The 129,556-nt window shown below is 43.6% G+C and overlaps 2 protein-coding genes, 3 long non-coding RNA genes and 2 pseudogenes across 11 annotated transcripts in view; 5 read left to right on the forward strand and 2 right to left on the reverse strand.

The window, feature by feature from the left end:
• The window catches only part of wfs1b (Wolfram syndrome 1b (wolframin)), a 12,799-nt gene extending 5,333 nt beyond the window's left edge, over positions 1–7,466 (reverse strand). For both annotated transcript variants that reach the window (XM_021560950.3, XM_090198224.1), the window contains exons 1-7: positions 6,890–7,466; positions 5,688–6,074; positions 3,101–3,177; positions 2,759–2,903; positions 1,526–1,699; positions 1,272–1,352; positions 1,021–1,178 (exon numbers count right to left, since the gene is read on the reverse strand). In XM_021560950.3, the coding sequence (XP_021416625.3) occupies positions 1,021–1,178; positions 1,272–1,352; positions 1,526–1,699; positions 2,759–2,903; positions 3,101–3,177; positions 5,688–6,072 (1,020 nt within the window). In that variant the 5' untranslated portion in view covers positions 6,073–6,074; positions 6,890–7,466. The remainder of the gene's footprint in view (positions 1–1,020; positions 1,179–1,271; positions 1,353–1,525; positions 1,700–2,758; positions 2,904–3,100; positions 3,178–5,687; positions 6,075–6,889) is intronic.
• On the forward strand, positions 7,164–10,672 carry LOC149978265 (uncharacterized). 3 transcript variants are annotated; one of them, XR_016486249.1, is made up of 6 exons: positions 7,176–7,232; positions 7,491–7,708; positions 7,933–7,997; positions 8,211–8,378; positions 9,502–9,581; positions 10,083–10,672. It is a non-coding gene; the product is annotated as an uncharacterized LOC149978265 (long non-coding RNA). The 3 variants fall into 3 exon arrangements; XR_016486250.1 differs by lacking the exon at positions 8,211–8,378 and having other exon boundaries at positions 7,164–7,232; positions 10,061–10,672; XR_016486248.1 differs by lacking the exon at positions 8,211–8,378.
• Positions 10,673–19,453: 8,781 nt separating this feature from the next.
• Positions 19,454–57,271, forward strand: LOC110488646 (janus kinase and microtubule-interacting protein 1). 3 transcript variants are annotated; one of them, XM_090198225.1, is made up of 26 exons: positions 19,454–20,015; positions 36,361–36,664; positions 37,106–37,438; positions 37,707–37,868; positions 38,662–38,871; positions 39,073–39,189; positions 39,378–39,524; positions 40,367–40,519; positions 41,199–41,261; positions 43,678–43,806; positions 44,441–44,569; positions 44,794–44,877; positions 45,949–46,011; positions 46,147–46,245; positions 47,482–47,583; positions 47,668–47,721; positions 47,871–47,936; positions 48,038–48,106; positions 48,255–48,332; positions 51,480–51,686; positions 53,180–53,245; positions 53,415–53,490; positions 53,579–54,231; positions 55,901–56,032; positions 56,457–56,576; positions 56,836–57,271. In XM_090198225.1, the coding sequence occupies exons 2-22, from the start codon at positions 36,509–36,511 to the stop codon at positions 53,463–53,465; spliced, it is 2,538 nt and encodes an 845-aa protein (XP_090054351.1). In that variant the 5' UTR covers positions 19,454–20,015; positions 36,361–36,508; the 3' UTR covers positions 53,466–53,490; positions 53,579–54,231; positions 55,901–56,032; positions 56,457–56,576; positions 56,836–57,271. The 3 variants fall into 3 exon arrangements, with proteins under 3 accessions (XP_090054351.1, XP_090054352.1, XP_090054353.1); XM_090198226.1 differs by having other exon boundaries at positions 19,499–19,899; XM_090198227.1 differs by lacking the exon at positions 51,480–51,686 and having other exon boundaries at positions 19,499–19,899.
• LOC149978266 (uncharacterized) lies at positions 44,872–118,021 on the reverse strand. Of its 2 annotated transcripts, none has more exons than XR_016486253.1 (3): positions 52,264–52,343; positions 45,979–46,061; positions 44,872–45,071 (listed from the first exon to the last, which is right to left on the reverse strand). It is a non-coding gene; the product is annotated as an uncharacterized LOC149978266 (long non-coding RNA). The 2 variants fall into 2 exon arrangements; XR_016486252.1 differs by lacking the exon at positions 52,264–52,343 and adding an exon at positions 117,882–118,021 and having other exon boundaries at positions 44,986–45,071.
• Positions 56,128–57,716, forward strand: LOC149978267 (uncharacterized; annotated as a pseudogene).
• LOC149978268 (uncharacterized) lies at positions 57,840–59,678 on the forward strand (annotated as a pseudogene).
• LOC149978269 (uncharacterized) lies at positions 59,779–65,409 on the forward strand. Its single transcript, XR_016486251.1, has 6 exons — positions 59,779–59,885; positions 60,862–61,229; positions 61,317–61,455; positions 62,250–62,312; positions 62,525–62,640; positions 64,001–65,409. It is a non-coding gene; the product is annotated as an uncharacterized LOC149978269 (long non-coding RNA).
• Positions 118,022–129,556: the final 11,535 nt, after the last annotated feature.

Consider the following 129,556-nt stretch of genomic DNA (forward strand, 5'->3'; position numbering starts at 1 on the left):
CACATTATTCCGATGTACACTCAGTGGACCGTTTATTAGGTACACCACCCGGTTCGCTCCTACAGATAGTGAGTCACATGGCCGTGGCTTGCTATATAAAAAGGCAGGCATCGAGGAACTCAGTTACTGTTCGATTGAACGTTAGAATGGGCAAAACAACTAACCAACTAGGTGACTTTGAGCACGGTATGAGCGTCGGTGCCAGGCGCGCCAGTTCCAGTATCTCAGAAACGGCCGGCCTCTTGGGCTTTTCACTCACAACCGTGTCTAGGGTTTACAGAGAATGGTGCAACAAACAAGAAACATCCAGTCAGCGGGGAAAACAGCTCGTTGATGAGAGGGATCGAAGGAGAATGGTAAGAATCGCGCAAGCTAACAGGCGGTCCACAAACAGGCAGATAACGTGATCCTTATCACGGATGGGCTATTGCAACAGACGACCACACTGGGCTCCACTCCAATCAGCTAAAAACAAGAACAATCGGCTCAAGTGGGCACGCGATCACCAACACTGGACAATTGCGGAGTGGAGAAACATTGCGTGGTCCAATGAATCCTGATTCCTGTTGCGTCGTGCTGATGGCAGAGTCAGGATTTGGCGTGAGCAGCGTGAGTCCATGGCCCCATCCTGCCTGGTGTCAACGGTACAGGCTGGTGGCGGTGGTGTAATGGTGTGGGGAATGTGTTCCTGGCACACGTTAGGTCCCTTGAAACCGACACCTTGTATAATCCATGCCCTGAAGAATTCAGGCTGTTCTGGAGGCAAAGGGGGGTGCGAACCGGTACTAGATGGGTGTACCTAATAAAATGGCCATTGTATATGTGTGTATGACTAAATGCAGTTGTAACATTGATGGTTTGCAAATATTTACTCAATGTTTGTCATGCCAATAAAGCAATTTGAATTTGAGAGAGCGAGAGAAAATCCATGAGCAAGATAACAAATATAAAATTGTGAATATGTGTGAAGATGTCATGAACACACACATTCCCAGAGAGAGAAAAAATAAAAGTTGAGACCTTCTGATGAAGGGGCAAGTCATCTGGGTTCTTCACAACTTCGTCATCATCATCATCGTCACCTCCGGCCCCAGCCATAGTGGGACTAGGTGGGATGCCCTGAGCGTACTTCTTAGTGATATCGACAAAGTCATCCAGACCCACGTCGTAGCAACTGACTGCAGAGACACAGAGAAAGAGGGAGGTAGTCTTAACTCACCGTTACAATGCCTTTTTCCAATTGAGTCTATTTGACATAAACATACACTGACCTTTGCTGGTGACGAGACTCTCCAGAACTCTCCTCTGTTTCTGCGTGGAGCTGGATATGGGGCTCTGGGAGGCAGCGTCACCTTGGGGTGGAGGAATTACGGAGGAACAAACCGTTTAGAAACTAGCTAAATAACAACTAGGCCTCTCAGGTCTCGTCGGTGTTCATGAACACATAATACTACATTATTGTGTGACTGTTTTGTGGCCATATATGTAATGCATGAGAATGTGTGTGTGTGACTGTTCCCTGTACCTGGTTCTGTGTTGACATGTTCCACGTTCTCCAGCAGCTCAGACACCGCCACCCTTCTCTTCTTCTCTGGGTTGAGCTTCCAATACATGACCAGGGCAGCCCTCCTCACTCCTCTCTCAAACCTCGTCTCCGTACATAGCTTCTTCACCTCCTCAAAGTTCTCCGACGTGATGCCTGATGACAAAACACAACCTTGACGCATCATACTGAACACCATGCACTGAGACAGCCAATCAGTTCCACAATCCCAACGACAGTTGACTCCTGATAAGTGCATATCATTTAACGGCATACTCCATTTAACTGCACGCTGTACTTTTTCAGTCCCAATTCAAAGAAGATTCTATTGAATTGCTCTGGATCTCTCCATATATACACACAGTTGAAGTCAGATGTTTATATACACCTTAGCAAAATACATTTAAACTCAGTTTTTCACAATTCATGACATTTAATCGCAGTAAAAACTCCCTGTTTTAGGTCAGTTAGGATCACCACTCTATTTTAAGAATGTGAAATGTCAGAGAATGATTTATATCAGCTTTTGTTTCTTTCATCACATTCCCAGTGGGTCAGAAGTTTACATACACTCAATTAGTATTTGCTAGCATTGCCTTTAAAATTGTTCAACTTGGGTCAAACGTTTATGGTAACCTTCCACAAGCTTCCCACAATAAGTTGGGTGAATTTTGGCCCATTCCTCCTGACAGAGCTGGTGTAACGGAGTCCTCCAAACATAACGATTGTCATTATGGCCAAACAGTTCTATTTTTGTTTCATCAGACCAGAGGACATTTCTCCAAAGAGAATGATATTTTTCCCCATGTGCAGTTGCAAACCGTAGTCTGGCTTTTTATGGTGGTTTTGGAGCAGTGGCTTCTTCCTTGCTGAGCGGCCTTTCAGGTTATGTCGATATAGGACTCGTTTGACTGTTTTTTCCAAACTGTTTAAAGGCACAGTCAACTTAGTGCATGTAAAAATTCTGACCCACTGGAATTGTGAAACAGTGAATTATAAGTGAAATAATCTGTCTGTAAACAGTTTTTGGAAAAATGACTTGTGTCATGCACAAAGTAGATGTCCTAAACGACTTGCCAAAACTATAGTTTGTTAACAAGAAATGTGTGGAGTGGATGAAAAACTAGTTTTAATGACTCCAACCTAAGTGGATGTAAACTTCCGACTTCAACTGTATATACTTCCTGTTTAGTGGATAAGGCCGCGCCCCCTCACCTTTCCTGGTTGATAGGCAGTGCTGTAGCATCTTGACGGCGTCCTTACGACCCTGTTTGGTGGCCTCTACCAGCCAGCTCACCGCTGTACAGTTGTTCAGCTCCTCATCTCTCTCCTCGGCCAGGGCCAAGTAGTAACGGGCCACCTACACACAGACACAGCATATCATGTCAAATATGTGCTCATTCTTGTCAGACGCATGAAGACCCATTGTAGCTCATATATAGGACTCAGAGATCTTATTCAATTCTGAGTTCTAATATTTGATTCTATGGTAGGACTTTAAGTTTGCTATGGTGGTCAAACCAGGGTGGACCATGGCTAAGAGGGGTTAGTACTCACCCTAGACTGGGCTTTGGCGTCTCCAGACTTGGCGCTCTCCTCCAGCTCCTCCACACTCAGCTCCTCCTCTGGCTCCTCTACGTAGAGACAACAGTCATCTGATTGATGTATTCATTTCTTAGGAAGGTTACTGCCAAAGGGGATATTACATGGTGACTGGCAGCATTGATACACACAGAAACATGTGCCGCATAGCATTTGGGAACAAGCATACACCTAATGAACTGTAGTGTTATTCATTATGAACAGGATGTTCCATCCTGTAGACAGGTGGTAACCTCTCACAACAACTGTCCATGTTCACCCCCACCCCCTCCCCCAAACAGAGGGACCACTTCAGCACACAGACCAACAGTCATTCTTTCTGACCCCCACCCACCGGTCCCTCTACCCATGAGGACCACTATCTGTAAATAAAGCTATAAGTGGTATACTGTATCTGTACATCTGTAATACCTATGTAATAACCCTCTCTGTCATTTGTAATTGGTCGAGCCCTTAGTATTACTGCGTAAGTGAGGTAGTGCGCTTCATGTCGTGGCTGGCAGAGGTGGTAAATCTGTGTCACTAAAGGAGCAGGGGGAACCGTCCGTATGTGCTATGCTGATGCTTTACGTATCCCGTTTCTTTCCTCGCATGCCAGTGATTCCTGCCAGCATGGTGGACATATCCCAGCCCTGTGCCTCAGCCCTAAAAAAAACAACAGTTTATTTAGCTCAGTCAACAGCGACTCCTTACCCCCATAAATCTACACACTCACGCTCCGACAAACACATTGCATGCACACACATTTATACTGAATCTACATACACATACAATCTTAGTTTATGCTGCTGCTACTCTGTTTATCATATATCTTGATGCCTAGTCACCTAAACCCTGTACATATCTACCGCTATCACTCCAGTATCCCTGCATATTGTAAATACGGTATACCTAACTGAGGAACTCAAATGAACCTTGCGCAATACCCTAGATGCAGTCGCACCCCTAAAAACAAAAAAAACATTTGTCCCTCTAGTGGTGTGGGGGCTGTGCTTTGGCAAGGTAGGCGAGGTTATATCCTGCCCGTTTGGCCCTGTCTGGGGGTATCGTCGGACAGGGCCATAGTGTCTCCCGACCCCTCCCTTCTCAGCCTCCAGTATTTATGCTGCAGTAGTTTATATGTCGGGGGTTAGGGTCAGTCTGTTATATCTGGAGTATTTCTCCTGTCTTATCCGGTGTCCTGCGTGAATGTAAGTATGTTCTCTCCAATTCTCTCTCGGAGGAGGAGGACCTGAGCCCTAGGACCATGTCTTAGGACTACCTGGCCTGATGACTCCTTGCTGTCCCCAGTTCACCTGGCCGCGCTGCTGCTCCAGTTTCAACTGTTCTGCCTGCGGCTATGGAACCCTGACCTGTTCATCGGACTTGCTACCTGTCCCAGACCTGCGGTTTTCAACCTTCTACAGACAGCAGGAGCGGTAGAGATACTCTGAATGATCGGCTATGAAAAGCCAACTGACATTTATTTACTCCTGAGGTGCTGACCTGTTGCACCCTCGACAACCACTGTGATTATTATTATTTGACCCTGCTGGTCATCTATGAACATTTGAACATCTTGGCCATGTTCTGTTATAATCTCCACCTGGCACTTCCAGAAGAGGACTGGCCACCCCTCATAGCCTGGTTCCTCTCTAGGTTTCTTCCTAGGTTCTGGCCTTTCTAGGGATTCTTTCCTAGCCACCGTGCTTCTACACCTGCATTGCTTGCTGTTTGGGGATTCATGCTGAGTTTTTGTACAGCACTTTGTGACATCAGCTGATGTAAGAAGGGCTTCATAAATACATTTGATTGATTTGATTATTGGAACGGACCCTGTAAATCGCTTCTTACTTTCTCGTATTCTTCTTACCTTTTATTTCTTGTGTTTTTGTTCTACCTCATGTTATTTGTAATATTACATTGATATCTGCACTGTTGGGTTTAGAGCTTGCAAGAAAGTAATTTCACTGTACTTGTGCGCGTGACATAGAAATGTGAAACTTGGTCTACTCTGCTTGGTAAATTCTGTACCTTATGTGTTGTATCAGAGATACAGTACACCTGAATCAGCCATACCAAGCATTGAGAAAGGAATTAGCTTTCCATTCAGGCCTTTCCCAGTAGTACCAGAATAGCTTGGAGAGAAGTAGATGGATAGGAGGATAGGGGTAGGAGAGATGTTTTTCTGCCTTACACAGCAATCCCGGACTGACTACTTTACATGATCTGGTCAACGTCTGCTATTGTCATGGAGATTGTGGCACGTTCCACAGAGGGAGGCGCTCTGATTGGTGGGTATGGGTGGGAGGGAGAGGATGAGGCAGGAAGTGAAATACAGAGTCACCATTAGAGCTGTGTGCCCTACCCCAAAAGCCTTAACATAATAGGCAAACAGACAAAGCAAAGGGGTTAGATTAGGGATGTGGTATGTTTCTTTATTGTTGTGTGAACTTTTGTGCGCGAAAGGAGGATGTCCTTGATTGCACTTAGTTTTAGGGTTGGAGTGATTGTGTTGGGTTGGTCAATGTGTGTGTGTGTGTGTGTCTTTGACTGTACTCACGTGGCTCAGCTATTGAAGTCTGTCGTACAGGGGTAGTAGGGTGCATGCCCGGGGTATCTCCAGCAGCACCAGCCCCCCTCCTCTCATCCGGAGGCCTGCTGGCTGCATTGAGCTGGGATCGTCCCGCCTGGGAGACAGGTCTGACTGGCTGCCGAAGGGGGGAGGCAGGAGGGATGGAGAGGGAGGACGCAGGGGGAGAGAGAGGGGGGCCAGGACTAAAAGGTCTGGAAGGTGAGTCCGGAGAGGTCGGGGGCGATTTAGGTAGGGGCACAGTGGGTCTAGTGTCCGGGGTAGATTTAGGGGTAGGTGGGGAAAGAGAGGAGGGTACCGGGGAGGAAGGGGCAGGTTTCGGGGAGGTTGGGGTGTTGGCGGGTGATGGTTCCATGCCTGAAAAACAGAGGAAGATAAAACAATTTGCTGCTGTCTGGCTAAATTAGTTTTAACCTTTATAGACAGAGCTTTTCAGAATCATAAAAAAAAATCATGCCAGTACTCAATCATGGAAGCAATAGCCCGTGCATGAGGGTCGCACCAGCTGCGTGGAAGCACTTGTCTGTTCACACAGCTACAGCAGAGTACGGCCAGGGGGCAGAGAGAGTGAGGAGGACGCAACAGCTGCATGGCACAATCCTCTTCTGCTCCAATCACTCAACTGTCACTGCCAAAGGGAGCCCATGGCTTCCCTTCTGGACAAAGTGTTAAAAAGTGTCTCACGACCAAACAACATGCCGCTGTGTCACTTTCAGTGCTTTTCTTGACCCCCCCCCCCAATATGGTCCAAGTTCTTTTATCCCGAACTAACAAATGAAGAGCCTAAACCAATTCGACTTTAGGCACCAAAATAAGAAGCTACTACCACTATTATGAACAGGGTGACAGGTTGGCATGCAAGAGATGGAGGCACCATCACGTGTTCTGCTGCAATGCAGGGGATTTCCCAAAGCCAATGACTTTGATTTGACCGGTGGAAAGTATAATGAGCAAATGGACTCAGTCAGGTGACTCATTGTTTTAGACTACATTTAAAAAATGTAAAAGTTGGTGACCAGTTTAAAATATAATGCGAAACTCGCGCCTGTCGCTTTAAAAATGACTAGCTATTCTTTAATCAATGCTAAATTGTGATATGACAGTCAACTGGCAGTTCTTCCTACGGACAATACAGCATGTCCAAAACAAACATGTCAGCGTCATTCTCTCACCTTCGCAGTCAAAGACTCGATCTGTGTTTCATCTAGTCGACAAGAAGCTACTAGAAATGTCCCCGATGAAGTTGTTCAGGGTCTCCTCTCATTCATCCCTTTCACTTTTTACAGTTCGGTGCCACAAGCGCATCTGTGATCAAACTCCACTTATAGCGAGGAGAGAACTCTTCCAGCTGTCATAATAAACGCCCACTTGATGTGTTATGATTGGACGTTTTTTTGTGACGCCTTCATCTTCTCTTAATATGATTGGCTACTGATACAGGAAGTCGACATTTCCCTAGCTTTCTCTTTCAGGCATCACCAGTATACCGTCGAAATGTTGTCGCGCAGAGAATAGGTTGATAGGATGACGTCTTTATATATTTTCATGACATGATTTATGTGCCATAGCCTACATGCATCGATAAGAACTACACACATACGTTCATGCACGCATAAAATGTAAATGCGTTAGTCACACCATGCCATAAGAATTACGCTGTAAAAACATGTCCAGAGATTCTCCCTGTGTAAACATTCCACTGAAGTTTACATAGCTTCATGCTCGATTGCTCTTCCTGGCTACTTCATCATGTGGCTGTCTCCTTGTTGGCAGGGAATTGCCAATGTCCGAGCCTTGAGCTGATGCTGAGCCCGGCGACAATCACCGAGGTCTCTCGTATCGTCTACCCCGGGTTCGCTTTCGTCCCGGTGCCCACCTCGGCCGCCGCGACATTGCACCTGGCGCTGGGCGAGCAGGTGATTCCGGGAACACCTCCACGTGTCGCCTTCGCCTGTCACCTTGTCCTTCCAGAATGTGGACAGTCATTAGAGGTGGGTCGGGGAGTGAGTGCCAACTTTAAAAAATGTATATATCAGTTACTGCAATGCACGTTTTAAAACAGCGTAAGGCATTCGAGTGTTGTTATTTCATTTTGCAGATTATTTATTAATGTGTTAACAGTCAGCATACGGAGCTTAGTTGTGTCAGTTCTCAGAACCGTTTAGTTGTGTCAGTTCTCAGAACCGTTTAGTTGTTATTTTATTTTGCTTCTCAGAATTGTATGCGTGTCCTACCTGGGTCAGTTCACCTCAGAGGCAGGGATTGAACTGCAGTCAGATGGTAAGAGCAACCTGTGTCACATCATATTGATGACAATGAGATGAGAATAATATTGTGTGTATTTTGTATTTTATTAGGATCCCCATTAACTGTTGCAAAAGCAGCAGCTACACTTCCTGGGGTCCACATGAAACATGACATAATACAGAACATCAATAGACAACAGCTCAAGTACAGAACTACATAAACTGTTAATCTGCATATTCACAACAGCACATCCACAACCCCTTCTGCTGGAGAATGACATGTCATCCCTACATGCCAGTGTGGAGCTCCCTTGTCTCCCCTCCCTCCCCAGGGCCTGAGGGTGCCCCTGCCCTCTGTCTGCTACTGGAGGAGGACCAGGAACCACTGGAGTCTCATACACAGATTGAGCCAAAGGTGGAGAGAAAGCAATAACACTCTTCTCCATTCACACAGGCAAATCATACTCACAAAAGCTGTTGCAATTCAAATCAAGTCAAATTTTATTTGTCACATACACATGTTTAGCAGATGTTATTGCAGATGTAGCGAAATGCTTGTGTTTCTAGCTCCAACAGTGCAGTAATATCTAACACTTCACAACAATACAAACAACAATTCAAGTCTATGTATATGGGGCAGCAGCCTCAAAGGTGCAGGGATACATAACCGGGTGGAAGCCGCTTAGTGATGGCTATTTAACAGTCTGATGGCCTTGAGATAGAAGCTGTTTTTCAGTCTCTCGGGCCCAGCTTTGATGCACCTATACTGACCTCGCCTTCTGGATGATAGTGGGGTGAACAGGCAGTGGCTTGGGTGGTTGTTGTCCTTGATGATCTTCCTGTGATATCGAGTGCTGTAGGTGTCCTGGAGGGCAGGTAGTTTGCCCCCAATAATGCATTGGGTAGACCGCACCACCCTCTGGAGAGCCCTACGGTTGCTGGCGGTGCAGTTGCCCTACCAGGCAGTGATACAGCCCGACAGAATGCTCTCAGTTGTGCATCTGTAAAAGTGTGTGAGGGTTTTAGGTGCCAAGCCAAATTTCCTCAGGATCCTGAGGTTGAAGAGGTGCTGTTGCGCCTTCTTCATCATACTGTCTGTGTAGGTGGACCATTTCAGATCGTCAGTGATGTGTACGGCGAGGAACTTGAAGCTTTCCAACTGCTCCACCGCGGTCCCATAGGGGCGTGCTCCCTCCACGATGTGATCCTTTGTTTTGTCTACATTGAGTGAGAGGTTATTTTCCTGGCACCACACTCCCAGGGCTCTCATTTCCTGTCTGTAGGCTGTCTCGTCATTGTTGGTAATCAGGCCTACTACTGTTGTGTCGTGATTGATCTGGAGGCGTGCGTGGCAATGCAGTCATGGGTGAACAGGGAGTACAGGAGGGGGCTGAGCACGCACCCTTGTGGGGCCCCTGTGTTGAGGATCAGCGAAGTGGAGGTGTTGTTTCCTACCTTCACCACCTGGGGGTGGCCTGTCAGGAAGTTCAGGACTACTGCAACAACGTTTTTTTTATGGATGTTGTTTTTTGCCATAGAAACGTAAAGGTGGATGGCCAAAGGGAAAGAAGAGGCAACCTCAGAGAGAGTTAACTGCCCCCAGAGTTCCAACAACAGGGTGAGATATGCACACACACACATCCACACATAAACACACTTGTTTATTGGGAGAGGAGATGTTACTCTCATTGTGAAGAGCTCTATTATGTGTGTGTGTGTGTGTGTGCAATGCCCGTGTAGTGTGTTACATAGTGTCTAGACTCTAGGGTGTAGTAGTTATGTAATTAGTTGTGGTCTAAGATGATTGCTGTTGGTGGTTGTTGTCAGGAGGACTCTTGGGAGGCTCTTGGGAGGCCCTCACAGGTCTGTATTTGTGTACGTGTCTGCGTGTGTGTGTACGTATGTTCCTGTGTGTGTGCACATGTGCATGCGAAGGGGTGGTACATATGCATAATCGTTCTCTGCAAGTGTTTTTTTTTTGTAAGCTGATGCAATAGCAGTGTTTCACCAGTAAGTGGCTGTATAGGGTTCAAGTCAGTTGTGTTCTCTTTTCATAGTGCTGTTGAGAATGCTTATTGTGTTCTATATTTTTTTAAGCTTTGTGTGTGTTTCTGCCCAGAGGAGTTTGAGAAGGACAGAGGCAGCCGGCAGCAGGCTCCAGGGATGGAGAGAAGCCCTGTGGGTGAGGAAGAGGAGGCAGAGTTGGCTCGTACGTTTGGTCTGTCCTCGCTGGACATCAGTGTGCTGCAGGAGCTGCTGCTCAGACACATACTGACCAGCACTTTGGATCTATAGCTAACCTCCCCGTCCTGTCTGCCTGGATCTGTTTTCCCCAGAGCTGAAGAGCCGAATCACGTTCTGCGCATGTTTCCTTACCTAAATGTAGATCTTCTTGAGTTATACAGTGTTGTTTTGAATTATGGACAGTGAGCGAACTTTAGAGCAGTTGGTGGAAACAATCTGTCGCATAGTCTACCTGTGTTTAGTTTCTATCACAGCACATATTTTGCCTAGTGGCGCAGGCTATTGAGTTTTTGCCAAAAATGTGACCATTTGCACAAACATCTTAAAGTTCTTAAGAAATTTGATTGTTTTCTGTCTTACAGTAACCTTATACTATTATGTTTGGTTATGTTACATGGAATCAATAAGTGATCTTGCAGACATTGATTCAGCTTTGATATAACTTTATTAAACAAATACCATTTATGTCAGACTAGCCTGATCTCTACAAGACTGTGCGACAAGTAGAGGATCCCGCACATGCACAGAAGTCGTGAAGAGGGCTCGACAAAACCTATTCCCCCTCAGGAGACTAAAAAGATTTGGCATGGGTCCTCAGATCCTCAAAAGGTTCTACAGCTGCACCATCGAGAGCATCCTGACTGGTTGCATCACTGCCTGGTATGGCAACTGTTCGGCCTCTGACCGCAAGGCACTACAGAGGGTAGTGCGTACGGCCCATTACATCACTGGGGCCGCACTCCTGAAAATCGAATCAAATGGCTACCCAGACTATTTGCATCGAGGAGAGGCGGAGCCAAGATCAGCTGAGGGCGGAGCTAAACAACCTGCAGCTGGGGTTATGCTCAGGTCAAGGATCTCAAGGACCCATGACTCCTCACCACTCAAACAACAGTGAATTAAAGTGTTACTGTCTCCCATTGTAGAATCCTTATGCTCAGCAGGCAGTGTTCATATTCATTTTTTTTTAGGTTGGCCTCTCTTTTTTTTCTCTCACTTGCCATCTGTAGGAGCGTAAGGAGTGTTTTGAGTTTGAGCTCCAGGTTCTCAGGGCCTCCAGGGAGAGCCTGGACTCTCAGCTCCCCACCCTCACCATGGAACTATTACTTTTTCACACAGTTAAGAACAAATTCTTATTTTCAATGATGGCCTAGGAACAGTGCCTTGTTCAGGGGCAGAACTACAGATTTGTACCTTGTCAGCTCAGGGATTTGATCTTGCAACCTTTCGGTTACTAGTCCAACGCTCTAACCACTAGGCTACACTGCCGCACCAAATGTGGACGAATGAATGTGGGCAAATGAGAGAGATGGAAAAAGAGAGTCAGAAAGAAGGGAAGATAGGGGGATTCATTTCTTAACAGTTCTATTGAGGTAGTTATAAATTAAACCTTATTACTAGATTAGTGCAATCTAGTTGGAGGGGATGAGGGTATTTCCTGCTGTGGCACTTTCCATTCAAACTGTTAAACACACCCACATACACATTTTTCCATGTATTGGGTAATAATCTCAAACCCGAGGTTTAGAATAATTTGCTTCTTATGAGGCCAATCCCTTTCATTGTGCTAATCTCCATCAGGGTGTTATTTGCGGGACAGCAGTGCTGGAGTTGGCATCAAGTTAATGGCTCATGGTAGAGATCACAGTCGTGTTTAAGGCCAGACAAAAGAGCTCATAGAAGGGTAAGAGAGTCTCATCCTTTCCTTATCCCTGTCGGGTGGTGACTGATTTAAGATGATAGGACAGGATCAAGCCTCATGTTAGGCAATCACCGTATTGATGTCATCTATTATAGAGTTCATTAAGTTCAGTGGTCAGGGAGGACTGGAGGCGAAGAAAAAGATCAGACTATGATAACAGAAATATTACCTTTTTGTTTATATATACAGTACCAGTCAAAAGTTTGGGGACACTTACTCATACAAGGGTTTTTCTTTATTTGTACTATTTTCTACATTGTAGAATAATAGTGAATAGATCAAAACTATGAAATAACACATATGAAATAATGTAGTAACCAAAAAGGTGTTAAACAAATCCAAATATATTTTACATTTGAAAGTCTTCAAAGTAGCCTTGATGATAGTTTTGCACACTCTTGGCATTCTCTCAACCAGCTTCATGAGGAATACTTTTCCAATATTCTTGAAGGCGTTCCCACATATGCTGAGTACTTGTTGGCTGCTTTTCCTTCACACATACCATCTCAATTGGGTTGAGGTCAGGTGATTGTGGAGGCCAGGTCATCAGATACAGCACCACCACTCTGCTTATTGATCAAACTACCCAGCCTGAAGGTGTGTTTTACCTTTATTTAACTAGGCAAGTCAGTTCAGAACAAATTCTTACTTTACAATGATTACCTACCCCTGCCAAACCCTCCGCTAACCCGGACAACACAGGGCCAATTGTGCACCGCTCTATGGGACTATGATGCAGCCCGGAATAAAACCAGGGTCTGTAGGGTCTAGCACTGAGATGCAGTGCCTTAGACCACTGCGCCACTCGGGAGGTCATTGTCCTGTTCGGGGAAAAAATGATAGTCCCACTAAGCGCAAACCAGATGGGATGGCATATCCCTGAAGAATGCTGTGGTAGCCATGCTGGTGCCTTGAATTCCAAATAAATAACTGACAGTATCACCAGCAAAGCACCATCACACCTCTTCCTCCATGCTTCACGGTGGGAACCACACATGCGGAGTTCATCCGTTCACCTACTCTGCTTCTCACAGAAACACAGCGGTTGGAACCACAAATCTCACATTTAGACATATTTCCAACAGTCTAATGTCTATTTCCAATGTTTCTTGGCCCAAGCAAGTCTCTTCTTCTTATTGGTGTCCTTTAGTAGTGGGTTCTTTGCAGCAATTTGACCATGAAGGCCTGATTCACGCAGTCTCCTCTGAACAGTTGATGTTGAGATGTGTCTGTTACTTGAACTCTGAAGCATTTATTTGGGCTGCAATTTCTGAGGTGCAGTTAACCCTAATGAACTTATCCTCAGCAGCAGAGATAACTCTGGGTCTTCCTTTCCTGTGGCAGTCCTCATGCGACCCAGTTTCATCATAGCGCTTGATGGTTTTGCGACTGCACTTGAGGAAACTTCATGTCTTAAAGTAATGATGGACTGTCATTTCTCTTTGCTTATTTGAGCTGTTCTTCCCATAATATGGACTTGATCTTTTACCAAATAGGGCTATCTTCTGTATACCACATCTACCTTGTCACAATACAACTGATTGGCTCAAACACATTAAGAAGGAAAGAAATTCCACAAATGAACTATGAACAAGGCAGAACTGTTAATTGAAATGCATTCCAGGTGACTACCTCGTGAAGCTGGCTGAGAGAATGCCAAGAGTGTGCAAACCTTTCATCAGGGCAAAGGGTGGATACTTTGAAGAATCTCAAATATAAAATACATTTTGATTTGTTTAACATGTTTTTGGTTACTACATGAATCCATATGTGCTATGTCATAGTTTTGATGTCTTCAATATTATTCTGACTGGTACTGTAAATATATAAAGTGAGTTACAGTATTTACTGTACTGATCTACCAGTACTGACCTCCTCTAGGTAACGCGCCTCTACAGAAACAAGCTCCATCCATTGTTGCCTTGACAAAGTGATGATAAGGAGAGACGCACAGGAAGAAGGGAACCGCAGGTAACCATAGCAACCAACCAGGGTTTGTGTTAGAGCGGACAGTGACGGGGTAGTTAAATATATGTATCCATTACCAACATTCTAGGGAATGCGCCCCTAGTGTCCACTACCCACTCTTTGAAGTTCCCTTTGTAAGGAAGGGAGCTGTTTTTCAGAATGGAACAAAGCCTGGGTACCACAGCAGCAGTGGTAACTTGTGACTGAGATGCTGCCTTGATAATGATGGATAGGATTTACATAGTGCTATTCCAAGTGCTCAGAGAGCTGTATATTGTAACCGGACACCCAGCTGAGGCTGTGCGCCAACGTGAGATGTTGCTTGCTGTTAGATCGCCGATGCGGCGAGCAGCCTCACTTCTCCATATTGATCTGCTTCTATTTTTAGGATCTGGGAGATGTGAGGATGATGATGAAGATGAGAATAAAGGATGAAGCCAGGGAAACAGAAGGGCCACACTAAACAAGGACCCCAAGGGGCTGTCGGTTGGCAGCTTTTCATGTCTGTTTTTTGTTCTGTTTGTAGATTTGAGTGTTTCTTTGTTTCTGGGGCGATTTTGTTTGTTTTGTGCGATGAGTCAGTTCTTTCAGCCAGGGGTCTTTTGTAAACTGTTGCTACGCACAAGCTATGTTTGTTGCTAGTGAGTGTGTGCTTTAGAGTGTAGCTTCGCTAGCAGCTTTTCTGAAAAAAAAACATTATTTCCATGACAGACTGACCAGGTGAATCCGGGTGAAAGCTATGATCCCTTATTGATGTCACTTGTTAAATCCACTTCAATCGGTGTAGATGAAGTGGAGGATATAGGTTAAAGAAGGATTTTCAAGCCTTGGCACAAATTGAGACATGGATTGTGTATGTGTGCCATTGAGAGGGTAAATGGACAAGACAAAATATTGAAGTGCCTTTGAACGGGACATGGTAGTAGGTGCCGGTGGTGTAAAGTACTTAAGTAAAAATACTTGAAAGTACTACTTATGTAGTTTTTTTTAGGTATCTACTTTACTATTTACATGTTTGACTACTTTTACTTCACTACATTCCTAAAGGAAATGATGTACGTTTTACTCCATACATTTTCCCTTTTGAATGCTTAGCAGGACAGGAAAATTCTAATTCACACACTTATCAAGAGAACAACCCCAGTTATCCCTACTGCCTCTGATCTGGCAGACTCACTTTGTTTCTAAATTATATCTTAGTGTTTGAGCGTGCCCCTGGCTATCCATACAATTTAAAAACAAGAAAATTAAGCGGTGTGGTTTACTTAATATAAGACATTTTAAATTATTTATAGTTTTGATACTTAAGTATATTTAGCAATTACACTTACTTTTGATACTTAAGTATATTTAAAAGCAAATACTTTTACTCAAGTAGTATTTTACTGGGTGACTCACTTTTACTTTAGTCATTTTCTATTAAGGTATCTTTACTTTTACTCAAGTATGACAATTGGGTACTTTTTACATCACTGGTAGGTGCCAGGAACTGAAACTCTGCTGGGTTTTTCACACTCAACAGTTTCCCATGTGTATCAAGAATGGTCCACCACCCAAAGGACATCCAGCCAACTTGACACAACTTTGGGAGGCATTGGAGTCAGTGGTAATTTTAGCATATAAATCTTGGTGGGGCAAACTCCCAAAATGTTTTTTAGATGCATGCCAGCAAATCCACAACACAACACTAAACAGTGCATTAATTGCACTATAACAGTGACAAACGGTTCCCACAAACTGTTAGGGCTTACATAAAGCTGTCCCAACAGCAGGGCTTTCTTTTCAGCACCATGGAGGGAATCCTTACAACTGCTACACCTGGCTGTCAGCAGTCTGGCAGTGAAACAGTTAATTCAGCCTCATTTACTGCCTTTTCAAAAAACATAGCTGATATGGCTGACTTGCTTAAAAAATTGTAGTTTCTATTGACAATTGAGATCTACTGTACAAACTATGAGGGCATAAGGGAATGATGAGCGGATGAGGAAATCCGTAATTTCAATTAAGACATTTATGAGCGAGCTTGGACGGGCGTAGTCAAAATAACTATTTGTTCAGCACTTTTGAAATGTACATAATTCAGAACCTGGCCCGGCCTTACAGTATTCTCCTTGTACACCAAGTCAGAACCGTAGAATAAATAAAGGGGGCATATAAACAGACAATGAAAGCTCTTACAATATTTGATGATTACATTTCTCTAAAACAGGCTACAGCCTACATGTGCACCACCAAGTCAGAACAGTATACTAAGTTATGAGGGTGAAAAGGACCAAATTATTAGGGTGAGGCACATGGGCTACTAACAGCTTAGTACACAACATATACTTAGTATAACTTTGTTAGCTACAGTATACATTTCTCCCTGGTATATTACATAATTTATGCAGCAGCATACAATACATTTTTTGGACTCACCTTGTGCTGTGCTCACTTGAACGAGAAGGTGGCACGGCGGTCCTTGTGGGCAGATTTTGTCATCAAACTTTGTCGTCAAAGTCAGACATTCTCTGGATTTATGCTGCTTTCAAGACAACTGTTAACTCGGGGAAAAAAACAAGGTTGAATCATGACGTCAGGGATCTTCAGGTCGGAGCTCTAGAAAGAGGCCAGAGTTCCTGATTTGGAATTCCAAGTTGGATGACCGCTCACAGCGTATTTTCCCAGTCGGAGCTAGTTTTTTTCCAGAGTACCCAGTTGTCTTCAACTCACTGAAGTCTGAGATTTCCCATTTCCGAGTTTTCAGTTGTTTTGAACGCGTCAGAAGTCATGCTGGATTGACAGCATGGCCAATGTATTCAACCTTTTCTGGACCATGGTGTGTGCGAGTGACTGTTTATTGTTTTAAGCTTGGAAAAGAGACCCTTAAACCCAGACTTGGACCACACACACTCTCCACTGAATAGCAGGCTAGTGATTGCTTTACAAAGCTTGCAGTTAGCCACTGATTCCTTCCAAACCACTCATTGTTGAATTTGCGATTTCCAACTTGTTGTATAATGTTTATGTCCAATGGCCGATGAGCACCGATAAGTTTAATCTATAATTTCTCTTCATATGATTAGGATTGTAATGATTTGCCAGTATATTATCGACTCGATTCATGATGATAACTGCTTGTCTAGCTTGCTAGCTAAGATGAAAGTATGATGCTGACATGATTAGTCCAATCAAAGCTACAGTAGATATAACGTGATTTGACGTAATTTTATCTCTGGCCAATGACCTTGAGCCTTCTCTTGGATGGGCACTTCTAACGTAAATCTATGGCAGCACCCAAGGGGCCTGAATTTTCGAGCTCTCCCCATAGATTTTGCAGCGACGTAGTGTCCCCATGAGTGACAGAACACTGAGCCAATCACGGCGCAATTAGAGAACATTACCAACCCCTACGCTCAGTATTTTCCGCTGGCTGCCCCACCACCACAGAAAGCACTGAGCTAGGCTGAAACATCTGCATTTTTGGAGCTGCCTTATTCATGAAAGCAACTCTATATTCGGACGGTGTTCTCAATGTTTTGTACACACAGTGTATAGTCTACATAACACAATGTACAGGCTGTGTTAAATGTTTGCCTAGTATGCTAATAAACGCACTGCAGCGATTGTTTACTTTCCTACAGCTGAAGCAAATATACCCTTTCCATCCTGAGCCCACATTTAGTTCCTTCCTTGCACTGGCCACACAGCAGCTTTTCATTTTTATATTCTGAGTCTGTGTTATGATGCTGGCTGAGGAAGGTATAAAAGTGTATTTGTAAAGTAAAGAACAGTACTGGAATGTGTAATGGAACAGTTCTGTTACCATGGTTCTGTTCTCATACACCGTTCCTCACAGACAGATATGTTTACATTCCGTCCGGTCTTTCAATGGACAGGAACAAATAAATAAATGGCACCCCAACCACTTTCTATACCAATATGTAGTCTGTGCAGTGTGTTTGAGTTATGTTCTGTGTGTGTTTTGGCTGCTGCTTTGGGTAAGGATGTGGAACATCAGACTCATGTAGTCTGTGTAATAGAGGGTGAGTCATGCCTACGAAGGCTCATTTACTACACATGAAGCATTACATCACTACTGGCAGGCTGTGACAGTGTGGGACTAGGATCAACATTGGGAAAAGGCGACATTTCGGAGCCTGTACTGTACTGCCTGAGAACATGGACATGGGGGAAAGAGGGGGATCCAAGGGATGTTTGATGTGTGTGTAGGAAAGGGAGGGAGAGAGAGAGAGAGAGAGAGAGAGAGTGGTGGCAAGGGAGGATCACTATCAGTAGCTTCATTTGATGATCTAAATCTCCATACAACTCAATCTCTCGCAGGTCCCATCTGAGCCCTTCAGACTGTCACTAAAGAAGCTGTTTCATAATTAGTTTAAATTGTTAATCCTCATGAATATATTTAAGCTCATACTGTCACACACATGAATTCTTAAGCTGGTTATGTAAAGTTTATGTTTCTACACTCCACTCCTTTCAGTACAGCCATAGGAAAATAGAATAGCTATAGCATCCATCACCACTATTTCTACACTGACTACGGCCTCAAATGCCCATCCCATCCCACAGCACACAAATAAAGTTTGAAAAAATTGGGAGACCGATTCATAAAATGATGAAAAGCAACACTCGCTATTAGTCAGTCTCTCTCTGCCTGCCCTGCATTCAAACCATCCCTCCAAAGCCCCTTCCCTTCCTTATCAGTCTGTTATGCAGCTTTCACCCAGACAGCCCAATTATGATATTTTTCACTAAATGGTCTTATATACCAATCAGATCAGCTCTGAAAAAGATCTGATGTGAAAAGATCTGATGTAACTATTCAAAAGAACAATTAGTGGGAAAAAAAAGATCAGAATTGGTCTGTCTGTGTAAACGCAGCCTCATTGTGCTGTTCTCAGCATCAGGCCTAGCCTACCAACCACACTCACCCTCCCAACATCCTATGGCCCTGCAGCGATGGACTACATATGCTGCCACTAACGTGTGCAGTGGAGTCTGTTAGTGTGTGTCTGTGCTTGTGTATGTCTGTGTGTTGAATGCCACTCAGACAGACCACAGCAGTAGGCAGAGAGAGAGAGAGAGACAGGCAGCTCGGCGTGAGTAATGCATCCATCCATCCAGGCCCAGGGAATCTGGGTCACAGTCACACTACTGTGGGACTTAAGGCAGACACTCTTATTTACTCTCACTAGATACTTACACTGCTGGGTGATGTTCACTAATGCAAACACTCCTATACAAATATACCGATAGTCAGCCCGGTTACTCTGTGGGATGGGTAGTCTATAGCTGCATTGACTGCCCACTCCTGATTGACATTGGAATGAGCATTCACCAGATGGAGGAGCAAAGAATGGACTAGGGAAGGAAGTGGAACAGTGCCTAAGCAAAAACGTTTTTTTCCTCTCACATTTCTCACATTCAGTCCACTTCAAAGGGTCAGAGGTTAATTGGGTATCATCATTATTCAATAGCCTATTATTAGGATAGAGGACTGGTTGTGTGCATTATTAGGCTCATCTTAAAGACAAGGGGGATAGCATCATATATGTGTAATTGCATAGCTTATTGCCAGACCACCAGGCGTCCTGCTATGACGGTGCACGCTTCTCCCGCACGCTCTTCCCGTGCGGTGTCATTCCTGAACACGCAGTCAGGTGTCGCGTGTCTTTTGCGTTACCGGCGACGTCCATGATTTTCCCACGTCCACGTAGCGTTGGTTTTTTATCTCCCATTTTATCACCGGGAGAGCTGAGCTGCTGGATGAAATGTTTTGAGAGAAAACTGACGTCGTGTAGGCGTGGTGGGTGCCAGCGTGCAGAGAGAAGCCCACCGCAGAACCGTTAATCCAGTCCGGACACCACGTTTTAGTGGAATTTAGCCTACATTTGGCCAAACTTTACCATCTGCTGCTATTTATAAAGGGATTCATTCATAGCAGACTATTTGAGAGGATAAGTTTGTAACTCGCCTGCTCGATGGAAAAAAGAGAACGCCCAGCACAGCATCTCAAATCGAGGTGAGAGTGCGCTTTATAAACCGACGCCGAGGCACCGCTGCCATAGTGAATGAGAACCAGCAACGTTTAACCAGACCGACAAGAATACCTCTCACTTGATGACTGACACCATTTAAGTAAGTTTATGTTGGCCAGCCCGATAGCTCTGTAGGCAAATTTGTGAATGTGTGTGACGTGCGCAAACTGACAGGCAGGCTGTGGCTTCTGCAACGGGCGACATCCTCTGATATCCGGGTAGCGCTGCCAGTCATCACCTAACTCTATACTTCCGTCTTTAAATTGTATCTTCTTTACACGGAGTCCGTGTAACATTGTAATATTGTGTCTAGCCGGCTGATGTTACAACATGGCCATGACAGATTGCTGATCTTCAGCTTTTTAGAGCCATCTTGGCCATGCATATGGATGTTGTGGTCTGCGGCAGGGCTGGCCCTAGACGAAATTTGGTGGTGGTTAAATAGCTGATGTGCTAGGGACATGTCCATCTCCAATATTACATGTCCATCTGACATGGCCATCTACTCTAGCCTACGGTACTGTAATATTGCCTGAATACTGTAAAGTTGCTTGAAACAACTGGACGCATGTACATCATTTCTCCAAGTGGACACAACATATGTGTCCCGCTTACATCACTAATGATGGTGATCTGCAGGTGCTTTGGGCACCTAAACCCAGATTTGTCATCAAATGTGACTCTTTGCTAATTGGGTCTTTAGAGCAACAGCTGCCTGGCCCATTTGCTCTCTTCACTGCCTCTCCTCCAACCCTCAAACTCCTGACCCCCAACCTCTGCCCTTTTATCCCTACCCTTCTAATACATGTGGTATGGAGTCTAATGTGTGTCCCACTCTGCCTTGCCTTGCTCACTTTATCTCTCCTTGCTTTCAATGCTGGATCTGTATCCCTCTCCCTTTCTCACCCCTCACCTCTTACCCATCTCACCCCATACCCGAGCCTTGAGTAGGGTAAGAGTGTTGGAGAAAACAAGAGGGAGGCAGGTTTAATGAGGTTACTGGATGCATTGTCATGTGTGTGAGGGGATGAGAGGCTGCTACTGCTATCGCTTCTGCTGCTACACACACACACACACACACACACACACACACACACACACTCGGGCCAGGGCGATACCGGTATCGCAATTCTCGTTAGTAGCTCAGCAAGGAAACTAAACATGAAGTGGGTTTAACTTTAGGAAAACAGCCTGAATGTTGGAAACAAACAATCCCTATGTTGTCATCCATAGTCACATTTGATTTGTTTTTCCAAGCTAAAGCACACAACCTTTTACATACAACACGTTTTTAAAGAACCAAAGAGTTTGGTCTGCTTCGTGTTTTCACTTTGGGAAAAAGCATTGGCACAGTGTTATCATCCTGGCCCTGAACACACACACACACACACACACACACACACTGCTGTTTAAATCCCACACATTGCTCTATTAAAATTCAGCATAGTACCATCATCACAGACAGTAGGTAGCAAGCAGTCCTTTTAATAGACTGCAATAGTATACTGTTGAGCCTTCTGTTCCCTCTCTTTACACAACACTGCAGCTCCCATCATGACTTGGACTGTTGTGAATATAGAGTTGTTTGTACTCACTAAAAACAAATGGTTCATTATAGCATATACCTCACGTTGGGTTATTTTAACCCAATGCATTGAGTAGATACTTCAAAACCCAGCGCATTGGGTTATCTAATCAACCCACAGTTGGGTTAACTATAACCCAATGTCACTGTGATTATTATGTTAAATCGTTGTATTTAATAACTTTATTTTAAACACATTCACATTGATACCCCAAGGCAGTCAACCCTTAACAACAACTGATCCCTGTGCGCCAACGATGTGGACGCCGATTTAAGGCAGCACCCCCCGCACCTCTGATTCAGAGGCAGTTGGGTTAAATGCGGAAGACACATTTCGGTTGAATGCATTGTTGTGCAACTGACTAGGGTTCCCCTTTCCCTTCCCTTTCCACTCACCACCCTCCCTATCAGTGGTGTAAAGTAACTAAGTAAAAAATACTTTGAAATCAAACTACTTCAGTAGTTTTTTTTTCTTCTGTACTTTACTATATATATTTTTGACAACTTTTACTCCAGAACATTCCTGAAGAAAATATGTACTTTTTACTCAAAAATGTTTTCCCTGACACTCAAAATTACTCATTACGTTTCAAATGCTCAGGCAGGACGGCAATATTGGTACAGTTCATGCACCTATTAATATAACGTGTTGTCATCCCTACTGCCTCTGCTCTGGTGGACTCACTAAACACAAATAATGTGTTGGTAAATTGTGTTGGAGTGTGACCCTGACTGTTTGTATATAGAAAAACAAGGGAATTGTGCCATCTGGTTTGATGTGTAGCGTTTACTTTGACTTTTTACTTTTGCTCAAGTATGACAATTGAGTACTTTTTCCACCATTATAAACTAGTGCATTTAAAAACACATACTTTTAGACTTTTACTCAAGTAGTAATTTACTGGGTGACTTTTACTTGAGTAATTTTCTGTTAAGGTATCTTTACTTTTACTCAAGTATGACAATTGAGTACCTTTTCCAACACTGCTCCCTATCCCTAATACATACGATGAAAAATAAGTGTTCAAACAAGACCAATACACAGAGTTTCAAATGTCCAGCAAGTGTCCACTATATGCAATTACATTGAACCTTACACAGGTCTGTGAGCAGTGTAGCGTTCCCCCTGAGCTGGCGGACAAATGGTTCTTGGCTCTGCCTTCCGGAGGTAGGCTATTGCTTGTTGACTCCAACCTTAAAAGTAACAACAAAGAAAGTTTAGCAGGTCTGTTAGAAATGCCTTTGTCACACCATCTGGATAAGGGAAGCATTTCTATGCTCTACTCACAGTACAGGTGGACTGCATTGTAGAAATGATCATATTACAGTATGTGTACAGGTTGTGTTAAGGGTGTATCATTTCCCCATCCATTTTGTATGACCATGGAGGCATCATGCCAGGAACCACCTTCAGGTCCACTTTGTTAAATGGGTCTATAGGGGAAAACGACATCAAACACATCTCAAATGAGTAAATATGCCTAGTTTTGGGTTGGCACATGCGCTCCAGCCAACATGCTGCAGATAGTGTTGAGTAGGTTCGTTTACATGATGAGATTATTATGGATTAGAGCGAGAATATTTTGGTCAAGCATCGATCATCATGTCATCAGAATAAGACCCTTGACATCTATTGGGAACGAGCATCAAGTGCATACCCTGCACTTTCACCACCCTGTGAAGTTGATCATAACTTATTTCATCTGTAGCATAATAAACTGCATGGTTTCCTGAGTCGTAGTGGGAGGAGCACATACCATGTCATCGCGTGACTCCAAGTTTACTTCAATTTGATGGTTATTATATCAATATTTGCGACATAAAGGTGTTTTTACTGCCATTTCTTCCATAATTAATTTTAGTGACACGTCAAACAAACACATTTTGTCAGAATTTATAAAATTGTACCGAAACATCCTGTTTCCGTCACAGTTGTTGTGATATTTGTTTCTACGGCATAACTTTTCTTGTATAAAAACTGTGGATGGAAACGTGGTTAATGTCCAAGAGTGAAGAGATGTGTCAAAAACATTATTATTTTTATAGTTCTAGTATATTTGTCACATTGTCTTACCATTAGAAGGGTTTCAGCATCCTCTGCCAGGTCACTTTTCCTCTTCTCCCCTTATGGAAGACATTGACACATGTCCAATGACCCTCCGTCACACAAGTCAGTCAGTCAGACCAAGCCAGGTCCAATCCTGGGCCTGGAGGCTGGCCAGACCTGTTCTGTAAGTCCACAATCTGCTCTCTCTCCTTCCCTCTCTGCTGCAGCTTTTATCACAGCACAGTGTGTGTGTGTGTGTGTGTGTGTGTGTGTGTCTCCCATCCTTTCAGTGATGGCAAAAGTATCCAATTGTCATACTTGAGTAAAAGTAAGATCTTTTCAAATAGAAAATGACTCAAGTAAAAGTGAAAGTCACCCAGTAAAATACTACTTGAGTAAAAGTCTCAAAAGTATTTGGTTTTGAATATACTTAAGTTTAAAAAGTACATGTAATTGCTCAAATATACTTAAGTATCAAAAGTGAAAGTATAAATAATTTAAAATTCCTTATATTAAACAAACCAGAAGGCACCATTTTTCTTGTTTAATTTTTTTTTACAGATAGCCAGGGGCACACTCCAACACTCAGACATCATTTACAAACGAAACATGTGTTTAGTGAGTGCCAGATCAGAGGCTTTTCCTGTCCTGCTAAGCATTCAAAATGTTCCGAGTACTTTTGTGATGGAGTAAAAAGTACATAATTGTCTTTAGGAATGTAGTGAAGTAAAAGTACTCAAATATAAATAGTAAAGTACAGATACCCCAAAAAACGACTTAAGTCGTACTGTTGAGTATTTTTTACTTAATTACTTTACACCACTGAACCTTTTTATAGGTACATTTTAAACCCAGTCAGTGCGTAGTTAGTGGGTGTTCTGTCTCACTTCAGTCACTTTGGCTATATTGATATTTAACCCGGCCATGTATGTTCATGCGTGTGTGTGGGCTCTGTTGTGCAGACTGGCCTAGAGGTGGTCCATCTGTGTTTGGCTAATGAGCTCTGGACCAGTCTAAAGGCATCTGCCTTTATTGCCACGCTACTTTTGCACTGTTAAGCTGGTACTGCTGCCATATCTGTTCTCTGGCAACGACACCTTTACTACAAAGCAGTGCAGTACACTGTCAATCATGATGGTACATCGTATGGTACCACAACTAAAGCGCCCGCAGTACAATGTAGTGTGTAAAACACAGTAAAGTCCTCAGGGACAGGAAACTCCGGAAGGAAAATGTGTTTGTAATAATTTGACATTTTTTGGCTTAGGTTCAGGTTGGTAATTTGGCTGTTCGGAAGGGATTTTTTTGATAACATATCACCTTAGGCTGCTAATGTATCGTACTGTATGGTGGTGAGTGTTGGTGAGAGATTGTTTGGATAGCGATTCTGCTGTTTGGTAGTATTGGATATTTGGTTCTGTCTGTTCCTAGTGTTTGCGATATTGCTACTGAGTGAATCTTCAGGGGAGTTTTAAAGTGGAAGTCTGCCTCTCTTAGTTGGTTGGTTATGAATCTCCTCAGAAGTATTTCCTCACCATGTCCCATTCTCCTGCTCTGTTGTGTTAATAAACTCTTTGTTGTTTTTGTTAAGCAGATTGTCTCAGTGCCACATTTGACTAGCTAGGCCTCTGAGGAGCGGGTTCGTCCTTCACTCTGTTTCCCTTTCATACGACTTGACTGTTCAAACATGGAACTATTTCCCAATAGAGAGTGTATACATTTAATTGGGTGTCTGAATTGGTTGTGCAGACTAGCGTGATAGTCATGTTAAATATACATTACCAGTCAAATGTTTGGACACACCTACTCATTCAAGGGATTCTTCTTTTATTTTTACTATTTTCTACATTGTAGAATAATAGTGAAGACATCAAAACTATGGAATCACTTAGTAACCAAAAAAAACAGAATATATTTGAGATTCTTCAAAGTAGTCACCCTTTTCCTTGATGACAGCTTTGCATACTCTTGGCATTCTCTCAACCAGCTTCATGAGGTAGTCACCTGGAATGCATTTCAATTAACAGGTGTGCCTTGTTAAAAGTACATTTGTGGAATTTCTTTTTTGAGCCAGTCAGTTGTGTTGTGACAAGGTAGGGGTGGTATACAGAAGATGACCATATTTGGTAAAAGACCAGGTACATATTATGGCAAGAACAGCTCAAATAAGCAAAGAGAAATGACAGTCCATTACTTTATCTGCAGTCGCAAAAACTATCGAGCGCTATGATGAATCTGGCTCTTATGAGGACCGCCACAGGAAAGGAAGACCCAGAGTTACCTCTGCTGCAGAGGATAACTTTATTAGAGTTAACTGCACCTCAAATTGCAGCCCAAATGAATGCTTCACAGAGTTGAAGTAACAGACACATCTCAGCAGTTTGGGCCTTCTGGCTCGTTGCAAACTGTGTGAAGACAAACTTCGCCAAACGGGGGATGACTTAACAAAAGCGCATTTACGAAAAAACCTCAATCTTAACCATAAACATCAATGCCTTTCTTAAAATCAATACAGAGGTATATTTTTTTAAACCTGCATATTTAGTTAAAAGAGATCCAGGTTAGCAGGCTTTAGTAAACTAGGGAAATTGTGTCACTTCTCTTGCGTTAATTGCACGCAGAGTCAGGGTATATGCAACAGTTTGGGCCGCCTGGCTCGTTGCGAACTAATTTGGCAGAATTTTACGTAATTATGACATAACATTGAAGGTTGTGCAAAGTAACAGCAATATTTAGACTAATGGATGCCACCCGTTAGATAAAATACGTAACGGTTCCGTATTTCACTGAAAGAATAAACGTTTTGTTTTCAAAATGATCGTTTCCGGATTTGACCATATTAATGACCTAAGGCTCGTATTTCTGTGTGTTATAATTAAGTCTATGATTTGATAGAGCAGTCTGACTGAACGGTGGTAGGCAGCAGCAGGCCTGTAAGCATTCATTCAAACAGCACTTTCGTGTGTTTTCCAGCAGCTCTTCCCTGTGCTTCATGCATTGAGCTGTTTATGACTTCAAGCCTATCAACTCCCGAGATTAGGCTGGTGTAACCGATGTGAAATGGCTAGCTAGTTAGCGGGGTGCGTGCTAATAGCGTTTCAATCAGTGACGTAACTCACTCTGAGACCTTGAAGTAGTTGTTTCCCTTGCCCTGCAAGGGCCGAGGCTTTTGTGGAGCGATGGTAGCGATGCTTCGAGGGTGGCTGTTGTCGATGTTTTCCTGGTTTGAGCCCAGGTAGGGGTGAGGAGAGGGACGGAAGCTATACTGTTACACTGGCAATACTAAAGTGCCGATAAGAACATCCAATAGTCAAAGGTTAATGAAATACAAATGGTATAGATAGAAATAGTCCTATAATAACTACAACCTAAAACTTCTTACCTGGGAATATTGAAGACCCATATTAAAAGAAACCACCAGCTTTCATATGTTCTCATGTTCTGAGCAAGGAACTTAAACGTCTTACATGGCACATATTGCACTTTTACTTTCTTCTCCAACACTTTGTTTTTGCATTATTTCAACCAAATTGACCATGTTTCATTATTTATTTGAGACTAAATTGATTTTATTTATGTATTATATTGAGTTAAAATAAGTGTTTCATTCAGTATTGTTGTAATTGTCATTATTACAAATTAAAATAAAATTGGCCGATTTTTAATCGGTATCGGCTTTTTTGGTCCCCCAATAATCTGTATCGGCGTTGAAAAATCATAATCGCTCGACCTCTAATCTGGTTTCCGCTTAGTCCCACTATCATTTAGTTTTATATGACCCGAAACACACCTCCAGGCTGTGTAAGGGCTATTTAACCAAGAAGGAGAGTAATGGAGTGCTGCATCAGATGACCTGGCCTCCACAATCACCTGACCTCAACCTAATTGAGAGGGTTTGGGATGAGTTGGACTGCAGAGTGAAGTAAAAGCAGCCAACAAGTGCTCAACATATGTTAGTTTCTTCCCTTGTAAAACAACATAGCTTCCCGTTAATACATTCCTGCTTTTCCCTGGACCAATAACTTCCCCAGACACACGGTGGTAGACGTGGACATCTGTTCCAGGGATGGCAGATGTGAAGTGGTTGTGTTTGATGCGCTACTGGGCTGGAAGACTAGGGGGGTCATGCCGTTCACATTCCAAAACACAGATTGCAAAATGCATGGAGTTCATATCGACAAATTCACTCTGCAATTGAGCGCTAATTCAAAACTACACCCACAAACACGTATTTGAGCTACAAGCTGAGCCATGCTTCTCATCCTGTTGGTATTGATTGCACAATTTAATTATTCTCCAAACATGGTATAACCCTTCGTTGATCGCTCGACACACAACATTTTGAGCATAGATTGTTGGCAGACTCTGGTTAGGAATGAATGGGTCGGTGTGTGTTTGTAAATAGATGTTAGTAAGAATACAGATGTGGTTTTCTTTGTGTGTGTGTGGCTGTGTGCAATGTCCTCTCCTTTCTCTCACTCACTCTGTGTCTCTCCCTCTCTCTGTGTGTGTGTGTGTGTGTGGGAGAATGAGAACAGCTTTCCTCTCCACTCTGCTGCGTGACATCATAGCAACGGAAAGGATGGAGGTGGGAAAGTAGGGCAGAGTGGGGGGAGGAGGCAGAGGGGGGGTTCAGTGTGATTGCCCCTCCACCTCTCTCTCTCCATCTCTTCCTGTCTTCCTGTTTTCACCCAGTGCCTGCCTGTTCATTCTGTCTGTCGGTGCGGTAGAGCGCTCCCCTGCCCCTCAGCAATGCATTTTTGACTCAGTCATCCTCGTCTGAGAGAGATGGTCTCTAGATAAAGAAATCATGTAGTCTGTGTGAGTGCAACACAGGTGTGTGTGTGTGTGACGAGATGTCTGAAATCCTCCGGGAGACACTTCCCTCTTTCACAGGGTCCTTTAATGTGGGAGGAGTGAAGTTTAAGAGCACGAGTTGCCTTGGTAACAATTGCTGCCATCTGTGTGAGTGGTGTGCGGGCGGGAAAGGATGGCGTAGCCTCCGGTCTTAATGCTTCATCTCCATTTTGAATGATTTATTTATTACTCAGCAGAACGGGAAGGTTACTGGGTTACGCTGGAACACTTCCTTAGCCTTATGAATCTAGAATGAGACCAAGTCCATTCTCAATGAGGGTACTGTTTATATATTCTGTCATGCTGTCTCTTAAACTAACTTCTCACATCTGCAGCACAACATGGCTACCAACCGCATTATAACTGCAAAGCGGAGGGCAGAAGGTATCTAAGGAGTGGGGATGGATCTGGGGAGGACCGACACCAATGTGGGAGGTTTGAGATGAGGAGAGGAAAGAGGCCAGCAGGGGTCTGAGGATTAGATGTGGACTCCCTCGGATGGCTGAAGAGGGCTTTATTTCTTTATTTTTATTGAACCTTTATTTAACTAGGCTTGGGGGGAGGAGAGACTGAATCATTTGTAGTAGTCCCAGACCATTCAATAGTAGTCCCAGACCATTCAATAGTAGTCCCAGACCATCCAATAGTAGTCCCAGGCCATCCAATAGTAGTCCCAGACCATCCAATAGTAGTCCCAGACCATCCAATAGTAGTCCCAGGCCATCCAATAGTAGTCCCAGACCATCCAATAGTAGTCCCAGGCCATCCAATAGTAGTCCCAGACCATCCAATAGTAGTCCCAGGCCATCCAATAGTAGTCCCAGACCATTTAATAGTAGTCCCAGGCCATCCAATAGTAGTCCCAGACCGTCCAATAGTAGTCCCAGGCCATCCAATAGTAGTCCCAGACCATTTAATAGTAGTCCCAGGCCATCCAATAGTAGTCCCAGACCGTCCAATAGTAGTCCCAGACCATCCAATAGTAGTCCCAGACCATTCAATAGTAGTTCCCAGACCATCCAATAGTAGTCCCAGACCATTTAATAGTAGTCCCAGACCATTCAATAGTAGTTCCCAGACCATCCAATAGTAGTCCCAGACCATTTAATAGTAGTCCCAGACCATCCAATAGTAGTCCCAGACCATCCAATAGTAGTCCCAGACCATCCAATAGTAGTCCCAGGCCATCCAATAGTAGTCCCAGGCCATCCAATAGTAGTCCCAGGCCATCCAATAGTAGTCCCAGGCCATCCAATAGTAGTCCCAGGCCATCCAATAGTAGTTCCAGGCCATCCATAGTAGTCCCAGGCCATCCAATAGTAGTCCCAGACCATTTAATAGTAGTCCCAGGCCATCCAATAGTAGTCCCAGACCATTCAATAGTAGTCCCAGGCCATCCAATAGTAGTCCCAGACCATTCAATAGTAGTCCCAGACCATTCAATAGTAGTCCCAGACCATCCAATAGTAGTCCCAGACCATTCAATAGTAGTCCCAGACCATCCAATAGTAGTTCCCAGACCATCCAATAGTAGTCCCAGACCATCCAATAGTAGTCCCAGACCATCCAATAGTAGTCCCAGACCATCCAATAGTAGTCCCAGACCATCCAATAGTAGTTCCCAGACCATCCAATAGTAGTTCCCAGACATCCAATAGTAGTCCCAGACCATCCAATAGTAGTCCCAGACCATCCAATAGTAGTCCCAGACCATCCAATAGTAGTCCCAGACCATCCAATAGTAGTCCCAGACCATCCAATAGTAGTCCCAGACCATCCAATAGTAGTCCCAGACCATCCAATAGTAGTCCCAGACCATCCAATAGTAGTCCCAGACCATCCAATAGTAGTCCCAGACCATCCAATAGTAGTCCCAGACCATCCAATAGTAGTCCCAGACCATCCAATAGTAGTCCCAGACCATCCAATAGTAGTCCCAGACCATCCAATAGTAGTCCCAGACCATCCAATAGTAGTCCCAGACCATTTAATAGTAGTCCCAGGCCATTTAACAGTAGTCCCAGACCATCCAATAGTAGTCCCAGACCATTTAATAGTAGTCCCAGACCATTTAATAGTTGTCCCAGACCATCCAATAGTAGTCCCAGACCATTCAATAGTAGTCCCAGACCATCCAATAGTAGTCCCAGACCATCCAATAGTAGTCCCAGACCATCCAATAGTAGTCCCAGACCATCCAATAGTAGTCCCAGACCATCCAATAGTAGTCCCAGACCATTTAATAGTAGTCCCAGACCATCCAATAGTAGTCCCAGACCATTCAATAGTAGTCCCAGACCATCCAATAGTAGTCCCAGACCATCCAATAGTAGTCCCAGACCATTCAATAGTAGTCCCAGACCATCCAATAGTAGTCCCAGACCATTCAATAGTAGTCCCAGACCATCCAATAGTAGTCCCAGACCATCCAATAGTAGTCCCAGACCATCCAATAGTAGTCCCAGACCATTTAATAGTAGTCCCAGACCATCCAATAGTAGTCCCAGACCATCCAATAGTAGTCCCAGACCATCCAATAGTAGTCCCAGACCATCCAATAGTAGTCCCAGACCATCCAATAGTAGTCCCAGACCATCCAATAGTAGTCCCAGACCATCCAATAGTAGTCCCAGACCATCCAATAGTAGTCCCAGACCATCCAATAGTAGTCCCAGACCATCCAATAGTAGTCCCAGGCCATTTAATAGTAGTCCCAGACCATCCAATAGTAGTCCCAGACCATCCAATAGTAGTCCCAGACCATCCAATAGTAGTCCCAGACCATCCAATAGTAGTCCCAGACCATCCAATAGTAGTCCCAGACCATCCAATAGTAGTCCCAGACCATCCAATAGTAGTCCCAGACCATCCAATAGTAGTCCCAGACCATCCAATAGTAGTCCCAGACCATCCAATAGTAGTCCCAGGCCATCCAATAGTAGTCCCAGACCATCCAATAGTAGTCCCAGACCATCCAATAGTAGTCCCAGGCCATTTAATAGTAGTCCCAGGCCATTTAATAGTAGTCCCAGACCATCCAATAGTAGTCCCAGACCATCCAATAGTAGTCCCAGACCATCCAATAGTAGTCCCAGACCATCCAATAGTAGTCCCAGACCATCCAATAGTAGTCCCAGACCATTTAATAGTAGTCCCAGACCATTTAATAGTAGTCCCAGACCATTTAATAATAGTCCCAGACCATTTAATAGTAGTCCCAGACCATTTACTAGTAGTCCCAGGCCATCCAATAGTAGTCCCAGACCATCCAATAGTAGTCCCAGGCCATTTAATAGTAGTCCTAGACCATTTAATAGTAGTCCCAGACCATTTAATAGTAGTCCGAGGCCATTCAATAGAGGGTTCTCTCGGCTGCAGTAGTAGATGGTTCTCGGCTGCAGTAGTAGATGGTTCTCTTGGCTGCAGTAGTAGATGGTTCTCTCGGCTGCAGTAGTAGATGGTTCTCTCGGCTGCAGTAGTAGATGGTTCTCTTGGCTGCAGTAGTAGATGGTTCTCTTGGCTGCAGTAGTTGATGGTTCTCTCGGCTGCAGTAGTAGATGGTTCTCTTGGCTGCAGTAGTAGATGGTTCTCTCGGCTGCAGTAGTAGATGGTTCTCTCGGCTGCAGTAGTAGATGGTTCTCTCGGCTGCAGTAGTAGATGGTTCTCTCGGCTGCAGTAGTAGATGGTTCTCTCGGCTGCAGTAGTAGATGGTTCTCTCGGCTGCAGTAGTAGATGGTTCTCTCGGCTGCGGTGGTAGTAGTGGTAGAGGGTTCTCTTGGCTGCGGTGGTAGTAGTGGTAGAGGGTTCTCTCGGCTGCGGTAGTAGTAGTAGTAGTGGTAGAGGGTTCTCTCGGCTGCGGTAGTAGTAGTAGTAGTAGTAGTAGTAGAGGGTTCTCTCGGCTGCAGTAGTAGTAGTAGTAGAGGGTTCTCTCGGCTAGAGGTTGACCGATTATGATTTTTCAACGCTGATGCCGATTTATTGGAGGACCAAAAAAGCCGATACCGATTAATCGGTCAATATAAAAAAATGTATTTGTAATAATGACTATTACAACAATACTGAATTAACACTTATTTTAACTTAATATAATACATCAATAAAATCAATTTAGCCTCAAATAGATAATGAAACATGTTCAATTTGGTTTAAATAATGCAAAAACAAAGTGTTGGAGAAGAACGTAAAAGTGCAATATGTGCTATGTAATAAAGCTAACGTTTCAGTTCCTTGCTCAGAACATGAGAACATATGAAAGCTGGTGGTTCCTTTTAATATGAGTCTTCAACATTCCCAGGTAAGAAGTTCTAGGTTGTAGTTATTATAGGACTATTTCCCTCTATACCATTTGCATTTCATTAACCTTTGACTATTGGATGTTCTTATCGGCACTTTAGTATTGCCAGTGTAACAGTATAGCTTCCGTCCCTCTCCTCGCTCCAAACCTGGGCTCGAACCAGCAGCACAACGACAACAGCCACCACATCGAAGCAGCGTTACCCATGCAGAGCAAGGGAAACATCCACCCCAAGGCTCAGAGCGAGTGATGTTTATTAGTGCGCGCTAACTAGCTAGCCACTTCACTTCGGTTACACCAGCTTCATCTCGGGAGTTGATAGGTTTGAAGTCATAAACAGCGCAATGCTTGACGCACAACGAAGAACTGCTGGCAAAACACACGAAAGTGCTGTTTGAATGAATGTTTACGTGCCTGCTTCTGCCTACCACCGCTCAGTCAGATACTTAGATACTTGTATGCTCAGTCAGATTATATGCAACGCAGGACACGCTAGTTAATATCTAGTAAAATTATCAACCATGTGTAGTTAACTAGTGATTATGATTGTTTTTTTATAAGATAAGTTTAATGCTAGCTAGCAACTTACCTTGGCTTACTGCATTTGCGTAACAGGCAGTCTCCTTGTAGAGGGCTCTCTCGGCTGCGGCAGTGGTAGTAGAGGGCTCTCTTGGCTGTGGTAGTGGTAGTAGAGGGCTCTCTCGGCTGCGGCAGTGGTAGTAGAGGGCTCTCGGCTGCGGCAGTAGAGGGTTCTCTCGGCTGCGGCAGTGGTAGTAGAGGCTTCTCTCGGCTGCGGCAGTGGTAGTAGAGGCTTCTCTCGGCTGCGGCAGTGGTAGTAGAGGCTTCTCTCGGCTGCTGCAGTGGTAGTAGAGGGTTCTCTCGGCTGCGGCAGTGGTAGTAGAGGCTTCTCTCGGCTGCTGCAGTGGTAGTAGAGGCTTCTCTCGGCTGCTGCAGTGGTAGTAGAGGGTTCTCTCGGCTGCGGCAGTGGTAGTAGAGGGTTCTCTCGGCTGCGGCAGTGGTAGTAGAGGGTTCTCTCGGCTGCTGCAGTGGTAGTAGAGGGTTCTCTCGGCTGCGGCAGTGGTAGTAGAGGGTTCTCTCGGCTGCTGCAGTGGTAGTAGAGGCTTCTCTCGGCTGCGGCAGTGGTAGTAGAGGGTTCTCTCGGCTGCTGCAGTGGTAGTAGAGGCTTCTCTCGGCTGCGGCAGTGGTAGTAGAGGCTTCTCTCGGCTGCTGCAGTGGTAGTAGAGGCTTCTCTCGGCTGCGGCAGTGGTAGTAGAGGCTTCTCTCGGCTGCTGCAGTGGTAGTAGAGGCTTCTCTCGGCTGCGGCAGTGGTAGTAGAGGCTTCTCTCGGCTGCGGCAGTGGTAGTAGAGGCTTCTCTCGGCTGCTGCAGTGGTAGTAGAGGGTTTTCTCGGCTGCTGCAGTGGTAGTAGAGGCTTCTCTCGGCTGCGGCAGTGGTAGTAGAGGGTCCTCTCGGCTGCGGCAGTAGTAGTAGTAGAGGGTCCTCTCGGCTGCGGCAGTAGTAGTAGTAGAGTTGTAGAAGTAGTAGAGGGTTATCTTGGCTGCGGCAGTAGTAGTAGAGGCTCCTCTCGGCTGCAGTAGTAGTAGAGGCTCCTCGGGTGCGGTAGTTGTAGTAGTAGTAGTAGTAGAGTTCTGTTGGCTGTAGTAGTAGTAGTAGTAGTAGTAGTAGTAGAGGGTTCTCTTGGCTGTAGTAGTAGTTGTAGAGGGTTCTCTTGGCTGTAGTAGTAGTTGTAGAGGGTTGTCTTGGCTGTAGTAGTAGTAGTAGTAGAGGGTTCTCTTGGCTGTAGTAGTAGAGGGTTCACTTGGCTGTAGTAGTAGTAGTAGAGGGTTCTCTTGGCTGTAGTAGTAGTAGTAGAGGCTTCTCTCGGCTGCTGCAGTGGTAGTAGAGGCTTCTCTCGGCTGCTGCAGTGGTAGTAGAGGCTTCTCTCGGCTGCGGCAGTGGTAGTAGAGGCTTCTCTCGGCTGCTGCAGTGGTAGTAGAGGCTTCTCTCGGCTGCTGCAGTGGTAGTAGAGGCTTCTCTCGGCTGCTGCAGTGGTAGTAGAGGGTTCTCTCGGCTGCTGCAGTGGTAGTAGAGGCTTCTCTCGGCTGCGGCAGTGGTAGTAGAGGGTCCTCTCGGCTGCGGCAGTAGTAGTAGTAGAGGGTCCTCTCGGCTGCGGCAGTAGTAGTAGTAGAGGGTCCTCTCGGCTGCGGCAGTGGTAGTAGAGGCTTCTCTCGGCTGCGGCAGTGGTAGTAGAGGCTTCTCTCGGCTGCTGCAGTGGTAGTAGAGGCTTCTCTCGGCTGCTGCAGTGGTAGTAGAGGCTTCTCTCGGCTGCGGCAGTGGTAGTAGAGGCTTCTCTCGGCTGCTGCAGTGGTAGTAGAGGCTTCTCTCGGCTGCTGCAGTGGTAGTAGAGGCTTCTCTCGGCTGCTGCAGTGGTAGTAGAGGCTTCTCTCGGCTGCTGCAGTGGTAGTAGAGGCTTCTCTCGGCTGCGGCAGTGGTAGTAGAGGGTCCTCTCGGCTGCGGCAGTAGTAGTAGTAGAGGGTTATCTTGGCTGCGGCAGTAGTAGTAGTAGAGGGTTATCTTGGCTGCGGCAGTAGTAGTAGTAGAGGGTTATCTTGGCTGCGGCAGTAGTAGTAGAGGCTCCTCTCGGCTGCAGTAGTAGTAGAGGCTCCTCGGGTGCGGTAGTTGTAGTAGTAGTAGAGTTCTGTTGGCTGTAGTAGTAGTAGTAGTAGTAGTAGTAGTAGTAGTAGTAGTAGTAGTAGTAGAGGGTTCTCTTGGCTGTAGTAGTAGTTGTAGAGGGTTCTCTTGGCTGTAGTAGTAGTAGTAGTAGAGGGTTCTCTTGGCTGTAGTAGTAGTAGTAGTAGAGGGTTCTCTTGGCTGTAGTAGTAGTAGTAGAGGGTTCTCTTGGCTGTAGTAGTAGAGGGTTCACTTGGCTGTAGTAGTAGTAGTAGTAGTAGTAGTAGTAGTAGAGGGTTCTGTTGGCTGTAGTAGTAGAGGGTTCTGTTGGCTGTAGTAGTAGAGGGTTCTCTTGGCTGTAGTAGTAGTAGTAGTAGAGGGTTCTCTTGGCTGTAGTAGTAGTAGTAGTAGAGGGTTCTCTTGGCTGTAGTAGTAGAGGGTTCTCTTGGCTGTAGTAGTAGAGGGTTCACTTGGCTGTAGTAGTAGTAGTAGTAGTAGTAGTAGTAGAGGGTTCTGTTGGCTGTAGTAGTAGAGGGTTCTGTTGGCTGTAGTAGTAGAGGGTTCTGTTGGCTGTAGTAGTAGTAGTAGAGGGTTCTCTTGGCTGTAGTAGTAGAGGGTTCTCTTGGCTGTAGTAGTAGAGGGTTCTCTTGGCTGTAGTAGCCCCACTCCCACCCTGCCCTGGCCAGACAGAATTTCATGCACGATAGAGCCTCTAAGCGGATCCCATGGAGAGGAATTGGATTATGATAAATGGCCGGGGAGCTGCCAGTGTGTTCTCTGTGGGTGTTGAAATAGTGTGTGTATCTGTGTGAGCTCTGTGGATGTTGAAATGGTGTGTGTCTGTGTGAGCTCTGTGGATGTTGAAAGTGTCTGTGTGAGCATGTGTGGGTGTTTCCAGGTCTCATAATATAATGTTTTCCTCGAGCTCCACTCTGCTGGCCTATGATTTTTGTTTTCACATTACTTACCTGTTGTTCTTATCGCTCTCTGCAGGACAGACGGGGATCTTCAGCCAGTGATGTAGACAAGGATGATGAAGTTACATAGGGAAGGCTGTGTGGGGAGGAAGAGCATCGCCTGATTCTCCTCCACTTCCTCATCCCCTCTGAGTCGTGTCCTCTGATTGGGTGGGCGGAGCACAATGTCATCGACCACACCCACCTCAGCCCCGCCTTCCAAGAAGACGCGTGGGAAGGAGAGGACGGAGGTCATGGGCGACTTGCCGCAGACAGCCAATGAGGAGCTGAGGAGCAAGCTGATGGATTTCCAGATAGAACTGCAGCAGGAGAAGGGCAAGGTAGGCCCGCCCCCTCTATACAATGATCCACTGTTAATTATAAACTGGGTGGTTCGAGCCCAGAATGTTGATTGGCTGACAGCCATGGTATATTAGATCATATACCACTGGTATGACAAAACATGTATTTTTACTGCTCTAATTACATTGGTATCCAGTTTATAATAACAATAAGGCACCTCGGGGGTTTGTGCTATATGGCCAATATACCTCGGCTAAGGTCTGTATCCAGGCACGCTGCGTTGCATTGTGCTTAAGAACAGCCCTTATCCGTGGTATGTTGGCCATATACCACACCTCCTTGGGCCTTATTGCTTAATGATACTATTAGGAAATCATTAACACTCTCTCTTTTTCCTATTTCCCCTGCAAACCTCTCCTCCCCTTTGCCTCTCTCCTCCCCTGTCCTCTATCCCACCGTCCTCTCCTTCCGCTGGGTAGGTCTCTAAGCTGAGAGAGCGTCTCCAGGAGCAGAGGCAAGCCAGGGAGCTGGAACAACACAAACACACAGTGGTCCTCACCGACCTCCGCGCCAAACTGCACGAGGAGAAGCTCCGCGAGCTGGCTTCCGCTCGTGAGTCATTGGCACGGCAACACGAGTTGGAGCTATCACGTACCATTAAGATCCGCGACGGGGAGGTGCAGCGGCTCCAGGGGCTGGTCCATGCGCTAAGGGACGGGGCGGCTGACAAGCTGAAGAGCGCCCTGCTAGGAGAGGCCCGGGAGGAGGCCAGGAGGGCCTTCGATGGGGAGAGACTCAAACTGCAGCAGGAGGTAGGTTGACCTTGGGAATCAACTTGCATTGTTGTATTAGATTTAGTCATTTTTTCCCCCATGGTCAATCAGAATCAGTAAAAGAAGTTTGACTGTTTTGTCTGGTTTTGAAAGTTCTTATTTAAAGAAACAGAGCGTCTTCTTTGTTTCTGGACTAGCAGAGTCATATGACATTACTATCTCCTGAATCATCTTAATTGCTTCAGGGTCCCAGTACTTGGAAGTGTATATACACTCTAATTGTGTCTGTTTGTGTGTGGTCCCTCAGGTCATGAAGCAGGAGACGGCACGGAAGCAGGTTGAGGAGGCTCTGGCTAACGCACTGCAGGCAGACAAGGCCAAAGCAGCCGACCTCCGAACAGCCTACCAGCAGCACCAGGATGAGATCAACCGCATCAAGAGAGACTGCGAGAGAGACATCCGAAGGGTGGTGAGTCGACCGTAACATGGCCACCACGCCTTAGCCCGATCACATAACCCCTGATTGATCCTAACCCACATCAAACAAGACCATGTGAGAGACGACATGGTTGTCTGGTGCTGAGTGACCTGAAAGTTAACCAAATTCCAAACCAACATAAACCATAGTTAAGTGAAACTGGAATTACCCTCAAGCAATAGACTGATTCCTCAGATCCTGTACTGCTGAGTTCCCTGCATGCACTTCCCTGTATGCACTCGATCTGATCAGTAGCTTGAATTGCACTGTGTCCTATGTTGATCTCCAGTTCTATTTCACACTGTGTAGTTTTGCTTTTCAGAGACCCAGGGTAGCACAGGTAACACACACCGACTGTTGACGACAAGACAGAAGAACACAGCATGCTAGCACAGGGCCATAAAAGAGGTATCTCTAACCGGTTTTACAGCCAGGCCATTTGACTAATATCATTTTACTGGGATAAGGAGAGGGAAAGGAGGCGAGAGTGAGCTGGGCAGTGAGATGAAGACCGGAAGAGAGAAGGGGGAGTGTGAACTAGGATTCATAAATGAATTACACTCAACGGCGTTGGTGTCGCATACTTGTTCGTTCACTCGTCTGTGGTTGGGAAAGGATGAGCCGTTGGTGGAGGAAGGGAACAATGGGGTAGAAAGAGAGTGCAGGTCGGGTTAAGGCGGGCGAGTTCCAGAGTAAACTATCACTCTCTCTCTCACCTTTCTTTCGCTCTCATATCGCTCTTTGTCTCCCTCTCTCCTCCTCTCCATCCTCCCATCTTTCTTAGATGGATGAGCTGAAGGGGAAGGACCGTGTGGTGTCTGCGTTGGAGAGGGAGCTGGGGTTGCAGGCAGGTTATGCTCAGAAGCTCCAGCTGCAGAAGGAGGCTCTGGACGAGCAGCTGGGCCAAGTCAGGGAGGCAGAGAGGCACCACGGCAGTCCCAAGAGAGAGGTAGTCCCTACCCTGGGGGAAACCCAGGACTATATCAACAACCAGGTGAGGACAGCCCCATTTTTAAAATACACACACACACAGGCAAGCACACACTTGTGCACAAACACATTTTACTGACATGGTATTTTTCAAAAACCTGGTGGTCAACTCATTCACACATGGTCTTTGTCTCTAATCATCTCCCCAATTTCTGTCTCTCTCTTTCTGTGTCTCTCTCTCTCTCTCTGTGTCTGTCTCTCTCAGGAGGTGGAAGATCTTCGGGATGCGAGGAGGTTCCAGCTGAAGATAGCTGAGCTCCACTCTGTTACCAGGAAGCTGGAGGACAGAAACGCACTGCTGGCAGATGAGAGGAATGAACTGGTGAGGAACACACACGTACACAAACACACACAGACAATAACTTGGTGGATAGCTGAACATTGTAGGGACATTATGGGGACTTATGGGAACATTGAAGGGGTGTTATGGAAATGTGCAGGTATATAAAAATAGGTCTACACATCTCATCTGTCACTATTTCTCTTGTTTTCTCCCTCCATCTCTGTCAGTTGAAGAGGGTGCGTGAGGCAGAGAGTCAGATGAAGCCCCTGTTAGATAAGTATAAGAGGATGTCGAAGAAGAATGATGACCTTCTGCAGACTCTGCAGCGCATGGAGGAGAAACTCAAGAACCTCAGCAGAGAGAACGCAGAGATGGTGAGAGAACCAGAAATATCCTCTTTTGTCTACTTTCCTTGTCATGTCTCCTTCATGATGGGAAGAGGACACCATTTGGAAGTATTTGGATACCATTTGGAAGCCTGATATTGAGGGTCCTGGGCTGGCGTGGTTACAAGTGATCTGGGGTTGTGAGGCCGGTTGGACGTACTGCCAAATTCTCTAAAATGACGCTGGTGGTGGATTATGGTAGAGAAATTAACATTAAATTCTCTGGCAACAGCTCTGGTGGACATTCTAGCAGTCAGCATGTCAACTGCAGACATCTGTGGCATTGTGCTTTGTGACAAGACTGCACATTTTAGAGTGGCCTTTTATTATCCCCAGCATGAGGTGCTCCTATGTAATGATTATTTTTAATCTGCTTCTTGATATGTCACACCTGTCAGGTGGATGGATTATATTGGCAAATTAGAAATGCTCCCTAACAGCAATGTAAACTAATTTGTGCACAAATGTTGAGAAATAAGCTTTTTGTGCATATGGAACATTTCTGGGATCTTTTATTTCAGCTCATGAAACATGAGCGTTTTTATATTTTTGAACAGTATACATTGTACAGTAGGTACCATGTGAGATTTGTAATTGCTCTGTGAAATGGAGGGAAAGGGAGACCTCCAGTGGACATTGAGAAAAAGCATCAAGATGATTAGGTAGCAGCATCTGTGTGACTGCAGTATTTGCAATTCTCCTTGATTACAAAGTCACCTTGCACAACTTAAAGTTACGTTATGTTTCAGGAAATCCTGTCTCTCTTGACCTCACTGCTCGAGTTGTCTAACCCTGAGAATGTCTCTCCTCCCTCCCTCCCTCCCTCTCAGAAGGAGAAGGCGCACTCTCGTTCCCAGCAGCCCCAGCAGCTGAAGAGGCCTACCTCCCTGACAGACCTAAGCCACGCCCACGAGGAACAGGAAGTGGAGTTCCTCAAGCTGCAGGTTGCCGAGCAACGAGGCATCATCGACGAACTCACGCAGGTTAGGGAGACGGACACACAGACATTCACACTGCAGTTTATCTGATCTTTAAATCACCCGAGCTTCCAAATAATAGGGCATTGACAGATCCTTATTGTAGTGAGATTAGTGAATCAGGCAGCCGACTAGCTCATAAACAAAGATGTTTGTTGAATTTTACCAGAGTACATTGAAACAGTAGGATAAAATGGGTGCCGTTAGGGTCAGTGAACTGTTGGGTAACATGTTGGTCCTCTGTACACCTGGGCTGCCCTCCAGACCCTCACCAACCACCCACCCACCCACCACCCTCTCTCTCCTTTCTAATCACCTTAAATCAGAGCCTTGCTGAAAATTCACTCATTTGCATGATGTTCCGCTGGCTCCTTGCCTCTGATTTAAGGTGTTGTATACAACTCTTTGTCATAATTTCTTGACCCTGCTTCTGTTGAGAATCATACTCGTCTCACTTTTTAACATGGGTGCATTTTGACAAGCCTAAATCACACCGTATTCCGATTCTGTCTCCAGTAATTCACACGCAGGGGATGATAGATGGCCTAGATTAGTACAATTAGTTTGTCAGGTTAAGGATCAGTCCCACATCAAACAAAGCATTCTCATACATACTCATACGTACACAATGCATGTGGTGTGGAGTCGAAATCCTAAACTGTCCTCTGCTCCTTTTTGGCCACAGGAACGTGACAGACTGATGCTCTGCAAAAATAACCGAAGAAAAACCCTCAAACTACCACCTAAAGTAGGACTACTGCTCCCTTTGTCCTTCTGTCTGTGTGTTTGTGTTTGTATACGTGGGTTTTTTGTTTTCTAGCACTAGGCATTTCTTTGTTGTGTTCTCTATCTCTGGTCACACACTGTTGATCCTGTGGTGTTGTCACTTAGCAACTGTCTCTTCCCATGATGCCGATGCACTGGTTCTGTGTAATTGGGCTCAATGGAGAACTATGTGTGTTTTTGATTTGTCTTTGTGTAGTTTGTGTGAGCGCAACTGTGCGACTCTGTGTTTTATAATTGGGCTCATAGGGGAACGATGACACCTGTTGTTCAGCTCAGAATGATAGGTAGATAAGGTGTTGATGAGGAGGCACGATTAGCGCAATTGGGCTGGGTTCTCAATAGAGTTTGCAGAGTCAGTGATGTATGTTAAGGGAGGAGGTGACGGAAGATTCAACACACTCCCTGCATCTATAACTGGAGCTAGCTGTTGGGACTGGAACGCTCCACTCTCAAACTGGGAGGGTTATCGAGACTATTAACCTCAAACCGAAAACGTCAATTAGGACTCTCAAACTGGGAATGGAACAGAACACACTTATGGAAAGAGTTTGACTGGAATGGAGAAGTATTCCACTGCTACCTCGCAGGCCTGGAGACGATCTTAAAGATCATCCAGTTTTTTTTCTTCTCCCTTTGGGAGGAGTGAATGCTAGTTAACACTCCTCTCTCGCTCCGTCTTTGTCTGCGGAGTGCGCGACTGAGACACGGTTGTGCGTCAGAGCTCAGTGCTCGAGGACTGGCACGTACAGTGTAGATTGCCTTGGAAGATACTAGATTTGTCGGGGGGGGGGTTCTAGTATAACAACAGTATGTATGAGTACTTCCAGCTCATCCTCTACTTCTCCTTCTTTATCGGCCTGTGTGCTATGGTCTGTCTCTACTTCTCTGGTTGTCAGGAGATGACCTACAAACACGATGGTAAGGACTTTATTGTAGTATAGCAACCATTTTGAGTTGACTGAGTGGATTGGACCTGAACATAATGGGAAAGATACGGTGGTTTTAGAGAATGTTGTTGAGTCTATAAAACCAATGGGAAGGACGAGATTAGCCTTTCTTTTTAGAGAATATTGTGAGGAGAGTTTTGGTTTCTTAATCCGATGGTAAGGAATATGGAAGTGATTGTTCCGAGGTTGATGGACCGTCTACAGTCGCTAGTGAAAGTCTACACACCCCTTGCACAGCCTTGCATGTTTTTTTTGCTACCGATCTTCACAACCTACTCCACACTTTCAAAGTGAAAGAAAAATATTAGAATGTTTGCCAAATCTAATAGAAAAAAATCTGAGAGTTAATCATTGGTGGAAGCACCTTTGCCAGCTGTGAATAATTTTAAATACGATTCTACCAACTCTGCACAACTCTTAGGGAAACATACTGTATATCCATTGTTTTTGACAAAATTGCTCAAGTTCAATACATTTGGTTGGGAATCATTGATGGACAGCAATATTTAAACCTCGTCTCTGATTTTTCCAGCAGATCTAAGTCCAGACTGAGATTGGACCATTCTGGAACACTCAACACCTCTTGAAAAGCCATTCTGGTGTGTCTTTGGCATTAAAACTTGTGTGATTTTATAGCTGAAACATGTAATTATCTCAGGGTTAGGTTTTCAAAGTTCTACAATGGGTTTTCCTCATTCTTTTTACCTGGGCTTTGCTCCTTTCATATTTATTTTTATCCTGATAAATTCCTCAGTCCCTGCCGGCGACAAGCATACATGATGCTGCCACCACAATACTAGACAATACAGAGGGTTGCACTCTGTGTTGTGCTATATTGGATTTGAATACCTAATCCTGGGATATAGTTTTATTTTTAAGGTGAACAATTACACAAAAGTGAATGCCAATGACATAGCTTTCCAAGAGGTGTTGAGTATTCCTGAGTGGTCCTGACTTAAATTTGCTTGAAAGTCAGAGACAAGCTTTGAATATTGCTGTCTGTCAATGATTCCCAACCAAAATTTCCTGAGCTTGAGCATTTTTGACAAAAACAATTGATATACTGTATGTTGTCCTCAGAGTTGTGCAAGGCTGGTAGGATCTTATTAAAAAATGATTCACAGCTGTAACGGTTCTTCCACCAAGTATTCACTCTTGCATTGATTGCATTTCTTCACACTCATCTCCATTTTGTATCAATAAAACAAAATGTCTAACTTTAAAGTATGGAGTATGTTGTGTAGATCTGTAGGAAAATGTCATCCTTTTTAGATTTAATTTTAAGGCAACCGCATCTGATTAAGGGATGGGTAGACTTTCAGTAGGCACTACTTCTATATAAGAATGGGTGTGTTTTTTTTTGTGAGTGTGCAAGTCAATATGTTACAGATCCTCTTGCCCCCCCCATCTTCTCTCTCTCTCTCTCTCCAGAGGCATGTTGTGGAGACGTATTTTGGATTTGACGAGGAGTCTGTGGACTCTGAAACGTCCTCTCTGACCTCTTACATCACTGACCTCACGGACCGTACCCCCGCTACACCCGAGGAGGACCTGGAAGACGTAAGTGTGTGTCTGTGGCCTTTACTCAATTGGATTTGCTCAACTCCTGCATCCTCCCTCCTCCGTCCTTTCTGGGATCCTTTTGAAATGAAATAACTCTCCTTCTCCAATCGTGAGTCATCAGGCAAATAATTTTTACAGGGTGGAATCCCAAAATACATTTCTAAAGTGATGAATAAATGTAGCTGGTTGTGCAAGACATTTTGTAGATAAAAAGGATAAGTAGCACATCGTTTTTAAATGTTTGCATGCTTTACTCATTCATGAAACCAATAGCTGATTTTAAAGGGGGTGTGGCTGATTTCAAAACTCGGGAAGGATACACTTGTGCTTCCTCACGAAAAGGAGGCTATTGAGGAGGTGAGGACCGTCTTCCGTTAGCCTATTAAAGAATTGACACTCCTTGACCACTCATTGGTTTCCAGGTCACGGAAGAGCGATGTGTGTGTGTGTATTTGCTGTTTAGCAGTGGTGTATTGGTAAAATAAATTGGTGCGTAAATGCTGATGGCCCTTCACTGAATAAAGTAACACTCCCTATATTTTCAATGCATTTTTCAGCTGTAAGTGGGTAAACGCTTGCGCAAATTTAATGGTGTTCAGGTGTGTGTTTGACCCTGTCTCTGTTCCTCCAGGGTGTATCTCGTGAAGAGGCAGAACTGAGGTTCAGACAGCTGACCAGAGAGTACCAGGCTCTCCAGCGGGCCTACGCCCTCCTGCAGGAACAGGCTGGGGGGTCGCACGACGCTGAGAGAGAAGCCAGGGTTAGTAGCTTTAACCTTTGGCGCCTACCCCTTTATGACCCCTAACACCTTCCCCTAAAATCTATCCATAAACTCCTGATGTGACCATCACTGTCTCAAAACATGTGTACAATATTTCATGTTCTTTGTTCTTGAAGGGCTGCAGGATGTACAGGCTTTTGTTCCAGCCCAGCACTAACTCTATTCAACTAATTTGACTCTGGCCTCTGTTCCTGTTCCCGCAGAACCGTGAGCAGTTGCAGGCGGATCTAATAGGCTGCAAGGCAAAGATTGGTGACCTGGAGAAGGCGTTAGCCGAGAGGGGGCAGGTAAAGGAGAAAAAGGGCGGGGAGAAGACTGGGAGGTCTCTTGGCTGCTCCGCTCTCATTGACCCTGCTGCTTGTCTGTCTGGGGGCTTTGCTTTTGGCCTGGTGCTACGCCGGCCGGATCTGCTGCAGAATCCTGTGATGTCGCTCTGATGTCACAACTCTGCCCTATTTGCATGCTCCAACCATTGTTGACACTGGAAAAGAGCCAATCGGCATTAGATCTACTCATGATCAACTTGATGGAATGTTACGTCATGCCAAACAAATCCACCAATCATACCAAATGATACCATTTACAGACATGACTATGACAGACACAAGGTTGATAAAAACAATTATTATAATAATCACATTATGTGGAAATCATCTTACTACATTCCTCTGTAAAGATATGTCAATTAGATTATTTCCATGTTTTAAGCAATCACATTTGTAAAATCAGAGTGAAATATATGTAGTGAAGACTATCTGGATTTGGGGTCAAAACCAATGGATAGCGAATGCAGATCGCATAAGTGTTCCATCTGATTGTTGAATGCTCAGAATGATTTAATTCGATTGAACAGATCTAAGACTGGGCAGCGTTTCACAGAGGTCAGAACTCCTAGCTATCCCCTGTCATTCTCTATTACCTGTTGCATGCGTCACATTGGTTTACTGCATGTTACCGTTTTGTGCCACTGTGGCCTTGTTGCACTGCTCGCACATCTGGTGGGGGGGCTTGGGGGTCTCAATATTCCTGTTCCTCTGATCTGCATGTTGTTCACTGTAATACTGGTGGTGTTCTTCCTCTCTGTTTTCATTTTTTGTTCAATAAAGCCATGCTACACCACTTTCCTCTGTTTGTCTTATGCTGTTCACGGTTTGAAATAATTATTTCACTTATTTTGGGCTCGTGAGTCTTTGTTGTAAAGCAGCTCGGGTAGGGGCTGGATCTGTTAGGGTTTTGGTGCTTGATGTATGTTCAGTATCCCTTCTGGGTGGCATGGTTCTCTTTTTCTCCCCTGTGATTCTGTGTTGTGATGCTTTTGTTTTCTTCTGAGACGTGTGTGACTGTGTATGTTTCTCCAGGACTCTAAGTGGGTGGAGGAGAAGCAGTACCTCATCAGGGCCAATCAGGAACTCCACGACAAGGTAAGACGCCTCCTACTTCCTCTGTCACTCAACACTGTCCTGTGAGCCATCTGGAAGGAAAGAACACAAGGATGTGGCACATTTTGAGTGTATACTTTAATGTGTGTGTGTGTGTGTGTGTGTGTGTGTTTGTAGATGTGTGTGTTACAGCAGGCTGAGTCGAAGCTGCAGGCAGAGGTGCAGGACTCGAGGGACCAGAATGAGCTGCTGGAATTCAGAGTGCTAGAGCTGGAAGTAAGAGAGTGTACGACCATCAAACTGTCCCCAGGGGGTGACACCGGCCTGCACACCCGACGCAGGACCTACATACAGTGACCAGAATACAAACACACACACACACACACAGACACACACACACACACACACACACTACTGTGCTTCGACCCATTGTATGTACTCTGTATTTCCTCGTTTTGCTTTCTGACTGCCTTACCATCCCCACTGAACTGGAACCTTGTGTTTTTGAAGTTGAAAGATGTACAAGAATGTTGTCTTAAGTGAGATGAATATAAATGTGTATGGAATAAAATGTATTTAAGTTCACCATCCACCCCATCTTTGTTCATTTGTCTCCCCTCCCTGCATGTAGTTCTTAAGTTTGATTTACTTTCATAAACAAATGTGTGTTTATTTCAGTTTCTATACATGACTTTCAAACCATTAGTCACACATGTCCTGGATTTTCTTTTTAAATGTTCTCAACAGAAGATTGACTGCATAGCTTTCCACCTTTTCAGGTTTCACTTGTTTCAATCACACTGCCTCCAACAACTGACATAGGATCTGTGTCTTTTGTTATGACATCATAGAATATATACTCTATCACTTCCGTCTATCACACTGCCTCCAACAACTGACATAGGATCTGTGTCTTTTGTTATGACATCATAGAATATATACTCTATCACTTCCGTCTATCACACTGCCTCCAACAACTGACATAGGATCTGTGTCTTTTGTTATGACATCATAGAATATATACTCTATCACTTCCGTCTATCACACTGCCTCCAACAACTGACATAGGATCTGTGTCTTTTGTTATGACGTCATAGAATATATACTCTATCACTTCCGAGATGAGATCAACTCCTAATACACAGACTCCTAAGGAAGGGTGGACCCATAACGGACCCAAAGATCTTCAGTCACTTACACACTCGTACATTTTGAATATGTTTTAAAACCCCATTTGCTTTGGTTTGAGTCGCCTTCAAAAACCTGTTTCTCCACCCACTTTATTTGGACAGATTCGTGCTATCCTCATCATGTAAGTACTGTACATCATTCAGTTCAGTTCCCAACCATGACCCATTCACTTAACACTCTCACTCACCAACCTACCCAATCAGGATGTTAGTTGGATTGTGCTGTCTCTTTAGGGGGCTGACTTTTTGTGGCACATGAAGTGGATGGGGAGGATTGTGTGTGTGTACGAGGGTGGGGTTAACTGTCTGTGTTGTCCAATAGGAGAGGGAACGCAGGTCTCCTGCCATGGGCTTCCACATGACCACCTTCCCAGAGAACACCAACAGCGCTCTGCAGATATACTGTCATCAGGAGGGCATCAAGGTATCTCTCTCTCTCTGTCTGTCTCGCTCTTCCCCTCTCTCTCTCTCTCTCCTTATATGAACTGGATGTGTGAACCCTCTTTAGGATGTGGTTATTCCAGATCTGATGAAGAAGCTGGATATCCTGGGAGATAATGGGGTGAGTTCACATTAGTCTCCACTCTTCCTAATGCTCTTAGTAAAACTCACACGGCTAATTTTACTTCTCAATTAAAATCTTAAATACTTTAATTCTCCCCCCCCCCCCCCCTGTCCTCTATCCCTTTCTTTCCTCCTCTTCCTCTCCAGAACTTGCGTAACGAGGAGCAGGTTGTCGTCATTCAGGCGAGGACGGTTCTCTCAATGTGTGAGAAGGTCAGTCTCTCTCCTCCTCATCGACACTCAGCCTGCCTTTACTGACACCTACTGGTCATATTCATTATCTACTGTGGAATTCATTCTCTCTCTCTCCATAGTGGTTAAAGCAGATAGACAGCACAGAGGCAGCCCTGACGCAGAAGATGATTGACCTGGAGAATGAGAAGGTGAGAGGAAAAAGACAAACTGAACACGCATCAGTGGTTCTTCTACAACTTCCACATACGGTACACGACACCGTTGTCTTGATGTGAAATCATATCTTGTGATGTCAAATCCTGGGATGTCATATCCTCTGTGCTGTGGCTGTTCCAGGACCTGTTCAGTAAGCAGAAGGGCTTCCTGGAGGAGGAGCTGGACTACAGGAAGCAGGCCCTGGATCAGGCCTACATGGTACGACACAGCAGCACGATGGGACAGGAGGGTTTACTCTACAGCTGTCTCCTGCTTGTAGGAACATGGGTGCTTGTCCTCTGTAGCTCAGTTGGTAGAACATGGTGCCTTTAATGTTACGATAGTGGGTTCGATTCCTGGGACGCTTTAGATAAAAGCATCTGCTGGATGGCATTTATTGTTCTAATATTATAAAAACCCAATGGTCATTATATTATCGAGCACCAGTTCTAATCAAGATCACATTTAGTTTCGTAAAGTGCGAGCATGTTGTAGGCCTTCATCTAGACACACTGTCAGCCCTCTAGCTGATGTAAACCCATCAAACATCACGAACCCAGAGACCAAACCCTGTTTGAGTTTGTGTTGTCGGGATACTGCATCTTTTACCTCAATGAATCCCTGTTTGCACTGGGTACTAAAGGACAGAAAGAGACATGCCCTACTGAGTGGGGAAGTATGGCTGAGCGTTCACTGTTCAGACATATCCCTAGTACTTTAAGACTCAATGCCTGAGGGAAATGTGTGATTCTAATGAGAAGGTGTTTTGGAGGGAACAAACGTAGGCTATAGATGTGTGAATGCCTGAGTACGGAGTAAAGGCATATAAACAGCCCGTATGTTTTATGTTCTTCAAATCCCTAACTGGATTCAAGACTCACTGCCACCATATACAGTGGGGCAAAAAAAGTATTTAGTCAGCCACCAATTGTGCAAGTTCTCCCACTTAAAATGAGAGGCCTGTAATTTTCATCATAGGTACACTTCAACTATGACAGACAAAATGCTGAAATCAACTGTGGGAGCAATTATTAGGAAATGGAAGACATACAAGACCACTGATAATCTCCCTCGATCTGGGGCTCCACGCAAGATTTCACCCCGTGGGGTCAAAATGATCACAAGAACGGTGAGCAAAAATCCCAGAACGACGCGGGGGGACCTAGTGAATGACCTGCAGAGAGCTGGGACCAAAGTAACAAAGCCTACCATCAGTAACACACTACGCCGCCAGGGACTCAAATCCTGCAGTGCCAGACGTGTCCCCCTGCTTAAGCCAGTACATGTCCAGGCCCGTCTGAAGTTTGCTAGAGAGCATGTGGATGATCCAGAAGAAGATTGGGAGAATGTCATATGGTCAGATGAAACCAAAATATAACTTTTTGGTAAAAACTCAACTCGTCGTGTTTGGAGGACAAAGAATGCTGAGTTGCATCCAAAGAACACCATACCTACTGTGAAGCATGGGGGTGGAAACATCATGCTTTGGGGCTGTTTTTCTGCAAAGGGACCAGGACGACTGATCCGTGTAAAGGAAAGAATGAATGGGGCCATGTATCGTGAGATTTTGAGTGAAAATCTCCTTCCATCAGCAAAGGCATTGAAGATGAAACGTGGCTGGGTCTTTCAGCATGACAATGATCCCAAACACACCGCCCGGGCAACGAAGAAGTGGCTTCGTAAGAAGTATTTCAAGGTCCTGGAGTGGCCTAGCCAGTCTCCAGATCCCACCCCATAGAAAATCTGGAGGGAGTTGAAAGTCCGTGTTGCCCAGCAACAGCCCCAAAACATCACTGCTCTAGAGGAGATCTGCATGGAATGGGCCAAAATAACAGCAACAGTGTGTGAAAACCTTTTGAAGACTTACAGAAAACATTTCACCTCTGTCATTGCCAACAAAGGGTATATAACAAAGTATTTAGATTAACTTTTGTTATTGACTAAATACTTATTTTCCACCATAATTTGCAAATACATTCATTAAAAATCCTACAATGTGATTTTCTGGATTTTTTTTCTCATTTTGTCTGTCATAGTTGAAGTGTACCTATGATGAAAATTACAGGCCTCTCATCTTTTTAAGTGGGAGAACTTGCACAATTGGTGGCTGACTAAATACTTTTTGCCCCACTGTAAGTCAAATCAAATTGTATTGGTTCGCGGATTTTAATGCGAGTGTAGCAAAATGCTTGTGCTTCTAGTTCCGACAATGCTCCCTCTGCTGTTTCCTGAAGTCCACGATCATCTCCTTTGTTTTGTTGACGTTGAGTGAGAGGTTATTTTCCTGACACTACACTCCGAGGGCCCTCACCTCCTCCCTGTAGACCATCTCGTTGTTGTTGGTAATCAAGCCTAAAACTGTAGTGTCTTGAAACGTGATGATTTAGTTGGAACCGTGCTTGGCCACGCAGTCATGGGTGAACAAGGAGTACAGGAGAGGGCTGAGAACGCACCCTTGTAGGGCCCCAGTTTTGAGGATCAGCGGGGTGGATATGTTTCCTACCTTCACCACCTGGGGGGGCTGTCAAGAAAGTCCAGGACCCAGTTGTACAGGGTGGGGTCGAGACCCTGGGTCTCGAGCTTAATGACGAGTTTGGAGGGTACCATGGTATTAAATGCTGAGCTGTTGTCAATGAACAGCATTCTTACATAGGTAGTCCTCTTGTCCAGATGGGATAGGGCAGTGTGCAGTGTCATGGCGATTGCATCGTCAGTGGACCTATTGGGGTGGTAAGCAAATTGAACTGGGTCTAGAGTATCAGGTCGGGTGGAGGTGATATGCTCCTTGACTAGTCTCTCAAAGCACTTCATGATGACAGAAGTGACTGCAAAGGGACGATAGTCATTTAGTTCAGGTACCTGAGCTTTGTTGCGAACAAGAACAATGGTGTCCATCTTGAAGCATGTGGGGACAACCGACTGGGATAGGGAGCGATTGAATATGTCCGTAAACACACCAGCCAGCTGGTCTGCGCATACTCTGAGGACGCGGCTAGGGATGCTGTCTGGGCCAGCAGCCCTGCGAGTGTTAACACTTTTAAAGTCAGGCAACAGTAAGAGTATGTAGCATTCACTTCCATTTATACATTTTATTCAGTGTTTTTTTTGGTGTGTATTTGTGTTTTTAGTTCCACTTTATATTGTGTCAGTAGAAGCATGTATTTACATGGTAACTACACTGGCGTAATAAGACATAGTTGTAAGTACTATGTAACAAAGTGTACTTAGCACCTACACTTTAGTTACTATGCAATTGCCATGAACAACACATCATTATAGCAACACTAGATATAAAGTGGAACAGTGTTTTCCATCTATGCCATGATCACAGTGGCATGCCTGTGTGTGTGTGTGGCTGTATGACAGAGGATCGCGGAGCTGGAGGCTACGCTGTATAACGCTCTGCAGCAGGAGCCCGGGGGGCGTGCGGTGGCAGAGTCTCTGTCCGACAGGCAGAGGGAGGAGCTGGGGCTAGCCGTGGACAAACTGCGGAGGCAGATACTCAGGCAGAGCCGCCAGTATGACAGTCAGATCTTACAGGAGCGCATGGAGCTCCTACAGCAGGCCCAGCAGGTAAGGAAAGGCCTTAACCTGCAGCCGCCACAGAGAAAAGATGCAGTATCCCTCCCTCCCTCTACATGTATGAGTGTTGGTGTATTTGTATAAAGATGCAGTATCCCTCCTGCTTTTGTGTGTGTGTGTGTGTGAGTGGTTATGTTTTGTGTATCCCTCCAAATGTCAGCATTTCACAGAAGCCCTATCCTTAATTCTAATCGTCTTCATACGTCTCACCTCGCAACTAAAAGTCTTACACTCAACGTAACACGTCTTATCTTAACCTTTTTTGTTATTTATTTATTTAAACCTTTATTTAACTAGGCAAGTCAGTTTACGGCCTACCCGGGGAACAGTGGGTTAACTGCCTTGTTCAGGGGCAGAACAAAGGATTTATACCTTGTCAGCTCGGGGATTCGATCCAGCAACCTTTCGGGTTACTGGCCCAACGCTATAACCACTAGGCTACCTGCCGCCCTAATCTTAACCTTATGCTATGCCATTGCTTCAGAAACGAACCGTCGTCTTTCTAATCTATAACACCATAACAGTTTACTAAAAACATCAATTCTAAAAAACATTCTCTGTCACTGACCTGTAGTTGAGCGATTCTTCCCAGTCAGTGGTCTCCTCCACCAGCTGTGCTGGTTGCAATTTTAGGATCTCACACTAATCACAACCCTTAAAACAGCTCTTTTCCAGGCCCCGCCTCTTCTCTGGCTGACTCAGCTGTCTTGTGGTTTTGACCTAAGCAGCTTTTAGCATTCAGGTCAGCCACGCAAATGTGATCAGTGTGCTTCCTGTGTTTCACAACTCTATCAGGAGCATAGAAATGGTATTAAATGACTCTTCGTATTCCTAATTCTATGATCAGGAGTACCTACCAGTGGATTGGGACTGTTATGGGACCAGTGAAGGCTCTTGGATTCCACACGGAGTGTGTTCGTCTCAAATGCCAGTTCTTTCTCATCAGCCTGTAGTGTTTAAAGGGGCAATCTGCAGTTGCTACAAACATTTTTAGGCTTTTAGTCCCTGTAATCGTAGCTCTGTCCATGAGTTTGAGTGTGGCACATTTCTCCAGCACAATCCCTCCCCTGTTATTGTTCGAACTGCAGATTCCCCCCTTTTGAAGGACGGGGAAGTTGTAGAGGGAAGCAGGGCCAGTGTAGCCAATACCAAAGGTTCTAGGTTTTTACCTCTAATCTTCTTTCAGTCAACAAATCAGATCCTGGTCTTACAGGACAAAAGTTCCACTCGCTCGTTGTCACGGCAGTGGGATTTTATGACTCTGCAACAGCTGCCATGGTAACATGGTAGGAGCACAGGTTTCTGGGAATATGTGGAAACAGACTCTGTTTAGCAACCATAACCATTTCATTTTCGACTTCAACTGTGAAGATAATGACAGACCGTAAAGGCCACACATTACCCATGTGAACTATCGTATGCTGCCTGTCATAAGTATGACGTTGACCTCCTGAACTCTCGGTTCTGTGTTGTTTGCGTTGCAGAGAATAAGGCAGTTGGAAGACATGATTGAGATGCAAAAGAGACAAGTAAAGGAAATAGAAGAAAAGGTAGATATATGTCATGTAGAGTTTCTACGTTTCAATGTGGTGGGGCATGGGAGCATGAAGACCGACTTCATTTTTTAGTTTGAATTATTCAAGATAACAGTAACACTTGTCTTCTTCTCTCTCCTTTTATCACCATTTTAAAATTCTTCTTTTCTTTTTTCTTTTGTAGTTTTTGTTCCTCTTTTTGTTTTTCTCTCTAGCTTTTATTCTTTGGCCTTAATGACACTGACATGGACCGACAACAGGTAAATGGTACACACCTACACAACCGTCATAATACTGTGTATGTAATAACATGTGTGATTTTTGAGGGACATTTGTCTGTTTTCACAGGTGCTAAGGCGCTCAGGTGGAGAGTGAGGAAGAGAGACACAACATATTGTTATCATTTTTTTTCATGCATTTATAGACGGTTCACAAACCTTATATGGCCTTTTTGATACACGTGCACTTTTGTGGAAGACACTTACCTGGAATGCAAAACAAAACCATGACGTTGAAAAGTGAACAAATATCAGAGACGGGTAAAAGAGGTATATCAGAGATATTTTTGTTTTTATAACGGAAATGTCCCCTACCATTTTTGGAAGTGGAGCATTTAGCCAAACTCTCACGTGAGTTCTAAAAAGAACGTTGTAACTGGAACTCTGAAGCAGGTCAATAAAGGAACAGAGGAACTGAGATGGAGACAGTGCCTCAGATGGATTTAGAGCCAGACAACGAAAGAGTGCAATCGTAGAGGAGGAAGGAGAAAGAGTTGATTCAAAAAAAGCAGGACGATTTCCAAACAGACGAGCCAAGTCCTGGGCATTCCCAGAAAGCTCAGTGCAGGAGGGTCTCCATGGAAACAGCTGTCAAAACGGCTGTCATGGCCAAAGTTCAATGAGCAAGAAGTGAAAGCTCTGTACTCCGGAGTAGAGCGACACCAGAGGACTACGGGGACAGAATGTGTCACCGGTCTATGAAACACAAAGAATCCTCAATAGGTAAGTGACTTTATAAACTCAGCAAAAAAAGAAACCTCCTCTCACTGTCAACTGCGTTTATTTTCAGCAAACTTAACATGTGTAAATATTTGTATGAACATAACACGATACAACAACTGAGACATAAACTGAACAAGTTCCACAGACATGTAACTAACAGAAATGAAATAATGTGTCCCTGAACAAATGGGTGTCAAAATCAAAAGTAACAGTCAGTATCCGGTGTGGCCACCAGCTGTGTTAAGTACTGCAGTGCCTCTCATCCTCATGGACTGCACCAGATGTGCCAGTTCTTGCTGTGAGATGTTACCCCACTCTTCCACCAAGGCACCTGCAAGTTCCCGGACATTTCTGGGGGGAATGTCCCTAGCCCTCACCCTCCGATCCAACAGGTTCCAGACGTGGTTGGGCTCTTCGCTGGCCATGGCAGAACACTGACATTCTGTCTTGCAGGAAATCACGCACAGAACGAGCAGCATGGCAGGTGGCATTGTCTTGCTGGAGGGTCATGTCAGGATGAGCCTGTAGGAAGGGTACCACATGAGGGAGCAGGTGTCTTCCCTGTAACGCACAGTGTTGAGATTACCTGCAATGACAAGCTCAGTCCGATGATGCTGTGACACACCACCCCAGACCATGACGGACCCTCCACATCCAAATCGATCCCACTCCAGAGTACAGGCCTCGGTGTAATGCTCATTCCTTCGACGATAAATGCAAATCCGACCATCACCCTTGGTGAGACAAAACCGCAACTCATCAGTGAAGAGTACTTTTTGCCAGTCCTGTCTGCTCCAGCGATGGTGTCGGAGGCTACACCGTGCACCTGGCAACCTTGGCTAGCGCGCACTGCGCCCGGCCCGCCACAAGAGTCGCTGGTGCGCGATGAGACAAGGAGATCCCTACCGACCAATCCCTCCCTAACCCGGACGACGCTAGGCCAATTGTGCGTCGCCCCACGGACCTCCCGGTTACGACAGAGCCTGGGCGCGAACCCAGGGACTCTGATGGCACAGCAGTACAGCGCCCTTAACCACTGCCCGGGAGGCATTCCTGGTGTAACTCGCGCAGGTGTTGTTGCCATCCTGTACCTGTCCCGCAGGTGTGATGTTCGGATGTACCGATCCTGTTCAGGTGTTGTTACACGTGGTCTGCCACTGTGAGGACAATCAGCTGTCTGTCCTGTCTCCCTGTCTTAGGCGTCTCACAGTACGGACATTGCAATTTATTGCTCTGGCCACATCTGCAGTCCTCATGCCTCCTTGCAGCATGCCAAAGGCACGTTCACGCAGATGAGCAGAGACCCTGGGCATCTTTCTTTTTGTGTTTTTCAGAGTCAATAGAAAGGCCTCTTTAGTGTCCTAAGTTTTCATAACTGTGACCTTAATTGCCTACCGTCTGTAAGCTGTTAGTGTCTTAACGACCGGTCCACGGGTGCATGTTCATTAATTGTTTGTGGTTCATTGAACAAGCATGGGAAACAGTGTTTAAACCCTTTACAATAAAGATCTGTGTAGTCATTTAGATTTTTATGAATTATCTTTGAAAGACAGGGTCCTGAAAAAGAGACGTTTTCATTTTTTGACCGAGTTTATTATCACACGACTGTATTTGTCTAACTTCAGTTACCCTGACAAAACAAACCCAACACAAATACTTCCTTCCCCAGCTGTGTTGTGCAGTTCTGTGCAGCTGGCACCCCAGACCTCCAGGTTTTGACCCATAGAGTGAACCTTCTAGAGCACAGCCTGAGAGACGACGTCAGCTCCTTTACTGAGTCTGAGAGCTTGCTGCACAGCAGGTGAGGAGCAGGTGACAGAGAGACGGGGATCTCACATCACACAGCTACAACATATGGCCACAACCATATCACATTGCACACACTGTCGTGCTAACATGCAGTTTACCACACGGAATGCTGACACAGTAAGACTGTAACTTGCCTCTTAGCATGGTATCACTGTTTGTGGGGTTTATTTCCAACATTGCCGTTAGTAAGGTATGTGTGCACACTTCTACTTTCTCTTGGACAGATGACTGGCAAAAATAATTTGACAGTAAGAGGTCTCATCTCTGTTTAATGCTAATGTTATGCTATGCTAATCGTACGATGCTATGCTAATCGTGCGATGCGATGCTAATCGTGCGATGCGATGCTAATCGTGTAATGGCATGACAATGTCATGTGATCTAATGAGTCATGTTATCATCCTGTGCTGGAGCAGAGCCTGCTACAGAAGGTGAAGGACCTCACAGCACACTCAGTCCTCCACTGTCCCAGCATGCAGCGACGCCAGAGGCTGGACGAGCGGCTCCACGCGCTCAGGGAGGAGGTGCGCTTCATGGTGAGTAGAGACTGTACTGAGCTTTACATTAGCTTCAATGAGGCTTATAGAGTGAGAAGTACTCAAATGTACATGTCCTGTAAGCTGTACTGTAAATTGTAGCCTGTAATTATTGTGTGGTTTAAATCTAGCATTTCTCAGGTGTAGTGCTATTGTGACTGTAGTCTCCCTCTCTATTGCATTATATGAGATGTGTATGACATTACTCAGATGTGAGGAGTAACTGTGTCATAGTTCTATCATGACCGGTCCTTCCCAGTACCAGGAGAAGGAGCATAGGAATCGTGTGTGTGGAGGGAGAGGCCACAGTGCTGCCAGGCCCAGCTCCGGGCTAAAGAGGAGGAGATGGGTTGCCAGTCTCAGTACTTTGAGCACTTTAAGAGCCAGCTGCAGCTCAAGTTCGGCCTGGCCAGAGAAGAGGAGCAGGGCCTGCAGACCAGAGTCCACCAGCTGGAGAGACATGTTCTGGAGATGTCTGTATCTTCATCCACCAACATAGCCACTGTCAACGCAGCTAGTGTCAACTACCCTGGCATGGTGCCAACGGTACACAGAATCCCAAAGACTGGCCCACCCAAGGGAGGAAAGAGAGGAAGAGGATGGGGAGGGTGAGGAGGAAAATACACAGTGGAGACGCTACAGACAGCACCTCCAGCAGGCGCAGGGAGAGGATGAAATAGAAATAGAGGAAGAAAGAGAGGGGGGGGAGAGAGAGGGGGGTGAGGACAGACGGAGAGGCTTCATCCTCAGCCTCCAGGATGACCTGTTTGGAGAAGGAGGAGCAGGGGCTGGAGGAGCGGAGGGGGCTGTTGGAACAGCTGCAGGATGCGCAGCAGAATGGCCACTTCCTGTCGTGTAAGGTGGAGGAAATGAGGACGGTGGTCCACAGGCTCAAGCTGAATGAGAGCTCCATGACGGAGGAGGTGGAGGAACTGCAAGAGGAGAACCAGAGACTGTAAGAGGCTCAGCCACACCCTGAGACAGATCAACCACAGCCCGGACTCTACTGACCCCCGTCTCTACCCCCAGCCCTAGCTCTGGTGCCAGCCCAGGGACTCCAGCCACAGCCTGGCTACCGCCCTGCCAAACACCCCTGCCCTGGCTCAACCAGTCCCCTGCCACGTGGACAACACTGACCCGGTGAGTGATGACATTGAAGCTAATGTGGAGTTGACACTTAATCAGTAGTAGATCTTGAGTCTAAATTGTTGAAGAGTTCGGCCTCAAGAATGTAAATGAGTACAATTACAAGCAAATTGTACAATGGATTATAATGTGGGATTGTCATGGGTTTAGCTGCACAGTGGAATGTTGATCTGATTAACTACAGAGGAAATAAAGAGTGTGGCTGGCTTGTGTGTTTGAGACTGGGAGCCTGGGGGACTGGTGTCTTGGTCCTGGGGTCTTCCCCTCTCTCAACCTGAGAGAGGAGACTGAAGCACTGAGAGAGGCTTACTGGAGCATGGGGGCGACGTGGACTCACTCCGGGACCACAGGGACCAGCTGGAGAGCACGCTCTGACACACACAGGACCAGCTGCACAGGGTGACCGAGGAGAACGCCTGACTGAAATGTAAACTCAGGGAGCAGGGAGAAACGGGGGCCTGTGAGGTGGAGCGGGGGTGCTAGCTAGGAGGGGAAAGCATGACAGGAAATGCCCAGGAAAACAGGGTGCCAATTCATAACCTAATTCCCCAGGTTAGCAGAAAGCTTACCACAACTCCAACCCAAAATAATACTACCCTAGTCTTAGCCGATAATGACCTAACCCTGTATGCCTTAGCCCTGGATGACCTAGCTCTAGCTTTGAACCAGGAGAACCAAGGCACAGGGCAGGCGTATCAAGGAGCTCCTGCCCCACATAGAGAGCCGGGATAGTAAGGATAGTGAGAGGGAGGAAGCTAGAGAGGGAGAGCTGGAGCAGGAGAACCAGGAGCAGGGAGGTCTTATAACCGAGCTAACCAGGAAGACCGAGGATGACCTGAACACTATCATGGAGCTGCAGCAGAGACTGACTGAGAGCGGTCAGCTTGGTCTACAACAGGGTGACCATGGTTTGACCACTGAGTCAGAGTGTGGTCAAAAGGGTGAGCATGCGGTCGGGTCAGTGTTCGCCCAACAGGTTCAACCCCCGGTAGGGTTCGTGACCAGTCTACAAGGTGATCACACGCCGGGGTCGGTGAATAGTGGTGAACTACAGGTTGACCACACGACCGAGTCAGTTAGGGATCAAAAGGACAGCCATTTGACCACAGAGTTAGTGTCCATGCTGAGAGAGGAGAGGGGCGAGCTAATTGGGTCTCAGTGATCTCAAAGGGGAAAGGGAACAGGTTTCCCCTCTCACTCAGGTGTCAGACAGGGAAACACCGGCTAACACGCTCCGTGTGGGTTCTGGAAGAAGAACGCGACCGGGTCAATCAGGAACTCTGCGGTTTAAAAGAAGAGCAAGTACAGTTTACAAGGTCTGAAAGATAGGAGACAAGGTGGTATGGTCAATGTGTGGTTTAAAAGAGGAGAGAGACCAGCTAGTTCAGTCAATGTCTGGTTTCTACAAGGAGAGAGACCTTCTAGTTCAGTCCAATGTCTCTTCAGTCAAGAAGATGAGAGACCAACCTAACGAGTCACTCCACAATCTAGAAGAGGAGCGAGACCAGTTGATGCAATCAATGTGTGGTTTAAAGGGACAGAGAGACTAGCTAACACAGACACTCAGCCTTCTAGAGCAGGAGAGAGACAAACTGCCTTCAAACAGAAGACAGAGACCCGGTCAACCAGTTTAAAGAAGAGCGAGAGCAGTTGGTTCAGTCAATGGCTGTTCTGTGCGAACAGAGAGAGCATCTCACAGCGGAGAGAGAGACCAGTTGCAGATGGACGTCGCTCCTTTACGGAATCAGCTACTGTCACAGTGGCGGAGTCACAACCAGCGGGTACTCTGAGAGCCATGTTGGCATGGCAACACACATAGAGGGTGTGGCTACAGAGAGCGGGGTCGCTGCGCCAAAATACGGATGATGATGTCATTCAGAGAAGTCTGGCCACGGTCTACTCCTACAAGACCATCCGTCTGGGGCAGTCTGCACAGGTATGAGCAAATCTTTTTACTTGTGTGAGTTGTGCGGTTATGTATGTTGGCACTGATGAGTTTCTGTCAGTAGTAATTGTAGTAGTAGTAATAGCATGGCTAACTTATCCCTGTATCCAGGGAACACTTGGTGACGGGTGGAGCAGAGTGAACTGATGGAGGAGATCAAGTCGTTGGGGGAAGAACACAGAAGGTCACGAGACGAACTGGAGAAGAACCAATCGAAGGTGAGCTCTGTTTACTTCCTGTGTCCTCTTGGCCGGTCAGAGCTCAGAACAGAATCTGTGTGTGCCGGCTCAGAGGTGGCACTGTGAGCTGAGTGTGTCTGAGGTCAGGCGAGAGGAGGCTGATAGGAGGGCAGCACACACAGCCAACAAAGTGAAGAGAAGGTGGAGGAGACGAAGAGGGAGAACCACACACTGAGAGCAGAAGCACGAATAGAGAAAGTATCCTTCTCTCACTAACCACAGTAATAATGTCATGTGATAACCCACTTTTGTTAGGTGAGGGAGGTGAAGAGGAAACCTGAAAGTCTGGAGAGTTAATAATTTAGGTAGAAGTCATCCTTTTGTACAGATCTAGGATCAGCTTAATACCTTCCCCGAATTCCAAGCCTTACCAATACAAAACTGACCAATGTCAAGGAGAAACTTCATTCTACTCTGATAAGACCACAGCTCCCTGGTTAGAGCGTTAGTGACGTTTGTTCAAAGACATGAGGAAAAGTTTTTTATTAGAAGAGAGCTTTTATTACAATCTCTAAAGAGCTGTATTTGTGGTCAGTGCATATATTTTTTATTGTAATGTGAGCTGTATTTGTGGTGAGTGTATCTTTTTGATGGTAATGTGTTTGTTATTTCCAGTCAGTGTATTTTGTCTAATGGCTGTTTGTCTCCTCCTCTCCAGTACAATGTTCTTCTGAGAAAGAAGAACCAGAGAGGGTGAATGGAGAATTGTGGGTGTCTGTTGGTTGTTTAGAGCTAATAGAGGATTTATTGTTGGATTTGTTTTGACTAACAGCTGTTGTGTCCAATGACAGGCCAAGTTGTCATGATTTGGTTTTGATTGACTGATGTTCTGTTCAATGACAAGCGAAGGTTTCAGGATTTTACATTTAATATTTGTATTCACAAAGTCCCAATGTAGTCTCCTTACAGATACTGTACAACCATGACACCCCCCTTTTCCCCCTTTTCTCCCCAGGATCTCCCTTCCAAAACCAGACACCAGGTTTACTCCAGTCCCCCACCAGGTCAGGGAAACTATCCAGGTTACCCCAAACCTTGCTGCCCTCAACCGACCCAAGCATACCCCCATAACAGCTACCCCTTCTACTACTACCACTGCCCCCGCTCGGACTGTTAAAGCACGAAGTACCACTACCTCGTTGAAAACTGCCCCTCCAACAATTACCCTTAAAACTACAGCCCTCACTAAAGCTGCCCCCTCCACCTCTGCTCTGCCCCCCACTGAGAGGACATGACTGCCTGATGAGGACCATTGTGTCAAGAAGCTCCTCTCCAACTGCCAACCTGAACAAGCTAAAGCAACCAAACCCAGAGCTAAGCCAGGTAGAGTAGCCCAGACAACATACACTGTTTACTGTACACTTGATGGAAAGCATGGGTGTCTGATTGTTTTTTGTCCCGCCCCTTTAGAACCTCCAGCTGAGGTGGGCTCTGTTGAGGTCATCAGGATGGTGGGACAGAGAAGCCTCATGATTTGCTGGATGAGCTGGGCTGCAGCAACGAAACCTTTATGTATGGATACTGCCTCTCACCTGGGATACAGTAGAATGTAAATAAATGGATTTTGGTGTTGTCCATTCTATACAGTCCAATGTCTCCGTATGCTGTGCTCATCTCGCGCTCTCTCTCTCTTTCTGTCTTTCTCTCTCTTTGTCTTTCTCTCACCCTCTCTTCCTCACCATTCTTCTCTCTCTCTCGCTCGCTTGCTCGCTCGCTCTCTCTCTCCCCCTCCCCTCTCTCTCTCTCTTTCTGTCTTTCTCTCTCTTTGTCTTTCTCTCACCCTCTCTTCCTCCCCATTTTTTTTCTCTCTCTCTGTCTCTGTCTCTCTGTCTCTCTGTCTCTCTCTCTGTCTCTCTGTCTCTCTCTCTGTCTCTCTGTCTCTCTGTCTCTGTCTCTCTGTCTCTCTGTCTCGCTGTCTCTCTGTCTCTCTGTCTCTCTGTCTCTCTCTCTCTCTCTGACTATATATACTGGACTCCGCCCACACACCGAAACAGTGGCTCCACCCAACCAGTGAGTTCTACAGACCAGACATGCATGTGTACTTACTGTTTTGTACACTCAGTTTACCACCCTGGTGAGAGCAGAGGTCGGACTAGCTGGCCAATCAGAGGCTAGAAGCAGTGCATGCACAAGTGTGAGGGTGCATGGCTATCACCCGATTGGCCAGGGCCGCAGCCTGGTGACCTCTCACATGAGTGGGGAGAAAAGGTGAAAATGGGTTAGAACGGGTGAGACCAAGCAACAGGTAATCAAGTTGCAATGTCTGTGATGTCTAGGAGGAGTAATTCTGTACAGCAACCCTACCCTGACCCAACCATTTCATCTTTCAATGTTTTACTGCAGATTTTCAGCCGCACTGTCCAGTTGAAACCTTTCTCACCAGATTCAGAAGCTCAGACGGTAATGGTGTGTGCCTTTTTCAGTTACTGTGTTTCATTGAAATTTGCATGACGAAATAATGAAATGTGATGCATTTGTGATTTTCTATATTAACAGTTGCCTCTTCTAAGCTTCTGTGTGTGTGTGTGTGTGTGTGTGTGTGTGTGTGTGTGCGCGCTTGCTTGCTTGTGACCTGTGTGTTCTCTCTGTGTCTGCATATGTGCATGATTGGCGTGCAGCTACAGTCCTCTGGTGGACAGCCCTAACCTCCACCCTAGGAGAGCTGGCCCTGAGAGAGGGAGATACTGTCACATTGCTAGGCAACACCCGCAACGACGGCTTCTGTGAGGCCGAGGTGAGCCAATCCCAGCCAGCCGTCATTTACCAATGAACATGCAGCAATCAGCTTGTAGCTTGCACCTTTTTTTATACCAGACCAGCAGCTGTTTTGGGTGTACAGTCGTGGCCAAAAGTTTTGAGAATGACACAAATATTAATTTACACAAAGTTTGCTGCTTCAGTGTCTTTAGATATTTTTGTCAGATGTTACTATGGAATACTGAAGTATAATTACAAGCATTTCATAAGTGTCAAAGGCTTTTATTGACAATTACATGAAGCTGAATCAACGAGTCAATATTTGCAGTGTTGACCCTTCTTTTTCAAGACCTCTGCAATCCGTCAGGATGCTTTACTGTTGGCATGACACAGGACTGATGGTAGCGCTCACCTTGTCTTCTCCGGACAAGCTTTTTTCCAGATGCCCCAAACAATCGGAAAGAGGATTCATCAGAGAAAATTACTTTACCCAGTCCTCAGCAGTCCAATCCCTGTACCTTTTGCAGAATATCAGTCTGTCCCTGATGTTTTTCCAGGAGAGAAGTGGCTTCTTTGCTGCTCTTCTTGACACCAGTCCATCCTCAAAGTCTTCGCCTCACTGTGCTTGCAGATGCACTCACACCTGCCTGCTGCCATTCCTGAGCAAGCTCTGCACTGGTGGTGCCCCGATCTCGCAACTGAATCAACTTTAGGAGATGGTCCTGGCGCTTGCTGGACTTTCTTGGGCGCCCTGAAGCCTTCGTAACAATTGAACCGCTCTCCTTGAAGTTCTTGATGATCCGATAAATGGCTGATTTAGGTGCAATCTTACTGGCATCAATATCCTTGCCTGTGAAGCCCTTTTTGTGCAAAGCAATGATGATGGCATCCGTTTCCTTGCAGGTAACCATGTTTGACAGACGAAGAACGATGATTCCAAGCACAACCCTCCTTTTGAAGCTTCCAGTCTGTTATTCAAACTCAATCAGCATGACAGAGTGATCTCCAACCTTGTCCTCGTCAACACTCACACCTGTGTTAACTAGAGAATCACTGACATGATGTCAGCTGGTCCTTTTGTGGCAGGGCTGAAATGCAGTGGAAATGTTTTTGGAGGATTCAGTTCATTTGCATGGCAAAGAGGGACTTTGCAATGAATTGCAATTCATCTGATCACTCTTCATAACATTCTGGAATATATGCAAATTGCCATCATACAAACTGAGGCAGCAGACTTTGTGATAATGTATATTTGTGTCATTCTCAAAACCTTTGGACACGACTGTAGATACTTTGAGTGGATCTGTGTCCCATGTATCTAAATGAGACTACAACAGTGTGTTTCAAGTGAGGGCAGGTGTACTGTAGATAACGTACTGAGTGACTGTGTGTTTCAGGTGAATGGCAGACTAGGTCTGGCTCCTGTTGCCTTCCTAGAGGAAGTTCTTCATCCAGACAGACATGTAAGCCCCGAAGGAACAGATGATAGGCCACTGTGACTGCCAATCAGAGAGAGGGCAAGATGATAGGCCACTGTGACTGCCAATCAGAGAGAGGACAAGATGATGAGCCACTGTGACTGCCAATCAAATGATGCTTCCCTACAGAGAGATTATAGTGGCCAACATTAATGACGTCATCAAACGCTGCCTGCCCGTGACAAAAACATTCATAAGTGCTCACAGCCTAAAGTCATTTGAAATGGAAAGCTACACTAAAGCACTAGCCGAAATGTGGGTGTGTTTGTTGTGTATGGCATTGTGCTTCTCTAAACAGATGCTTTTAACCTACATCCTGCTCATTGAGATCGTGTCAATTCACCTCTGTTCTTCAAAATCCCCCGCTTTTCTGTGTCTAATCTCTCGTGGACAGACGCACTTAACTGGTATCCTAGTGTCTGTCAGCAGACTGTGGGATGCGACGACTAACGAGGAACTTTGTTTCCGGTGCACAGATTTTTCGTCGCTGATTATTTTGGACAAATCACGATTTTGCCGCCTTCCATTTTCGGAAGAGGAGGGGACATTTGGACCATGGACTTGCCTGTAAATTGCAACTGGAGAGGAGTTAACGGCCTGCGGCCCCTCCACGTTCTAGGGTTTTTCTAACACATCTGCCCGCAGAACGTAATCAAGCATCTGACACAAATACACAAGATTTTAGTTTTGGGTTTCCGAGATTATTCTGTATGTGACAAATGTCAAAAACAAAGGTGGGCCTGAATGATGTGACAACCTGTCTAACAATCTGTATGAAAGCCTCTCTAACATGTTGGTGATATCAAGTGATAATGTTTTACGTGATGATAAAGCGAAGTCGTTTTCACAAGGCCATTTTACTTGATCTTTAGGCATCGAGCCAAATATGAAAACAAAGCTCCATCCCAAAGACTTTGATATTTCTGTTCGTCGTCGTGACGTTTACAGAAAAATGTTTTTTTTTGTTGTTGATCCAAGTCAAATCATGAAGTCAATTGTCTGAGCTGTTCTTCCACTGTAGAATTGACTCAATCTATGAAGTCATGCCATTCAGATGGATGGACGTTTGTGACTGATACATTTTGTAGAGATGATTAAATAACCTGAGGTATGCACAGGCTGAGTACTTTATGTGTGGCTTTCATCTCCTCATTCTCTGTCTACAGGTCTAACTGACGTTCAGCTTTTACATTCTGACCTGATTCTCTAAAGGCTTCTCAAATGAAATGGAGATAATACACACATTCTGTTTACTGCATACTTGTCTTTAACTGATTATGATGTACGGTTGGGGGAATGGCCATGCTGCCACAAATATATTTTATATATCATTCTGTGTTAGATGAAATTTGATTTCCTAATGATTCCTTAGGCTGTATAAAGAGCATAAATGTTGATAGGACACATCACATACAATGGTATGTAATTGTGTCTCGAGGATTACACTGTCATATGCAACCTTGGTTTTACCACTAGGTGGCAGTCATCACAACGCCTGTCAGCCTGTTACTCTCAATAGACAAATACATCCCACTGGGCACAGACGTCAATTCAACGTCTATTCCACACTGGTTTAATGTAATTTCATTGAAATTTACGTGGGAACAACGTTGACTCAAACAGTGTGTGCCCAGTGGGGTACTACACATCATAGAAATTCTGTACTTTATATTTGTCTGTGCTTTTGACAGGTTTATTGTGATAGATGCCGTTAAGATGCATGGGATGCAGATCATTGTGTTTGGACTCAAAACTCCTACTGTGTGGTGTGTACAAACACCTAAATGTAGATTTGTTTGGTAATAACACACACACACACATGCATGCGGGTGTAGGAGCAAACACACACACACACACCCACACACACACACACACAGAGGGATAGAAGCATTGAAGGCAAAAGTGGCTTAATAATCACCTGCTGTGGTCTGCTGCAGTGTAAAACCCCTCGGCTCAGCAGAAAGGAAGTGTGTGTGTGTGTGTGTGTGTTAGACAGAGAGTTTGTGTGTGTGTCTGCGTGTGTCTATGGGGAAGATATGGAGAGGGGCTCAATCGTTCCTAAACAGAGAAGAGATAAGAACACGTGTACCATCATCCTCGCACACACACACGCACGAAGAGTTGGACAACCACATAGAAAAGAGAAAACCTTGGTGAATGTGGTCATGGTGTTGGTCATACTAAGGAGTCCTACGAGGTCCTGCTGCACCAGTACTAGCAGGCCTTAAATGGGCAAGTCACAGTTGCTGACATACATTTTTGGACTTGTGAATTAATGATATATACCCATTTGATTCTAGAAGAATATAATTTATAAATGCCTCATGAGCTTAGTTCAAGCTGCCACTCCACTGTTGCAGCCAATCGAGAGACCACAGTCCCCGGAGACACTTATCAGAAACACATTGCGTGGACAGGAATTTGACTCTGTGAAATGGTGCAGTTAGACAGACAATAATCAGACAGACAAACAGAACATATGGACATATTATATCGACAGAGAATTTACAGTGCATTTGGAAAGTATTCAGACCCCTTGACCTTTTCCACATTTTGTTACGTTACAGCCTTATTCTAAAATTGATTAAATGTTTTTCCCCCTCATCAATCTACACATAATACCTCATAATAACAAAGAAAAAACAGTTTAGAAATGTTTGCTAATTTATGAAATAAAAAGAAATACGGAAATATTACTTTCACATACTTTGTTGAAGCACAGTTTAAAAAAAAGCAGCGATTACAGCCTCGAGTCTTCTCGGGTATGATGCTACAAGCTTGGCACACCTGTATTTGTGGAGTTTCTCCCATTATTCTCTGCAGATCCTCTCAAGCTCTGTCAGGTTGGATGGGGAGCGCCGCTGCACAGCTATTTTCAGGTCTCTCTAGGGATGTTCGATCCGATTCAAGTCCGGGCTCTGGCTGGGTCACTCCAGGACTTTCAGACACATGTCCCGAAGGCACTCCTGCGTTGTCTTGGCTGTGTTCTTAGGGCCGTTGTTCTGTTGGAAGGTGAACCTTTGCCCCAGTCTGAGGTCCTGAGTGCTCTGGAACAGAATTTCATGAAAAATCTATCTGGACTTAGCTCCATTCATCTTTCCCGCGATCCAGACTGGTCTCCCAGTCCTTGCCGCTGAAAAACATCACCACAGCATGATGCTGCCACCACCATGCTTCACCGTTGGGATGGTGCCAGGTTTCCTCCAGACGTGATGCTTGGCATTCAGGCCAAAGAGTTCAATCTTGGTTTCATCAGACCAGATAATCTTGTTTCTCATGGTCTGCATCCTTTAGATGCCTTTTTGCAAACTCAAAGTGGGCTGTCATGTGCCTTTTACTGAGGAGTGGCTTCCACCTGGCAACTCTACCGTAAAGGCCTGATTGGTGGATTGCTGCAGAGATGGTTGTCCTTCTGGAAGGTTCTCCCATCTCCACAGAGGAACACATGAGCTCTATCAGAGAGACCATCAGCTTCTTGGTCACCTCCCTGACCAAGGCCCTTATCCCCCGATTGCTCAGTTTGGCCGGGTGGCCAGCTTTAGGAAGAGTCTAGGTGGTTCCAAACTTATTTCATTTAAGAATGATGGAGGCCACTGTGTTCTGGGGGACTTTCAAGGCAGCAGCCATGTTTTGGTACCCTTCCCCAGATCTGTGCCTCGACACAATCCTGTCTCGGAGCTCTACGGACAATTCCTTCGACCTCGTGGCTTGGTTTTTGCTCTGACATGCATTGTCAACTGTGGGACCTTATATAGACTGGTGTGTGTGCTTTTCCAAAAAGAAATGTCTCAAGGATGATCAATTTCAAGTCTTATAGCAAAGCGTCTGAATACTTATGTAAATACAGTGGGGCAAAATAGTATTTAGTCAGCCACCAATTGTGCAAGTTCTCCCACTTAAAAAGATTAGAGAGGCCTGTAATTTTCATCATAGGTACACTTCAACTATGAAAGACAGAATGAGAAAAAGAAATCCAGAAAATCATTCATTTATTTGCAAATTATGGTGGAAAATAAGTATTTGGTCACCTACAAACAAGCAAGATTTCTGGCTCTCACAGACCTGTAACTTCTTATTTAAGAGGCTCCTCTGTCCTCCACTCGTTACCTAAATTAATGGCACCTGTTTGAACTTGTTATCAGTATAAAATACACCTGTCCACAACCTCAGTCACACTCCAAACTCCACTATGGCCAAGACCAAAGAGCTGTCAAAGGACACCAGAAACAAAATTGTAGACCTGCACCAGGCTGGGAAGACTGAATCTGCAATAGGTAAGCAGCTTGGTTTGAAGAAATCAACTGTGGGAGCAATTATTAGGAAATGGAAGACATACAAGACCACTGATAATCTCCCTCGATCTGGGGCTCCACGCAAGATCTCACCCCGTGGGGTCAAAATGATCACAAGAACGGTGAGCAAAAATCCCAGAACCACACGGGGGGAACCTAGTGAATGACCTGCAGAGAGCTGCGACCAAAGTAACAAAGCCTACCATCAGTAACACACTACGCCGCCAGGGACTCCAATCCTGCAGTGCCAGACGTGTCCCCCTGCTTAAGCCAGTACATGTCCAGGCCCGTCTGAAGTTTGCTAGAGAGCATTTGGATGATCCAGAAGAAGATTGGGAGAATGTCATATGGTCAGATGAAACCAAAATATAACTTTTTGGTAAAAACTCAACTCGTCGTGTTTGGAGGACAAAGAATGCTGAGTTGCATCCAAAGAACACCATACCTACTGTGAAGCATGGGGGTGGAAACATCATGCTTTGGGGCTGTTTTTCTGCAAAGGGACCAGGACGACTGATCCGTGTAAAGGAAAGAATGATTGGGGCCATGTGTCGTGAGATTTTGAGTGAAAACCTCCTTCCATCAGCAAGGGAATTGTAGATGAAACGTGGCTGGGTCTTTCAGCATGACAATGATCCCAAACACACCGCCCGGGCAACGAAGGAGTGGCTTCGTAAGAAGCATTTCAAGGTCCTGGAGTGGCCTAGCCAGTCTCCAGATCTCAACCCCATAGAAAATCTTTGGAGGGAGTTGAAAGTCCGTCTTGCCCAGCAACAGCCCCAAACATCTCTGCTCTAGAGGAGATCTGCATGGAGGAATGGGACAAAATACCAGCAACAGTGTGTGAAAACCTTGTGAAAACGTTTGACCTCTGTCATTGCCAACAAAGGGTATATAACAAAGTATTGAGATAAACTTTTGTTATTGACCAAATACTTATTTTCCACCATAATTTGCAAATAAATTCATAAAAAATCCTTCAATGTGATTTTCTGGATTTTCTTTTCTCATTTTGTCTGTCATAGTTGAAGTGTACCTATGATGAAAATGACAGGCCTAATCTTTTTAAGTGGGAGAACTTGCACAATTGGTGGCTGACTAAATACTTTTTTGCCCCACTGTAAGATATTTCTGTTTTTAATTTTAATAAATTAGCAAAAATGTCCGATCCTGTTTTCACTTTGTCGTTATGGGGTATTGTGAGTAGATTGATTAAGTTTTTTTATTTAATCCATTTTAGAAAAATGCTTTAACGTACCAAAATGTGGAAAAATGAAAGGGGTCTGAATACTTTCCAATACAATCCACATACAGTATGTTCTGTTAACAATGGGTACTGAAGCTAAAAACTACAGACTACACTATAAACACTGTAAGCTACATCGTAACTATCCGTGTAGAGATAAACTAATAAAACACATTGAAAAGAAACACTTTAACAGGATGATGTGCCGTGGGGGAAATACGCGGTATATGTGGGAGTCAGTCTGGGGCAGTGTGAAGAGCAATGCGCAGATGAAGTGCAGGATGCATAGTCCGATGCTGAATAGTCTATGATCTGGAATATCATCGTGGAACAGGTGGCTGGTTGGTAAGGGCCATGGCGTGGGGGAAAAAGCTGTTCAGGAGGTTTTGGTCGTGATTGGCCTGAACTGTTTCTCAGAGGGCGTGAAAGGGGCAAGCGAGGATCTTTCCTGCACGCTACCAGCTCAGCGTTCAACACCATAGCGTCCACGAAGCTCATCACTAAGCTAAGGACTCTGGGACTAAACACCTCCCTCTGCAACTGGATCCTGGACTTCCTGACGGGCTGCCCCCAGGTGGTAAGAGTAGGCATCAACACGTCTGCCACGCTGATCCTCAACACTGGGGACCCTCAGGGGTGTGTACTTAGTCCCCTTCTGTACTCCCTGTTCACCCACGACTGTGTGGCCAAAAAACAACTCCAAAACCAGCTTTAAGTTTGCTGACGACACAACAGTGGTAGGCTTGATCACCGACAACGATGAGACAGCCTATAGAGAGGTGTTCAGAGGACTGGCAGTGTGGTGCCAGGACAACAACCTCTCCCTCAATGTGAGCAAGATAAAGGAGCTGATCGTGGACGACAGGAAAAGGTGGGCCGAACAGGCCCCCATTAACATCGACGGGGCTGTAGTGGAGCGGGTAAAGTGTTTCAAGTTTCTTGGCGTCCACATCACCAACGAACTATCATGGTCCAAACACACCAAGACAGTCGTGAAGAGGGCACGACAGAACCTTTTCCCCCCTCAGGAGAATGAAAAGATTTGGCCAAATGTCCCCAGTTTCTCAAGAAGTTCTACAGCTGCACCATCGAGAGGATCCTGGCCGGTTGCATCCCCACCTGGTATGGCATCTGCTTGGCATCTGACCGTAAGGCACTACAGAGGGTAGTGTGTACGGCCCAGTACATCACTGGTGCCAAGCTTCCTGCCATCCAGGACCTATATAATAGGCGGTGTCAGAGACTCCAGTCACCCAAGTCATAGACTGTTTTCTCTGCTACCGCACGGCAAGCGGTAACGGAGTGCCAAGTCTAGGACCAAAAGGCTCTTTAACAGCTACTACCTCCAAGCCATAAGACCGCTGAACAATTAATCAAATGGCCACCGGACTATTTACATTTGTTTTGTACACTGCTGCTACTGGCTGTTTTATCTATGCATAGTCACTTCACCCCTACCTACATGTACAACTTACCTCAACTAACCTGTACCCCCGCACACTGACTCGGTACTGGTACCCCCTGTATATAGCCTCGTTATTTTATTGTGTTACTTTTATTTTTTACTTTAGTTTATTTGGTAAATATTTTCTTCTAGAGCTGCACTGTTGGTTAAGGGCTTGTAAGTAAGCATTCACAGTAAGGTCTACACTTGTTGTATTCGGCACATGACAAATAGTTAGATTTTATTTGCCCTCGAGTCGTGCATGACTTTAATGAAGGGCAGGTTACAGATGATGATCTTCTCAGCAGACTGGACAATCTATTGCAGTTTGCCCTTAGACCATGTAGACGCATTCCCGAACTAGACAGTGATCGAGGAGGTGAGGATGGACTTGATGATGGCCGGGTAGAACCGGATCAGTATTGTCTGTGAGAGTCTGAATTTCTTCAGCTGGCACAAGAAGTACATCTGCTGGTGTGCCTTCTTCGTGACTGCTATTATGTTGTCCTCCCACTTGGGAGATTATGGTCCCCAGGAATTTGAATGACTCTGTCGTTCTTACAGCTGAGCCATTGATTTCAAGGGGAAGAGGTGGTGAGGGATTCTTCCTGAAGTCAGCTCCAGGTTATTGTGACCGCACCAGGCCACCATCCGGTCAACCTCTCTCGGGTACATGGACTCATAACCGTTGGAGATGAGACTGACCAGGGGGACGTCATCAGCAAATCATTTCAAATTCCTTATATTAAGCAAACCAGATGGCACAATTTAATTACATTTGTATTTACAGATAGCCGAGGGCATACTTAAACACTCAGACATAATTTACAAGTGAAGCATCACTGTTCAGTGAGTCCACCAGATCAGAGCATCTCTAGATGACCAAGGATGTTCTCTTGAAAAGTGTGTGAATTGGACCATTTTCCTGTCCTGCTAAGTATTAAAATGTAACGAATACTTTTGGGTGTCAGGGAAAATGTATGGAGTAAAAAAGTACATTATATAGTAATGTACAGATACCCCAAAAAACTACTTAAGTAGTACTTTCAAGTATTTTTACTTAAGTACTTTACTGTTTGACAGATACATTGTTGGAGGTGCAGTCATTGGTGTAGAGTTAGTAGAGGACGGGGGAGAGTACGCAAACCTGCGGCGCTCCTGTGCTGAGGGACAAAGAGTCAGAGAGGTGTTGGTCAGGAAGTCGGTGATCCACAGACAGATGGAGTCAGATATGTTCAGCTGGGTACGTTTGTCTTGCAGCAGCTCTGGGATGAGGGTATCCACAAACAGTATCCTTACGTATGTTCTTGGGTTGCGAAAGGATGTAGTGGAGGCTGCTGAACGGAGGACGGCTCATAATGATGGCTGGAATGGTAAACTGAATAGTATCAAACACGTGGTTTCCATGTGGTTGATATCATTCCATTGACTCCATTCCAGCCATTATTATGAGCCGTCCTCCCCTCAGCAGCCTCTACTGTTGGAGACTCATTTTGATAGCGCCGTCCACAGACCTGTTGCTGCTGTAGGTGAACTGCAAGGGGTCAAGGAGGAGCTTGAAGGTCTTCATAATGTCTTATGAGGAGCTTGAAGGTCTTCATGATGTCTTATGTGAGTGCAAGAGGTCTGTAGTGATACATGCAGGATATTTTCTTCACACACACAACTGACCTGACATCCCACACTCCTAGCACTCAACCTGGTCTCAGAGCATTTTGTATTATTCTGTACGTAAATCCAAGACACTCCATTGAATGTGATATGTTAAGTTTTGTGTGGTTAGATAAGACAGATGGTTACTTAACGCAAAAACAAATCTAGGATGGTTGGATGGTGGGGCGTATACCGCAAATATCTAGCAACCCAAAGGTTGCGAGTTCGAGTCTCATCAGGGACAACTTTCACATTTGAGCTACTTAGCAACTTTTCAACTACTTATTGCTTTTTAGCTACTTTGCAACTACTTAGCATGTTTGCTAACCCTAACCCAGTGGTCGAGACCCCACGTGCCTGATATGAAAATGGGGTCGCGGTAGAATTTCCCATATCCTGAAGAAAAAAAATATTAAAAAATATATATATATAAAATGTACGCTTTGTATGATAAACCGAGAGCAAGTAACGGCAAAAGAGCTGAGCACAGAACTACATTAAACCACATCCGGAAAATGTCAAGAGCTTTGAAAGTTTCTTCAAGTGCAGTCGCAAAAACCATCAAGCGCTATGAAACTGGCTGCCATGAGGACCGCGACAGGATAGGAAGACCCAGAGATACCTCTGCTGCAGAGGATCAGTTCATTAGAATAACTGCACCTCAGACTGCAGCCCAAATAAATGCTTCACAGAGTTCAAGTAACGGACACATCTTAACATCAACTGTTCAGAGGAAACTTTGTGAATCAGGCCTTCACGGCTGAATTGTTGCAAAGAAACCACTATTGAAGGACACCAATAAGAAGAAGAGACTTGCTTGGGCCAAGAAACATGAGCAATGGCCATTAGACCAGTGAAAATCTGTCCTTTGGTCTGATGAGTTCAAATTTAAGTTTGTGAGACCGAGTAGGTGTACGGATGATCTCTGCATGTGTGGTTCCCACCGTGAAACATGGAGGAGGAGGTGTGATGGTGTGGAAGTGCTTTTTTGGTGACACTGTCTGTCATTTATTTAGAATTCTTAACCAGCTTGGCTACCACAGCATTCTGCAGAGATACGCCATCCCATCTGGTTTGAGCTTAGTGGGACTATCATTTGTATTTCAACAGGACAATGACCAATAACAACCCTCCAGGCTGTGTAAGGGCAAATGGTTTGGGATGAGTTGGACTGCAGAGTGAAGGAAAAGCAGCCAACAAGTGCTCAGCATATGTGGGAACTCCTTCAAGACTGCAGGAAAAGCATTCCAGGTGAAGCTGGTTGAGAGAATGCCATGAGTGTGCAAAGCTGTCATCAAGGCAAAGGGTGGCTATTTTGAAGAATCTCAAATATAAAATATATTTTGATTTGTTTAACACTTTTGTTTACTACATGTTTCCATGTGTTATTTCATGGTTTTGATGTCTTCACTATTATTATACAATGTAGAAAATAGTGAACATAAAGAAAAACCCTTTAACGAGTAGGTGTGTCCAAACGTTTGACTGGTACTGTATATATATATTTGATGGGATGTGTAGAAATTATGGACAGTATGTGGATAGAATATGTACAGTTGAAGTCGGAAATTTACATACACCTTAGCCAAATACATTTACTCAGTTTTTCACAATTTAATCCTAGTAAAAATTCCCTGTCTTAGGTCAGTTAGGATCACCACCTTATTTTAAGAATGTGAAATGTCAAAATAATAGTAGAGTGATTTATTAGCTAACAATAATCCTATCATTAACCCTTCACCCTAACTCCTAAATGTAACCCTAACTTTAACCCCTAGCCTAGTTAATGTTAGCGAGCTAGCTAATGTTAGCCACCTAGCTAGAATTTATAACGTATATTTTTTGCAAATACGTTCGCAAATGCGTAACATATTGCACATTTAGAAAATGTGCAACATATCATTGCAATTGGAATTCATAACATATCATACTAAATTGGGTGAATTGGATTTACGTACAGAATAATACAAAATGCTCTGAGACCAGGTTGTAGCACAGCATGTGTTTGTTGTCTGTTTAAAGGGTGTATCTTCTCTGTATGGAGAGCTGGTGAAGACTTGTGGGTTGTAATGTTATCTTTATACAACACACCAGGCACCATAGAGCAGTGTAGAACTCTCCTCTACAGGAGATAATTACCTCCATATTACTGTAATTAAGATTTGGGCTGATTAATGAAGCTATTCTTGTTATTCTCCATGTGGGTCAGTTGATCTTGACTGTTCTAGAGATAAAGTTACAGGAAGGTAGAGACAGATATGAGATTGCTATGGAAAAATTGGTGGTGATATGAATGAATTGATTTTTGTATGCTTCCCTACTCTTGCAAAACATTGTGTGTTTGTGTGTTTCTGCTTGTCAGTGACGGCAACATATGGGCCCCGGCCCCACTACGGATTCTGGGACACTGTATGACGCAAACAGACACCTCTGGACCCTTCCTCACAGCGTGTGTGTTTATCTGCACATGTGTGATTGTATGAGAGAGAGCATATCTTTGTCAATTACAGTGTGTGTATGTGTAGCAGTGCAGACAGACAGCTGTCAGCAGGGTGCCCTTGGGAGGGCAGGAGAAGGAAGAAGAGGGAGATGAGGAGGAGGGGGGTATAGGAGAAGAGTAGATACAGTTGAAGTCGGAAGATTACATACACCTTAGCCAAATACATTTAAACTCAGTTTTTCACAATTCCACAATTTAATCCTAGTGTGTGTTCCACCGGGGCTTTTCATATTGCAAATGGAACCCAAGTCAACATCCAAAAGCAAAATTTTGAAAAAAGAATAAAAAATAAAAAAACTTATCACCCCTTAAAAAAGTGCTTTCTGGACCTTTTTTCGAAATTCTTTCGATTTTTGTAATGTGTAAGAACTGTATGAGTATACTTTTGTCATCATAATTTTTTTTTTTTTTAATTACATGCGCATAAGGCATATGTTTTGTCCATTTGCAATATGATTTCATAGGAAGTCAAAAGTCAAAAATGTCAAAATTTGGTAAAAAACTTCACACATCCTTAAAGTGCTTTCTGGACCGTTTTTCAAAATTCTTTCGATTTTTGTGTCAATTACACATGTATAAGAACTTTATCAACATACTTTAGTCATACTTTATTATGATATATATATATATTTTTACTTGTGCATAAGGCATATGTTTTCTCCATTTGGAATATGATTTCATAGGAAGTCAAAAGTCAAAAGTCAAAAATGTCAAAATTTGGTAAAAAACTTCACACATCCTTAAAGTGCTTTCTGGACCGTTTTTCAAAATTCTTTCGATTTTTGTGTCAATTACACATGTATAAGAACTTTATCAACATACTTTAGTCATACTTTATTATGATATATATATATATATTTTTACTTGTGCATAAGGCATATGTTTTCTCCATTTGGAATATGATTTCATAGGAAGTCAAAAGTCAAAAGTCAAAAATGTCAAAATTTGGTAAAAGACTTCACACATCCTTAAAAAAGTGCTTTCTGGACCGTTTTTCAAAATTCTTTCGATTTTTGTGTCAATAACACATGTATAAGAACTTTATCAACATACTTTAGTCATACTTTATTATCATATTTTTTTATTTTTTTTACTTGTGCATAAGGCATATGTTTTCTCCATTTGCAATATGATGTCATAGGAAGTCAAAAGTCAAAGTCAAAAGTAACGATTTTCCTCCGTGCAACTGGTGATCTAAAATGTGCAACAACATTTTTTTGATTTTTTTTGTTTATGTTTTCTTACTTTTTCAAAGTCACTGTGCATTTGCAATATGTTTTAATGGGCAGGTACCATCACGAATTTGTCATGCTCAAAATTCAAACTTTACTTTGCTCAAACTATACCTTTGTCAACTTGTATTATCATATTTATTTTTGTTTTACTTGTGCATAAGGCATATGTTTTCTCCATTTGCAATATGATGTCATAGGAAGTCAAAAGTCAAAGTCAAAAGTAAATATTTTCCTCCGTGCACCTGGTGATCTGAAATGTGCAACTGGTGACCTGAAATGTGCAACTGGTGACCTGAAATGTGCAACTGGTGATCTAAAATATGCAACTGGTAACCCCCCCAAAAAATGTTTTGATGTTTTTTTGTTTATGTTTCCTTACTTTTTCAAAGTCACTGTGCATTTGCAATATGTTTTAATGGGCAGGTACCATCACGAATTTGTCATGCTCAAAATTCAAACTTTACTTTGCTCAAACTATACCTTTGTCAACTTGTATTATCATATTTATTTTTGTTTTACTTGTGCACAAGGCCTATGTTTTCTCCATTTGCAATATGATGTCATAGGAAGTCAAAAGTCAAAGTCAAAAGTAAATATTTTCCTCCGTGCACCTGGTGATCTGAAATGTGCACCTGGTGATCTGAAATGTGCAACTGGTGACCTGAAATGTGCAACTGGTGACCTGAAATGTGCAACTGGTGATCTAAAATATGCAACTGGTAACCCCCCCAAAAAATGTTTTGATGTTTTTTTGTTTATGTTTCCTTACTTTTTCAAAGTCACTGTGCATTTGCAATATGTTTCAATGGGCAGGTACCATCACGAATTTGTCATGCTATAAAAATCCTGCAGGAATGTGAAATTGACTGGCCCGATGAACTCGGGATGGCTTTGCAGTGATTCTGGGTCATCTCAATCGGTCGTTTGGGTTGATTTCAGAATGTCGCTTTTGGTGATGTTTTTTCACTATAGAATCATATTGCAAATGTACAAGAGTCAAGTGGACAAGAGTCCATCAGTCAATTAGATATCATTCTGACCACCAAACTGATACAAACTGACACCAAACCCACTTTTTCCAACTCGTTTAGTAGCCAACTATTACATACTTCAGAGCTGGCCCAAAATTCACAACGCCTTCGGTTCAAACCATAAAAAAACCATAAAACACGTAGTTACGTTCTAGCTGCGGGTCCATTTCTTATGTTATGTGTTGGCCTAGCTGAGGCGACCCCGAATCCCAAGTTTCGGCTCGATAGGTCATTTGGTGTCCGAGAAAAACCCTAATTGGTGCTGAAAATCCACTATTTTCCATGACTTGCTACGGGGTCCTTGAATGAGCTATCGGACAGAAACGTTGGGGTCTGTCTATATGGGCCGAGACGTTCGCAATGCACCTAGTCTTGCGACTCTGGGACATTTCTAAATGTCGTCATTTTCGTGATGCAAAAATGAATTGAAGTTATTGCAAATGTACGAGGCTGTTTCTCGGTCCGAGAACCTTCTAGAGCCACGTAACTCACCACGCACCATCGACGGGAGGTCTAGAACAGGTTTCTAAAGTTTCGGAACTCTAGGTCTGACTGTTCTTTTTTAGCTCCAACAAAGCTAACTATTGCAGCCACTGTCTGTCTCTACGCACCCCAATACGTCCCTCCTTCCAAGTTGTGTTTTAGTGTGATTTTTTTTTCCTTTGAATTTTTTTGGGAAAAATGACTGATTTACAGTTCATGGGGGTTGCCTAATCACACATATGAAGTTTTGGAAAGATCAGACTTTTTTAACCCTTCGAAACAGCCCCTGAGACACCAATTATGGCACTTCCGGTTGGCACAGGAAGCTATAAATCAACACATATCCTCATTGGGGTATGCTGTTACAGAATCCTGAGTTTTAAGTCCTTACGTTAAGAACTGACTGATTTACACAGGCTTGAATGCACTATGTCTATCAAACTGCAGGCAGGGTATGGGTAAACACTTTTAGGGTGATTTTAACCACTTCCGGTTGCTCCAGGAAGCTTAGATTCGACACAGGTAGACCTCATAGTGGCCTGATGGACTGGTACCGAAGACAGGTTCATACGGCATTCATAACCCACATAGGCCTCAGGTTGAATTTAGGGGTGCAGGCAATGTATTCCTATGGGGAGAGATGACACTGTAATCTGTGAAATCAAAAAACACTGTTTTACTGTTAAGGGTTAATGCCACACGGTCAAGGTTAGGCTTGTTCAGATCGGGAGGACCTTAGGAACATTCATGTGGTGGAATTTTTCTTCTCACTCTAACGGTTCTCTCACTCTCACCCAAAATCAAATGACATTGTGGGGCAGGCTTCATTTTGGGCCTACTATTCTAATGGTCGCTGCGCCTAGACCGAGCGAGCTACGGTCAAGCGGGATATCTCGTTGAACTCGGTACGGCCTAGGGATTATGGTAATGCCATTTCCTGCTCTCTGTGTCTTTAAGCACCGCACTTTATCACTCCATCCTTCCTGTGTGTGTGTGAGGGAGCTTTTCTTTGACATCTGTTGGGATTAATGACTGATTTACAGTTCAGAAGGGTTACCTAGTCACACATATGAAGTTTTGGAGAGATGTGACTTTTTTAACCCTTCGAAACAGAGAGTGTGACCCAATTAAAGGCACTTCCGGTTGGCACAGGAAGCTATAAGTAAACACATGTCTTGATTTACATAGCCACTTACAGAATCCCGAGTTTTAAGTCTTTACGTTAAGAATTGACTGATCTACACAGGGTTGAATGCACTAAGTCTATCAAACTGCAGGCAGTGTATGGGTAAACACTTTTAGGGTGATTTTAACCACTTCCGGTTGCTCCAGGAAGCTTAGATTCGACACAGGTAGACCTCATAGTGGCCTGATGGACTGGTACCGAAGACAGGTTCATATGGCATTCATAACCCATATAGGCTTCAGGTTGAATTTTGTGGTGCAGGCTATGTATTCCTATGGGGAGAGATGTCACTGTAATCTGTGAGATCAAAAAACCCTGTTTTACTGTGAAGGGTTAATGCCACACGGTCAAGGTTAGGCTTGTTCAGATCGGGAGGACCTTAGGAACATTCATGTGGTGGAATTTTTCTTCTCACTCTAACGGTTCTCTCACTCTCACCCAAAATCAAATGACATTGTGGGGCAGGCTTCATTTTGGGCCTACTATTCTAATGGTCGCTGCGCCTAGACCGAGCGAGCTACGGTCAAGCGGGATATCTCGTTGAACTCGGTACGGCCTAGGGATTATGGTAATGCCATTTCCTGCTCTCTGTGTCTTTAAGCACCGCACTTTATCACTCCATCCTTCCTGTGTGTGTGTGAGGGAGCTTTTCTTTGACATCTGTTGGGATTAATGACTGATTTACAGTTCAGAAGGGTTACCTAGTCACACATATGAAGTTTTGGAGAGATGTGACTTTTTTAACCCTTCGAAACAGAGAGTGTGACCCAATTAAAGGCACTTCCGGTTGGCACAGGAAGCTATAAGTAAACACATGTCTTGATTTACATAGCCACTTACAGAATCCCGAGTTTTAAGTCTTTACGTTAAGAATTGACTGATCTACACAGGGTTGAATGCACTAAGTCTATCAAACTGCAGGCAGTGTATGGGTAAACACTTTTAGGGTGATTTTAACCACTTCCGGTTGCTCCAGGAAGCTTAGATTCGACACAGGTAGACCTCATAGTGGCCTGATGGACTGGTACCGAAGACAGGTTCATATGGCATTCATAACCCATATAGGCTTCAGGTTGAATTTTGTGGTGCAGGCTATGTATTCCTATGGGGAGAGATGTCACTGTAATCTGTGAGATCAAAAAACCCTGTTTTACTGTGAAGGGTTAATGCCACACGGTCAAGGTTAGGCTTGTTCAGATCGGGAGGACCTTAGGAACATTCATGTGGTGGAATTTTTCTTCTCACCCTAACGGTTCTCTCACTGTCACTCAAAAGCAAATGACATTGTGGGGCAGGCTTCATTTTGGGCCTACTATTCTAATGGTTGCTGCGCCTAGACCGAGCGAGCTACGGTCAAGCGGGATATCTCGTCGAACTCGGCACGGCCTAGGGATTATGGTAATGCATTGCATTGCCTGCTCTCTGTGTCTTTAAGCACCGCACTTTGTCACTCCATCCTTGCTGTGTGTGTGTGTGTGTGTGTGAGAGCTTTTCTTTAACATCTGTTGGGAGAAATGACTGACTTACAGTTTATGGGGGTTTTGAAAAGATCTGACCTTTTTAACCCTTGGAAACAGCCACTATGACACCATTTAAGGCACTTCTGGTTGGCACAGGAAGCTATAAATAAACTCATATCCTGATTGGGGTATGCCTTTACATAATCCTGAGTTTTAAGTCTTTACGTTAAGAACTGAGTTATTGTGTTATTTCAGAAAATCATAGAAAATCACAGAAATGTCGCAGAGCTCCGCAGCACGTATGAACACCCTGCAACTGGATCTGTAACTGTTGAAAAAAAAAAACGCCTATTTGTGACCATCACCAATTTGTCGTTGTTCCGTTTCTCTTAAATGACGATAGATAAATGGCTGGTTCTTTCTTTATTGACACCGGAGGCTCCTTGACTTTGACCTGAAGTGGAAAAATAATTTCTCTATTTCCATTTTAAGCCTTTAATCCCAGAAAAATGGCCGTAACTCAAAAACCGTCGAGGCCTAGACGCCATCCCGTTCGGGGCCAACTGCCCATTATGCCAAACCTACGCTCACCAAGTTTCGGCTTCGAAATATTTTCCGTTTTTGAGATAAGGCCCCGTCGTGACTCGTGATGTTTTGCCAAATTGCCATATGATTCCGTATGCCATCTGGTGGGAATTTCCGGGATGGCGGAAAAACGGTCCAAAACTTGTTTATTTTATTTAACGGAACCCGAACGTCCGACAAAGTTCATTCGATGACTTCCCGGTAGGTCCGGCCCTACCGCATGTCAAAATAATAGTAGAGTGATTTATTAGCTAACAATAATCCTATCATTAACCCTTCACCCTAACTCCTAAATGTAACCCTAACTTTAACCCCTAGCCTAGTTAATGTTAGCGAGCTAGCTAATGTTAGCCACCTAGCTAGAATTTATAACGTATATTTTTTGCAAATACGTTCGCAAATGCGTAACATATTGCACATTTAGAAAATGTGCAACATATCATTGCAATTGGAATTCATAACATATCATACTAAATTGGGTGAATTGGATTTACGTACAGAATAATACAAAATGCTCTGAGACCAGGTTGTAGCACAGCATGTGTTTGTTGTCTGTTTAAAGGGTGTATCTTCTCTGTATGGAGAGCTGGTGAAGACTTGTGGGTTGTAATGTTATCTTTATACAACACACCAGGCACCATAGAGCAGTGTAGAACTCTCCTCTACAGGAGATAATTACCTCCATATTACTGTAATTAAGATTTGGGCTGATTAATGAAGCTATTCTTGTTATTCTCCATGTGGGTCAGTTGATCTTGACTGTTCTAGAGATAAAGTTACAGGAAGGTAGAGACAGATATGAGATTGCTATGGAAAAATTGGTGGTGATATGAATGAATTGATTTTTGTATGCTTCCCTACTCTTGCAAAACATTGTGTGTTTGTGTGTTTCTGCTTGTCAGTGACGGCAACATATGGGCCCCGGCCCCACTACGGATTCTGGGACACTGTATGACGCAAACAGACACCTCTGGACCCTTCCTCACAGCGTGTGTGTTTATCTGCACATGTGTGATTGTATGAGAGAGAGCATATCTTTGTCAATTACAGTGTGTGTATGTGTAGCAGTGCAGACAGACAGCTGTCAGCAGGGTGCCCTTGGGAGGGCAGGAGAAGGAAGAAGAGGGAGATGAGGAGGAGGGGGGTATAGGAGAAGAGTAGATACAGTTGAAGTCGGAAGATTACATACACCTTAGCCAAATACATTTAAACTCAGTTTTTCACAATTCCACAATTTAATCCTAGTGTGTGTTCCACCGGGGCTTTTCATATTGCAAATGGAACCCAAGTCAACATCCAAAAGCAAAATTTTGAAAAAAGAATAAAAAATAAAAAAACTTATCACCCCTTAAAAAAGTGCTTTCTGGACCTTTTTTCGAAATTCTTTCGATTTTTGTAATGTGTAAGAACTGTATGAGTATACTTTTGTCATCATAATTTTTTTTTTTTTTAATTACATGCGCATAAGGCATATGTTTTGTCCATTTGCAATATGATTTCATAGGAAGTCAAAAGTCAAAAATGTCAAAATTTGGTAAAAAACTTCACACATCCTTAAAGTGCTTTCTGGACCGTTTTTCAAAATTCTTTCGATTTTTGTGTCAATTACACATGTATAAGAACTTTATCAACATACTTTAGTCATACTTTATTATGATATATATATATATTTTTACTTGTGCATAAGGCATATGTTTTCTCCATTTGGAATATGATTTCATAGGAAGTCAAAAGTCAAAAGTCAAAAATGTCAAAATTTGGTAAAAAACTTCACACATCCTTAAAGTGCTTTCTGGACCGTTTTTCAAAATTCTTTCGATTTTTGTGTCAATTACACATGTATAAGAACTTTATCAACATACTTTAGTCATACTTTATTATGATATATATATATATATTTTTACTTGTGCATAAGGCATATGTTTTCTCCATTTGGAATATGATTTCATAGGAAGTCAAAAGTCAAAAGTCAAAAATGTCAAAATTTGGTAAAAGACTTCACACATCCTTAAAAAAGTGCTTTCTGGACCGTTTTTCAAAATTCTTTCGATTTTTGTGTCAATAACACATGTATAAGAACTTTATCAACATACTTTAGTCATACTTTATTATCATATTTTTTTATTTTTTTTACTTGTGCATAAGGCATATGTTTTCTCCATTTGCAATATGATGTCATAGGAAGTCAAAAGTCAAAGTCAAAAGTAACGATTTTCCTCCGTGCAACTGGTGATCTAAAATGTGCAACAACATTTTTTTGATTTTTTTTGTTTGTTTCCTTACTTTTTCAAAGTCACTGTGCATTTGCAATATGTTTTAATGGGCAGGTACCATCACGAATTTGTCATGCTCAAAATTCAAACTTTACTTTGCTCAAACTATACCTTTGTCAACTTGTATTATCATATTTATTTTTGTTTTACTTGTGCATAAGGCATATGTTTTCTCCATTTGCAATATGATGTCATAGGAAGTCAAAAGTCAAAGTCAAAAGTAAATATTTTCCTCCGTGCACCTGGTGATCTGAAATGTGCAACTGGTGACCTGAAATGTGCAACTGGTGACCTGAAATGTGCAACTGGTGATCTAAAATATGCAACTGGTAACCCCCCAAAAAAATGTTTTGATGTTTTTTTGTTTATGTTTCCTTACTTTTTCAAAGTCACTGTGCATTTGCAATATGTTTTAATGGGCAGGTACCATCACGAATTTGTCATGCTCAAAATTCAAACTTTACTTTGCTCAAACTATACCTTTGTCAACTTGTATTATCATATTTATTTTTGTTTTACTTGTGCACAAGGCCTATGTTTTCTCCATTTGCAATATGATGTCATAGGAAGTCAAAAGTCAAAGTCAAAAGTAAATATTTTCCTCCGTGCACCTGGTGATCTGAAATGTGCACCTGGTGATCTGAAATGTGCAACTGGTGACCTGAAATGTGCAACTGGTGACCTGAAATGTGCAACTGGTGATCTAAAATATGCAACTGGTAACCCCCCCAAAAAATGTTTTGATGTTTTTTTGTTTATGTTTCCTTACTTTTTCAAAGTCACTGTGCATTTGCAATATGTTTCAATGGGCAGGTACCATCACGAATTTGTCATGCTATAAAAATCCTGCAGGAATGTGAAATTGACTGGCCCGATGAACTCGGGATGGCTTTGCAGTGATTCTGGGTCATCTCAATCGGTCGTTTGGGTTGATTTCAGAATGTCGCTTTTGGTGATGTTTTTTCACTATAGAATCATATTGCAAATGTACAAGAGTCAAGTGGACAAGAGTCCATCAGTCAATTAGATATCATTCTGATCACCAAACTGATACAAACTGACACCAAACCCACTTTTTCCAACTCGTTTAGTAGCCAACTATTACATACTTCAGAGCTGGCCCAAAATTCACAACGCCTTCGGTTCAAACCATAAAAAAACCATAAAACACGTAGTTACGTTCTAGCTGCGGGTCCATTTCTTATGTTATGTGTTGGCCTAGCTGAGGCGACCCCGAATCCCAAGTTTCGGCTCGATAGGTCATTTGGTGTCCGAGAAAAACCCTAATTGGTGCTGAAAATCCACTATTTTCCATGACTTGCTACGGGGTCCTTGAATGAGCTATCGGACAGAAACGTTGGGGTCTGTCTATATGGGCCGAGACGTTCGCAATGCACCTAGTCTTGCGACTCTGGGACATTTCTAAATGTCGTCATTTTCGTGATGCAAAAATGAATTGAAGTTATTGCAAATGTACGAGGCTGTTTCTCGGTCCGAGAACCTTCTAGAGCCACGTAACTCACCACGCACCATCGACGGGAGGTCTAGAACAGGTTTCTAAAGTTTCGGAACTCTAGGTCTGACTGTTCTTTTTTAGCTCCAACAAAGCTAACTATTGCAGCCACTGTCTGTCTCTACGCACCCCAATACGTCCCTCCTTCCAAGTTGTGTTTTAGTGTGATTTTTTTTTCCTTTGAATTTTTTTGGGAAAAATGACTGATTTACAGTTCATGGGGGTTGCCTAATCACACATATGAAGTTTTGGAAAGATCAGACTTTTTTAACCCTTCGAAACAGCCCCTGAGACACCAATTATGGCACTTCCGGTTGGCACAGGAAGCTATAAATCAACACATATCCTCATTGGGGTATGCTGTTACAGAATCCTGAGTTTTAAGTCCTTACGTTAAGAACTGACTGATTTACACAGGCTTGAATGCACTATGTCTATCAAACTGCAGGCAGGGTATGGGTAAACACTTTTAGGGTGATTTTAACCACTTCCGGTTGCTCCAGGAAGCTTAGATTCGACACAGGTAGACCTCATAGTGGCCTGATGGACTGGTACCGAAGACAGGTTCATACGGCATTCATAACCCACATAGGCCTCAGGTTGAATTTAGGGGTGCAGGCAATGTATTCCTATGGGGAGAGATGACACTGTAATCTGTGAAATCAAAAAACACTGTTTTACTGTTAAGGGTTAATGCCACACGGTCAAGGTTAGGCTTGTTCAGATCGGGAGGACATTAGGAACATTCATGTGGTGGAATTTTTCTTCTCACTCTAACGGTTCTCTCACTCTCACCCAAAATCAAATGACATTGTGGGGCAGGCTTCATTTTGGGCCTACTATTCTAATGGTCGCTGCGCCTAGACCGAGCGAGCTACGGTCAAGCGGGATATCTCGTTGAACTCGGTACGGCCTAGGGATTATGGTAATGCCATTTCCTGCTCTCTGTGTCTTTAAGCACCGCACTTTATCACTCCATCCTTCCTGTGTGTGTGTGAGGGAGCTTTTCTTTGACATCTGTTGGGATTAATGACTGATTTACAGTTCAGAAGGGTTACCTAGTCACACATATGAAGTTTTGGAGAGATGTGACTTTTTTAACCCTTCGAAACAGAGAGTGTGACCCAATTAAAGGCACTTCCGGTTGGCACAGGAAGCTATAAGTAAACACATGTCTTGATTTACATAGCCACTTACAGAATCCCGAGTTTTAAGTCTTTACGTTAAGAATTGACTGATCTACACAGGGTTGAATGCACTAAGTCTATCAAACTGCAGGCAGTGTATGGGTAAACACTTTTAGGGTGATTTTAACCACTTCCGGTTGCTCCAGGAAGCTTAGATTCGACACAGGTAGACCTCATAGTGGCCTGATGGACTGGTACCGAAGACAGGTTCATATGGCATTCATAACCCATATAGGCTTCAGGTTGAATTTTGTGGTGCAGGCTATGTATTCCTATGGGGAGAGATGTCACTGTAATCTGTGAGATCAAAAAACCCTGTTTTACTGTGAAGGGTTAATGCCACACGGTCAAGGTTAGGCTTGTTCAGATCGGGAGGACCTTAGGAACATTCATGTGGTGGAATTTTTCTTCTCACCCTAACGGTTCTCTCACTGTCACTCAAAAGCAAATGACATTGTGGGGCAGGCTTCATTTTGGGCCTACTATTCTAATGGTTGCTGCGCCTAGACCGAGCGAGCTACGGTCAAGCGGGATATCTCGTCGAACTCGGCACGGCCTAGGGATTATGGTAATGCATTGCATTGCCTGCTCTCTGTGTCTTTAAGCACCGCACTTTGTCACTCCATCCTTGCTGTGTGTGTGTGTGTGTGTGAGAGCTTTTCTTTAACATCTGTTGGGAGAAATGACTGACTTACAGTTTATGGGGGTTTTGAAAAGATCTGACCTTTTTAACCCTTGGAAACAGCCACTATGACACCATTTAAGGCACTTCTGGTTGGCACAGGAAGCTATAAATAAACTCATATCCTGATTGGGGTATGCCTTTACATAATCCTGAGTTTTAAGTCTTTACGTTAAGAACTGAGTTATTGTGTTATTTCAGAAAATCATAGAAAATCACAGAAATGTCGCAGAGCTCCGCAGCACGTATGAACACCCTGCAACTGGATCTGTAACTGTTGAAAAAAAAAAACGCCTATTTGTGACCATCACCAATTTGTCGTTGTTCCGTTTCTCTTAAATGACGATAGATAAATGGCTGGTTCTTTCTTTATTGACACCGGAGGCTCCTTGACTTTGACCTGAAGTGGAAAAATAATTTCTCTATTTCCATTTTAAGCCTTTAATCCCAGAAAAATGGCCGTAACTCAAAAACCGTCGAGGCCTAGACGCCATCCCGTTCGGGGCCAACTGCCCATTATGCCAAACCTACGCTCACCAAGTTTCGGCTTCGAAATATTTTCCGTTTTTGAGATAAGGCCCCGTCGTGACTCGTGATGTTTTGCCAAATTGCCATATGATTCCGTATGCCATCTGGTGGGAATTTCCGGGATGGCGGAAAAACGGTCCAAAACTTGTTTATTTTATTTAACGGAACCCGAACGTCCGACAAAGTTCATTCGATGACTTCCCGGTAGGTCCGGCCCTACCGCATGTCAAAATAATAGTAGAGTGATTTATTAGCTAACAATAATCCTATCATTAACCCTTCACCCTAACTCCTAAATGTAACCCTAACTTTAACCCCTAGCCTAGTTAATGTTAGCGAGCTAGCTAATGTTAGCCACCTAGCTAGAATTTATAACGTATATTTTTTGCAAATACGTTCGCAAATGCGTAACATATTGCACATTTAGAAAATGTGCAACATATCATTGCAATTGGAATTCATAACATATCATACTAAATTGGGTGAATTGGATTTACGTACAGAATAATACAAAATGCTCTGAGACCAGGTTGTAGCACAGCATGTGTTTGTTGTCTGTTTAAAGGGTGTATCTTCTCTGTATGGAGAGCTGGTGAAGACTTGTGGGTTGTAATGTTATCTTTATACAACACACCAGGCACCATAGAGCAGTGTAGAACTCTCCTCTACAGGAGATAATTACCTCCATATTACTGTAATTAAGATTTGGGCTGATTAATGAAGCTATTCTTGTTATTCTCCATGTGGGTCAGTTGATCTTGACTGTTCTAGAGATAAAGTTACAGGAAGGTAGAGACAGATATGAGATTGCTATGGAAAAATTGGTGGTGATATGAATGAATTGATTTTTGTATGCTTCCCTACTCTTGCAAAACATTGTGTGTTTGTGTGTTTCTGCTTGTCAGTGACGGCAACATATGGGCCCCGGCCCCACTACGGATTCTGGGACACTGTATGACGCAAACAGACACCTCTGGACCCTTCCTCACAGCGTGTGTGTTTATCTGCACATGTGTGATTGTATGAGAGAGAGCATATCTTTGTCAATTACAGTGTGTGTATGTGTAGCAGTGCAGACAGACAGCTGTCAGCAGGGTGCCCTTGGGAGGGCAGGAGAAGGAAGAAGAGGGAGATGAGGAGGAGGGGGGTATAGGAGAAGAGTAGATACAGTTGAAGTCGGAAGATTACATACACCTTAGCCAAATACATTTAAACTCAGTTTTTCACAATTCCACAATTTAATCCTAGTGTGTGTTCCACCGGGGCTTTTCATATTGCAAATGGAACCCAAGTCAACATCCAAAAGCAAAATTTTGAAAAAAGAATAAAAAATAAAAAAACGTATCACCCCTTAAAAAAGTGCTTTCTGGACCTTTTTTCGAAATTCTTTCGATTTTTGTAATGTGTAAGAACTGTATGAGTATACTTTTGTCATCATAATTTTTTTTTTTTTTAATTACATGCGCATAAGGCATATGTTTTGTCCATTTGCAATATGATTTCATAGGAAGTCAAAAGTCAAAAATGTCAAAATTTGGTAAAAAACTTCACACATCCTTAAAGTGCTTTCTGGACCGTTTTTCAAAATTCTTTCGATTTTTGTGTCAATTACACATGTATAAGAACTTTATCAACATACTTTAGTCATACTTTATTATGATATATATATATATTTTTACTTGTGCATAAGGCATATGTTTTCTCCATTTGGAATATGATTTCATAGGAAGTCAAAAGTCAAAAGTCAAAAATGTCAAAATTTGGTAAAAAACTTCACACATCCTTAAAGTGCTTTCTGGACCGTTTTTCAAAATTCTTTCGATTTTTGTGTCAATTACACATGTATAAGAACTTTATCAACATACTTTAGTCATACTTTATTATGATATATATATATATATTTTTACTTGTGCATAAGGCATATGTTTTCTCCATTTGGAATATGATTTCATAGGAAGTCAAAAGTCAAAAGTCAAAAATGTCAAAATTTGGTAAAAGACTTCACACATCCTTAAAAAAGTGCTTTCTGGACCGTTTTTCAAAATTCTTTCGATTTTTGTGTCAATAACACATGTATAAGAACTTTATCAACATACTTTAGTCATACTTTATTATCATATTTTTTTATTTTTTTTACTTGTGCATAAGGCATATGTTTTCTCCATTTGCAATATGATGTCATAGGAAGTCAAAAGTCAAAGTCAAAAGTAACGATTTTCCTCCGTGCAACTGGTGATCTAAAATGTGCAACAACATTTTTTTGATTTTTTTTGTTTATGTTTCCTTACTTTTTCAAAGTCACTGTGCATTTGCAATATGTTTTAATGGGCAGGTACCATCACGAATTTGTCATGCTCAAAATTCAAACTTTACTTTGCTCAAACTATACCTTTGTCAACTTGTATTATCATATTTATTTTTGTTTTACTTGTGCATAAGGCATATGTTTTCTCCATTTGCAATATGATGTCATAGGAAGTCAAAAGTCAAAGTCAAAAGTAAATATTTTCCTCCGTGCACCTGGTGATCTGAAATGTGCAACTGGTGACCTGAAATGTGCAACTGGTGACCTGAAATGTGCAACTGGTGATCTAAAATATGCAACTGGTAACCCCCCAAAAAAATGTTTTGATGTTTTTTTGTTTATGTTTCCTTACTTTTTCAAAGTCACTGTGCATTTGCAATATGTTTTAATGGGCAGGTACCATCACGAATTTGTCATGCTCAAAATTCAAACTTTACTTTGCTCAAACTATACCTTTGTCAACTTGTATTATCATATTTATTTTTGTTTTACTTGTGCACAAGGCCTATGTTTTCTCCATTTGCAATATGATGTCATAGGAAGTCAAAAGTCAAAGTCAAAAGTAAATATTTTCCTCCGTGCACCTGGTGATCTGAAATGTGCACCTGGTGATCTGAAATGTGCAACTGGTGACCTGAAATGTGCAACTGGTGACCTGAAATGTGCAACTGGTGATCTAAAATATGCAACTGGTAACCCCCCCAAAAAATGTTTTGATGTTTTTTTGTTTATGTTTCCTTACTTTTTCAAAGTCACTGTGCATTTGCAATATGTTTCAATGGGCAGGTACCATCACGAATTTGTCATGCTATAAAAATCCTGCAGGAATGTGAAATTGACTGGCCCGATGAACTCGGGATGGCTTTGCAGTGATTCTGGGTCATCTCAATCGGTCGTTTGGGTTGATTTCAGAATGTCGCTTTTGGTGATGTTTTTTCACTATAGAATCATATTGCAAATGTACAAGAGTCAAGTGGACAAGAGTCCATCAGTCAATTAGATATCATTCTGACCACCAAACTGATACAAACTGACACCAAACCCACTTTTTCCAACTCGTTTAGTAGCCAACTATTACATACTTCAGAGCTGGCCCAAAATTCACAACGCCTTCGGTTCAAACCATAAAAAAACCATAAAACACGTAGTTACGTTCTAGCTGCGGGTCCATTTCTTATGTTATGTGTTGGCCTAGCTGAGGCGACCCCGAATCCCAAGTTTCGGCTCGATAGGTCATTTGGTGTCCGAGAAAAACCCTAATTGGTGCTGAAAATCCACTATTTTCCATGACTTGCTACGGGGTCCTTGAATGAGCTATCGGACAGAAACGTTGGGGTCTGTCTATATGGGCCGAGACGTTCGCAATGCACCTAGTCTTGCGACTCTGGGACATTTCTAAATGTCGTCATTTTCGTGATGCAAAAATGAATTGAAGTTATTGCAAATGTACGAGGCTGTTTCTCGGTCCGAGAACCTTCTAGAGCCACGTAACTCACCACGCACCATCGACGGGAGGTCTAGAACAGGTTTCTAAAGTTTCGGAACTCTAGGTCTGACTGTTCTTTTTTAGCTCCAACAAAGCTAACTATTGCAGCCACTGTCTGTCTCTACGCACCCCAATACGTCCCTCCTTCCAAGTTGTGTTTTAGTGTGATTTTTTTTTCCTTTGAATTTTTTTGGGAAAAATGACTGATTTACAGTTCATGGGGGTTGCCTAATCACACATATGAAGTTTTGGAAAGATCAGACTTTTTTAACCCTTCGAAACAGCCCCTGAGACACCAATTATGGCACTTCCGGTTGGCACAGGAAGCTATAAATCAACACATATCCTCATTGGGGTATGCTGTTACAGAATCCTGAGTTTTAAGTCCTTACGTTAAGAACTGACTGATTTACACAGGCTTGAATGCACTATGTCTATCAAACTGCAGGCAGGGTATGGGTAAACACTTTTAGGGTGATTTTAACCACTTCCGGTTGCTCCAGGAAGCTTAGATTCGACACAGGTAGACCTCATAGTGGCCTGATGGACTGGTACCGAAGACAGGTTCATACGGCATTCATAACCCACATAGGCCTCAGGTTGAATTTAGGGGTGCAGGCAATGTATTCCTATGGGGAGAGATGACACTGTAATCTGTGAAATCAAAAAACACTGTTTTACTGTTAAGGGTTAATGCCACACGGTCAAGGTTAGGCTTGTTCAGATCGGGAGGACCTTAGGAACATTCATGTGGTGGAATTTTTCTTCTCACTCTAACGGTTCTCTCACTCTCACCCAAAATCAAATGACATTGTGGGGCAGGCTTCATTTTGGGCCTACTATTCTAATGGTCGCTGCGCCTAGACCGAGCGAGCTACGGTCAAGCGGGATATCTCGTTGAACTCGGTACGGCCTAGGGATTATGGTAATGCCATTTCCTGCTCTCTGTGTCTTTAAGCACCGCACTTTATCACTCCATCCTTCCTGTGTGTGTGTGAGGGAGCTTTTCTTTGACATCTGTTGGGATTAATGACTGATTTACAGTTCAGAAGGGTTACCTAGTCACACATATGAAGTTTTGGAGAGATGTGACTTTTTTAACCCTTCGAAACAGAGAGTGTGACCCAATTAAAGGCACTTCCGGTTGGCACAGGAAGCTATAAGTAAACACATGTCTTGATTTACATAGCCACTTACAGAATCCCGAGTTTTAAGTCTTTACGTTAAGAATTGACTGATCTACACAGGGTTGAATGCACTAAGTCTATCAAACTGCAGGCAGTGTATGGGTAAACACTTTTAGGGTGATTTTAACCACTTCCGGTTGCTCCAGGAAGCTTAGATTCGACACAGGTAGACCTCATAGTGGCCTGATGGACTGGTACCGAAGACAGGTTCATATGGCATTCATAACCCATATAGGCTTCAGGTTGAATTTTGTGGTGCAGGCTATGTATTCCTATGGGGAGAGATGTCACTGTAATCTGTGAGATCAAAAAACCCTGTTTTACTGTGAAGGGTTAATGCCACACGGTCAAGGTTAGGCTTGTTCAGATCGGGAGGACCTTAGGAACATTCATGTGGTGGAATTTTTCTTCTCACCCTAACGGTTCTCTCACTGTCACTCAAAAGCAAATGACATTGTGGGGCAGGCTTCATTTTGGGCCTACTATTCTAATGGTTGCTGCGCCTAGACCGAGCGAGCTACGGTCAAGCGGGATATCTCGTTGAACTCGGCACGGCCTAGGGATTATGGTAATGCATTGCATTGCCTGCTCTCTGTGTCTTTAAGCACCGCACTTTGTCACTCCATCCTTGCTGTGTGTGTGTGTGTGTGTGTGAGAGCTTTTCTTTAACATCTGTTGGGAGAAATGACTGACTTACAGTTTATGGGGGTTTTGAAAAGATCTGACCTTTTTAACCCTTGGAAACAGCCACTATGACACCATTTAAGGCACTTCTGGTTGGCACAGGAAGCTATAAATAAACTCATATCCTGATTGGGGTATGCCTTTACATAATCCTGAGTTTTAAGTCTTTACGTTAAGAACTGAGTTATTGTGTTATTTCAGAAAATCATAGAAAATCACAGAAATGTCGCAGAGCTCCGCAGCACGTATGAACACCCTGCAACTGGATCTGTAACTGTTGAAAAAAAAAAACGCCTATTTGTGACCATCACCAATTTGTCGTTGTTCCGTTTCTCTTAAATGACGATAGATAAATGGCTGGTTCTTTCTTTATTGACACCGGAGGCTCCTTGACTTTGACCTGAAGTGGAAAAATAATTTCTCTATTTCCATTTTAAGCCTTTAATCCCAGAAAAATGGCCGTAACTCAAAAACCGTCGAGGCCTAGACGCCATCCCGTTCGGGGCCAACTGCCCATTATGCCAAACCTACGCTCACCAAGTTTCGGCTTCGAAATATTTTCCGTTTTTGAGATAAGGCCCCGTCGTGACTCGTGATGTTTTGCCAAATTGCCATATGATTCCGTATGCCATCTGGTGGGAATTTCCGGGATGGCGGAAAAACGGTCCAAAACTTGTTTATTTTATTTAACGGAACCCGAACGTCCGACAAAGTTCATTCGATGACTTCCCGGTAGGTCCGGCCCTACCGCATGTCAAAATAATAGTAGAGTGATTTATTAGCTAACAATAATCCTATCATTAACCCTTCACCCTAACTCCTAAATGTAACCCTAACTTTAACCCCTAGCCTAGTTAATGTTAGCGAGCTAGCTAATGTTAGCCACCTAGCTAGAATTTATAACGTATATTTTTTGCAAATACGTTCGCAAATGCGTAACATATTGCACATTTAGAAAATGTGCAACATATCATTGCAATTGGAATTCATAACATATCATACTAAATTGGGTGAATTGGATTTACGTACAGAATAATACAAAATGCTCTGAGACCAGGTTGTAGCACAGCATGTGTTTGTTGTCTGTTTAAAGGGTGTATCTTCTCTGTATGGAGAGCTGGTGAAGACTTGTGGGTTGTAATGTTATCTTTATACAACACACCAGGCACCATAGAGCAGTGTAGAACTCTCCTCTACAGGAGATAATTACCTCCATATTACTGTAATTAAGATTTGGGCTGATTAATGAAGCTATTCTTGTTATTCTCCATGTGGGTCAGTTGATCTTGACTGTTCTAGAGATAAAGTTACAGGAAGGTAGAGACAGATATGAGATTGCTATGGAAAAATTGGTGGTGATATGAATGAATTGATTTTTGTATGCTTCCCTACTCTTGCAAAACATTGTGTGTTTGTGTGTTTCTGCTTGTCAGTGACGGCAACATATGGGCCCCGGCCCCACTACGGATTCTGGGACACTGTATGACGCAAACAGACACCTCTGGACCCTTCCTCACAGCGTGTGTGTTTATCTGCACATGTGTGATTGTATGAGAGAGAGCATATCTTTGTCAATTACAGTGTGTGTATGTGTAGCAGTGCAGACAGACAGCTGTCAGCAGGGTGCCCTTGGGAGGGCAGGAGAAGGAAGAAGAGGGAGATGAGGAGGAGGGGGGTATAGGAGAAGAGTAGATACAGTTGAAGTCGGAAGATTACATACACCTTAGCCAAATACATTTAAACTCAGTTTTTCACAATTCCACAATTTAATCCTAGTGTGTGTTCCACCGGGGCTTTTCATATTGCAAATGGAACCCAAGTCAACATCCAAAAGCAAAATTTTGAAAAAAGAATAAAAAATAAAAAAACTTATCACCCCTTAAAAAAGTGCTTTCTGGACCTTTTTTCGAAATTCTTTCGATTTTTGTAATGTGTAAGAACTGTATGAGTATACTTTTGTCATCATAATTTTTTTTTTTTTTAATTACATGCGCATAAGGCATATGTTTTGTCCATTTGCAATATGATTTCATAGGAAGTCAAAAGTCAAAAATGTCAAAATTTGGTAAAAAACTTCACACATCCTTAAAGTGCTTTCTGGACCGTTTTTCAAAATTCTTTCGATTTTTGTGTCAATTACACATGTATAAGAACTTTATCAACATACTTTAGTCATACTTTATTATGATATATATATATATATTTTTACTTGTGCATAAGGCATATGTTTTCTCCATTTGGAATATGATTTCATAGGAAGTCAAAAGTCAAAAGTCAAAAATGTCAAAATTTGGTAAAAGACTTCACACATCCTTAAAAAAGTGCTTTCTGGACCGTTTTTCAAAATTCTTTCGATTTTTGTGTCAATAACACATGTATAAGAACTTTATCAACATACTTTAGTCATACTTTATTATCATATTTTTTTATTTTTTTTACTTGTGCATAAGGCATATGTTTTCTCCATTTGCAATATGATGTCATAGGAAGTCAAAAGTCAAAGTCAAAAGTAACGATTTTCCTCCGTGCAACTGGTGATCTAAAATGTGCAACAACATTTTTTTGATTTTTTTTGTTTATGTTTCCTTACTTTTTCAAAGTCACTGTGCATTTGCAATATGTTTTAATGGGCAGGTACCATCACGAATTTGTCATGCTCAAAATTCAAACTTTACTTTGCTCAAACTATACCTTTGTCAACTTGTATTATCATATTTATTTTTGTTTTACTTGTGCATAAGGCATATGTTTTCTCCATTTGCAATATGATGTCATAGGAAGTCAAAAGTCAAAGTCAAAAGTAAATATTTTCCTCCGTGCACCTGGTGATCTGAAATGTGCAACTGGTGACCTGAAATGTGCAACTGGTGACCTGAAATGTGCAACTGGTGATCTAAAATATGCAACTGGTAACCCCCCAAAAAAATGTTTTGATGTTTTTTTGTTTATGTTTCCTTACTTTTTCAAAGTCACTGTGCATTTGCAATATGTTTTAATGGGCAGGTACCATCACGAATTTGTCATGCTCAAAATTCAAACTTTACTTTGCTCAAACTATACCTTTGTCAACTTGTATTATCATATTTATTTTTGTTTTACTTGTGCACAAGGCCTATGTTTTCTCCATTTGCAATATGATGTCATAGGAAGTCAAAAGTCAAAGTCAAAAGTAAATATTTTCCTCCGTGCACCTGGTGATCTGAAATGTGCACCTGGTGATCTGAAATGTGCAACTGGTGACCTGAAATGTGCAACTGGTGACCTGAAATGTGCAACTGGTGATCTAAAATATGCAACTGGTAACCCCCCCAAAAAATGTTTTGATGTTTTTTTGTTTATGTTTCCTTACTTTTTCAAAGTCACTGTGCATTTGCAATATGTTTCAATGGGCAGGTACCATCACGAATTTGTCATGCTATAAAAATCCTGCAGGAATGTGAAATTGACTGGCCCGATGAACTCGGGATGGCTTTGCAGTGATTCTGGGTCATCTCAATCGGTCGTTTGGGTTGATTTCAGAATGTCGCTTTTGGTGATGTTTTTTCACTATAGAATCATATTGCAAATGTACAAGAGTCAAGTGGACAAGAGTCCATCAGTCAATTAGATATCATTCTGACCACCAAACTGATACAAACTGACACCAAACCCACTTTTTCCAACTCGTTTAGTAGCCAACTATTACATACTTCAGAGCTGGCCCAAAATTCACAACGCCTTCGGTTCAAACCATAAAAAAACCATAAAACACGTAGTTACGTTCTAGCTGCGGGTCCATTTCTTATGTTATGTGTTGGCCTAGCTGAGGCGACCCCGAATCCCAAGTTTCGGCTCGATAGGTCATTTGGTGTCCGAGAAAAACCCTAATTGGTGCTGAAAATCCACTATTTTCCATGACTTGCTACGGGGTCCTTGAATGAGCTATCGGACAGAAACGTTGGGGTCTGTCTATATGGGCCGAGACGTTCGCAATGCACCTAGTCTTGCGACTCTGGGACATTTCTAAATGTCGTCATTTTCGTGATGCAAAAATGAATTGAAGTTATTGCAAATGTACGAGGCTGTTTCTCGGTCCGAGAACCTTCTAGAGCCACGTAACTCACCACGCACCATCGACGGGAGGTCTAGAACAGGTTTCTAAAGTTTCGGAACTCTAGGTCTGACTGTTCTTTTTTAGCTCCAACAAAGCTAACTATTGCAGCCACTGTCTGTCTCTACGCACCCCAATACGTCCCTCCTTCCAAGTTGTGTTTTAGTGTGATTTTTTTTTCCTTTGAATTTTTTTGGGAAAAATGACTGATTTACAGTTCATGGGGGTTGCCTAATCACACATATGAAGTTTTGGAAAGATCAGACTTTTTTAACCCTTCGAAACAGCCCCTGAGACACCAATTATGGCACTTCCGGTTGGCACAGGAAGCTATAAATCAACACATATCCTCATTGGGGTATGCTGTTACAGAATCCTGAGTTTTAAGTCCTTACGTTAAGAACTGACTGATTTACACAGGCTTGAATGCACTATGTCTATCAAACTGCAGGCAGGGTATGGGTAAACACTTTTAGGGTGATTTTAACCACTTCCGGTTGCTCCAGGAAGCTTAGATTCGACACAGGTAGACCTCATAGTGGCCTGATGGACTGGTACCGAAGACAGGTTCATACGGCATTCATAACCCACATAGGCCTCAGGTTGAATTTAGGGGTGCAGGCAATGTATTCCTATGGGGAGAGATGACACTGTAATCTGTGAAATCAAAAAACACTGTTTTACTGTTAAGGGTTAATGCCACACGGTCAAGGTTAGGCTTGTTCAGATCGGGAGGACCTTAGGAACATTCATGTGGTGGAATTTTTCTTCTCACTCTAACGGTTCTCTCACTCTCACCCAAAATCAAATGACATTGTGGGGCAGGCTTCATTTTGGGCCTACTATTCTAATGGTCGCTGCGCCTAGACCGAGCGAGCTACGGTCAAGCGGGATATCTCGTTGAACTCGGTACGGCCTAGGGATTATGGTAATGCCATTTCCTGCTCTCTGTGTCTTTAAGCACCGCACTTTATCACTCCATCCTTCCTGTGTGTGTGTGAGGGAGCTTTTCTTTGACATCTGTTGGGATTAATGACTGATTTACAGTTCAGAAGGGTTACCTAGTCACACATATGAAGTTTTGGAGAGATGTGACTTTTTTAACCCTTCGAAACAGAGAGTGTGACCCAATTAAAGGCACTTCCGGTTGGCACAGGAAGCTATAAGTAAACACATGTCTTGATTTACATAGCCACTTACAGAATCCCGAGTTTTAAGTCTTTACGTTAAGAATTGACTGATCTACACAGGGTTGAATGCACTAAGTCTATCAAACTGCAGGCAGTGTATGGGTAAACACTTTTAGGGTGATTTTAACCACTTCCGGTTGCTCCAGGAAGCTTAGATTCGACACAGGTAGACCTCATAGTGGCCTGATGGACTGGTACCGAAGACAGGTTCATATGGCATTCATAACCCATATAGGCTTCAGGTTGAATTTTGTGGTGCAGGCTATGTATTCCTATGGGGAGAGATGTCACTGTAATCTGTGAGATCAAAAAACCCTGTTTTACTGTGAAGGGTTAATGCCACACGGTCAAGGTTAGGCTTGTTCAGATCGGGAGGACCTTAGGAACATTCATGTGGTGGAATTTTTCTTCTCACCCTAACGGTTCTCTCACTGTCACTCAAAAGCAAATGACATTGTGGGGCAGGCTTCATTTTGGGCCTACTATTCTAATGGTTGCTGCGCCTAGACCGAGCGAGCTACGGTCAAGCGGGATATCTCGTTGAACTCGGCACGGCCTAGGGATTATGGTAATGCATTGCATTGCCTGCTCTCTGTGTCTTTAAGCACCGCACTTTGTCACTCCATCCTTGCTGTGTGTGTGTGTGTGTGTGAGAGCTTTTCTTTAACATCTGTTGGGAGAAATGACTGACTTACAGTTTATGGGGGTTTTGAAAAGATCTGACCTTTTTAACCCTTGGAAACAGCCACTATGACACCATTTAAGGCACTTCTGGTTGGCACAGGAAGCTATAAATAAACTCATATCCTAATTGGGGTATGCCTTTACATAATCCTGAGTTTTAAGTCTTTACGTTAAGAACTGAGTTATTGTGTTATTTCAGAAAATCATAGAAAATCACAGAAATGTCGCAGAGCTCCGCAGCACGTATGAACACCCTGCAACTGGATCTGTAACTGTTGAAAAAAAAAAACGCCTATTTGTGACCATCACCAATTTGTCGTTGTTCCGTTTCTCTTAAATGACGATAGATAAATGGCTGGTTCTTTCTTTATTGACACCGGAGGCTCCTTGACTTTGACCTGAAGTGGAAAAATAATTTCTCTATTTCCATTTTAAGCCTTTAATCCCAGAAAAATGGCCGTAACTCAAAAACCGTCGAGGCCTAGACGCCATCCCGTTCGGGGCCAACTGCCCATTATGCCAAACCTACGCTCACCAAGTTTCGGCTTCGAAATATTTTCCGTTTTTGAGATAAGGCCCCGTCGTGACTCGTGATGTTTTGCCAAATTGCCATATGATTCCGTATGCCATCTGGTGGGAATTTCCGGGATGGCGGAAAAACGGTCCAAAACTTGTTTATTTTATTTAACGGAACCCGAACGTCCGACAAAGTTCATTCGATGACTTCCCGGTAGGTCCGGCCCTACCGCATGTCAAAATAATAGTAGAGTGATTTATTAGCTAACAATAATCCTATCATTAACCCTTCACCCTAACTCCTAAATGTAACCCTAACTTTAACCCCTAGCCTAGTTAATGTTAGCGAGCTAGCTAATGTTAGCCACCTAGCTAGAATTTATAACGTATATTTTTTGCAAATACGTTCGCAAATGCGTAACATATTGCACATTTAGAAAATGTGCAACATATCATTGCAATTGGAATTCATAACATATCATACTAAATTGGGTGAATTGGATTTACGTACAGAATAATACAAAATGCTCTGAGACCAGGTTGTAGCACAGCATGTGTTTGTTGTCTGTTTAAAGGGTGTATCTTCTCTGTATGGAGAGCTGGTGAAGACTTGTGGGTTGTAATGTTATCTTTATACAACACACCAGGCACCATAGAGCAGTGTAGAACTCTCCTCTACAGGAGATAATTACCTCCATATTACTGTAATTAAGATTTGGGCTGATTAATGAAGCTATTCTTGTTATTCTCCATGTGGGTCAGTTGATCTTGACTGTTCTAGAGATAAAGTTACAGGAAGGTAGAGACAGATATGAGATTGCTATGGAAAAATTGGTGGTGATATGAATGAATTGATTTTTGTATGCTTCCCTACTCTTGCAAAACATTGTGTGTTTGTGTGTTTCTGCTTGTCAGTGACGGCAACATATGGGCCCCGGCCCCACTACGGATTCTGGGACACTGTATGACGCAAACAGACACCTCTGGACCCTTCCTCACAGCGTGTGTGTTTATCTGCACATGTGTGATTGTATGAGAGAGAGCATATCTTTGTCAATTACAGTGTGTGTATGTGTAGCAGTGCAGACAGACAGCTGTCAGCAGGGTGCCCTTGGGAGGGCAGGAGAAGGAAGAAGAGGGAGATGAGGAGGAGGGGGGTATAGGAGAAGAGTAGATACAGTTGAAGTCGGAAGATTACATACACCTTAGCCAAATACATTTAAACTCAGTTTTTCACAATTCCACAATTTAATCCTAGTGTGTGTTCCACCGGGGCTTTTCATATTGCAAATGGAACCCAAGTCAACATCCAAAAGCAAAATTTTGAAAAAAGAATAAAAAATAAAAAAACTTATCACCCCTTAAAAAAGTGCTTTCTGGACCTTTTTTCGAAATTCTTTCGATTTTTGTAATGTGTAAGAACTGTATGAGTATACTTTTGTCATCATAATTTTTTTTTTTTTTAATTACATGCGCATAAGGCATATGTTTTGTCCATTTGCAATATGATTTCATAGGAAGTCAAAAGTCAAAAATGTCAAAATTTGGTAAAAAACTTCACACATCCTTAAAGTGCTTTCTGGACCGTTTTTCAAAATTCTTTCGATTTTTGTGTCAATTACACATGTATAAGAACTTTATCAACATACTTTAGTCATACTTTATTATGATATATATATATATATTTACTTGTGCATAAGGCATATGTTTTCTCCATTTGGAATATGATTTCATAGGAAGTCAAAAGTCAAAAGTCAAAAATGTCAAAATTTGGTAAAAAACTTCACACATCCTTAAAGTGCTTTCTGGACCGTTTTTCAAAATTCTTTCGATTTTTGTGTCAATTACACATGTATAAGAACTTTATCAACATACTTTAGTCATACTTTATTATGATATATATATATATATTTTTACTTGTGCATAAGGCATATGTTTTCTCCATTTGGAATATGATTTCATAGGAAGTCAAAAGTCAAAAGTCAAAAATGTCAAAATTTGGTAAAAGACTTCACACATCCTTAAAAAAGTGCTTTCTGGACCGTTTTTCAAAATTCTTTCGATTTTTGTGTCAATAACACATGTATAAGAACTTTATCAACATACTTTAGTCATACTTTATTATCATATTTTTTTATTTTTTTTACTTGTGCATAAGGCATATGTTTTCTCCATTTGCAATATGATGTCATAGGAAGTCAAAAGTCAAAGTCAAAAGTAACGATTTTCCTCCGTGCAACTGGTGATCTAAAATGTGCAACAACATTTTTTTGATTTTTTTTGTTTATGTTTCCTTACTTTTTCAAAGTCACTGTGCATTTGCAATATGTTTTAATGGGCAGGTACCATCACGAATTTGTCATGCTCAAAATTCAAACTTTACTTTGCTCAAACTATACCTTTGTCAACTTGTATTATCATATTTATTTTTGTTTTACTTGTGCATAAGGCATATGTTTTCTCCATTTGCAATATGATGTCATAGGAAGTCAAAAGTCAAAGTCAAAAGTAAATATTTTCCTCCGTGCACCTGGTGATCTGAAATGTGCAACTGGTGACCTGAAATGTGCAACTGGTGACCTGAAATGTGCAACTGGTGATCTAAAATATGCAACTGGTAACCCCCCAAAAAAATGTTTTGATGTTTTTTTGTTTATGTTTCCTTACTTTTTCAAAGTCACTGTGCATTTGCAATATGTTTTAATGGGCAGGTACCATCACGAATTTGTCATGCTCAAAATTCAAACTTTACTTTGCTCAAACTATACCTTTGTCAACTTGTATTATCATATTTATTTTTGTTTTACTTGTGCACAAGGCCTATGTTTTCTCCATTTGCAATATGATGTCATAGGAAGTCAAAAGTCAAAGTCAAAAGTAAATATTTTCCTCCGTGCACCTGGTGATCTGAAATGTGCACCTGGTGATCTGAAATGTGCAACTGGTGACCTGAAATGTGCAACTGGTGACCTGAAATGTGCAACTGGTGATCTAAAATATGCAACTGGTAACCCCCCCAAAAAATGTTTTGATGTTTTTTTGTTTATGTTTCCTTACTTTTTCAAAGTCACTGTGCATTTGCAATATGTTTCAATGGGCAGGTACCATCACGAATTTGTCATGCTATAAAAATCCTGCAGGAATGTGAAATTGACTGGCCCGATGAACTCGGGATGGCTTTGCAGTGATTCTGGGTCATCTCAATCGGTCGTTTGGGTTGATTTCAGAATGTCGCTTTTGGTGATGTTTTTTCACTATAGAATCATATTGCAAATGTACAAGAGTCAAGTGGACAAGAGTCCATCAGTCAATTAGATATCATTCTGACCACCAAACTGATACAAACTGACACCAAACCCACTTTTTCCAACTCGTTTAGTAGCCAACTATTACATACTTCAGAGCTGGCCCAAAATTCACAACGCCTTCGGTTCAAACCATAAAAAAACCATAAAACACGTAGTTACGTTCTAGCTGCGGGTCCATTTCTTATGTTATGTGTTGGCCTAGCTGAGGCGACCCCGAATCCCAAGTTTCGGCTCGATAGGTCATTTGGTGTCCGAGAAAAACCCTAATTGGTGCTGAAAATCCACTATTTTCCATGACTTGCTACGGGGTCCTTGAATGAGCTATCGGACAGAAACGTTGGGGTCTGTCTATATGGGCCGAGACGTTCGCAATGCACCTAGTCTTGCGACTCTGGGACATTTCTAAATGTCGTCATTTTCGTGATGCAAAAATGAATTGAAGTTATTGCAAATGTACGAGGCTGTTTCTCGGTCCGAGAACCTTCTAGAGCCACGTAACTCACCACGCACCATCGACGGGAGGTCTAGAACAGGTTTCTAAAGTTTCGGAACTCTAGGTCTGACTGTTCTTTTTTAGCTCCAACAAAGCTAACTATTGCAGCCACTGTCTGTCTCTACGCACCCCAATACGTCCCTCCTTCCAAGTTGTGTTTTAGTGTGATTTTTTTTTCCTTTGAATTTTTTTGGGAAAAATGACTGATTTACAGTTCATGGGGGTTGCCTAATCACACATATGAAGTTTTGGAAAGATCAGACTTTTTTAACCCTTCGAAACAGCCCCTGAGACACCAATTATGGCACTTCCGGTTGGCACAGGAAGCTATAAATCAACACATATCCTCATTGGGGTATGCTGTTACAGAATCCTGAGTTTTAAGTCCTTACGTTAAGAACTGACTGATTTACACAGGCTTGAATGCACTATGTCTATCAAACTGCAGGCAGGGTATGGGTAAACACTTTTAGGGTGATTTTAACCACTTCCGGTTGCTCCAGGAAGCTTAGATTCGACACAGGTAGACCTCATAGTGGCCTGATGGACTGGTACCGAAGACAGGTTCATACGGCATTCATAACCCACATAGGCCTCAGGTTGAATTTAGGGGTGCAGGCAATGTATTCCTATGGGGAGAGATGACACTGTAATCTGTGAAATCAAAAAACACTGTTTTACTGTTAAGGGTTAATGCCACACGGTCAAGGTTAGGCTTGTTCAGATCGGGAGGACCTTAGGAACATTCATGTGGTGGAATTTTTCTTCTCACTCTAACGGTTCTCTCACTCTCACCCAAAATCAAATGACATTGTGGGGCAGGCTTCATTTTGGGCCTACTATTCTAATGGTCGCTGCGCCTAGACCGAGCGAGCTACGGTCAAGCGGGATATCTCGTTGAACTCGGTACGGCCTAGGGATTATGGTAATGCCATTTCCTGCTCTCTGTGTCTTTAAGCACCGCACTTTATCACTCCATCCTTCCTGTGTGTGTGTGAGGGAGCTTTTCTTTGACATCTGTTGGGATTAATGACTGATTTACAGTTCAGAAGGGTTACCTAGTCACACATATGAAGTTTTGGAGAGATGTGACTTTTTTAACCCTTCGAAACAGAGAGTGTGACCCAATTAAAGGCACTTCCGGTTGGCACAGGAAGCTATAAGTAAACACATGTCTTGATTTACATAGCCACTTACAGAATCCCGAGTTTTAAGTCTTTACGTTAAGAATTGACTGATCTACACAGGGTTGAATGCACTAAGTCTATCAAACTGCAGGCAGTGTATGGGTAAACACTTTTAGGGTGATTTTAACCACTTCCGGTTGCTCCAGGAAGCTTAGATTCGACACAGGTAGACCTCATAGTGGCCTGATGGACTGGTACCGAAGACAGGTTCATATGGCATTCATAACCCATATAGGCTTCAGGTTGAATTTTGTGGTGCAGGCTATGTATTCCTATGGGGAGAGATGTCACTGTAATCTGTGAGATCAAAAAACCCTGTTTTACTGTGAAGGGTTAATGCCACACGGTCAAGGTTAGGCTTGTTCAGATCGGGAGGACCTTAGGAACATTCATGTGGTGGAATTTTTCTTCTCACCCTAACGGTTCTCTCACTGTCACTCAAAAGCAAATGACATTGTGGGGCAGGCTTCATTTTGGGCCTACTATTCTAATGGTTGCTGCGCCTAGACCGAGCGAGCTACGGTCAAGCGGGATATCTCGTTGAACTCGGCACGGCCTAGGGATTATGGTAATGCATTGCATTGCCTGCTCTCTGTGTCTTTAAGCACCGCACTTTGTCACTCCATCCTTGCTGTGTGTGTGTGTGTGTGTGAGAGCTTTTCTTTAACATCTGTTGGGAGAAATGACTGACTTACAGTTTATGGGGGTTTTGAAAAGATCTGACCTTTTTAACCCTTGGAAACAGCCACTATGACACCATTTAAGGCACTTCTGGTTGGCACAGGAAGCTATAAATAAACTCATATCCTGATTGGGGTATGCCTTTACATAATCCTGAGTTTTAAGTCTTTACGTTAAGAACTGAGTTATTGTGTTATTTCAGAAAATCATAGAAAATCACAGAAATGTCGCAGAGCTCCGCAGCACGTATGAACACCCTGCAACTGGATCTGTAACTGTTGAAAAAAAAAAACGCCTATTTGTGACCATCACCAATTTGTCGTTGTTCCGTTTCTCTTAAATGACGATAGATAAATGGCTGGTTCTTTCTTTATTGACACCGGAGGCTCCTTGACTTTGACCTGAAGTGGAAAAATAATTTCTCTATTTCCATTTTAAGCCTTTAATCCCAGAAAAATGGCCGTAACTCAAAAACCGTCGAGGCCTAGACGCCATCCCGTTCGGGGCCAACTGCCCATTATGCCAAACCTACGCTCACCAAGTTTCGGCTTCGAAATATTTTCCGTTTTTGAGATAAGGCCCCGTCGTGACTCGTGATGTTTTGCCAAATTGCCATATGATTCCGTATGCCATCTGGTGGGAATTTCCGGGATGGCGGAAAAACGGTCCAAAACTTGTTTATTTTATTTAACGGAACCCGAACGTCCGACAAAGTTCATTCGATGACTTCCCGGTAGGTCCGGCCCTACCGCACGGCCCGACGCCGACCGCGAATTTTACAAACGATTTCGGACGTCTGGTAAGGGACCGTACATTTGCAATATGAACTTTCTCACTGATCATACACGAAATGCCGAAATGTTCCCTTAAGGTATGTTAGGATCACCACTTTATTTTGAGAATGTGAAAAGTCAGATTAATAGTAGAGAGGGATTTATTTCAGCTTTAATTTCTTTCATCAGATTCCCAGAGGGTCAGAAGTTTACATACACTCAATTAGTATTTGCTAGCATTGCCTTTAAATTGTTTAACTTGGGTCAAATGTTTCGGGTAGCCTTCCACAAGCTTCCCACAATAAGTTGGGTGAATTTTGGCCCATTCCTCCTGACAGAGCTGGTGTAACTGAGTCAGGTTTGTAGGCCTCCTAGCACACACACGCTTTTTCAGTTCTGCCCACAAATTGTCTACAGGATTGAGGTAAGGGCTTTGTGAGGGCCACTCCAATATCTTGACTTTGTTGTCCTTAAGCCATTTTGCCACAGCATTGGAAGTATGCTTGGGGTCATTGTCCATTTGGAAGACCCATTTGCGACCAAGCTTTAACTTCCTGACTGATGTCTTGAGATATTGCTTCAATATATCCACATAATTTCCCCTCCCTCATGATGCCATCTATTTTGTGAAGTGCACCAGTCCCTCCTGCAGCAAAGCACCACCACAACATGATGCTGCCACCCCTGTGCTTCACGGTTGGGATGGTGTTCTTCGGCTTGCAAGCCTCCCCTTTCCCTCCAAACATAACGATGGTCATTATGGCAGTTATATTTTTGTTTCATCAGACCAGAGGGCATTTCTCCAAAAAGTACGATGTTTGTCCCCATGCGCAGTTGCAAACCGTAGTCTGGCTTTTTTTATGGCGGTTTTGGAGCAGTGTCTTCTTCCTTGCTGAGCGGCCTTTCAGGTTGTGTCGACATAGGACTCTTTTTACTGTGGATATAGATACTTTTGGACCTGTTTCCTCCAGCATCTTCACAATGTCCTTTGCTGTTGTTCTGGGATTGATTTGCACTTTTCGCACCAAAGTACGTTCATCTCTAGGAGACAGAACACGTCTCCTTCCTGAGCTGTATGACGGCTGCGTGGTCCCATGGTGTTTATGCTGGAGTACTATTGTAAACAATTGTAAACAATTGTTGGAAAAATGACTTGTTTCATGCACAAAGTAGATGTCCTAACCAATTTGCCAAAACTATAGTTTGATAACAAGAAATTTGAGGAGTGGTTGAAAAACTAGTTTTAATGACCCCAACCTAAGTGGATGTAAACTTCTGACTTCAACTGTATGTTTTTTAGGGGATAGATCAGCTATGAAATTAGAATAGATTTGGAGTTTATCAAATAACGTTAGTTGAAAAATGTATTATGTCCCATGTAAATGATAAATATTGTGAACACTTTCCTAATATTGAGTTGCACCTCCTCAGAACAGCCTCAATTAACCGGGGCATGGATTCTACAAGGTGTCGAAAGCGTTCCACAGGGATGCTGACCCATGTTGACTCCAATGCTTCCCACAGTTGTGTCAAGTTGGCTGGATGTCCTTTGGGTGGTAGACCATTCTGGATACACACAGGAAACTGTTGAGCGTGAAAAACCCAGCAGCGTTGCAGTTCTTGACACTCAAACCAGTACTACCATACCCCGTTCAAAGGCACTTCACTATTTTGTCTTGCATATTCACCCTCTGAATGGCACACATACACAATCCATGTATCAATTGTCTCAAGGCTTATTTATTTATTTTATTTATTTACCTTTATTTAACCAGGTAGGCAAGTTGAGAACAGGTTCAACAGCTTAAAAATCCTTCTTAACCTGTCTCCTCCCCTTCATCCATACAGATTGAAGTGGATTTAGGTGACATCAACAAGGGATCACAATTTATACTATATGTAATTGACAAATACTGTATTTAAAGTATATTTCCAAATCGCACTGGACTCCAAGTGTATTGGCCAATAAACCAATCATTCCTATCTTAATTCTAACCCTCAATGTCCACAGACTAACCTATTTCCTTTTGCAATACATCCTTCTATCTTTCTATTGAGGTTGCCCTAAAAAATAAATACTTTAACTAAGAGTATAATGATATTACCCATTGATTGACCGTGGTTTTTCAGTTCTCCTATAACAGTGCTGTTTATAGGTCCATCTGAACACAGCCAATATGACTTAACAACAACTCCTGGACCTGACTCTCAATGTGAGCCACTGAAGGACATGGCATTGGGACATCAAAAAATCTGTTCCCAACTATCTTGAATTGCATGCTGCATAGTTGTCAAACCTCTCGACCTTAAGTGACAATTTACTGTATACTAGTCATTTTAAGCCATGTACTGTATGTTTTGTTTATTGGAGTTAGACAAACCAATGTATTCCTTTCTCTTTTGAGTGATTTGCCTCTTCCGTTTCTGTGGCAGAGCTGCGATGTTTGCTATGGTGTTTTAATTGTGGAGTTCCCACAGGGACACTGTCACTCCATCAAACCCACAGTGATGCGTCCCGAGGGGGATATGGAGACTCGGTGTCTGGAGTAGCAGTTCCAACCCTTCAGGCAGATCTCGCTGCTCACACCCCACTGTCGAGCTCCAAAAATGGGCTTCCCCCTCCAGCATGTCTGGGCCACCCAGCTGGAGAGATGTTGGAGTCTTTTATGACAGAACCTGTTAATGAACATGATGTTTCGTGTTACTGATGTATTGTGCTCCATGTAGGGGGTCAAAATCAAAGGCAAATGGGTTTTCTGATGTTGTTTTCACTGAAGCAATCATTTATTTGTGTGTGTGTGTGTGTGTGTGTGTGTTCATGCTCGCATGTGTGTCCGTGTACTTGTCAACGATGGCAACATCTGGGCCTCGGCCCCACCACGGATTCTGGAACATACTGTATGACGCAGACAGACACCTCTGGAACTTTCCTCACTGTGTTTGTATGAGAGAGAGCATATCTTTGTCAGATACAGTATAGTGTGTGTGTGTGTGTGTGTGTGTGTGGCAGTGCACACAGGCATCTGCCAACAGGGTGCTCTAGTAGGGCAGGAGAAGGAAGAAGAAGGGGATGAGTAGGAGGGAGGGATATAATTGGAGTCCATCAAATAACATTAATTGCATAATTTCTAATACACTTTCTATACTGATAGATACAGTCTGGTGTTTTCTGTAATGACCTTAATGATCACTGTTTTACAGCCTGTGTTCGTAATGGCTGCTCAGTGAAACGACCTGTCCTGATTTGTTATAGACGCTTGCTAAAACACCTTAATGAGCAAGCCTTCCTTCATGAACTGGCCTCTGTAAAATTGTATAGAATCAGCTTGGTCCCCTCTGTCGAAGACACTTGGACCTTCTGTTTTAAATATTTTCAGTGGTATTGTCAACAAACACGCCCCATAAAGAAAATTAGACTTGAAAACAGGTTCAGCCCCTGGTTCGACCATGATCTGGCAGAGTTACTCCACCTCAAGTATTGCATTTAGCGAAAGGCTCGGCACACGCGTATTCAGGCTGACTGGTTCTCATTTAGGCAAATGAGAAAAAAGTTCACTCAGGCTATCCTGGAGAATAAACCATCCTCCTCGCAGCTGCCCATGTCACTTGATGTTGATGATGGGGTTGTTACTGATACATGTCTGAGATCTTTAATCACCACTTCATTAAGTCAGGATTCTTATTTGACACAGCCATGCCTCCTTGCCCGTCCAACATTTCCTCATCTCCCACCCCTTCTAATGCAACTATCCCTGATGCTTCTCCCTCTTTTTCCCCTGCCCCGCTACAAAATTTCTCCCTGCAGGCAGTCCGAGGTGCTGAAGGATCTCCTGAAACTTGACCCCAAAAAACGATCTGGGTCAGATGGTTTAAACCCTCTCTTCTTTAAGGTTGCTGCCCCTATCATCGCCAGGCCTATCTCCGACCTTTTTAACCTGTCTCCCCTTTCTGGGGAGGTTCCCATTTCTTTGAAGGCAGCCACGGTTCGTCCTGTATTTAGGCCTATTTCTATTTTGCCCTGTTTATCAAAAGTGTTAGAAAAACTTGTCAGTAATCAACTGACTGGCTTTCTTGATGTCTACAGTATTTTCTCCGGTATGCAATCTGGTTTCCGCTCAGGTTATGGATGTGTCACTGCAACCTTAAACGTCCTCAATGATGTCATCATTGCGCTTGATTCTAAGCAATGTTATGCTGCTATTTTTATTGACTTGGCCAAAGCTTTTGATACGGTAGACCATTCCATTCTTGTGGGCCGGTCAAGGAGTATTGGTGTCTTTGAGGGGTCTTTCAAATCAAAATCAAATCAAATGTTTTTATATAGCCCTTCGTACATCAGCTGATATCTCAAAGTGCTGTACAGAAACCCAGCCTAAAACCCCAAACAGCAAGCAATGCAGGTGTAGAAGCATGGTGGCTAGGAAAAACTTCCTAGAAAGGCCAAAACCTAGGAAGAAACCTAGAGAGGAACCAGGCTATGTGGGGTGGCCAGTCCTCTTCTGGCTGTGCCGGGTGGAGATTATAACAGAACATGGCCAAGCTGTTCAAATGTTCATAAATGACCAGCATGGTCCAATAATAATAAGGCAGAACAGTTGAAACTGGAGCAGCAGCACGGCCAGGTGGACTGGGGACAGCAAGGAGACATCATGTCAGGTAGTCCTGAGGCATGGCCCTAGGGCTCAGGTCCTCAGAGAGAGAAAGAAAGAGAGAATTAGAGAGAGCACACTTAAATTCACACAGGACACCGAATAGGACAGGAGAAGTACTCCAGATATAACAAACTGACCCTAGCCCCCCGACACATAAACTACTGCAGCATAAATACTGGAGGCTGAGACAGGAGGGGTCAGGAGACACTGTGGCCCCATCCGAGGACACCCCCGGACAGGGCCAAACAGGAAGGATATAACCCCACCCACTTTGCCAAAGCACAGCCCCCACACCACTAGAGGGATATCTTCAACCACCAACTTACCATCCTGAGACAAGGCCGAGTATAGCCCACAAAGATCTCCGCCACGGCACAACCCAAGGGGGGGCGCCAACCCAGACAGGAAGATCACATCAGTGACTCAACCCACTCAAGTGACGCACCCCTCCTAGGGACGGTATGAAAGAGCCCCAGTAATCCAGTGACTCAGCCCCTGTAACAGGGTAGGAGGCAGAGAATCCCAGTGGAAAGAGGGGAACCGGCCAGGCAGAGACAGCAAGGGCGGTTCGTTGCTCCAGAGCCTTTCCGTTCACCTTCCCACTCCCACTTTCTCTCTTTGGCCTGGTTTGCTAACTACCTCAAATAGCGCAGTATATAAAGTCAGAAAATGTGCTCTCAGCCACTGCCTGTCACCAAGGGAGTACCCCAAGGCTCAATCCTAGGCCCCACGCTCTTCTCAATTTACCTCAACAACATAGCTCAGGCAGTAGGAAACTGGTCCTATGGACAGATATTCCAATCTTTGCTGTGGAGTTTTTCAGCTCCTTCAGGGTTATCTTTGGTCTCTTTGTTGCCTTTGATTAATGCCCTCCTTGCCTGGTCCATGAGTTTGGTGGGCGGTCGTCTCTTGGCAGGTTTGTTGTGGTGCCATATTCTTTCCATTTTTAATAATGGATTTAATGGTGCTCTGTGGGATGTTCAAAGTTTCAAATATTTTTTTATAACCCAAGCCTGATCTGTACTTCTCCACAACTTTGTCCCTGACCTGTTTGGAGAGCTCCTTGGTCTTTCATGGTGCCGCTTGCTTGGTGGTGCCCCTTGCTTAGTGGTGTTGCAGACATTAACTTTGTCTACACTGTATTTCTGATCAATTTGATGTTATTTTAATGGACAAAAAATGTGATTTTCTTTCGTCAACAATGGCATTTCTAAGTGTCCCCAAACTTTTGAACGGTAGTCTCTATATATATATATATATATATATATATATACACGTTTCTTTCCTAATCGCACTGGACTCCAAGTGTATTGGCCAATCAACCGATGACTCCCTTCTTAATTCCAACCCTCAGATGTCCACAGATGAACCCATCTTTCCCAGTACACTACCATTTTACTATTTCCATTTGCAATACATCCTTCTCTTTTACTGTGATGTCTTATGAGGGTCTTGAACCTTTCTCTGTGTACCATTTCTACTGAGACTTCCCTAAAATGAAATACTTTACCTAAGAGTACAATCATATTTTTAATTGATTGATTGTGGTTTTTCAGTTCACCCAACAGTACTGTTTGTAGGTCTATCTGAACACTGACATTACGACTTAAACACTCCTGGACCTGATTCCAAAAGCAAGCCTCCGAAGGACAGATTATATATTTATTATGCTTCCTCGTGGCTGCACAGGGCTGACTGTTCAATGCCCAATATATTGAGCATTTTTTTTATGGTGAGAATTGTATATAACAGTTTAAATTGAAATAAAGGGATTGATGCCTTGGTATATCAGTTCATAAAACCGATTCCATGGTATTGGCGCGTGATGTCTAATATGACTGTAAAGAAGTCTCGAGGTATTGCTGGCATGAGGTAGAGTACCTTATAATAAGCTGTAGACCACACTATCTACCAAGAGAGTTCTCATCTGAATTATTCGTAGCCATCTATTTACCACCACAAAACAAAGCTGGCACTAAGACCGCTCTCAACCAACTCTATAAATAAGGCCATAAGCAAAGAAGAAAATGCTCACCCAGAAGCGTCACTCCTAGTGGCCAGGGATTTTAATGCAGGCAAACTTAAGTCAGTTTTACCACATTTTTACCAGCATGTCACATTTGCAACCAGGTGGAAAAAATCCTAGACCACCTTTACTCCACTCACAGAAATGTATACAAAGCTCTCCCCTGCCCTCCATTTGGCAAATCTGACCATAATTCTATCCTCCTGATTCCTGCTTACAATCAAAAACTAAAGCAGGAAGTACCAGTGACTCACTCAATACGGAAGTGGTCAGAAGACGCGGATGCTCATCTACAGGACTGTTTTGCTAGCACAGACTGGAATATGTTCCGGGATTTATCCAATGGCATTGAGGAATACACCACCTCATTCATCGGCTTCTTCGATAAGTGCATCGATGACGTCGTCCCCACAGTGACTCTATGTACATAGCCCAACCAGAAGCAATGGATTACAGGCAAAATCCACAACGAGCTAATGGCTAGAGCTGCTGCTTTCAAGGAGCGGGAGACAAATACGGAAGCTTATAAGAAATCCCGCTATGCCCTCAGACCGACCATCAAACAAGCAAAGCGTCAATACAGGATTAAGATTGAATCCTACTACACCGGCTCTGATGCTCGTCGGATGTGGCAGAGCTTGAAAACTATTATGGACTACAAAGGGAAACCCAGGCGCGAGCTTCCCAGAGCCTACCAGACGAGCCAAATGCCTTTTATGCTCGTTTCGAGGCAAGCAACATTGAAGCACGCACGAGAGCACCAGCTGTTCTGGATGACTATGTGATAATGTTCTCAGTAGCCGATGTGAACAAAACCTTTAACTTGTTATGGCTGCAATCCCAATACCGGGATCGATATGACAACTAACAATTTGAACTTCTTTTAAAAATCCACCTCTCTAAAAACAAGTCTCACACCGTTGCCGCCTGCTATAGACCACCCTCTGCCCCCAGCTGTGCTCTGGACACCATATGTGAACTGATTGCCCCCAATCTATCTTCAGAGCTCGTGCTGCTAGGCGACCTAAACTGGAACATGCTTAACACCCCAGCCATCCTACAATCTAAGCTTGATGCCCTCAATCTCACACAAATTATCAATGAACCTACCAGATACCTCCCCAAAGCCTTAAACACGGGCACCCTCATAGATATCATCCTAACCAATTTGCCCTCTAAATACACCTCTGCTGTCTTCAACCAAGATCTCAGCGATCACTGCCTCATTGCCTGCATCCGTAATGGGTCAGCGGTCAAACAACCTCCACTCATCACTGTCAAACGCTCCCTGAAACACTTCAGCGAGCAGGCCGTTCTAATCGACCTGGCCGGGGTATCCTGGAAGGATATTGATCTCATCCCGTCAGTAGAGGATGCCTGGTTATTTTTTTAAATGCCTTCCTAACCATTTTAAATAAGCATGCCCCATTCAAGAAATTTAGAACCAGGAACAGATATAGCCCTTGGCTCTCCCCAGACCTGACTGCCCTTAACCAACACAAAAACATCCTATGGCGTTCTGCATTAGCATAGAACAGCCCCCATGATATGCAGCTGTTCAGGGAAGCTAGAAGACATTATACACAGGCAGTTAGGAAAGCCAAGGCTAGCTTTTTCAAGCAGAAATTAACTTCCTGCAACACTAACTCAAAAAAGTTCTGGGACACTGTAAAGTCCATGGAGAATAAGAACACCTCCTCCCAGCTGCCCACTGCACTGAAGATAGGAAATACTGTCACCACTGATAAATCCACTATAATTGAGAATTTCAATAAGCATTTTTCTACGGCTGGCCATGCTTTCCACCTGGCTACTCCTACCCCGGTCAACAGCACTGCACCCGCCACAGCAACTCGCCCAAGCCTTCCTCAATTCTCCTTATCAGTCAGCTGATGTTTTTGGACCCTTTATTTCTAAAATTATCTGCCAAAATTGTTGCCACCCCTATTACTAGCCTGTTCAACCTCTCTTTCGTGTCGTCTGAGATTCCCAAAAATTGGAAAGCAGCTGCGGTCATCCCCCTCTTCAAAGGGGGTGACACTCTTGACCGAAACTGCTACAGATCTATATCTATCCTACCCTGCCTTTCTAAGGTCTTCTAAAGCCAAGTCAACAAACAGATTACCGACCATTTCGAATCTCACCATACCTTCTCTTCTATGCAATCTGGTTTCAGAGCTGGTCATGGGTGCACCTCGGCCACGCTCAAGGTCCTAAACGATATCTTAACCGCCATCGATAAGAAATATTACTGTGCAGCCGTATTCATTGATCTGGCCAAGGCTTTCGTCTCTGTCAATCACCACATCCTCATCGGCAGACTCGACAGCCTTGGTTTCTCAAATGATTGCCTCGCCTGGTTCACCAACTACTTCTCTGATAGAGTTCAGTGTGTCAAATCAGAGGGTCTGCTGTCCGGACCTCTGGCAGTCTCTATGGGGGTGCCACAGGGTTCAATTCTTGGACCGACTCTCTTCTCTGTGTACATCAATGATGTCGCTCTTGCTGCTGGTGAGTCTCTGATCCACCTCTACGCAGACGACACCATTCTGTATACTTCTGGCCCTTCTTTGGACACTGTGTTAACAACCCTCCAGGCAAGCTTCAATGCCATACAACTCTCCTTCCGTGGCCTCCAATTACTCTTAAATACAAGTAAAACTAAATGCATGCTCTTCAACCGATCGCTGCCTGCACCTGCCCGCCTGTCCAACATCACTACTCTGGGCGGCTCTGACTTAGAATACGTGGATAACTACAAATACCTAGGTGTCTGGTTAGACTGTAAACTCTCCTTCCAGACCCACATCAAACATCTCCAATCCAAAGTTAAATCTAGAATTGGCTTCCTATTTCGCAACAAAGCATCCTTCACTCATGCTGCCAAACATACCCTTGTATAACTGACCATCCTACCAATCCTCTACTTCGGCAATGTCATTTACAAAATAGCCTCCAATACCCTACTCAACAAATTGGATGCAGTCTATCACAGTCCAATCCGTTTGTCACCAAAGCCCCATATACTACCCACCATTGCGACCTGTACGCTCTCGTTGGCTGGCCCTCGCTTCATACTCGTCGCCAAACCCACTGGCTCCAGGTCATCTACAAGACCCTGCTAGGTAAAGTCCCCCCTTATCTCAGCTCGCTGGTCACCATAGCATCACCCACCTGTAGCACGCGCTCCAGCAGTTATATCTCTCTGGTCACCCCCAAAACCAATTTTTTCTTTGGCCGCCTCTCCTTCCAGTTCTCTGCTGCCAATGACTGGAACGAAATATAAAAATCTCTGAAACTGGAAACACTTATCTCCCTCACTAGCTTTAAGCACCAACAGAGCAGCTCACAGATTACTGCACCTGTACATAGCCCACCTATAATTTAGCCCAAACAACTACCTCTTTCCCTACTGTATTTATTTAATTTATTTATTTATTTATTTTGCTCCTTTGCACCCCATTATTTTAATTTCTTCTTTGCACATTCTTCCACTGGAAATCTACCATTCCAGTGTTTTACTTGCTATAATGTATTTACTTTGCCACCATGGCCTTTTTTTTTTGCCTTTACCTCCCTTACCTCACCTCATTTGTGGCCTCCAACTGCTCTTAAACGCTAGTAAAACCAAATGCATGCTTTTCAACCGTTCGCTGCCTGCACCCGCACGCCCGACTAGCATCACCACCCTGGATGGTTCCGACCTAGAATATGTGGACATCTATAAGTACCTAGGTGTCTGGATAGACTGTAAACTCTCCTTCCAGACTCATATCAAACATCTCCAATCTAAAATCAAATCTAGAGTCGGCTTTCTATTCCGCAACAAAGCCTCCTTCACTCACGCCGCCAACTTACCCTAGTAAAACTGACTATCCTACCGATCCTCGACTTCGGTGATGTCATCTACAAAATAGCTTCCAACACTCTACTCAGCAAACTGGATGCAGTTTATCACAGTGCCATCCGTTTTGTTACTAAAGCACCTTATACCACCCACCACTGCGACCTGTATGCTCTAGTCGGCTGGCCCTCGCTACATATTCATCGCCAGACCCACTGGCTCCAGGTCATCTACAAGTCCATGCTAGGTAAAGCTCCGCCTTATCTCAGTTCACTGGTCACGATGGCAACACCCACCCGTAGCACGCGCTCCAGCAGGTGTATCTCACTGATCATCCCTAAAGCCAACACCTCATTTGGCCGCCTTTCGTTCCAGTTCTCTGCTGCCTGTGACTGGAACGAATTGCAAAAATCGCTGAAGTTGGAGACTTTTATCTCCCTCACCAACTTCAAACATCTGCTATCTGAGCAGCTAACCGATCGCTGCAGCTATACATAGTCTATCGGTAAATAGCCCACCCAATTTTATCTACCTCATCCCCATACTGTTTTTATTTATTTACTTTTCTGCTCTTTTGCACACCAATATCTCTACCTGTACATGACCATCTGATAATTTATCACTCCAGTGTTAATCTGCAAAAATGTAATTATTCGCCTACCTCCTCATGCCTTTTGCACACAATGTATATAGACTCTCTTTTTTTTCTACTGTGTTATTAAGTTGTTAATTGTTTACTCCATGTGTAACTCTGTGTTGTATGTGTTGAACTGCTTTGCTTTATCTTGGCCAGGTCGCAATTATAAATGAGAACTTGTTCTCAACTTGCCTACCTGGTTAAATAAAGGTGAAATAAAAATAAATAAATAAAAATACCAGTGAAAATAGAGGGTGCCAAATTCAAACCACAGAAATCTCATAATTACAATTCCTACAAACACAGCCATTTTCCAGCTAAATATAGCATTCACAAAAACCAGAAATAAAGATAAAATTAATCACTAACCTTAAATTATCTTTATCAGATGACCCTCACAGGACTTCATGTTACACAATACATGCATGTTTTGTTTGATAAAGTTCATATTTATATTAAAAAAATCTGAGTTTACATTGGCTTATTAGATTCATTTGTTCCAAAAACATCAAGTGATTTTGCATAGCCACATCGTTTCAACAGAAATACTCTTAATAAATGTAGATGATAATACAAGTTATACACATAGAAATATAGATATACGTCTCCTTAATGCAACCGCTGTCTCAGATTTCAAAAATAGTTTATGGAAAAAGCAACACATGCAATAATCTGAGACGGCGCTCAGAACAGAAGCCAAATTATCCGCCATGTTGGAGTTAACAGAAACCAGAAAATACATGATAAATGTTTCCTTACCTTTGATGAACTTCATCAGAATGCAGTCCTAGGAATCCCAGGTCCACAATAAATGCTTGATTTGTTCGAAAATGTACGTTATTTATGTCCAATTAGCTACTTTGATTGCGCATTTGGTAAACAATTCCAAAGTCAAAAAGCGCGTCCACTATAACGTGACGAAATGTCCAAAAGTTCCCTAACAGTCAGTAGAAACATGTCAAACGATGTACTGAATCAATCTTTAGAATGTTGTTTACATATATCTTGAATAACGTTACAACCGGAGAATTAGAATTACTTCAGATGAGCGATGGAACGCAGGCATAGTGAATAGATGGTCAACTCGTGGCAGTTGTGACTATTTCCTGTGTCATTCGACCCCCCTTCACAAGAGAGTCATCAGACAAAGTTCTATTGACTGTTGACATCTAGTGGAAGGCGTAGGAAGTGAAAACTCATCCATATCTCGCTGTAATTTCAATGAGATTTTGGTTGAAATTCTGCCACCCCCAGAAAAGAAAAAAAACGGAGTGGAGTTTCTCAGGTTTTTGCCTGCTATATGAGTTCTGTTATACTCACAGACATAATTCAAACATTTTTTGAAACTTCAAAGTGTTTTCTTCCGGCGCCGACAGAGATGGCCGCCTCGCTTCGCGTTCCTAGGAAACTATGCAGTTTTTTGTTTTTTTACGTGTTATTTCTTACATTAGTACCCCAGCTCATCTTAGGTTTCATTACATACAGTCGAGAAGAACTACTGAATATAAGATCAGCATCAACTCACCATCAGTACTACCAAGAATATGTTTTTCGCGACGCGGATCCTGTGTTCTGCCTTACAAACAGGACAACTGAGTGGATTCCATGCAGCGACCCAAAAAAAAACAACTCCGAAAAAGAGGGAAACGAGGCGGTCTTCTGGTCAGACTCCGGAGACGGGCACATCGTGCACCACTCCCTAGCATTCTTCTTGCCAATGTCCAGTCTCTTGACAACAAGGTTGATGAAATCCGAGCAAGGGTAGCATTCCAGAGGGACATCAGAGACTGTAACGTTCTTTGCTTCACGGAAACGTGGCTCACTGGAGTGACTATATCCGAAGCGGTGCAGCCAACGGGTTTCTCCACACATCGCGCAGACAGAAACAAACAACTTTCTGGTAAGAAGAGGGGCGGCGGCGTATGCCTTATGACTAACGTGACATGGTGTGATGAAAGAAACATACAGGAACTCAAATCCTTCTGTTCACCTGATTTAGAATTCCTCACAATCAAATGTAGACCGCATTATCTACCAAGAGAATTCTCTTCGATTATAATCACAGCCGTATACATCCCCCCCCAAGCAGACACATCGATGGCTCTGAACGAACTTTATTTAACTCTTTGCAAACTGGAAACCATTCATCCGGAGGCTGCATTCATTGTAGCTGGGGATTTTAACAAGGCTAATCTGAAAACAAGACTCCCTAAATTTTATCAGCATATCGATTGCGCAACCAGGGGTGGAAAGACCTTGGATCATTGTTACTCTAACTTCCGCGACGCATATAAGGCCCTGCCCCGCCCCCCTTTCGGAAAAGCTGACCACGACTCCATTTTGTTGATCCCTGCCTACAGACAGAAACTAAAACAAGAGGCTCCCACGCTGAGATCTGTCCAACGCTGGTCCGACCAAGCTGACTCCACAAGACTGCTTCCACCACGTGGACTGGGACATGTTTCGTATTGCGTCAGACAACAACATTGACGAATACGCTGATTCGGTGTGTGAGTTCATTAGAACGTGCGTTGAAGATGTCGTTCCCATAGCAACGATTAAAACATTCCCTAACCAGAAACCGTGGATTGATGGCAGCATTCGCGTGAAACTGAAAGCGCGAACCACTGCTTTTAATCAGGGGAAGGTGTCTGGTAACATGACCGAATACAAACAGTGCAGCTATTCCCTCCGCAAGGCTATCAAACAAGCTAAGCGTCAGTACAGAGACAAAGTAGAATCTCAATTCAACAGCTCAGACACAAGAGGCATGTGGCAGGGTCTACAGTCAATCACGGACTACAGGAAGAAATCCAGCCCAGTCACGGACCAGGATGTCCTGCTCCCAGGCAGACTAAACAACTTTTTTGCCCGCTTTGAGGACAATACAGTGCCACTGACACGGCCGGCAACGAAAACATGCGGTCTCTCCTTCACTGCAGCCGAGGTGAGTAAGACATTTAAACGTGTTAACCCTCGCAAGGCTGCAGGCCCAGACGGCATCCCCAGCCGCGCCCTCAGAGCATGCGCAGACCAGCTGGCCGGTGTGTTTACGGACATATTCAATCAATCCCTATACCAGTCTGCTGTTCCCACATGCTTCAAGAGGGCCACCATTGTTCCTGTTCCCAAGAAAGCTAAGGTAACTGAGCTAAACGACTACCGCCCCGTAGCACTCACTTCCGTCATCATGAAGTGCTTTGAGAGACTAGTCAAGGACCATATCACCTCCACCCTACCTGACACCCTAGACCCACTCCAATTTGCTTACCGCCCAAATAGGTCCACAGACGATGCAATCTCAACCACACTGCACACCGCCCTAACCCATCTGGACAAGAGGAATACCTATGTGAGAATGCTGTTCATTGACTACAGCTCGGCATTCAACACCATAATACCCTCCAAGCTCGTCATCAAGCTCGAGACCCTGGGTCTCGACCCCGCCCTGTGCAACTGGGTACTGGACTTCCTGACGGGCCGCCCCCAGGTGGTGAGGGTAGGCAACAACATCTCCTCCCCGCTGATCCTCAACACTGGGGCCCCACAAGGGTGCGTTCTGAGCCCTCTCCTGTACTCCCTGTTCACCCACGACTGCGTGGCCACGCACGCCTCCAACTCAATCATCAAGTTTGCGGAAGACACAACAGTGGTAGGCTTGATTACCAACAACGACGAGACGGCCTACAGGGAGGAGGTGAGGGCCCTCGGAGTGTGGTGTCAGGAAAATAACCTCACACTCAACGTCAACAAAACTAAGGAGATGATTGTGGACTTCAGGAAACAGCAGAGGGAACACCCCCCTATCCACATCGATGGAACAGTAGTGGAGAGGGTAGCAAGTTTTAAGTTCCTCGGCATACACATCACAGACAAACTGAATTGGTCCACTCACACAGACAGCATTGTGAAGAAGGCGCAGCAGCGCCTCTTCAACCTCAGGAGGCTGAAGAAATTTGGCTTGTCACCAAAAGCACTCACAAACTTCTACAGATGCACAATCGAGAGCATCCTGGCGGGCTGTATCACCGCCTGGTACGGCAACTGCTCCGCCCTCAACCGTAAGGCTCTCCAGAGGGTGGTGAGGTCTGCACAACGCATCACCGGGGGCAAACTACCTGCCCTCCAGGACACCTTCACCACCCGATGTCACAGGAAGGCCATAAAGATCATCAAGGACATCAACCACCCGAGCCACTGCCTGTTCACCCCGCTATCATCCAGAAGGCGAGGTCAGTACAGGTGCATCAAAGCTGGGACCGAGAGACTGAAAAACAGCTTCTATCTCAAGGCCATCAGACTGTTAAACAGCCACCACTAACATTGAGTGGCTGCTGCCAACACACTGACACTGACTCAACTCCAGCCACTTTAATAATGGGAATTGATGGGAAATGATGTAAATATATCACTAGCCACTTTAAACAATGCTACCTTATATAATGTTACTTACCCTACATTATTCATCTCATATGCATACGTATATACTGTACTCTATATCATCGACTGTATCCTTATGTAATACATGTATCACTAGCCACTTTAAACTATGCCACTTTGTTTACATACTCATCTCATTTGTACATACTGTACTCGATACCATCTACTGTATCTTGCCTATGCTGCTCTGTACCATCACTCATTCATATATCCTTATGTACATATTCTTTATCCCCTTACACTGTGTACAAGACAGTAGTTTTGGAATTGTTAGTTAGATTACTTGTTGGTTATTACTGCATTGTCGGAACTAGAAGCACAAGCATTTCGCTACACTCGCATTAACATCTGCTAACCATGTGTATGTGACAAATAAAATTTGATTTGATTTGATTTATCCAATACTAATAATATGCATATATTAGCAACTGAGATTGAGGAACTGGCCGTTTACAATGGGCACCTTTTCATCCAAGCTACTCAATACTGTCCCTGCAGCCATAAAAAGTTAAACAGGTCAACATTCACAAAGCGCTGGGCCAAAAGGATTACCAGGACTTGTACTCAAAGCTTGTGCGGACCAACTGTTAAGTGTCTTCACTGACATTTTCAACTTCTCCCTGACTGAGTCTGTAATACCTACATGTTTCAAGCAGACCACCATAGTCCCTGTGCCCAAGGAAGTGAAGGTAACCTGCCTACATGATTACTACCCTGTGGCACTCACGTCTGTAGCCATGAAGTGCTTTGAAAGACTGGTCATGGCATACATCAACAGCATCCTCCTGGACACCCTAGACCCATTCCAATTCGCATACTGTCCCAACAGATCCACAGATGACTCAATCGCACTCCACACTGCCCTTTCACGCCTGGACAAAAGGAACACCTATGTGAGAATGCTGTTCATTGACTACAGCTCAGCGTTCAACACCATAGTGCCCACGAAGCTCATCACTAAGGTAAGGACTCTGGGACTGAACACCTCCCTCTGCAACTGGATCCTGGACTTCCTGACAGGCCGCCCCCCAGGTGGTAAGAGTAGGCAGCAACACGTCTGCCACGCTGATCCTTACCACTGGGGCCCTCAGGGGTGTGTACTTAGTCCCCTCCTGTATTCCCTGTTCACCCAAGACTGCGTGGCCAAACAAGACTCCATCCATGAAGTTTTCTGACGACACAACAATGGTAGGCCTGATCACCGACAATGATGAGACGGCCTATAGGGAGGAGGTCAGAGAACTGGCAGTGTGGTGCCAGGACAACAACCTCTCCCTCAATGTGAGCAAGATAAAGGAGCTGATCATGGACGACAGGAAAAGGCGGGCCGAACCAGGCCCCCATTAACATCGACGGGGCTGTAGTGGAGCGGGTAAAGTTTCAAGTTTCTTGGTGTCCACATCACCAATGAACTATCATGGTCCAAACACACCAAGACAGTCGTGAAGAGGGCACGACAAAACCTTTTCCCATCAGGAGACTGAAAAGATTTGGCATGGGTCTCCAGATCCTCAAAAGGTTCCACAGCTGCACCATCGAGAGCATCCTGACCAGTTGCATCACTGCCTGGTATGGCAACTGCTCGGCATCTGACCGTCAGAGGGTAGTGTGAACGGCCCAGTACATTACTGGGGCCAAGCTTCCTGTAATCCAGGATGTGCATAATAGGAGATGTCAGAGGAAACCCCATAATCTTGTCAGACTCCAGTCACCCAAGTTATAGGACCAAAAGGCTCCTCAACAGTTTCTAGCCCCAAGCCATAAGACTGCTGAACAATTCATAAAATCGCCAACGGAAAATGTTTGTACACTCGCTGTTTGTTTGTTACCTATGCATAGTCACTTCGCCCCGAGCTACACGTACAGATTACTGCAACTAGCCTGTATCCCCACACACTGATTCGGTACTGGTGCCCCCTGTGTATAGCCTCGTTATTCTTATTGTGTTACTTTTATTATTACTTTTTATTTTAGTCTTCTTGGTAAATATTTTCTTCTTCTTGAACTGCACTGTTGGTAAGGGCTTTTTACTAAGCATTTCACGGTAAAGTCTACACTTGTTGTATTCGGCGCATGTGACAAATAAAGTTTGATTTGAAACATCAAAAATCTGTTCCCAACTATCTTGAATTGTTGTCAACCCTCTCGAATTTAAGTGAAACTTACACATTTTACGTTTTATACTAGTCATTTAAAGCCAGGTACTGCATGATTTTTCATTGGAGTTAGACGAACCAATTCTTTTGAGTGATTTGCCTCTTCCATTTTTGTGGCAGAGCTGCGATGTTAGCTTTGGTGTTTTAATTTTGGAGGTCCCACAGGGACACTGTCACTCCATCAAACCCACAGTGATTCGTCCCAAGGGGGATATGGAGACTGGGTGTCTGGGTGGCAGGTGAGTGTTTTTCACCATGAATCTTGTTCTGAAGGCAGCTCTGCAGAATGATCTGATTTTAAATCTTAACCACACTGCTAACCCTAATGCCTAACCTTAAATTAAGACCAAAAAGCACATTTTTTGTTTTCATAAAAGTTTACAATATAGTAAATTTTGACTTTGCAGCTGCCCTATCTAAACGTCAACCTGCATCTGCATCTGGAGCACCAGTTCCAACCCTCCAAAAAGAGCTCGCTGCTCACACCCCACTGTTGAGCTCCCAAAATGGGCTTCCCCCTCCAGCATGTCTGGGACACCCTGCTGGATGGAAATTGGATTTTGACAGAAACTGTAAATTAACATGATGTTTCATGTTACTGACGTCATTGTTTTCCATGTAGGCGGTCAAAATCAAATGCTAATTGTTTTATGTTTTCGCTCAAGCAATAATTTATTTTAGTGCCAATATTTATGCGTGCAGTATGTTTGTGTGTGCAACTTTTTTGTGTGTGTGTGCTTGTGTGTTATGTGTGTTCTGAGTATGTAAATAAGCTGTTCTGTGGTGTGGCTTCTTTTGCACGTTTATGTGTTAGCATTAAACTTCCTACTCTCTGTCACACCACCATCTCCCCCTGCCCCCCCCCCTCCCCTCTCTGTTTTGTTCTGGTCTTATCTGTCCATCTTAGGGTGTGCTATATTTAGAGAGAGGACGCTATCTGAGTTTACAGCTGTGTGTGTAATGCTCTGACAGATCGACTGCATTCAAAGCAATCCCTTCTCCCTCTCTTACTGTATCCCGATTCCCCTCTTCCTCTCTCTATCCCTTTGCACCACCCTCCTCTATTCATATCTCCTCACCCTCCCCCTCAATCTCTTAATCTACAATCTCTTTATTTTAGCCTTCAATCTCTTTATTCCCTTCCCTTCCACCCTTTCCTTTGCCAATTCCCACCCCCCCCTCTCTTCCACGCCCTCACCCCCTTTCTTTTCTTTCTCTCTCCATTCAATTCAAGAAGCTTTATTGGCATTAAAAGGGAAGAAACTCTATCTCTACATTATATTATGTCATGTTTCGTGTGGACACCAGGAAGAGTAGCTGATGCTTTTGCAGAGGCTCAGGGGGATACTAATAAATACCAAATACCAATCGGTCTTCCACTCCCCTCTCTCTCCATCCCCTTACTACTTTCTTCCCTCTCTTCCTCCATCTTAATTAGACGTAGTGCCAATCAGGTAAGCTGCTCTTTTCTCTCTCCCGCCAGGCAAGAGATGGAAACACTAGTTAATCCCTGCATAAACAAACATCAAACAAAAACACTTCAAATTTGGGAAGAGACAAGCAATTATCTCATATTACAGCCTTGAATCGATACGTAAACGTAACCTTAATCGTATTAATGAATAACAATGAAGGTGGTATAACAATGAAGGCTGAATTAAGAAAACATGTTTATGCAAATTCACCCTCTCATTAATCTCCACAGTTATTAACCGCAAACAGAGAAGCTGTATGGAAACATTCTACTCTACTCGTCAGTTCTCGTCCACTCATCCACTTACTGCTCCCCCACATATCTCTCTTTTTCTACCCTCCCCTCCTCTAATTAATACATTATGACATCTCTGCTTAAATGGTCACTACTACTTTATCTCCTTTCATTCTTTTCTCCCCCATCTTATGTTCCAATTTTGTTCTGTTGTATCTGTCTGACCATAAGCCCCTCCAAACACTTTCCCTCGTCCTTTCTCCCCCCTGTCGTCCTCTCCTCTCCTCTCCTCTCCTCTCCTCTCCTCTCCTCTCCTCTCCTCTCCTCTCCTCTCCTCTCCTCTCCTCTCCTCTCCTCTCCTCTCCTCTCCTCTCCCTCTTCCTCTTCTCCTCCAGGAGTCAGTGGTAGTAAACTAGTGTAGGTGAGTCTCAGGGCTAGTTCTGTCTATATGCAGATGTTGATCTTGTGTTCTTGGCGAGCCCCACAGCCTGAGCATGTATAAACTATGGGAGTTTATGGCGCATTGGACACATTATACAGCACCACCGGCATCGACGCTTCCACTCTCCTGAGCTCTTTCTCTCAACCAACAGTCACTCGCTTTTTAACTTGCTATTCCTGTATATTTATTTTTCGTTCCCCCCTCTTCTCCCTTCCTTCATGCCGCTGTGTATCTGCTTTTCCACCATTTTCTAATGTGCTAATGCTATTAGACCCAGCCTGTGTTTTATGAATAAATGCATTCAATTGCTTTGTTTTATTTCCCTTTGGGGATAATAAAGAAGTATCTGTACATAGTACAGGCATGGAAGCTCTCCAGTTTACAAGATTACTGCTCCATCCTTTCTTCTATGCTCTCTAACTCTCTCTCACTTTCTCTCTCCCCCTCTTCTTCTCTCTCTCAGCCCTCTCCCTGTCCCTTGCTTTTTCCTCACCTATAGCTGAAGTGTGTTTGTTTAGGAAGGAAAGCTTCCGGCTCTCAACGGAGAGATTGAGAAGGAGGCGGAGCTTACGCTTTATGGTCACTCATATCTGACCTGTGAAAAAAGGCTAAATTTGTCACTATAAATGATTGGCTGATAGAAAAATTGACAGTGGAACTGGTATGGATGTGATTGGTGGCTTGATTGATCAGACAGGGCAGATTGAAAGTGAAATGAGATGTTAGGCTTGGTGTGTATGACATTTGTTGCTTATGTACAGACTTTGAGAATGCCCTGGATGGAATATATATACAGTACCAGTCAAAGTTTGGACACACCTAATCATTCCAGGGTTTTTCTTTATTTTTAAAATGTTCAGCATTGCAGAATAACAGAATAAAAGACATAAAAACTATGAAATAACATATATGGAATAATGTAGTAACTAAAAAAGTGTTCAACAAATCAAAATGTATTTAGATTTTAGATTCTTCAAAGAAGCCACCGTTTGCCTTGACAGCTTTGCACAATCTTGGCATTCTCTCAACCAGCTTCATGAGGTAGTCACCTGGAATGCGTTTCAGTTAAAAGGTGTGCCTGTTAAAAGTTAATTTGTGGAATTTCTTTCCTTCTTAATGCGTTTGAGCCTATCAGTTGTGTTGTGACAAGGAAGGGGTGGTATACAGAAGATGGCCCTATTTGGTAAAAGACCAAGTCCATATTATGACAAGAACAGCTCAAATAAGCAAAGAGAAACGATAGTCCATCTTTACTTTTAGACATGAAGGTCAGTCAATCTGGAAAATGTTAGGAACTTTTAAAGTTTCTTCAAGTGCAGTCACAAAAACCATCAAGCACTATGATGAAACTGGCTCTCATGAGGACCGCCACAGGAAAGGAAGACCCAGAGTTACCTCTGCAGAGGATAAGTTCCAGCCTCAGAAATTGCAGCCCAAATAAATGCTTCACAGAGTTCAAGTAACAGACACATCTCAATATCAACTGTTCAGAGGAGACTGAATCAGGCCTTTGTGGTTGAATTGCTGCAAAGATGATGAGTCCAAATTTGAGATTTTTGGTTCCAACCGCTGTGTCTTTGTGAGACGCAGAGTAGGTGAACGGATGATCTCTGCATGTGTGGTTCCCACTGTGAAGCATGGAGGAGGAGGTGTGACGGTGTGGGGGTGCTTTGCTGGTGACACTGTCAGTGATTTATTTAGAATTCAAGGCACACTTGATTCTTCAAACGATGGTAATTTGATTTACACAACATGCCTACCACTTTGAAGATGCTAAATATTTTTTTATTGTGAAACAAAAATAAGACGTAAAAACATTAAACTTGAGCATGCATAACTATTCAACCCCCCAAAGTCAAGAGACACCTTTTGCAGCAATTACAGCTGCCATTCTCTTGGGGTATGTCTCAAGGCAAAACTGCTCCAGCTCCTTCAAGTTGGATGTGTTCCGCTAGTGTACAGCAATCTTTAAGTCACATCACAGATTCTCAATTGGATTGTGGTCTGGGCTTTGACTAGGCCATTCCAAGACATTTAAATGTTTCCCCTTAAACCACTCGGGTGTTGCTTTAGCAGTATGCTTAGGGTCATTGTCCTGCTGGAAGGAGAACCTCCATCCCAGACTCAAAACTCTGGAAGACTGAAACAGGTTTCCCTCAAGAATTTCCCTGTATTTAGTGCCATCTATCATTCCTTCAATTCTGACCAGTTTCCCAGTCCCTGCCAATGAAAAACATCCCCACAGCATGATGCTGCCACCACCAATCTTCACTGTGGGGATGGTGTTCTCGGGGTGATGAGACGTGTTGGGTTTGCATCAGACATAGCGTTTTCCTTGATGGCCAAAAAGCTACATTTTAGTCTCATCTGACCAGAGTACTTTCTTCCATATTGTTTGGGGAGTCTCCCACGTGCCTTTTGGTGAACACCAAATGTGTTTACTTATTATTTTCTTTAAGCAATGGCTCATTTCTGGCAACTCTTCCGTAAAGCCCAGCTCTGTGGAGTGTACAGCTTAAAGTGGTCCTATGGACAGATACTCCAATCTCCGCTGTGGAGCTTTGCAACTCCTTCAGGGTTATCTTTGGTCTGTTTGATGCCTCTCTGATTAACGCCCTCCTTGCCTGGTCTGTGAGTTTTGGTGTGCGGCCTTCTCTTGGCAGGTTTGTTGTGGTACTATATTCTCCATTTTTAATAATGGATTTAATGGTGCTCCGTGGAATTTTCTAAGTTTCTGATATTTTTTTATAACCCAACCCTGATCTGTACTTCTCCACAACTTTGTCTCTAACCTGTTTGGAGAGCTCCTTGGTCTTCATAGTGCCGCTTGCTTAGTGGTGTTGCAGACTCTGGGGCCTTTCAGAACAGGTATATGTATATTGAGATCATGTGACAGATCATGTGACACCGAGATTGCACACAGGTGAATATTATTTAACTAATTATGCAACTTCTGGAGGTAATTGGTTGCACCAGATCTTATTTAGGGGCTTCATAGCAAAGGGGGTGAATAGATAAGCACCCACCACTTCTCAGTTTGACATTTTCTTGAATTTTTTTTAGACCATTTTTTTTATTTCACTTCACCAATTTTGACTATTTTGTGTATGTCCATAACATGAAATTACAGGTTGTAATGCAACAAAATAGGAAAAATGTGTGAATACTTTTGGGAGTGAATACTTTTGCAAGGCACTGTAATAGTTTAGATGTCTTCACTATTATTCTACAATGTAGAAAATCATGTAAAACCCTTGAATGAGTAGGTGTGTCCAAACTTTTGACCAGTACTATACATAAAATATGAGACTATATGGAGGGGCTGTTAGTGAGGTCATGTACTGGAATTATACAGAGACGCATAAAGCATATGTGAGCGCAGTGCAGGGGGTTTGTGTGTGTATGTGCAAGGGGTAGGGAAAGAGGGAGGGGAGGGAGAGCGAGAGAGAGAGAGAGAGAGAGAGAGCAAGTGTTAGATCTCAGTATGTGTGCGTTGCCCTGCATTGTTAGAAGCTGTCCACCGGTAGTGGTGCTGAAAGTGGAGTATGGAAGAAAGAGACAAGAAAGAGGACAAACTAAAGCAGGATCATTTCTGGCACACGGAGCACACTGGATTGTCTATACAGGTTCTTTTGGAAGTTTGGAGTCATTTGTAAGGGAACATAACCAGATATATGATTTTCAAAAG

Source organism: Oncorhynchus mykiss, chromosome 14, assembly GCF_057628025.1.
Source record: "Oncorhynchus mykiss isolate SJ-2025 chromosome 14, ASM5762802v1, whole genome shotgun sequence".
NCBI lineage: Eukaryota > Metazoa > Chordata > Actinopteri > Salmoniformes > Salmonidae > Oncorhynchus > Oncorhynchus mykiss.

Bases quoted from the DNA above. Each gene is read 5' to 3' on its own strand.
- LOC110488646 (XM_090198225.1), top strand. From the start codon at position 36,509: ATGTCATCGACCACACCCACCTCAGCCCCGCCTTCCAAGAAGACGCGT. The intron at 37,439-37,706 runs GTAGGTTGACCT...GTGGTCCCTCAG, and splicing joins GACTCAAACTGCAGCAGGAG to GTCATGAAGCAGGAGACGGC. The intron at 48,333-51,479 runs GTACGACACAGC...GCTGTATGACAG, and splicing joins CCCTGGATCAGGCCTACATG to AGGATCGCGGAGCTGGAGGC.